The 144,179-nt window shown below is 41.4% G+C and overlaps 2 protein-coding genes across 6 annotated transcripts in view; both read left to right on the top strand.

The window, feature by feature from the left end:
• The window catches only part of FUNDC1 (FUN14 domain containing 1), a 13,480-nt gene extending 1,579 nt beyond the window's left edge, over positions 1-11,901 (top strand). For both annotated transcript variants that reach the window (XM_048864893.2, XM_048864901.2), the window contains exons 2-5: positions 1-140; positions 1,915-1,990; positions 9,195-9,323; positions 11,240-11,901. The exon at positions 1-140 is cut by the window's left edge and continues 17 nt beyond it. In XM_048864893.2, coding sequence (XP_048720850.1) covers positions 1-140; positions 1,915-1,990; positions 9,195-9,323; positions 11,240-11,317 — 423 coding nt within the window. In that variant the 3' untranslated portion in view covers positions 11,318-11,901. The remainder of the gene's footprint in view (positions 141-1,914; positions 1,991-9,194; positions 9,324-11,239) is intronic.
• Positions 11,902-51,852: 39,951 nt separating this feature from the next.
• EFHC2 (EF-hand domain containing 2) lies at positions 51,853-140,905 on the top strand. 4 transcript variants are annotated; one of them, XM_048864865.2, is made up of 16 exons: positions 51,858-52,038; positions 61,243-61,431; positions 65,712-65,862; positions 83,027-83,250; positions 91,404-91,655; positions 93,292-93,402; positions 93,757-93,895; positions 100,732-100,869; positions 101,764-101,929; positions 103,841-103,983; positions 118,878-119,074; positions 123,037-123,170; positions 127,871-128,068; positions 128,787-128,879; positions 135,461-135,566; positions 139,053-140,905. In XM_048864865.2, the coding sequence occupies exons 1-16, from the start codon at positions 51,997-51,999 to the stop codon at positions 139,146-139,148; spliced, it is 2,379 nt and encodes a 792-aa protein (XP_048720822.1). In that variant the 5' UTR covers positions 51,858-51,996; the 3' UTR covers positions 139,149-140,905. The 4 variants fall into 4 exon arrangements, with proteins under 4 accessions (XP_048720838.1, XP_048720822.1, XP_048720831.1 ...); XM_048864874.2 differs by lacking the exon at positions 100,732-100,869 and having other exon boundaries at positions 51,860-52,038; XM_075132338.1 differs by lacking the exons at positions 51,858-52,038; positions 83,027-83,250 and having other exon boundaries at positions 61,298-61,431.
• Positions 140,906-144,179: the final 3,274 nt, after the last annotated feature.

Raw genomic sequence — 144,179 nt, 5'->3', positions numbered from 1 at the left:
GATTCGTATGAAGTATTGGATTTAACAGACTATGCAAGGCGTCACCATTGGTGGAATCGTGTGTTTGGCCGAAATTCTGGACCAATTGTAGAAAAGTATTCTGTAGCCACTCAGATTGTAATGGGCGGAGTGACTGGTTGGTGAGAGAGGATCACTTTTGATTATTGCGCCATGCATTTGACTGTTCTGTTCTGTATCATTCGAAGTGATAAACTGTTTGAGCTTGCATGGTTTCCTAATTAATAACTGTAAATTCAAGAGATAAGGAAAGAACTTGCCAGTTATTGCAAAAGAGCTTTGAAGAAGTGACAGAACTCTTAAGATCATTTCTTTAACAAACAAATGGGAAATTACTGTATATAATGCTAGTGTTACTAATGAGTAGCATATTTTATTTGTTATAATACAGACATGAGGCCTGTTTGTTTTGTTACTGTGAATAAGACTTGCATGTAAAACAGGTCAGAAGAAATGTGGGGCAGACTTAGTCAAGGGCCCCAAATACATTTTTTTTTTTTTAGGTGAAGATGTTTTTTTGTTTAAAACAAAAGCCACTTGAAATTGAACAACTTCTATGCAGTTTTTACAGATAGTGAAATGTGAAGTTGTGTTATATCACCTCAGCTAAAAAGACATTTTATCTGAGTATTCTGTTTTAAAAAAAAGTTTACAACCATAAGTACAAAGTATTAACCTAAGTTCTAATGTTAAAACATTAATATTATATGACAACACTTTTTAAGTTAATGAAAACAGATATTTTTGGATTTAAACAATGCTATTATGTTTAAAATGCAAATACACGAGAACCTGAAAGTAAAATGGGCTAAATGAAAGTGAAATGAATCTCTATTGTACAAGCTGAGTGCAGTGTAAAAACAAACAAAAGAGCATAAATGGTGAAAAGACCATTATTATTTTAAAATTGTTTAAATAATATGAGGTGTTTAATAATAGAGTTGGGGAATTAGTAGTTTCAATATGATTTTTAACCTGTATGTGTCTCCCTACAGTTTTTATAAATAATAGATAAATGTACAATAACCTTTAGAGTTTTTAGAACAAAGTGTAATGGGAGTTTAGTGCCAAAATCATGGAAAGTGCCAAATTGAGGAATCTAGAAATGGAAGTATCTTTTCTATAAAACAGGTGCAGTTTGTGGAGTGACAGTGAAACCTGTTTATAACAGCCCTACAAAAATACCTCAGTCCCGGCACACACAGGCCAGCGCTAGAACTGACAAGGTGGTAGACTCATCTCAGAGTGTGCCAACAAGAATGTTAAATAGAAAGGAAGCTTTTCTCCACTCGAAAATAGACTAGGACCTTGTCCACATGCAATTTTTGTGCTGATTTAATTATTTTGTTGGGGGGTGTGTGTGGTGTTCTTGTTTTTTTTTACTGAAATAGTTAAATCGGTATAGCCCCTACTGTGGATGCAGTTATATTGGTACAAAAGTCCCTTTAACCAGTATAGCTTATTTCTCCTTCCCTACCAGAATAGAGATATCTATAAAGGCACCTTTATTCTGATATAATTGTTGGCACTAAGGGGGTTGTAATGTTTTAACTGATTGTACCAGTTAAAGTGGTGCAATTTAATTAAATTATTTTGTGTAGACAAGGCCTGAAGCTACCAACTCAATTTCCAGAGAACATCAAATAACCATTAGTTGATAACGCCCTTTCTGATCTAGACTTGTGCTTGATCTAAGTCACCGAAAAGTGTTTGTATTACATAAATCTATAATTTCTCATAAATTGCAGGCTACAGAGTAAGAAATAGGAAAGTGAAACTCTGTCATTTTAGCAATCCAAAATTTTAGTAGGGTTTAATATGAAAATTCTGAAAAGTGGCACTGTGGGCCAGACAAACTTAACTTTATTGGAATGTTGTTTTTTTGGGTCTTCTAAGGTGTGCAGGATTTTTGTTCCAGAAAGTTGGAAAACTTGCAGCAACTGCAGTAGGTGGTGGATTTCTTCTACTTCAGGTATATAGAATTTCATATTTTAATATTTAGGGAATGTTTTATATTTGAATTATATGGAAAAAACTCAGCAACTGGCTTATACTTGGGTTGGGAAGGGGAAGGTGAGTTCCATATCTATTTCTTATATTAGCCTTAGCACTTAATAGAAAAATACCAGCACAGCAGCAGTATATTTTTACTTAGTTTTACATTCAGTTTTTAAAAGCTATTGATCAGAAATGTTATAACAAAAAGGAATAATCAAATATTTTAAAATAAAAATAGTTTCAAGTGAGCTGAAAGAATGAAAACCGTAATGCAGAAATTGAAATACTATTTTTGAGTTGATCTTGCCAGACTTAGCAAATTGATTATAAAATTACCGCTGCAGAGATCAAGGAATGTAAGCAATCTTTATTTTCTGTTAACAGGGGGACGGAATCTCAACGGTACCTGAGTGAATTAGACTCCTTTGACAATCATAGTCTAGGTGTCTAGTTTATTATTATTGTAATGTTGAAGACGTAAAAAATTGATACAAATAATTGCATTAGGAGTTCTTAATATAAGAATAACTGTGGACAGGTTGCCTCCTCCAGCATTTATTTGAGACTCCTTCCACATTTTGTTTCCTTTTCTTCATCTGCTGCTAGCTCAGCTCTCTGGCCCACTTTTGAGAGTAGCCTTTCCCTTAGCACTAGTGTTGCTAGTTATATTACCTTTTCCTCAGCAGCAGCTTCCTCTGACCTCTCCCGGCTCCACAGCTTTCTCCCTGCCCAACTGTTCTCACCTCCTCAGCTCTACTGTAGGGCAGATTAATAGGTTTTTGAGAACAAAATAATAATTTTATCACCTAGTCTGACCTCCTGCATTATATCCAATGATTTGGGATTGAGCAAGAACATACATTTTAGAAAGACCTCAAATTTTGAGTTAAAGACTTTGAGTGGTGGAAAATCTACCACATGCTTTGGAAAGCTGTTCCAGTGGTTAATTATGGTCACTGTCCCGCCCCATCTCAGAATGACATGTGGCCTAATCCATTTTCTCCAGGTCACTTCAGAGGAAGTGAACTGAGAGCCTAGTAATGAACCAGTAGGTTCATTCAAAATTTATACCCACCATTTTAAAGACTGGACAGTCTTCTCACTAACAGAGTCCTTGAAGTTTCTGAAAAACCTCTCCCACTTTTCTTTTTTTTATTAGTATGGGACCTGTAAGTGCTGCTCCTTAATTAGCCAGAATGTTGTTGTGCTGTGAGGTCACTTCCATCCACTAGCAACTTTTACTTTTTACTTGATTCCCCTAGATCCTTGTTAAGTGTTGTGTTGTTCTCACACATAGGTACTTGTTAGTTTATATGTGTTCCAAAAATGGTGTAGATTTTCAGCAGGTCTGAGAAATGTTTCTATCTGATCCATTTTAGCACCAGTGGGGACAACACTGAAATGGGTCAAACTGAAACGGTTCTGATAGTTTTCCCAAAAATGTCTCTCTCGCTACTGATGACCTTTTGAAATATCTAAGACTGACTGTTGCTGTGAGTTGTGCCTTGGACATGTATCCCAAGGGCGTTGCTTCCGAAATGGTTTAGAATAACCCAAATATGGAGATGGTGCACAGTCAATCTGACTAGCATGGATACACTGAATTCTTTGCCTTAAACCAGTGCCGTACACCTCTGGATCAGTTGGGAATGATTCAATTCTTTGTGTAGGCACAACCTGTGGGGTTTAGGAGTGCTCATTGTACTTCAATATTTAAATTCCATTTGTCCAGAAGAGCATGGGTTTGGGTTTCAGAACTGGCTTTTCCTGCTTAGCAGTACAACATTCTACCACTTGGCTAGCCTTATCAATTTGTGTCTCACAAATTTTGAATTAAAAAAAGAAACAAAAAGCTTGTAAATCACTAAAGAGCCTATATACAAATGGGGAAAACCGGTTTGCTGCACAGTAACTCCCCACTTAACGTCCTCTCGCCTAACGTTGTTTTAGTGTTATGTCCCTGCTCCATTACAGAACATGCCCATTTAAAGTTGTGCAGTGCTCTCCTATCATGTCGTTTGGCCTCCTGCTTTGTTCACAGCTGGCAACCCCCCTATTAGCTGCCCTACACCCTCCCACCCGCTGGCGGACCTCGCGGATCAGGGCCTTCCCCCTACTCCTCCTGCCCAAGGCAATCAGCTGTCTTGCAGCATTCAGGAGGCTGAGGGGAGGAGCGAGACGCAGTGCGCTGCCTCCCCCATTCCTCCCCAGCCTCCTGAATGCCGCAAACCAGCTGATTGCTGCTGGGAGGAGGGGGGAGGAGCGAGGACACTGCTTGCGGAGTAAAGGGGGAGGAGGTGGAGAAGAGGCGGGTTAAGGGTGGAGGCTTGGGCGAAGGGGTGGAGGTTAAGTGAGAGGACATTAAGTGGGGAGTTACTGTATTAAATTGCTTGTTTAAAATGTATATAATGCCTTTTGTCTGGCAAAAAAAAAATTCCCTGGAACCTAATCCCCCTATTTACATTAATTCGTATGGGGAAATTGGATTCACTTAACATCGTTTCACTTAGTCGCATTTTTCAGGAACATAACTACAATGTTAAGTGAGGACTTATTGTATCCATTTATGTATATCTTGATTTTTGTGTGTGTGTTGGCCTTTCCTGTGGAAAATATCTGATAAGGAAATTTATGAGGGGAGGGTTGGACAGGGTAGAACTATTATACTTCAGTTGTACATTTAGGTTCAGTTGTCTCCATCTTTGATTCAGATCAGATTCTGCTAGAAGTAAATGTCTTAGTCATTTAATTCTAGGTACTTTGCATATTAAAGATTAGTCATAAATTGAATGGTGGTCTAATTACGTTTCTAGTCTTTAAAGTATTTTCATTTAAAAATCCTCTGTAAATACACAGTGTAAATTCACTTTAATTCAGGAATATATGCTGAATGCATTCATCGAACAGGTTCAAGGGTTTTCAGCAGGTGACTAGAAATTAACTTTTTTTTCAAGTTTCCTTGAAGTTTCAAGTTTTGTTAATGCAAAATGTTGAGAAGTTACAGGTATCAGTGGAATCCACTGGAACAAGAAGGGGTCCTGTTTTTTGGGTAGGGTACTCAAGTAGAGCCCTATTTGTTTAGTTTTTGAGATTTGAGAAAAACCTAACTTTTCTTTTAGTGTATATTAAATTGATTTCAAGGGATCTAGTTGGAAACGAAAAACAAAATATATTACGTGGTTTGTCACAGGTAGCAGATAGTAAGTCAAATTCTGAAAACAGGCTAGTTCAATTAGCAACATTACAACTGATCCTATTAAAAAGTAGTCTTGTAGCGTGGGGGAGAGAGAAGGAAAAGAATCTGTTAAGGAATAGGCATGGCTTTTATAAGTAAAGACCTTATTATCCTCATCAAATATCATGGAAGTTGGATATTTTGAACAATTTAATTTGATTAATTGTGTATTTTTTTTGTAGAAAGAGTAAATTCTCCTAGTGTGCCTGATACAAGGCCAGTTCAAGTCCACTATAATATATAGGCACTGGAAAAATAAAAGCAACTAATAAAAAATTCATTTCTCATAACAAACAGTATCAAACTTAACATCTTTCCTTTTATAGCAGGGGTGGGCAAACTTTTTGGCCCGAGGGATACATCGGGGTTGCGAAATGGTATGGAGGCCAGTAGGGAAGGCTGTGCCTCCCCAAACAGCCTGGCCCCATCCCCTCCCACTTCCCGCCCCCTCCTGGGACCCCCCGCGCCCCTAACCGCCCCCCCCCCCCGGGACACCACACCCTATCCAAAACCCCCTGCCCCATGTCCCCTGACTGCCCCGACACCCTATCCACACCCCCACCCCCTGACAGCCCCCCAGGGACCCCTGACCCATCCATCCCTCCCCCACTCCTTGTCCCCTGACCACCCCCTTCCAGGACCCCCCTCCCTAACTGCCCCCCCCCAGGACCCCATCCCCTATCCAACCCCCATGCTGCCTGTCCCCCCCCAGGACTCCTCCCATCCAACCTCCCCTGTTCCCTGTCTCCTGACCGCGCACCCCCCCCACCTCCATCCCATCCAACCGCGCCCCCCCCCCCCCTTACCATGCCACTCAGAGCGGCAGGACAGGCTTATTTGAAAGCCTGGGAGGTGGGTGGGCACAAGCTGCGCAGCTCGCACAGTGGCATGGCTGCAGGGGAGGGGGGACAGCGGGTGAGAGGCTGGGGACTAGCCTCCCTGGCCAGGAGCTCAGGGGCTCGGCAGGACGGTCCCGTGGGCCGTAGTTTGCCCACCCCTGTTTTATAGCCTTTAGATTAACTGGTTCCTTATAGTAGGGAGAACTATGGAGAAACATGCCAAATCCTTAAAATGTGGTTCCCCTCTGAAAAGTGACTTTGGGTTAGGTTTTTTTGTTTGTTTATTTTGGGGGTTTTTTTAAAGCACTTTGTCACTTGAAAGATCTGTTTCTTGAGACAGAGTGCTGGGAGCTAGTAAGTGAGCCAACACTCTGATCACTTAGGCATCAATCAGCTAATTGGCTGATCAGGCTGGATGAGCCAATTTGTCCACTAATAGAGGGGTGTAAGGAGGACATAGGAAGGAACTATAGAAAGGGAGTAACTAGGACTAGCTGAGCCCAATGTGTGCCAAGATCTCAAAGAAGGGAGACCTCTGTTTCTTCCTGGCCCTGCAGGAAAGGGCTAAAGGTAGAGAATCACTGTATATAAAATATTGCTACATGGGACTGTAGTGGTGATGGAAATGTAAATAAATCATGCAAAGTTGCCACCTAGCAGTGAGAGTCTGAGAGGTTCCTGGGGCATCTGAGGATGTTGATGGAGCATGCCCCTTTACTTCTGTATATTAGTCATATCTGTTCAGTTCAGTGGCAAAATGTTTTTACTGCTCTTTGCTCTTGTTAGACTAAGGTCTGTGTCTGAGTCAATCTTTTGTTAGCCGTTATTTAATCATAAGTTTTATCTGTAGTAATTTATTTATTATTTCTTTTCCATATTTGGACTCATTCCATTTAAAACACCATTGATGGGTTCATGTTTTCACTCACATGATTCTGTAACAAATGGAACCTTTGAAAACCATACAAGGTGCAAAAATAACACTAGGATTTAGCTGGCCTACTCTGGTCTACGTACTTCACTGAGGTTCTGTGGTAGCTATGATATTGCGGCATGATGCATGCTGGGACATCTCAATGAAGTTAGGAGAGGGCAAAATGCTACAGGGGGGATAAAAAGGTGAGGGTTTCTCAAATTCTTGTGTTGAATATCCGACTTCACAGTTTTGTGCACCGTTTGAGAGGGGCATTCAACAGAACTGCCAAAGCAAATAGAATTTTATATTGGAAATTTGCCTTTAAGCAAATGCATTAGGTCTGACAAGTTTTAGTAGAAATATTTTGGGTCAGATCCTTAGCGTGTGTAAACTAGTGATTTTTTTTTTAATGGCACTATCTGAGGATCTAATCCCTAGAGTTTAAGTCTTCAAAAGGAAGATTTACCTTCTCTGTTTCTTTTAGTTCATTTGTTAACTCCTGTATGATAAAAATTAGTGTCTTTAAACACCTTGTTAAAGTATACACATGTGTGGTAGGTAATGCTGCCTGTTTAAGTATCAGATTTATGAATCTGGAACAGGGTAAACTTTAAGCATTTTCTGTTGTAAAACTAACTGAATGCTATTTAATGGTAACAAGCACTTCCTCATGTTGGTTGGTTTAATGTGAGTGAAACTTCCTGTTGGAGAAGCTGGTTCTTTAGTCCGCTCTTCCTATTCCATCTGCTTCTGCATTTTCTTTATTGTGTTCCATAACAAAGGTGTTCACAGCCCATGCGAGTAACTGCAGCGAGGTAATCTAGCTAAGAAGATTCTTTTGAGTTAATGACTTCAGCAGAACCCAGTGACTTCAAATTAAAATGTGGTGTTTAAGTTCAAGACATCATGGAGGAGTTATTCCTGGCCCCATACTTAAGATTGTGAACAGGGTTCCATCGTATGACTTTCTCACTAGATGAATCTCAGATTTTGAGTTCATATTAAAAACAAAACTTACCCATAAAGTTTATGGATAATATATATAATTAATGGATATATAGACTGATTTACCCAACGTTTAAAAGACAGTTGCAGATCTTTGTAGCCTTGATTTTCCTTTCTTGATTAATTGTGGTGTTTTCCAATTAAGAGGAATTATTTGTAGTAAGTCATTGTCCACAATGTGTTAGGTGTTCTCCACGCTTACAAGAAAATGCAGTCTCTGCCCTAAAAATTTTGCAATCTATGGCCCTCATCCTACAGCCACTTAAATGTACATTACTTTACTCATGTGAGTAGTCCCATCGACTTCAGTGGGACTATTTGTGTGTGTCAAGTTACACAGCTGCGTAAGTGTTTACAGTTCAGTGCCTAATAACAAAAATATGGGGGAAAGGGATAAATCATTCATAGTAAAAAATGTGGGATTTTTTTTTGGCTGTTTGAGGTTTGTTTTTTAAAGTTAGGGTGAACTTGTCTGCAACTGCTCCTCTATTTGCCCATAATTAGTTGCCTAATATCTTGTTGGCATTATGGTAGAAGTGGTTCATGTTATTCACTGATACTTATACCATTTATTTGGGGCTTAGTGATGTGGAGAGGGCTAGAATCCTATAGTATTAGGTTCTTATTATGCTGAACAATTTATAATACTAAAGACAAGAGGATAGTTCTCTCTATTTCTGTGTGAGGTTTAGATAACAGATTCTCTGAGCGCCCTGTCCTAAATTAAAATTTCAACAGGGATGCTGAAAGAAACAAATGAAACAAAGCTGCCTTTTAGTCCTTTGATAAAAGTGCTTTCAGTTTCTGTTTTGCAGCAAGTAAAGCAGTAATAAATATTGAGTATATAAATTGACCTATATAAATTAACCTGTAAATTAATCTCAAGCATAGTATAAAATAAAAAGTAGAAAAGGAAGGAAAGAAATGAGAATCTATTGAACCTTGCCAGTTCTTTTTCAAAGTATATTTTTGATTTATTACAGAAATAATTTCTGGCATGTTAAAACACAATATCTGTAGCATCTGTAATTAAAGGACCTGAACTTCTATGGTTGTCTTTCTCTAGAAAAAGCAAACCCAAAACAGTTTTTAAAATTGGGTAGACACAAACATCGTGTGATTTGACTCTTTGGATGTTGGTTAGTGTCATTATTCTTACTTAATACTTTTTTAATTGCCCTAGATTGCCAGTCATAGTGGGTATGTGCAAGTTGACTGGAAGAGAGTTGAAAAAGATGTAAACAAAGCAAAAAGGCAGATAAAAAAACGTGCAAACAGGGCAGCACCTGAAATCAGCACCCTCATTGAAGAGGTAAGATGTTTTTAAAAAATAAATTGTTCTGAACTGTGTGCTGTTTCATTTCGGTTAAGATTACATTGATTGAGGTTTCTGGCCTTCCACTGATCATAGTTATGCCTGATAACTAAAATTCTAGGCAGCATTTGAAAACTTGTGCGAGCATAGTCCCGCTTCTTCAGGAAGACTTACACAATCTTATCAACAGAACATAGTTCTATGTTTTAATAAATGTTAGCAGTCCTGCAGGACAGCCCAGTACCTATTTGTTATATTAATGGTCACTTCCAGGTGAGATTTTTTGTTCTCATGCCAGACCATAAGAATTACTTCTTGCCTTATGCTGATCAGGCTTCAGGGCTTGTCTTCATAAAATAGAGAGGTTCAACAGCCATGTGCCAGTTCTGGGAATTTGCATCCTACTGTAAGGCCAATTAACATCCCAGTATATTGGTTGCTTATCACTTTACTTGAGTAAAATAAAGTTGCTTTTTGGTGGTGGTGTTGCAGCTCAAAATTATGATTTTGAAAAAAATTACCCTTTCCCCCTTTTTGAATGAAGTAAAAGCATTTTGGAGCTGGTATTGAATCCTTAGGTGTTTGTAATCTTTGAGCTTCTTGTCACATCTGGATAACGGACTGGTGGTGCAAACATCCATCTACAAGGCTTTATTGTCCCCTGCTATACTCTCAACCAAATAAACACAGAGAATCTCTAATTGCTGGTGGAGTACTGTACTAAAAGTAATTAACCCCTAAGTGTTTTCATATTGACTTTAAAATGAGGAATAAGTTTGCCTATGTACAAGTAATGGGAATTATGCTTTAGATTGCATGAAGTTGTCCACCTCGTTCCTTGAACCAGTTTAGCGAGTGTCCCTCTCCAAAACGTGTCTGTGGTGTGCATAATATTGATGCACTCAAGAGGAATTACCAACATTTTTCTAACATAGCTGAGGCCCGTTTAGTTTTAGGAATAGCTTCTCATTCGAGGACTTCCCTTTACCAACAGAATATTAGAAAAAGTGAGTCTTTTTTGCCAGGAGATGTATGGGCTTTTTCTGACTACTTGTCTTGAAGTCTGACGTTTGTTATGCTGCAGAGAATCATAGCAATGCCCACACTGGTGTCTCTGTAGTTAAAGATGTTGGTATCTCCAACATAACCTATATAAAATTATACCTTCATTTCCAAATTGTTTTTATAATTTTAATTCCAGTCTGAAACTTGGTATACAGCTCTCTAAATCAGATGTAATTTAATCAGTCTCTTTTGACAGGCTGAGGGGTGGACCCCGGATGAATTGAAAATAGTGTTCAAATGACTTTGATTTTAAAATTGTACACTACTCTGTTGCCTGAAATATCTAATGTTGTTGGTTTACAAAATGCCGATTACATCATAGTAAAGATGTAAATCACATTTATTTTGCATACCTGTCATAACCCACAGATTATATTGTGTTACTACTTATATCCAAACATCTGTTGATATAGTACGATGCTTTCCTCTGGTATATGATTTACAGCATTAAAGATTACAAAAGTGTGGATCAGAAAGAAGTGACCTTGAGATTATAATTAATCTAATTATAATTAATTCCCTGTGTCTGGTTAAAACAGAAATGAGTTTAGTGGTGTTACCCTAGCTCTCACATTTTTACAAAGGAAGTGTACAGTGCAGAGTTTCTGCACAGAAGAAGGCCAGTATTGGCATAAGAGCCATGCTACAAGTCAAGAATGAAGTGTGCTGTTAAAGTCTGCAGAGTCAGCGTGCACTATACCTGACTCCAGCATGTGCTATATCTGCTAAACTAACAGGTTTTGAAAAATAGTAAAAACCTCTGTTCTTATTTAATCATAAAAATACTAAATGTTCCCATTAGGTGTAATGGTTTTACACAGATCACTAAAAACTATTTTCTTTTTCAGTCAACAGAATTTATCAAACAGAATATAGTAGTATCCAGTGGATTTGTTGGAGGCTTTTTGTTAGGACTTGCATCTTAAGGACCTGAATTTGTCTTCCTGATGGCATCAACCACAACAAAGAACAGTAGTAGTGATTAGTGCACTGTCTTAAAGCAAAGCAGTGTGGGTCACTGATCACTCCAGAGCAAGGAGAATGGACTAGCCAGACAAACTGGAAGCTTTTATGTTTTAGGCTTTTGCCTTCTGACGCTTGGCATAAGATTTGCTGAAAAACTGCAGTGTGCTCATAATAGCATTTTTTGGACAAAACTGGTTAATTTTCATCATGACTTTTTTATTCTGTGACCATTCAGAAAATAGCATTTTCAAAATGTAATTTGTGGGATATCGCTATGCTACGGTAATGTAAGAAGGAAAGCTCCATTTTCAATCTGAATGTTTTCCAGATAAATGTTGCTTTATCTTTATTTAAAAGGTATTGTCCTTCATGCTGTAGTAAATAGTGCCAATTACTAATAATGTATACAATATGTAGCTTCAGCTGGAGGGCTGACAATCTTCCTTAGAAATCACTGCAATAATCTATAAGCCTGTAATAACTTTTTACAGAAGTATTAAGTAACAAAGAATCATGATCATATTAAAGGTGAAAATCAAACCTTGATGGGGGTCTTTTTGTACTTTATTCTATAAACTTCCCACATCTTTTAACATTCAAGGATATGGCGCAGGTATTTGCATACAAATTACTGTATTGTACAAACAGTACACACATTATTTCATCAAATGCATATCATTCATAAACTTGCAGATAGTTACAATTGAAATACACGTATTTATTATGTAAATATGTACTCTTTAAACCTTTGACACTTAAAATTACTTTTTTATATTTTGTAATCCAGGGAGAACAGCTCATTTAATCCACCTGTTGGAAATCTCAAGTGTTGAGGTTTCCGTTTAACATTGAAAATGTTTAGTTGAACTTTAAAGCATGTCATACAGTGTAATTTGAGTAATCCAAAAGCACTTGCCACAGTCAGTTTCAGTAGGCAATAATTATTCACTTCACTTCCATGTTAACCCCTGGAACTAAACAAAGCTTATATTGCTGGTGTGTTCTATCTGAGGTTTTTAGTAGAAGGCGAGTCACTTACTTTGATTTGTAGAAATGTACTCATCCAATATTAAGTAATCAAAAACTATAAATTGGAGGAGGCAAATCCCTGTTTTGTTACCATCAGTCTATTGGCAACAAATTCCCACCTCATCCTGATCTCAAAAATCTGGGAAAGAAAATGAGTCTTACAGCATGCTCCATAAGTCAGCACACTTGAGGCTGTGTCAGACCAAAGCAGGAAGCAAGTTCTAAAGGGAGGGAGGTCTACATCTGACAGTGAATTTGCAACCTTCCACCCAAGCAGAGATTTTAAAAAAAGTATTTGTCTGCTGTTATCTCTTTATCCCTAACAGATCTACCAACTTCAGGACCTGCCCTGGCCCTCAAACTTGTGAACGTGTATCACAAAGAGCAGGCAGATCCCTTCAAGCAAAGGAGATGTCATATTTACCAATTCTCCTAGTTACTCTCTGCTTCCTACCATACCGATAAGCATTTTCTCACTTATTTCTTGGATTGAGTCTGTTTCATCCAGGTTCAGCCACAGTGTCTGGTTTATATCCGATGAACCAGCCCTGAACATGTAACCCATTTTCCTTTGCTAATATGTTGAATGGCCCAATATATTTTTAGAATACACAGTGGGGAACCCCACATGTAGGACAGCATGTGTGATATGTGGGCTATGTATGCTTGCTTCTGAATACAAGGGAACAAGGAAAGTAGGAAGTAAACTATGACTACATGGCAAGCTTAGAAGGCTATCTGAGCCAGAGACTCTTCAAAATGCAGAAATCTAACCATAGAGAAACCAATCACTAGAAGCATAAATTAAAGCAGGTAATATGTAAGAGGGCCAAAATAGATTTTGAAGAGTAAATATCTAAAGATAGAACACAATATATTAGCTTCCTGCTTCTATTAGAATGAAAAAATCTGTGGGTCCTTAGTATCACTAGAGGTTAAAGAGCAATTAAGGAGGATAAGGACCCTAAATGATTTATTTGTATTAACCTTCACGCCAGAGGACGTTAGATTCCTCTACTGGACCTCCTTTCTAGTAATAAAGATGAGGTGCTATCTGAGTCTGAGGTGTCAGAATACAAGATATTGGAACAAACTGATAATTTTAAAAAATAAGTCACAAGGCCTAGATGGTATACATCTGAGAGTTTTTTGTTTTTGTTTTTTTGTTAATCGCTACATTACAGAAAGATTTTGAGGATAGCAAATGTACATATATTTTTAAAGGGCTGGAGGGGCAAGCCATGAAAGTACATACCACATAGCTTTGTTTTATATATGGTAATGTGGTTGAAATTATAATTAAAAATAGAACACCTGCCAGATAGTGATATGATAGTGTCTAACCAGCACAGTTTCAGTATCTGACTAAGCTATTAAAATTATTTGGATATGTCAATAAAGAAATGTCAAAAGGAGAGATGGTTGACATAAGTTATTTGGGCTTCCAAATTGACTTTGGCAAGGTTCCTTGCAAGAGGCTACTGCAGAAATTAATTAGCAATGGGATGAGAGGCAACATTGTCATGGATCAAAAGCTGGCTCATGCAGGAAACTGAGTAAGAATAAATTTTGTCATGGGAAAGGGTGAACAGTGGGCTACATCAAGAATTTGCACTAATGTATTAGTGATCTGAAAAGGGGAGTGATCAATCAGTTAGCAAAATTTGCAACCAACCAACCTAAAGTTAGTCAAGTCCAGAGACAACTGAGGAATTTGAGAGACTAACAAGCTAGGTGAATGGGCACCATGAGGTCAGATGGAGTTCAGTGTTGATGAGTACGAAGTACTGCACACTGAAGGCAAACATTTCAACTACTCATATATCACATAGGATTTTAAATTAACAGTAGCAGCCAAGGAAAGGGATCCGGATGTTACTGTAGACCACTGGTCACCAACCTATTGATCGCGATTGACTGGTCAATCCTGGAGATTCTCCCAGTCGACCATGATCTCCGACCACTAAAAGTCCAGTGGTGTAGCAGAGATGCCACTAAGGCAGGTTCCCTGCCTGTGCTGGCCCCATGCTGCTCCCATAAGCAGCCAGTGTGGCTCCGGGGAGGAAGGGGCATGTGGCTCTGTGAGCTGCCCCTCTCTGCAGGCACCTCCCCCGCAGCTTCCATTAGCCACAGTTCCCCATTCCTGGTAAATGGGAGCTGCAGGGGCAGTGCTTGCAGGCAGGAGCAGCGTGCAGAGAACCCTGCACTCCCCCCAAGGTCTGCTCCTTTCGGGAGTGGCGTGGGGCCGGGACAAGCAGGGTGCCTGTCTTAGCTATGCTGCACTGCCCCCCAGGAGCTGCCTGAGGTGAGTGCTGCCTGGCGGGAGTCCGCACCCCAGCCCTGAGCCCCTTCCTGGAGCCAGCATCCCATACTCCCTCCTGCATCCTGAACCCCCTCCTGCACCCTGAACTTCCTCCTAGAGCTTACACCCCTCACCCCCTCCTGCACTGCAACCCTCTGCCCCAGGCTCAGCCTGGCGCCCCCTCCCACACTCCAAACCCCTCAGCCCCAGCCCCGAGCCCACGCCCCCTCCCCAGCCCGGTGAAAATGAGTGAGAGGAGAGTGAGTGACAGAAGGAGGGGGGGATGGAGTGAGTGGGGCAAGGCTGTAGGGAAGGGGCTGGGTAGATCCTGGGTTGCACTTAAATTCAAAAAGTTATCTTGTGCGTCGAATGGTTGGAGACCACTGCTGTAGACAGCTCAGCTAAGTCCTCTCAATGTGCAATTGTGGTCAGAAAAAGCAAACAGGGTGTTAGGATGCTGCAGGAACAGGATGGAGAATAATGTAGAAATATATTGTCATTATACAAATCAGTAGTATACAACCATTTAGAATACAATGTGCATATATGTCACCCCATCTCAAAAAGGATGTTGCAGAACTAGAGGGGCTCCAGAGAAAGGTGACAATGTTAAGGGATGGGAAAACTCATATAAAGAGAGAGTGAAAAGATTTAGGATTGTTCACCTTAGAAAGGAAACAATAGCAGGGAACAGGATAAAAATATGTAACATAATGCATGGTTTAGAGAAGGTATTTCAGGATTTTCTGTTTTCCCTCATGTAATTTAACAACAAAGGGATATTCAAAGAAATTGAAATGTAAAAAATTCAGAACTGGAAAAGGGAAATACATTTTCATTCAGTGCATATTTGGATTGTGGAACTCATTGCTCTAGAAAGTCATTGAAGCCAAGAATTCAGTGATTATCAAGGAGGGTATCATAAATATAAAGGGAAGGGTAACCACCTTTCTGTATGCAGTGCTATAAAATCCCTCCTGGCCAGAGGCAAAATCTCTTCACCTGTAAAGGGTTAAGAAGCTAAGATAACCTCGCTGGCACCTGACCAAAATGACCAATGAGGAGACAAGATACTTTCAAAGCTGGAGGGTTAATTCATTCCAGAGAATTAAAGGTTTGTCAGTTTATAGCCCAGGGAGGAGATGACACTGAGTGGCTGGAAGGTGTCTACTACGAAGGGAAAAGTGCTGGTGGTGTGGAAGAGGTGAACCTCTCATGACCCTTGGGCATATGCAGAGACAGCAGATCAAGGAGCTGTGCACTAGCGACGTGCCAACATTCTCAGCCACCCCAGGACTGACTGAACGGGCATACCACTCCATTGACACAGGTATTGCTCACCCAATTAAAGCCCAACCTTACCGGGTGTCTCCTCAAGCTAAAACTGCTATAGAACGGGAGATCCAGGATATGCTACAGATGGAGGTAATCCGCCCCTCTGGCAGTGCATGGGCATCTCCAGTGGTTCTAGTTCCCAAACCAGATGGGGAGATATGTTTTTGTGTGGACTACCATAAGCTAAATGCTGTAACTCGCCCAGACAACTATCCAATGCCACGCACAGATGAACTATTAGAGAAACTGGGACAGGCCCAGTTCATCTCTACCTTGGACTTAACCAAGGGGTACTGGCAGGTACCGCTAGATGAATTCGCCAAGGAAAGATCAGCCTTCACCACCCATGTCGGGCTGTATGAATTTAATATACTCCCTTTCGGGCTGCGAAATGCACCTACCACCTTCCAAAGACTTGTAGATGGTCTCCTAGCGGGATTAGGAGAATATGCAGTTGCCTACCTTGACAATGTGGCCTTATTTTCAGATTCGTGGGCAGAACACCTGGAACATCTACAAAAAGTCTTTGAGCGCATAAGGGAGGCAGGACTGACTGTTAAGGCTAAGAAGTGTCAAATAGGCCTAAACAGAGTGACTTACCTTGGACACCAGGTGGGTCAAGGAACTGTCAACCCCCTACAGGCCAAAGTGGATGCTATCCAAAAGTGGCCTGTCCCAAAGTCAAAGAAACAGATTCAATCCTTCTTAGGCTTGGCTGGTTATTACAGGCGATTTGTACCACACTACAGCCAAATGGCCGCCCCACTGACAGACCTAACCAAAAAGAAACAGCCAAATGCCGTTCAGTGGACTGAAGAGTGTCAGAAGGCCTTTAACCAGCTTAAAGTGACACTCATGTCTGACCCTGTACTAAGGGCCCCAGAGTTTGACAAACCGTTCCTACTAACCACAGATGCATCCAAGCGTGGTGTGGGAGCAGTTTTAATGCAGGAAGGACCAGATCAAGAATTTCACCATGTAGTGTTTCTCAGCGAGAAGCTGTCTGAGAGGGAAAGCAACTGGTCAGTCAGTGAAAAAGAATGTTATGCCATTGTCTACGCTCTGGAAAAGCTACGCCCATATGTTTGGGGACGGCGTTTCCACCTGCAAACCGACCATGCTGTGCTACAATGGCTTCATACCACCAGGGGAAATAACAAAAAACTTCTTCGGTGGAGTTTAGCTCTCCAAGATTTTGATTTCGACATCCAACACATCTCAGGAGCTTCTAACAAAGTGGCTGATGCACTCTCCCGTGAAAGTTTCCCAGAATCAACTGGTTAAAATCGTCCTTGAGATGTGGAAAATATTGTTAGTCTTTATATACTTGGTAGTATATTTAGAGGTGCATGTGTCTTATTAACTCTGTTTTCTCCTAGAGCTCCAGGAAGAAATCACAGCCAGTGTTTCACCCTATCTGTGATTTGGGGGGGCGTCATAAATATAAAGGGAAGGGTAACCACCTTTCTGTATACGGTGCTATAAAATCCCTCCTGCCCAGAGGCAAAACCCTTTCACCTGTAAAGCGTTAAGAAGCTAAGATAACCTCGCTGGCACCTGACCAAAATGACCAATGAGGAGACAAGATACTTTCAAAGCTGGAGGGGGGCGGAACAAAGGGTCTGTCTGTCTGTGTGATGCTTTTGCTGGGAACAGATCAGGAATGCAGCTCAGAACTCCTGTAAAAAGTTAGTAAGTAATCTAGCTAGAAAGGCATTAAATTTCCTCTTGTTTAATGGCTGGTAAAATAGGCTGTGCTGAATGGAATGTATATTCCTGTTTTTGTGTCTTTTTGTAACTTAAGGTTTTGCCTAGAGGGATTCTCTAGGTTTTGAATCTGATTACCCTCTCAGGTATTTACCATCCTGATTTTACAGAGGTGATTCTTTTTACCTTTTCTTTAATTAAAATTCTTCTTTTAAGAACCTGATTATTTTTTCATTGTTCTTAAGATCCAAGGGTTTGGTTCTGTGTTCACCTGTACATATTGGTGAGGATTTTTATCAAGCCTTCCCCAGGAAAGGGGATGTCGGGCTTTGGAGGATATTTTGCGGGAAGATGTCTCCAAGTGGGCTCTTTCCCTGTTCTTTGTTTAACATGCTTGGTGGTGGCAGCATAGGATTCAAGGACAAGGCAAAGTTTGTACCTTGAGAACGTTTTTAACCTAAGCTAGTAAGAATAAGCTTAGGGGGTCTTTTATGCAGGTCCCCACATCTGTACCCTAGAGTTCAGAGTGGGGAAGGAACCTTGACAGAGGGACTGGACATTTATATGAATAACAAGACTATCCCGAGTTATAATAGTTAATTCTAACACATTTTTTGGAAAAGTTCTAAAACTTCATGTTTAAAGACTTAAATTAATATTTGTCTATTAAGGATTAGGATGACACCTTAATGAGGAGCTGATTAAACCACATCTGCTTCCTGGTGGGTTTTGTGCATGTTCCTCTGTAGCATCTGATGCTGGCCACTGTTGGAGACTGCATACTGACCAGACAGACCACAGGGCTGATCCAGTATGGCAATTCCTATATCCCTATATATATATCCTATATAATGAACATAATTTAGTTTTCTGCGTAGTGGGTTTTGAGAGAGCTCTTTAATAAGTTGTCTATTCAATTTGTATATGTATAACTTGGTAATCAACACTTCAACAGTTATTTCTAGGTAGCTAAACCAACGTCAAGCAATTGTTTGTCGTTCATACTGACCCTAGTTCTCTTCCCAATGAAATCAATGGGAGTTTTGCTATTGAATTTTCAGGGATCAGAATTTGTCTCATTGTCTGTGGAGGCCATTTTCATGCAAAATGCAAACTGAAATGGCAGCACTGAAATTAAACATACAGCAGATATTTAACAGTGCAGCAGTTTTCGAGTGTCTTTGTCTTAAGACTAAAGGCATAAGCATGCAGTAGTCTTTAGAAATGGAGAAGCTACCAAAATTAAACACAGAAGGAGAAAATGTTGCTCTTTAAACAGTAGTACTTCAAGATGTTTCATAAAGTCTGTAATTTCCAGTGCTGAGAAGGAAGCATCACAATATATCCTAGAGACCTTTATTCACATCTAAAGATGAGGGGGAACTAAGCAGAAGAGTGTTTTCACAGTTGAGTGCTGTTTTTATTTGCAATGCTCATGTATATTTCAATGGAAGTATCTGCAGCTGGCTGATTGTGACCCAAATGTTGTGGTGATAGAGGTACACTAGAACTCCTTTCTCCTTCCCAGAAATGAGCAGAATGGTCTTTAATACATGTGCAAACATTTCTGCGTACATGCAGTGTACATTTTTCAAATCCTTAATAGAAAATAATATCAAGAAATCAGTGAATAAGTATTAAATCATGAATTCCATTTACAATAGATGCTTTGAAGAACTTCCATTTCAAGCAGAGGTTGTCTACGTATGCTTGCCAGTATTGATTCAACAAAAGACAGAACCAGTGTGTCTTGTAATGATTGTTAATAAAACTTCATACTTTCTCAAACTATACATAAATTGGGATGGGAAGGTTACCCAATTTTCTCATATAGTTAAGGAACAACAAACTTTCAATGCAATAAAAAAAATAAGTGAAGATGGTTTTATTTTGAGATTTTAAATTCACTGCAATGAGTCAGTCCAAATGTCTTGGTGGTTAAACACTGAATATTGAAGATGCCACACTTCATCTAACCAAATTTTTACAAGAAAAACCTACAGCTGATAAAGCCAGACATTTTTTCAGTTTCCCTTTGAAATAAAAAGAATGAATCTTAAGTATTAATAATGTACTCCACCGTGTGTTCCCACAGTTGCGTGTGATTGTCAAGGATAACAAATTTCTCTGGAAATTACAGCATTTTAAATTAAGGCTGTTGTTATTTATATAGCATCAAATGTGATTACTGGTTTATAAACATACAGTTTCCCCTGCCCTACAGAATGTACTATCTAAGGCCCTGATCCTGGAGACACTTATGTATGTGCTTGATTTTGAGCACGAGTAGTCTCACTGACTTCAATTTGACTGGTTATGTAAGTAAAGTAAAGCCCATGCTAAAGAGTCTGCATGATCGGGGCTTAAATGGATGAGATTTAAATGAAGGTTGATAACACTAAAACTTTTAAGTTGGAAGAGGTAACTTGCCAGCTACACATTTTTTTCTCTTTCAACAATGAAGCTCATTTCTTCACAAACTGGTGTCGATGGCCTTCAAGTGGTCTGTAGAGCTTTCTTATGTGGATCACAAAACCAACAGAAATGATACCATCTATTGAGGAAAAATAGAAGAATTAAGGGGTTTGGAGTAATGAATGAGCCACACTCTTACAAAGTAAGGTTTAACCAACTTGACTATTGACTAGCTGGCCTTCTGTGTTTATCGAGCTGTTAAGTATTTCACATTTTCAATTGAAGTCAACACTACTAGTATATATTATCAAGTTGCAGGTGGCAGTGTTTTGGGGGTTTTTTTCAGTTCACTACCTCCAGTGATTCTTGAAATGAATTAACTCATCTTTCAGTAGTGGGAAAGGTTGATAACGTTGCAGTAGTACTGTAGAAGGCTGAGGTGCATTTTGGAATTGCCAATGTACAAAAATCTGAAAAAGTCCATATTATTCCCCTTTATTCTACCTTCCATTCTTGTGTGTTCCTGAAAAAAAAAAAGCAATCAAGTCCGTGGCTTAGTTCCCCCCACATGAAACATTGTATAGAGGATGATGTAGTTACATTTATTTTATGCATGTGTTTTTGGTAGGTTACCTGCTTCCATGTATTTTCAGACAAAGTCTTTCCATTAACTTCAGTGGGTACAACATCAGACCCTAAGTGCTTGTATTTCTGAGTGTATAGAATAAAAGATATTCTTATGCTTAGTATCCTCATACTCATGAGTCTCATACTGACCAGAATAAATAGGTACTGAGGGCATATTATGATATTATAACTAGTTTTAGGTCTTTTTTTTAAAAGGGGAGTTCATTGTATAAAAATTGAGAGTGTAAAATAAACTAATTCGCCTTGCCTGGCTTACCTATACTGGTTGCAATATTGGAGACTTGGATTAGGATGGGTTGGAAAAGATGGATTTCTGTCTGGCCTCTCTCAGTCCCAAGAGAGAACAACCACGTAAACAATGAGCACAAACAAAAGCCTTCCCCCGCCCAAGATTTGAAAGTATCTTGTCCCCTTATTGGTCCTTTGGGTCAGGTGCCAGCGAGGTTATCTTAGCTTCTTAACCCTTTACAGGTGAAGGGGTTTTGCCTCTGACCAGGAGGGATTTTATAGCACTGTATACTGAAAGGTGGTTACCCTTCTCTTTATATTTATGACAACAGCACTGGTAAGTGTGATACTAGAGTACTGCATACAGGTCTGATGTCCACATTTTTAAAAGGATAGTGAAAAGCTGGAGAGAGTGCAGAAAAGAGCCACCAAAATTATTCAAAGGCTGGAAAAAATGCCTTACAGTGAAGGACTTAAAGAGGTCAATCTGATTAGTTTACCAAAAAGAAGACTGAGAGATGACTTGATTACAGTGAATAAATACCATCTGGGGAGAAAATACAGGGTACCAAAGGGCTTTTTAATCTAGCAGAGAAAAGTAGAACAAGATCAAATGGCTGGAAGCTGAAGTCAGACAAACTCAACTTGGAAATAAGGCACAATTTTTTAAGTGAGTGTGATTAACCATTGGAGCAAACTGCCAAAGGAGAAGTGGTGGATTCTCTGTTTCTTTATGTCTTCAAATAAAAACTGGAGGCCTTTCTGGAAACTATGATTTAGCCTAACACAAGTTGTGCTTTAGTCAAACACAAATTATTGGGCTCAATACAGGGGTATCTCGTTGAAATGTAATGACCTGCAGCATCCAGGAGGTCAGACTAGATGATCTAATGTCCCTTCTAGACTTAAACTCTATGAATGTATGTAATTCCTCAGCAATGTGGCAGTTTGGGGAGCAGGCGAGTATAGCAGGCATTGGTATGTACTTTGCAGGTCACCTTAGCAAATAGAAATCGAGACCACTGTCCATTACTGCCATACTTCAGAATTAATGTCCCCTTGCAAATTCATAGTCTTCACTCCCATCAAGTAGCAACAGTGCATGTGGCTTGCTATCCCCCAGGCAGTGTACCAGGATGTATAATTATTTACTTGTGCAATTGACACCACACAAGGACATGGTCCGGGCAGCATAGTGATCTCATCAGCTTACATGGGTTGAGGATGTCAGTGAGACCACACAGGTGTAGTCATGAACCATCCTACTGCACGGAAATGATAGGCATGCTTAACTTTCCAACCATTCCCACTACACAGAAGGTATTTTGTACCACAATGGAAGTGTGATGTTATGTTAGTATAAGGAAGTGTGGGTACAGTCCAGTGTAATCAGGGGTGCATGGACATGTTGGTGTTAGCTATGGCACCAGGAAGAAAAGCAACTTGGATGGACAGGGCATTCTTCCAGCACAGGCATTTGAGGTGTCAGAACATGGGCTTAGCCTGGACATGCACATAGTTCCCTGGACCAATACCATCTGCCACACATTTTATGGATCTCACCTGGATAGCACTCACAGTGCACAGCTGTGTTGCTCCAGATGTTGTTGCTGAACACTGAAGTTCTACCCAGGATCATTTAGCATTGTCACTCCCACATAGCTGCCTCCTGCATAACCAAGGCATCAGTGGAAAGGTGTTTAGCCATAATAAAAGAGCGTGATGTGTGGAGCATGCAATGTATGCTCAAGTTCCCAGCCATCCCTTACTTGGTTCTCTTTATTATTGATTATTAAAGTAGTGACTATGAGCCCCAGTCACGGGCCAGGCCCCCATTGTGCTCCATGCTGTACAACCATTGTGCTGATCACTGTATTCTATGGGCATGTGTTTTATATTGCCACATCTTATTGCATAAATTTACTCCTACTATCCACACCAGGGATTGACTCTTCAGCTATTACATGCTGAGGACATTGGCTAGAGGAGCTACATACTCTTCTAGCCTCTCCCTTTGTTTCTCTGCTTCCCTAGTAATCTATGCAATTCCAGCTAGGTTCTGTTTGCAAAGCTACCAAAGGTAAACAGAATGCTGTCCATAGTTTCTGGCTGTCTTCCTACCCAGTATCTTTTCATAAATTCCTTTCCATCTAATAATACTTACACCTTTTGTAAAGCACTTTGAGATGTACCAAGTAAAAGTGCTGTGTAAGAGCTAAGGATTTTTATTTATTACTTTTATCATAAATGATGCTTAAGTATAGGCACATTATAAATGCATAAACTGTGATAGATTAGATCATCTTCTGTTGTTCTGAAGAAGTCCTTGGTATGTATTGCGGCAAGCCAAACCAAAAAACCAATCTATGTGGTTAGATATATGGCACAACAAATGGCATCAATACTCATTTTGCCACTCTGATTCCATGTGAAACAGCTGGCTAAGGAGTGGTTCCACATCCATGAAGCCAGGTCTTCTTTCTCTTTGTTAGCTGGCAACATGAGCAGGGATTTAAGAAGTTGTGTAACAAAATAAAGAAAATGCTAGCACTGTTCATTTCTAAATGGGTAAAAATTAGCTCACAAGAGAAATCATCTCAGATTCACTTGAATGAGGAGGAGGACTATACACCTCATCAAATCACAACCCAACCCACTTTTTGAGGATGCTGGCTGTTCTATACACCGTAGAGGTACAAGACAGGAGCTGGGTCAATCTAGCCACAGGTTAGAAGGAGAGTGCATTGGCAGAAATGGGTGGGATTCTTGGACAGCTCCAATCTAAGCTATGTTGGCTCTGACCAGCTCTCTGACTCTCTCAGGAGAATCAGCTTCACTTACCTTTTTTTTTTTTAAAAAGCCATACAAACAAAACACGAATCTCCTCTATTTAGATCAGAGCAAAACAATTAAAGTGCTGTTACAGAGGTACAGCTGGTAAGCAGAGATGAGTCATGGAAGCAGCTTACAGACTTTTATTCAAGTAGCTCAGGCACCTGAGAACATACTTGGCTGGGGTGAAGACAATGAGTTGAGAGAAGCAGAAATGGGAGAAAAAGCATATTCTACAATGAATGAGTTAGAGCAGTGGCTCTCCACCCTTTCTATGATATGACCCCACATTATAACAGAAAAAGGTTTTGGGATGCCCCTGCCACTAATTTACACCTCTCTCTCTCTCTCAGCCATAAAGAAAGAGAGGGTATGAGCCCCAGGTTAAGAATTTTTGCTTATACTGGTTTGGCTTATTCCCATATGGAAAGAGGAATAAACTATACCAGTATAATGCTCTTTTATACTGGTTTAACTGCATCCACACTTGAATTTATACCCATTTAATTATTTCATAAAAAATCACACCTCTATCTGAAATAGGTATACTGTTAAAAAAAACACCTCTATATAGATTAGACCTAGAGAGTTGACTGGAGCGTATATCATCCAGAACATTCCATATTTTTGTCCAAAAATTGTAATTAAAAATGCTGATGATAAACTACAACTAGGATACTATACTGAAACAAATTATTTGTGGCAGAGTGGATTAATAGTTTTAGAGAGGACTAAAAAGTGTTACTTCAAACTTCACTATAAAATGTATAAACGTAGAAAACCATTTGAAATAAACTAAACGGTAGACATTATTGGAAGAGTAACAGTAAAGTTTAATATTGAAATTTGTTCTTGCAGCAGTAGGAAGGGATTTGCATAGGTTACTCCCATTTATGTTAATAGGAATTATGCATGTAAATTATTTGTACAACGATAGACTATACTCTATTTGCATCGTTTACATTTCCAGTGACACTTATGTTTAAATAATATATTCTGTGTATGTATCCATGCTGTCACTTACTAAATTATACAGTCATGACTCATCAACATTTCCAGTTTCTTCTGTAGAACCAAAGGCAATCTCACAGGTCTATAAATTCTTGGATTTGTATCCTCTCTCATTCATTTCGGAGTATAAACTACATTAACTACTCATCAGCATTTAATAACCCTGTTTTTAAGAAGCTATCAAAAATGTTGCATAAAAGCTTTCCAATTTCATCTGCTTTCTTTAGAATTCTAGGATGTGATTTATCATTCTGGGCCCAGTGCTTCGTCAACTTTTAATAGTTCTTATTGCCTTATTATCCACTCTAGTGCAATAGTAAAACCTTTTGATATTTCACTTCCTTCCCCCCAGGAAAATGTATCCCAATTCCCAGGATATTACCTTCTGTTACTTCTGTGATTACTGGGGCGAAGAATTCCTTTAGGGCCTCTGTGTTATCAACCTCATCCATCTATTCCTGCATCCCAAAGGCCCCTAGCAACTTTGTACATTTGGTTATTTAATGTCATTTTTTTATCTTTTTTTATTTGCAATTTTAATCTTCTTTGTCAGTATTCTACCCTTTTATATATGTGCTTTCCATAGTCTTACTTTCCTCATAGTGGGTTTTGTGGTATATATCCCACTCCAATTTACTATTTTTAAATGTAGTTTAGGAATCCAAAGCCATAACCAGTGCGGGGCAAGTGAGGCAGCTGCTCAAGGCGCAGAGCTGCAGGGGTGGGGAAAAAAAGGTAGGGGGAGCAAATATGCTTGCTCGCCCCGGGTGATAAAATGCCTACTTACGATACTGTAGGAATCATGTGTGTTAAAAACCAAACAAACTGTGACCTATACACCAAGTGGCTCTCCATATTATAAATGTGTTTCTTACGTACAAATGCAAATCTTAAGTCAACTTTTTTGTGACTTTTTTTTAAGAAGTTTGGAGACAGATTATCTTTCTTTGCTCAGTATTTAACAGGAACTGCAACTGCTTTGTGGAGACAGAAAAAGTCATCTGGTTTTACTCTTACTTCTGTAGCTCTCTTCATCTTCTACAGAAATGGCATTTGACAAAAACTATAACATTAAGTCTAAGCAAACCACAGCGAATATTCCTACATGCCCTCTAGCAAAGGAATTTATTTTTCTCGTGACAAAAATATACCAATATCACAGAAGAGTTTGGTATATATCTTACACGCTTGGTGGTGGCAGCATACTGTTCAAGGACAAGGCAAAGTTTGTACCTTGGGGAAGTTTTTAACCTAAGCTGGTAAGAATAAGCTTAGTGGGTCTTCATGCAGGTCCCCACATCTGTACCCTAGAGTTCAGAGTGGGGAAGGAACCCTGACAGCTGTATACAGAGGTAAAATCACCTTCTTACTCACTACTCCTCTGTTCATACATCCAAGGATTGCATTAGCCCTTTTTTCCACAGCATCCCACTGGGAGCTCATTTTCAGTTGTTTGTCTACCATGACATTTAATCATAGAATCATAGAATATCAAGGTTGGAAGGGACCTCAAGAGGTCATCTAGTCCAACCCCTGCTCAAAGCAGGACCAACCCCCAATTTTTGCCCCAGATCCCTAAATGGCCCCCTGAAGGATTGAACTCACAACCCTGGGTTTAGCAGGCCAATGCTCAAACCACTGAGCTATCCCTCCCTGCAAAATCCTTTTCAGAGGAACTGCTTTCCAGGATACAGTCCTCCTTCTGTATCTATGGCCTGCATTCCTTGTTCCTAGATGTGTAACTTTGTATTTGACTGTATTAAAAGGCCTTTTGTTTGAATGGGCCTAGCTCAGATGCGGGAGTCCTAGTAGGACAGTGGGGGCTAATGTGCCCACAATAGAAATATTGTGGGAGCTATTTCCCCCCTCTCCCCACAATATTTCCTCTGTAGCTGGGGGTGTGTGAGATCCTGCTCCTTCTCCAGCCGAGGCCCCGCAGTGCCAGGGAAAGGGGGTGCTTGGAGGTGGGGCTGGAGGTGGACCGGGCAGGGAAGGAGCTGCACCTTTTGGGGACAGAGGGAGGGCTGTTTTCCCAGCAGGGCAGAACCCACTGAAATTTATGTAAAAGCAGCAATCAGGGTAGGGAGCTGGGGTATCTGGAGGCCTGGGGCGGGATGCCGGGATACTATTCTGCCACAGATACCCTCACCACTCCACTTCCTCTTCCTGCCATGCCTCTCTGAGGCCAAGGTGAGTGCCTGCCCACCACTGCCAAAGCCCTGGCAGTGCCTGAGCTCCCTCTGCACCCCGGGCTCCTTGGCATACCCACCCCCGGCTCCAAATCTCAGCCCTCCCACTGTCTCTGGCCCATCTTACCAAGTGATCCAGATTGCTCTGTCCTCAACGTTATTTATCATTCAGCTGATCTTTCTGTCACCTGCAAATTTTATCAACTGTGATTTTATATTTACTCCCAGTTCATTGATGGAAGTGTTGGAAGAGTGTTGAGCCTAGAACTGATCCCTGCAGAACCCCCCTAGAAATACCCCCATTGCATAATTATTATCCATTGACAACTACTTTTTGAGATCCATCAGTTAGCCAGCTCTTAATCCATTTAATGTGTGCTCCATTGATGTTGTATAGTGCTAATAAATGTCATGTGGTACATACATTACAAAGTTGGTGTTTTCTGAGTGAAACTTGCACATGCATATTTCCATAAAGGGATTTGCCAAAGGCCCTGATGTGCAGTCTCTGTTATTCCAGCTCTTCTCCTGGAGTATCTTTCAGGACCCACCAGACCTGCTCCACTGTGCACTTTGCAGGTAGAGCATGTGAAGCTGCAGTGCTGGGGGTTGGATATGTTGAGTCCAATCGGGCTACTTCATTTCTTGCTCAGGAATGCCTACCTAACTTCTAAAAGCTACTTCAGATCCATATCACATGGGGAGACCTCAACATTGATTCATTTGAACTGTTGGTTTGTCAGGCTGGGCATTCCCCCTGCACCTTTTTTAAAAAACTTTGGGACACCGACCTATCCATAATGGGGCAAAATCCCCGCTCTTGGACCTTTTTTTTTTTTGGATGGGCTTCTCCCTGTAGCTTCCCCTCCAGAGGTCACAAGTTTTTCCTTATATCCAATCAGTTCATGCAGTGAGCAGTTACTGAGACTTTAAATTGAAGCAGTCCTGCTGTGGGCTCCTTACCTTAGGACACAAGTTAGGCTCTGGCCAGTTTGTTCAGTAAATTCTGTAATCAAAAGAAAATCCTGTATTTCTCCTGGCTACATCAAGGCCCAAAGAGGCCAGTGATAGAAAGGAAGGAGTGAATTTACCAAGAAGCAGAGCAGGTCACAAAGGGTAGTAAGTTTCATCTGAGCCCTGTGGGGAAAACTTGTTTTCAGATATTTTCCTTGCAATTTCTTTTGTTGGAGGAAGAAAGGTTAAAGATTGAACCTGTGCTGATTCTGTTTGCATCATGAAACAACTACACTTTGGAAATCATCTGTATACTTTTTTGTATTAAGTATTAAATAAATTCAACCCTCCAAAAAAAAATACTTTGGTACTGTGAACATAGGTCCTCAGCCATGATGTGAATATTGGCCAACTTAATGCCATTGAATGGAGCAAAAGGTAAATGAAAAATATGAATTATTTTGTTCAGACTCAGGAGATAAATAGTCACCTTTACTTCATATTCCTTTGCCAAACTAGTCCCTTTAATGGTAGCATCAATGGCATGAACTGATCTCCCTTATTCAATAAACCAAACACTAAAATGATAGAATTAAAAGTCTGCAATTTTTTGCTTCTTTTTGAAAGGTGACAAACATCTCTCACAAATCAATGAAAATAGTGCCAACTTAATTCTGGGCTTTAGCAAATCAGACAGATTTCAATTTCTGTGATAAACGTCTTATTTTTCAAAACAGAAAAACACACCCAAGTGTTTTGCAGACGTGTTTTTGAAGAGAGAAGAAGAGACAATCTTGGGCATAGAAATGAGCAGCATGATCTACAAGAATAAGAAGAGTCCAAAAAGGTATGGCAGAAGCAACAACATTGGTTCCTGGTGGATGAGGTAATGCTGAGTAATGGAGTGACTGCTCAAGACTATATCTCAATGTGTTTTGATCTCCTTGATCATCCATTTTGCTTCTTCTAATCTCTAATTAACCTTATTGGAGATGGACAATCTATTGCCTTAATATCCAAGATTACCTAATGTCGCCTTCTTTGACTCAGCAACAAATCACACAGGCCTCTACAAGTCCAATAAGGGATCAGAGGCAAAAGTCAATTAAATGCTCCAAATATTTTTATTGGAACCAAACTGCAGACCTTTATCTCATTAGAAGGATTTACAGATTATACATGGCACGGATAAATGAAGTATCAATTTAATGTCTGACATGTCTCCTGTCAAAGGATTAAATGCTGCATTTGCAGAGGGATGGAGATGATAATCAATTAGGTATTTTCCGTCTCTTCTTTTTATGAAAATAATCAAAGCGATCTTGTATCCAACTAAAACAAAAGGAAAACAATATGGAAGAGTTACCCTGAGGATAGAAAGACTGCGCAAGTGCTCTCAGAAGATTGATACAAATCCATTAATGCTATACATTTTCATTGACTACAATGTGATATTTAAAAACAAACAAAAATCCCACATTGCTTATCAAAATCTGGGAAAGTGTCGCAACTCAAATAATTTATATTAAATAAAATTTATTTTCAAAAAGCCTGACGCTGTACTACAATGCCCCCCTTTCATCCTTCAAAGTAACCACAGAAACATAAGATTAATATTTAAAATTAAAAGAAAAATTCTTAGGCTAAACACACTAATAGAATCTATCTATCATTACCGCTTTGGCCTGAGTGGTCAGGTTGTCTCTGTTAGGATATGAAATTCATGATATGAGTCACGTATATTACTGGTGTAATCTTGTGTTTTTACAACAAAAATATAAACAGAGCCCTGTTTCCCTGAATGTGGTATAAACAAACAACACCAGGCAGTTTTCTTGTTCAGAAATCCCCAAGTCTGCTACTCCAATGAATTCTGCAATCAAAAAGCCATGTCTCTCTGCTTCCTCTCAGTGTCATGCTCATAAATCCTTCTTATGACTTTTTTCTCTCTCCAACACAAACTAGCCTGCCACTGATATCGCAGCCCTTGCATGTGCAACCAGGGAAACCTCTCAGTTCACATAGCTTAGCTCTGCCCTGCCATGCAGCCTATTGTCTTTGAACAGAAGTGACACAATCCCGACCATGACTGATTGAGCACTATGGACAAGGACAAATTATGTTGAGAAGTGGTTTTCAGGAAACTGCTCCGTATTACACTGGTTTTCCATAACCGGTTGATACAATGTTGAACATGACTTATCCCTATGTTAAGACTGCACAATTTTCTTTAACATTGTGTTAGTTAACACAACTCCTCAAGGTCATGTTCTGACACAAGCTAATTTTCTAGTGGAGATAATCTTTCATGGTGCAATAGGAGAGCAGTAACCTTAAAAATAAATAGGAAAATATGATTGTGGAACTACAGAAATTGGCAGAGGGGCCCTTTGCAGGGTTGGTACCTGAAACTACTTTAAATTGAAATTTTTAAGCTGTCTTTGTTTTGGCTGACAGGGTCCCTTTAAAACTAAGCAGATCATGTAGCTAAACTAAGCAAGAGCTGGTCTTCTGTATGAATTGCTGTGAGTCATGTTTGTACTCACAGGGAATAGCGTAATGCGTTAATTGAATCTCTCTCACTGATTTAATTTTCAATTGACAAGTAAATAGGTCTGGTTTAAAAATTAACATAGAAAAAGAAGCTGTCACTTTGATGATAAATTTCTCAGGTGCACATTTTCCCTTTCTCAGACCAACAAAAATTGCAAGGGCTTAGAATCTGCAGCATTCTCTTTTGAATGAATTCTACCACATTTCATTGCATTAATTTGATGGCTCAGTGTTTTGGCACTTATTTCCAGAGAGATTTTCTTCACATCTTTATATAAAGCTGAGTGTTTCCAGGAAATTTTAACACTTAATAGAACTACTAGTCATTTTCATACCCCAAGAGGGTCAACCCTGACCCAAGCCCCAATACAGAACGTACAAGTAATGCAAACTTGATAGATAAGAAGCCCAGTTTGAGAGCAACATGACTACATTTTAGAGGTCAAATGCTCCCATCCACTTACAGGAGCAGAAGGAAACTGGAACCTCTTGATGTCTATCCAGGGGTGTGGAAGTGGAGTGCATGTTCTTCTAGTTCCCCAGACTACACAGGAACTCCTCTCTTCCTTCATGGGGTTTGGACTCCACTGCTCAGGTGGGGGAACACCAAAGGTAGGATGGGGTTGTGACTGTGGGCCTGTTGTACAATGACATCATTCCTCCACCCCATTTACATGGGGCCAAGTAGCACAAGCTCTCACTGACTGAGTCAGCATTAACATGTGCCAATTCCCGTTCCATATTGGAAAACCTATTGCGAGGGGGAATTCCAGGGGCAGGGATGATAAGGTTTGAAATCTAGAAGCCTCTGTTCATTGGCTGAGCCTTAGTCAGGGATGGGGCTATCAAGAAGGCCAGGGCTTTATAAAGCAGTGAGCAAGCGACCAGGGAGCTTTGCAAACAGGGACCACTAACAGGGAGTTTCAAGAGGGAGTTGGGAAAGGGAGTGGAAAGGGGGTGAGGTACACTTGCCATTCTTTAAAACCTTTAAACTAAACTATAATCAAGACTTCATGATTTAAACAAAAACCCTATCATTAACCTAGGTAGCTGTAGGAGAAAATGCAGGCAGAAGCCCAGCAGCAGAGTGGGGGCTATCCTGTTTATTGCTCTCAGTGTAGCATGTATGATTACCTGCCCTGTAGGCGGGTGGCGTATGTGTGCATTCGGTGCAAGGAGCTCCTGGCCCTCAGAGACCGTTTATGGAACCAGAGGAGTTAAGGGAGGCAGAGAGGTATGTTGATGAGGCTTTCCGGGACACTGTAGATTTGTCCCACCTCCGGTCAGACAGCCCCTCCGCTGTTAAGGAGGATGAAAGGCCCAGAGAAGGAGAGCAGTCAACGGGAACAGACAGAAGTCTTCCTATAGTTGGGACCTTCCTTCCAGATGATGTTGGGGTATCCTCTCGCACGAGGTTACCTCTCTGGTGGAGGGAACTCCAGTCATTAGGAAAAGGCAGGTGTTAGTAATGGGAGATTCGATCATTAGAAACAGAGATAGCTGGGTTCGTGATGACCGGGAGAACCGTATGGTGACTCGCCTGCCTGTTGCGAAGGTTGCGGATCTCTCGAGGCATCTAGAGAGACTTATGTGAAGTGCTGGGGAGGAGCTGGTGGTCGTGATACATGTAGGTACCAGTGACGTAGGGAAGGGTAGGAGAGACGTCCTGGAGGCCAAATTTAGGCTGCTAGGAAAGAGACTGAAATCCAGGACCTCTATGGTGGCATTCTCAGAAATGCTTCCAGTTCCACGTGCAGGGCCAGGTAGGCAGGCAGAGCTTCAGAGTCTCCATGCGTGGATGAGACGATGGTGTAAAGAGGAGTGGTTTAGATTTATTAGGAACTGGGGAAACTTTTGGGATGGGGGAGCCTATACAGGAAGGATGGGCTCCACCTAAACCAAAGTGGATCCAAACTGCTGGCACTTAACATAAAAAAGATTGCAGAGCAGTTTTTAAATTAAGAGATGGGGGAAAGCTGATTGCTGCAGAGGTGCACGTGGATCGGACAGAGACTTCTCTTAGAGGAGAGTCTATTGATAGAGATTCTCTAGGTTTTAGTCAGGACGAGGGGATGGAAGAGGACAAAGTATGGGCCAGATCAGACAAGAAACATTCACATAAAGAATCTGACATCAGAAAAGGGCAGACAAATAAACAGTGACAAGTTTTTAAAGTGCTGATACACAAATGCTAGAAGTCTAAATAATAAGATGGGTGAACTAGAATGCCTCGTGTTAAAGGAGGATATTGATATAATAGGCATCACAGAAACCTGGTGGAGTGAGGACAATCAATGGGACACAATCATTCTGGGGTACAAAATATATCGGAAGGACAGAACAGGTCGTGCGGGTGGGGGAGTGGCACTATATGTGAAAGAAAATGTAGAATCAAATGAAATAAAAATCTTAAATGAATCTGCATGTTCCATAGAATCTCTATGGATAGTAATTCCATGCTCTAATAAGAATATAACAGTAGGGATCTATTATCGACCACCTGACCAGGACAGTGATAGTGACAATGAAATGCTAAGGGAGATTAGAGAGGCATCAAAATAAAGAACTCAATAATAGTGGGGGATTTCAATTATCCCCATATTGACTGGGTACATGTTACCTCAGGATGAAATGCAGACACAAAATGTCTTGATACTTTAAATCAGTGGTTCTCAAAGCCAGTCCGCCACTTGTTCAGGGAAAGCCCCTGGCGCGCTGGGCTGGTTTGTTTATCTGCCGCGTTCGCAGGTTCAGCCAATCGCGGCTCCCACTGGCCGCGGTTCGTCGCTCCAGGCCAATGGGGGCTGCGGGAAGTGGTGCGGGCCAAGGGACATGCTGGCTGCCCTTCCCGCAGCCCCCATTGGCCTGGAACGGCGAGCCACGGCCAGTGGGAGCCGCAATCGACCAAACCTGCGGACGCGGCAGGTAAACAAACTGGTCCAGCGCACCAGAGGCTTTCCCTGAACAAGCGGCGGACCGGCTTTGAGAACCACTGTTTTAAATGACTGCTTCTTGGAGCAGCAGGTCCAGGAACCCACAAGGGGAGAGGCAACTCTCGATCTAGTCCTGAGTGGAGCGCAGGATCTGGTCCAAGAGGTAACTATAACAGGACCACTTGGAAATAGTGACCATAATATAATAACATTTAACATTCCTGTGGTGGGAAGAACACCTCAACAGCCCAACAGTGTGGCATTTAATTTCAGAAAAAGAAACTATGCAAAAATGAGGAGGTTAGTTAAACAGAAATTAAAAGGTAGAGTGACTAGAGTGAAATCCCTGCTAGCTTCATGGACACTTTTCAAAGACACCATAATAGAGGCTCAACTTAAATGTATACCCCAAATTAAAAAACACAGTAAAAGAACTAAAAAAGAGCCACCGTGGCTTAACAACCATGTAAAAGAAGCAGTTAGAGATAAAAAGGCATCTTTTAAAAAGTGGAAGTCAAATCCTAGTGGGTAAATAGGAAGGAGCATAAACACTGCAAATTAAGTGTAAAAAATGTAATAAGAAAAGCCAAAAAGGAGTTTGAAGAACAGCAAGCCAAAAACTCAAAAGGTAATAACAAAATGTTTTTTAGTACATCAGCAGCAGGAAGCCTGCTAAACAACCAGTGGGGCCCCTGGATGATGTAGATATAAAAGGAGCACTTAAAGACATTGCAGAGAAACTAAATGAATTCTTTGCTTCAGTCTTCATGGTTGAGGATGTTCGGGAGATTTCCAAACCTGAGCTGTCTTTTGTAGGTGACAAATCTGAGGAATTGTCACAGATTGAAGTGTCACTAGAGGAGGTTTTGGAATTAATTGAGAAACTTAACAAGTCACCGGGACCAGATGGCATTCACCCAAGAGTTCTGAAAGAACTCAAATGTGAAATTGCGGAACTATTAACTATGGTTTGTAACCTGTCCTTTAAATCAGCTATTGTACCCAATGACTGGAAGATAGCTAATGTAACGCCAATATTTAAGAAAGGCTCTAGAGGTGATCCTGGCAATTAGAGACCGGTAAGTCTAATGTCAGTACCAGGCAAATTATTTGAAACAATAATAAAGAATAGAATTGTCAGACACATAGAAGAACATAAATTGTTGTGCAAAAGTCAATATGGTGTCTGTAAAGGGAGATCATGTCTTACTAATCTATTAGAGTTCTTTGAGGGGATCAACAAACATGTGGACAAGGGGGATCCAGTGGACATAGTGTACTTAGATTTCCAGAAAGCCTTTGACAAGGTCCCTTACCAAAGGCGCTTATGTAAATTAAGTTGTCATGGGATAAGAGGGAAGATCCTTTCCTGGATTGAGAACTGGTTAAAAGACAGGGAACAAAGGGTAGGAATAAATGGTACATTTTCAGAATGGAGAGGGGTAACTAGTGGTGTTCCCCAAGGGTCAGTCCTAGGACCAATCCTATTCAACTTATTCATAAATGATCTGGAGGAAGCGGTAAAAAGTGAGGTGGCAAAATTTGCAGATGATACTAAACTGCTCAAGATAGAAGTTAAGACCAAAGTAGACTGTGAAGAACTTCAAAAAGATCTCATGATTGGGCAACAAAATGGCAAATGAAATGTAATGTGGATAAATGTAAAGTAATGCACAGTGGAAAAAATAACCCCAACTATACATACAATATGATGGAAGCTAATTTAGCTACACCTAATCAGGAGAATGATCTTGGAGTCATCGTGGATAGTTCTCTGAAGACATCCATGCAGTGTGCAGTGGCAGTCAAAAAAGCAAATGGGATGTTAGGAATCATTAAAAAAGGGATAGAGAATAAGACAGAGAATATCTTATTGCCCTTATATAAATCCATGTACGCCCACATCTTGAATATTGCGTACAGATGTGGTCCTCTCATCTCAAAAAAGATATACCATTAGAAAAGGTTCAGAAAAGAGCAACTAAAATGATTAAGGGTTTGGAACGGGTCCCATATGAGGAGAGATTAAAGAGGCTAGGACTTTTCAGCTTGAAAAAGAGGAGACTAAGGGGGGATATGATAGAGGTATATAAAATCATGAGTGGTGTGGAGAAAGTGAATAAGAAAAAGTTATTTACTTGTTCCCATAATATAAGAGCTATGGGCCACCAAATGAAATTAATGGGTAGCAGGTTTAAAACTAATAAAAGGAAGTTCTTCTTCTCTCAGCACACAGTCAACCTGTGGAACTCCTTGCCTGAGGAGGTTGTAAAGACTAGCACTATAACAGCGTTTAAAAGAGAACTGGATAAATTCATGGAGGTTAAGTCCATTCATGGCTATTAGCCAGGCTGGGTAAGGAATGGTGTCCTTAGCCTCTGTTTGTCAGAGGGTGGACGGCAGGAGAGAGATGACTTGATCATTAGCTGTTAGGTTCACTCCCTCTGGGGCACCTGGCATTGGCCACTGTCCATAGACAGGATACTGGGATGGATGGACCTTTGGTCGGACCCAGTATGGCCATTCTTATGTTCTTATGGGGAGCCCCTGGACGCAGAGTTTCTTAGAAGCCCAACAGCTAAGGAGCCTCAGGAAGCAGGAGTCAGGGCAGAGGAACAGAGCATCTGTGCAGAGGGCCTTGGCTTCTGGTGGCACCTTGGAAATCTGTAGGCTGCTGAGCTATTGCCATTTCATACCTTCTCCACCCCCTGCAATAGAAGTATTATGAGGAAACGCTGCACGTATCAGCTCATGGAGTTCCCAGTGCTCTACCTGAAATATTCCCAGGCAAGGAAGCACGGTGTCCAATCTGGTTTTGTTTCAAAGAGGTTATTTTATTTCAGTGGGACACCCAATCTAAAAAACCCTCCCTTATTTAATCATAACCTCATTTGTGTCTATAATGTCCCCTTGGAAATTTGAGATGGAGGGCCCTGATTCTCCACTATAGTTGAACTGCACATGTATACAGGAGAGTGGTGGCGATAGGGAGCTCCTTGATCCTTAGCTGCCCAACTCCAGTGGAAGTTAGAGTAGCCCTCCCCAACTCTAACATCTGCTGCTGGTAATAGAACTTTCAACAGTGAAGGATCAGGCTTAATGGAGCTTTGCTCCACCGCACGTTCTTCTGTCTTGCTCTGTCTATAACCCATCCATGTAACATGCCTGACATACCCCATGAATAGAGGAGAGTGCATGAGGGGGAGAGAGACAGCTGGCATAGGAGGTGGCAGAGTGATCTCTGTTGTCTTTCCACAGAGAAAGTTCCCCTGTGCAAGGGAATTCTCCACTGGCTATCTTTAGCCATTTTAAGATGGTTTTTTGGTTTGTTGTTGCAAGGTTGCTCAGCAGTGTTGGCCTCGTAGTAATGCTTTTTATTTTATTTTAGAAAAAAGCATAGTCAGTCATTGGCTTGGGAAAAACACATATATAAAGAATGACACAGGCTTTGTAAGCAGATATAAGAGGATAAACTGGCACTGTAGGCCATCTCTTTAACTTTCCATAGAACAGTGTAAAATGAAAAATCTGTTAAAATTTGTCATTATAATACTGCTCCTTCTTCTCAGGTTCTATATGCCATTAGGGATGGAGCTCCCATGACTTTCATGGAGTTGATCTGAGGTGACTTTTCTATGTGTATGTAACCAAACTTCTGTTGTGTATTATTATTTCAAAAATCCCTTTAATTAGAAACATTAATAATTTACTTCATAATTGCAATGAATGGCCTCTGTGCCGTGTTTCTCTTTGTGTGGACATGTAACATTAATCTCTGGAATTAATTGTGATTGCACACCTCATTGTTTTCTTTTGAACAGCGGACATTCAAAACAAAAAGTTCATAAATGCATGAGGTAATAATAACAACACAATATTTTACTACACACAGCTGATATTTTTAATTTTTACTAATCTGTATGGGCTATGTTTTTGTAAATTATACAAGACAGACAAATGTAATGGTTGATTGTAATAGTTTACTGCTACAGCTACCAGGCATCCCACATCTCTACATTTCCTAATGTATTACTAGAACCAAGCATGCACAGAGCAAAATCAACACGCTTTTACCTTTCTCTTAAGGACGGCAGCTTCACTATTTATTTAAAAGAAAAGCCAGAATAACAGGACTCATCTTGATGGCCTTTTTCCAATCCCACTTGTATAGATACAAAACTAAAGTAAATCTCTTCCATTGGAAGCAGATTGGTACAAAGTACATGCTTTCATCATGTATAGAGAGGAAGGGCTAGACTGGGGTACACCTCAGGCAATCTAGGACTGTATTCCCAATAGAGCTTGAGCATGCATTTATTTGCAGGCACCATATGGCTTTATAATTTGTTAATAGGCATTCATATGAATAGCTTCTCATTGTTATCAGAAGAAGATAATCCCCAGGTGAATAGAACACTGACATTTGTGTAGTCATTGCAGTGGTTAATCACAGCATAAGCATGAGCAACAGACTTGCCTGGATAGACACACAAAAATGTCCTCTTCACTGATGACATTGAAAGGTGGTTTGTTGGCTTCTAGGTGCTAAACTGAGGAGGTAATATCAAACCAGTTTCTGAAAAATGCATTCCAACAGTGGCAATTAGAATCAGCATTGACTAATGCAGGTTCCTCCTCCACACTTCTGAAAACCTCCCTACGGTGAGTTCTTGAGATACCTGGGAGCATGGCTTTGTGCCTGACCTACAAAATTTGGTTCTGGATTCAAACTTCCCCAAAGACCGGTGGTATTTAGATCTGGTGTTTTAGTATGCCTCATTATAAAGATGGGGCCATAAGTAAAGTCAGGGTCTGGATGTGAACTGACACCAAGTTTAGATGGTCTTTGGATCTGGAGCTTCAGTTTGAGCCCATTTGTACCAATTTTTGTTGAATTAGGAATACCTTATTGCAAAGGTTAGTCATTTCAGTTCAGCTCTTAATGATGTTATCTATCAAAAGGAATTTCATTTAATATGAATAAAATAGATGCAGAGGCTATGTAATAGGAAACATCCAACAAATACTTCATAGTTTACAGTTCTTTTACTCTGCCTCACTATAGAAAGCTGTCATTGTTAAATGAAAAACTAATTGCAGAAGTCACTAATTTTTTCCTGTATAATGCTCTGTCTGATCATCAAGCTAATTTACAATAGGAAGAAAAAAAGGAAAAATGTAAAGCCTTCAATTTTTCTAAAATTGAATTGTGGCTGGTGTATAGATTAAACCCCTGATGTGTTGCACCTTTAAACTATTTAAACTCTACAACCCCTCTCCTCTGTGAAGCCCACAGACAATAACCCAGCTCAATAAAATTACTGTCACCTACCCATAAGACTAAATAGACCTGAAATTAAAACAAATATAATGCTTCTTTTAGGTCTCCCAGTGCAGTTTATGTTGACCATCTACTTAGATAATAAGTACATTGGGCTATTTCGTGGATCAGAAATATTGAATGGCTATCTATTCAGTAAAAAGAAAAGGAGTACGTGTGGCATCTTAGAGACTAACAAATTTATTTGAGCATAAGCTTTCGTGAGCTACAGCTCACTTCATTGGATGCATTCAGTGAGCACCATCTATCCAGTGCACTAAATGAGGCAGAAGTCCTGTGGAAAAACAGTATGTGATCATGTAATTAAAGTCTATTCATAATGCATACACACAAGAGGGCACAGGTAGCCTTAATTCTGGAATTTCCTAAATTTTGAGGGCTTGACTTTGCAACCTTAACATTCTTGTAATGTCATTTTTGGGGATGTAATATGAAAATGATAATACCATGAGGTATCACACTAGGACCAATGTTGTTTAACTGTCATTATTTGGAAAAAGGCGGGAGCAATGTGGTCGCAAAATTTGCAGATGACACCAAATTATTTAGGTTCCTCAAATCAAGAGAAGATTGAGCAATTCCAGAAAGCTCTAACCAATTTAGGTGAGTAGACAACACAATAGTAAAAGTATGTCAATGTTGATAAATGCCAAGTAATGTACATTGGAGGGAATAATCTGAACTGTCACAAACATTGCTAGTTCCTAAATTAACTGTAGGAAGTCAGGAAAACGACCTGAATATCTCTGTGGATAGCTCAGTGAAAACCACTGGTCAAAAAAAGCAAAGCAGCTGTTAGGATACATAAGGAATGTGATGGAAAATAACACTGTCATAATTTCATGTATGCAGTGTTGTAGCCGTGTTGGTCCTAGGCTATTAGGGAGACAAGGTAGGGTAATATCTTTTATTGGACCAACTTTTGTTGGTGAGACAAACAAGCTTTCAAGCTTACACAGCTTCTCTTCAGGTCCAGAAGTTGGCCCAGTAAGAGATATTACCTCAACCACATTATAATTTCATGGTATAGTGTGTTCAGTTCTGGTCACCCTACCTTTACAAGGATATGATATGTAGAGGAGATTCACAAGCAGTAAATGAAAGTGACCATAGGTATGTAAGAACATTCAGAGATGGAATGTTTAATTAAGAGAGGAGATGAATACGAGGAGTATACAAAATAATTAATTGTCTACAGAAAGTAGGTCACATTTTTTTTTCTAATAATGCAAGAACAAAGGGACATTAAATGAAACTGAAAGGCAACACATTTCAAAATGACAGGAGGAAATACTTTTCCAAGCAATACACAATTAACCTATGGAGCTCATTGCCACAAGAGGCCAAGAGCTTAGCAGGATTCAAAGAAGGACTGGACATTTATATGGATGATGAGAACATCCAGATTTACATTAGTAAAGATTACATTTTAAAAATCCGAAAGATTTGAAGAGACAAAAACCCTCCTGCTTCAGAACCTAACCTAACTTTTAAATGAGTGGATTAGAAAGAAATGTTACCTACTCTTGCAAGACACCGTCTCTGCTGCCACAGGCTCAGGGCTGCCCCCTCTGGTGGTGGGGGCCTGGACTGTGATGGGAGGACAGTGTTGTGGAAGTGACTGAACCTTCTTCACTTGGGAGATGTGACAGACCTGTAGGGAGGGGCCCATTTGTGTGGAAAATCTATGAGGAAGATTTCTCCACTATCTCAAAAAACCCCAAACAGTAGTAAGTTAGCACTTTCCCTGTCCTATCACCTATAATATCAATAACAGTTACCTTATTTTTTCCACTTCCTTCCCTCACATCCAAACAGTTTTAAATTCTGTATCAAGCATATTCAGCATCCCTAAGGTTAATCTGATTTGATCCTGTCTTACTCCTTATATTTAGACGTCTTTATTGGGCACTACAACTTGAAACAGAGATGTCCCAGATACATTATATAACAACAAAATTACGTGTACATGTAAAAATTAACCGGTAGTAACTTGACTTATTGCTTGGGCTTGAGGATCAGCATGATCCTGGCCTCCTCATCCACATAAAAGTTATTCAGCCGCAAAAGGCCCTTGAGCATAACATGACATTTACAGCATCTATCTGTATTTCTTGTTTATTTCACATAAATTTCCTTTGGTAATAACTTGATAACTGAGAAACATTCTGCAGCATCCAAATACGGTACATGATTATCCCATATTTTATACAACACATGTTAAAGTAATTAATTTTCCCAGGCAAATGTCATACCATTTAGTTCATAGTTAAGAGCCAAATATTTGTGCACTCATTTGTTAGAAAGATATGCATAAGCACAGAACACTTTAGTTCCATTGTACTGAACAAGTGTAATTTAAAGGGACACTGTCATGGCTGTTAAGTTCTTAACTTTCACATTAGTTGTTGTTCCAGTTAATTGCAATTCCCTTAAGAATTCTGCTCAGTTTTATTTTTTTTTTAAATATCCTTGCTACAGCATTTAACATGGAAAAAAAAAAAAAAAAAAGACTGGACCTACTGTGTTGTGGAGTGCACTGCAGGCAGTCTGATATTTGTGTCCTATGGTGCCAGGAGGACAAGTTTTATTTTAACCCTCTCTATCCTTTTTATTGACACGAGCTTGAGCCTGTCCCATTTTTAGTTTGGAACCATAGCAATTGGGAGCCTGTAGGTGAACTTGAATAGAATTGCAAGTTGGAGAAAGAAACTTCTTTAATCTTTCCCCCCTCCCCATCGCAGCCCCCAAAACAATAACAACTCTGGAGCAGCAATTCACAAGACAATACCCTCCATCAATGAAATACAAGTTAGCAGCATTACATCATCAGAACAATCTCGCATTGGTGAATCATGCTCTGAGGGCATGAAACCATTTCTGGCAGTTTCTCATAGCTGTTTATTTCCAAATTAACCCTTTTACATATACTACACTCTATAATACAAAAGACCCTCACAGCACTATATTTAAATTGGAACTGAACAAACCAGTTCAGTGAACGGAAGAGTAGAAATACAGCTGAGCAACTACAAATTCTCCTCACACTTGACAAGATTGGATTTCCTGAGCGAAACCAGAAATTTCTACTGAAGCTTCCAGTTCAATAATTCTAACCTACACAGCCTCTCCTATTTCCTGCGTGGCCACTTGTTCTTCAGCATGTTCAACATGCTTCCAACAGCTTTGGAAGCAGGGGGCCTGATTTTCTTCTCACTTACATTGGTTTTCCACCAGTGTAAGTCCACTAACTTCAGTGACATTAAGTGAGAGGAGTTTAGGCCCACACCTCTTGTCAGTCACTGAAAGGCAGGCAGTGCTGCTTCTGGAAGAACTGATTTAGAAATGGGAATGGGTGGCTTGGCAAAAAGTATGAGGAGGACTGACAGACATACAAGCAAAACATGCAGCAGATGAGAAGATATGGATGGTCAATGGGAAGAAATACAAAAGAGGCCGTGAGAATAAGGAGGATCAAGAAGAAGCCAGGAAAGGGATGTTGTGGGGAGGGAAGAAGGGAATGTAAGAAAGCTGACAATACAAGACAAAGGGGGAAGAGGACAAAAAGAGACAGGAAGAAGTGCAAATATAAGAAAACAAAAAGATGAGAAAATGAAAGGCAGCGTGAAAAGAGATGGGGCTCTGAAACATCTGATTTTATTCGTTCATAGATTTTTGAATCCTTAGAGTTTCTCCCAGCACTGCTTCTAATGCAAAAATGTACCAGCTGTTTTAATATCTTACACTGTATTAACAGTCTGTATGGACAATATGCTATCCTATTCCAGGCAAAACAGATGATTCCTCAAAGCAGCTTTGATCAATACCAGATCCTCAAAGCAGCCTGCAAGGATAGCTTGAAAGCTTTTTATTTTAAAAATAAATGGCATTTCCTCCTCTATTTTCTTAATTGAAATAGATGCTGAATCTAGGACACAGTGTACCAGTAGCATGAGGGTGGAGTATAAGTACATCCTTAGAAAAGCCTTGATCAGTATTAGAGTCTCAAGACTGACTGGAAAAAGGAAGCTTAAACATGGGCTTGGAAATTTTTTAAAATGTTTTTCTTTTTATCCATCAGCCTAAAAGATTAAGCTGGGAAATGCAGAATTTGGAGGAGAGAGGGAACTGGTAATTCCTTCATGCAGCTCCAACTGATGTCAAAGCTTCAAGGCAGCCTTCAAGGGGAAACTTGGAGAAATGCCTGGGAAATTTTCAAAGGCAGTAGGCAGCAGGTTAACAACCCTTGATGAGCAGAGACAGCAACTGGGCTTTTAAGCAACTTGCTGTATTTCAGTTATTATATTTGATAGTGTTTACAATAGAGTATTCAGGCTGCAGACAAGTAACCAAGGGTGAAAACAAGAATAAATTTCTCTGGGCACTTCCTCTGGGCCAAATCTGTAAGTTTTGTTACTTGGGCACAGCACACAGACACAGCAGAAATTCACAAGATGCATGTGCTGTGTGTAGTTTTGTGTCCTATCACTGAAGGGACATGTTACCCAGTGATTAAAGTAAAAGGAAGTGTATATAAGCAAAGTACAGCTCCCCACTCCTCCTTGGTTGGTGCAGTGAGAGTTCCTCCTCCTCTTTCATTCTACTTTAAACTCTGACGTTGCCATTCTGTTTTTTAGGTACTGCACCTTTAAATATAGAGGCCTCTCCCTGGCAGCTGCAGGGTTGGCTGGGGGACAGATTGCCATTTTGCATTTCAGTTCAGTTGCAGAATGTCACAGAGGGAGTCACAGGGCTCTCCCGCCTTATGGTGACTTTATATTAGTTCTTTCTGTGCAGTTTCTAAATCTAAAATAAATGTCACCTAGATTGAGAAATGCATGCTTTGTGTATGAGAAAATATAACAGGGAGGCCTCAGTAAATGATGAAAAATGGTTATTGCTGCTGAGCAGTGTATTCATACTTCCCTTCGTTGCTTGTGTATGTCATGTCACAGGGGGCTAGAGCTTTCCTAGTCTTCCCAGCAGTTGCTGTGTGTTTTAGTAAAAGTGTGTCTACAGTTTTCCTGCAAAAACAGAGCATTCCAGCTCTGAGTTTAATCAGATGCTTTACTTTCACACGCATACTATTTCACATGCTTTACTTTCACATGCATCTCGCATTGGCCCATGATGTGGGGGTGAGTAGAAGCTGCACGCTTACAGCATATCCCAGGTCACACTGAATATATACAGTGGTTGCACTTTAAAAGTTTCTGTCAGTTGGAAAGTTTTTGCTGCTTTTACTGGTGATCCCCAGTATGGGTATGATTTTCAAATGCACTCCATGTAGGTCTAACTCTGCTTTTTTTAAAGTCAATGATGAAATTCCCACTGATTTCAATGGCAGACATGCTGACTTCTTCTGATCACTTCTACCTACATGTACACAGTATGTATATCAAACTGGTAAGAATTTCAAAACCTGTAGAGACACTTTAAAAGTACCACTGTACCTGATGTAACTTTACATCCTAGTCTATCTCATATTCATACTCATTATTATGAAATGGCAAGCTTTTACTATGAAGTATTTCACATACAAGCTCAGATTCTTCCCTGTATTAGGGCAGCTTAGCCAAAGTAACTAGCCACAGGAAGGTCACTTCAATGTAGGGGGATCTGCCAGTAGTTTAAAACTGGCATAGCTGCTCTTAAACCGTCCCTCTCTCTGAAGCTGGCATAGGCAGTATGGCTGGGAGAAGGGGATTATGGTCCATGTGCCATGGCTCTTTCCGACCGCTATATCGTAGATGCTCCAATTACGTGAAGATTTTGCAAACATGAAGGATATATAGATGAAATGCATTCCTGGGACCGAGTTCTCTACTCATCTATACTGGTGTGAATCAAGTGTAACTTCATTGAAGGAAATGTAATTACTTCAGTGTAAAACCAATATAAATGAGAGGAAAATTAGGCCCTTTGTGACAAAACTGCCCAAGTGGTGAGTAGTTTTGTTCAAAGCAAATCAGGAGATCATAGTTTGAATATTGCTTGAAAAACAGTCCCAATACAGATTAGAATCACTATGTTTCTCTTTTCACCATGGTAATAATATATTGTATTTTTTTTTAGCCCTTTGGCTTCCTTTCTGCCTTCTTCCTCCTTGTACTATAGAACCAATACAGTGTCTGATGTACGTTTGCCATTATAACTCTCTGTTGCTGTCAGGATGTACAACTCTGTCCACATCTCTATTCAGGGGACACCATCATAGGACCTAATCACATCAGCCACACCATCAGAGGCTCGTTCACCTGCACATCTACCAATGTGATATATGCCATCATGTGCCAGCAATGCCCCTCTGCCATGTACATTGGCCAAACCGGACAGTCTCTATGTAAAAGAATAAAGGGACACAAATCAGATGTCAAGAATTATAACATTCAAAAACCAGTTGGAGAACACTTCAATCTCCCTGGTCACTCTATTACAGACCTAAAAGTGGCAATTCTTCAACAAAAAACTTCAAAAACAGACTCCAAGGAGAGACTGCTGAATTGGAATTAATTTGCAAACTGGAGACCATTAAATTAGGCTTGAATAAAGACTGGGAGTAGATGGGTCATTACACAAAGTAAAACTATTTCCCCATGCTTATTTCCCCCCCCCCCACTGTTACTCACACCTTTTTGTCAACTGTTGGAAATGGGCAATCCTGATTATCACTACAAAAGGTTTTTTTTCTCCTGCTGATAATAGCTCACCTTAACTGATCACTCTCGTTATAGTGTGTATGGCAACACCCATTTTTTCATGTTCTATGTGTATATATATCTTCCTACTGTATTTTTCACTGCATGCATCCGATGAAGTAGGTTTTAGCCCACGAAAGCTTATGCTCAAATAAATTTGTTAGTCTCTAAGGTGCTACAAGTACTCCTCGTTCTTTTTGCTGATACAGACTAACACTGCTACCACTCTGAAATTAATTTAATATTACTGTCCTTTGTCATTAAAATCTTCATTTAATATAAAGATTTTATTAAAAATATTTTCTTTTAACACTTTTTCAGTAATGGTACTAATGAATCTGGTTTTGTTTTGGCCATATTCTCAAATGAATATAAAAAGTGAGGAACAAAAGATAGCCATGATAAATCATTCTCAAAGAAAACTGGATGTGGTAACAGAATCAATGATTCTAGACAGGATATATTGCTCCTTCACTTCTGAAAGCAAAATGTGACTGAAGAGTAGATAGAAAATGTTTGCAATTGTGTGTTATGTTCTTACAGCAGTTCTCAAACTGTGGGTCAGGACCCCAAAGTGGGTTACAACCCCATTTTAATGGGGTTGTCAGGGCTGGTATTAGACTAGCTGGGGTCTTTGTGGCCAAAGCCCAAGCCAAAGCTGAAGCCCAATCCCCACTCCCTGCCCAGGTCGTGTAGTAATTTTTGTCATCAGAAGGGGGTCACAGTGCAATGAAGTTTGAGAATCCCTGAAACAAAGCATATGCTTCTCTCACCTGTTACATCATGTAGGCCAAGAGTAAAGTCCTAACTGTGCTGAGTAATTGTGCAGGGTGAGGGATGATGTGGAGGGAAAGCAGCAATTCTGTATGTGTTCCCCTCCACAGCTGCCTCTGGCCCCTCCAAGGCCACTATGCAGGAGCTAATTTCCATGCAGCTAAGAAAAGCTTGGCCAGAATGTGAGGAAGAAGTCATGGGACTGTTCACTGTGGATGTTCCCTTGTTAGTGAATTGTACTTTGCAATGATGTCATCTGATACAATAGTAAGAGCTGAGGCATTTTTATCACCATGTTGTCTAATCTTGCTCTGTGTTGTGTTACATGACATGGTAGCAAAAAAGTCTGAATCCTGTCTACAATATGACTTCCACTCTTACTACCTCTGATGGAGCTACACTAAAGGTGAATTATGGCTGCCAGTTTTCCTAGTGAGATGCACGAAAGAAGTAGGAAGAAGTGTGAGTTCTTTTTGGGCTATAGCTGACGACTTCCATTGCTATCTGGAAGGCAAGAACAACACAGGTCTTGCCTATATTGGAAATTTAGATCAAGTTAAACCCAACGTTGTGGGTTCATGTTAACTAACGGGATGTTAAACACAATTTTGCAACTGGTGTAGATTTGTACAAGTTATGTTTAACAACATGTCAGCTGGTTGTGGTTAAATGTATAGTTCCATGACCATCTGACACAATATTAAACACAACAGTCCCTGCCGATATTGGTTGCAAAGTCTGTTTGACATCATGTTAGTTAACATGTCACCTCAAACTCATGTTCTAACGTGACCTAAGTTTCTAGTGAAGACAAGCCCACATATAAGGAAACCCTTATATAGCCTGAGATCTGAAGGGTGTTCCCTGAGTATCCCTGTAAATCTCTGGGTGAATGAAAAATTCTAGTTACATATTCGTCCTGGGCTCCTGCTCTATTCAGAAGTCAGGAGAGTGGCAGCTTTTTGAAAGTCCTGCAACTTTGAGGGCTGTGTTTATACTCTTTGCATTTTTACACAGGCAGAGAAGCATATGGCCCACAGTGAATAACATGTTTTTGCAGAGTGTTAATTGTGCTAAGTATGGCTTTCAAAACCTCACTTGGAATTTACTTATGATTTTTAATAGGATGCTGATAATACTGTAGTATAAAACCATCTCTTGTTGCTTGTGACAGATGAAAGCACACATTCCTTCAGCTACAGAGAGGAAACTGATTTTTGTACACTTTCAAAATATATTTACAATCCGATGTTACCTAGCAGCTCTGTGTTCTTGGGAAACCAGGGTACAGTACCCAGTCTGTCTGACTCACAAAAGACCTTTCACCCTCTTCCCCACCCCCTGCCCAGCCTCTGCTTGAACCAAAATCGATCAGAAGAAAGACTTACAAAAAGCAATGAAAGGGCAGTGAGATACACACCTAAACCACTGGGATAAGGGTGACAGGATTAAGGAAACTCCCCTAGCCTCATTTGCATCAAAGATGGGACAAGGAGGCATCTCCATTAACATACAGAATGGAGAACAGAGATTCCAAGGCAAGAACCTCAAGGAACTCTGGGACCAGAAAAGCAGAGTAGCACTTCATCATGGGGGATCTCTGCTCCAGATGTTAATGATCCAACCCAGGCCTGCATACACCCAGCTCAGTAGCTATTCAGACCAATTCTAGTAATAAATCCTTTATTGGTATCCAAAATAGTGAAATTGCATTGTGAGCTCCATCCAAGGAACACCACCCATTGCCAGGAATGATCAGCTCCGATTGTCTAACCTGAACAAAACAACTTTGGTATACTCCCTTGAGCTATCAGTTTACACATAATACCTGTGATACCGTCTAGACCTTTATACCTAGTGTTCTCCCTTGAACCATTGTTGTTTCTCTACAAAAAACTTCTACCCATGCTCAGGTAAGTGTTCTGATACCTGGATCCAAAATCTGCAGCAGTTTCATTAGGACTTCATCTTCTCCTGACTGATCGTGTTGGAGGCTCTGCCTGTCTCCAGCACTCCGGACCCTCAGCTACCACCACTACCTGGCCCCCCCCGAGCGATTCAAGCTTCACGGAGTGGTGAGAACCCAGCTCTTTCTCTCTCTCTAGGTATAGCCTTCTGACCCTGACTTGTGTGGGCAGTTACAGTTTTCTAAACCTCACTTTTATAATCAAATTTAAGCTAGATTTAATATTATAACTGTTTTGTTTGTTTGGCTCCCCTATGGTTATTACCTGGCAATAAATAACTTTCATGACTGAGCTGGTTGCTTCTCTCTCTCTCCCCCCCACCCACCGTCCCCCAGGTGTTTTTTGGTTTCCTCATTCGCTCTGCAGCAACGCTTCTCGTACCTAAGCTAAAAGATCCCTGCAGCGCCCAAAAATCCTGTGGGGTTTGCTCATCAGGTAGGTTACTACCAGAACAATCGTAACGTGAAAGTGGGGATAGGGAAGTGCTGAACCTGGGACATAGGAGGGTGGCAGATTGAAAGTGCTGCTTGACCCAGCCTGCTCAGGCACGCTCTATTCTGGAGTGGTGCCCATGGCATAGGAGGGGGACAGCTTGGAGGTGCTGTTCGACCCAGCCCGCTGAATCCAGGGACATATAAGGGGTCAGCTTGGGAGTGCTGATTAACCCAGTCCTCTCAGACACGCTCTGTTAATGTGTGTGTGTGTGTGTGTGTGTTCCTCTGATTCTGGGGCTGGAAGAATTCAGCCCTGCGGAACCTAGGTCCTGCAGGATAGCTCCATTGAGAGGGAACTTGCAGCAGGGAGAAGTAGAGCTCCATATGGGAACACAAGTGACACAAGCAGTACATGGGTAGAAGTACAGAAACCCGCCCACCCCCAGAGGAGTAACCCTAATAAATGAGCATACCACAAAGTAATGGGCAAAGCTGGTAACACTGATGATTTGAGATGATAAAGTTAAGGACATTATTTCAAAAGTAAAGTATGTAGGAGGAAAGTTTGCATTTTTGTTTATTTGTCTTGGATCCGATAGGGCTTTAATAACATTGTGCATCGACTACGAGAAAGGGACCAAGAGACTTTTTCCATTGGACCATATGAACTGGAACCATAAACTCACTGAATATTAAATCTCACCAAATGAGGGTCAATCCATCCTCATCATCGTATCCACTCATTATACTCCACACCTGAACATAGCCATTATATGAACAAGGTAACCTCATATCTCAATGTTTGTACTTTGACCCGTCAACCTTTTACCCCCAAGTGAGGATATTGCAGATTATGTATTCCTCACACCATCCTATCTTAAACCAAATTTTTCACCCCTTGCTAATCTGTACGTTATTCCCTGATAACCAGAAACTTCTGTGCTTAAACTCTCTACCGTTCACTTTTTTAAAAATCATCTTAATAATGGCAGGAGTTCATGCTGATGGAAAAGCCATGCTCACTTCTGTATTTTCACATCTTTATAGAATTGTCCCGACCTAATTTAGGATAAACTCTGCAGTACTTTCTCAATTCTTTCTGAGTTGAAAACTGAGGTATTAAAAGGTATTTTACTAATGTAGTAATATCATTTCATCAGCCTATTGGTCAATACAAGAAGTGTCCATGAGTAGTTATTATGAAATTGCACTAGTCCATTTAAGCTTTCCCTGTGGTTAACTTATGTAGTATGGAATGGGGCTCATACCTGCAACAGAGACTGAACAGAAAACTCTATTTTGCTTAGAAATTTTAAAAAGTAGAAATAATTTCTCACCATGAATTAACAGTGAAATGTATATGAAAGTAGACCTTTTAATTGGATTCTCTGAGCCTATTTTTGATAGTACCCCTCTTGCTTTCAGATAGGATTTATGATGCTGGATCTATGGAAGTGAAAAGAAGCTTCTATGCTAGTTCAATAATCATAAAAAGAATAGGAGCATATTGGCATGTAAGCATTCCAAGATGCTTTGTGTCAATGTCCTCCAGACCCTCTCTTTCAAATGAAAGCTACTAACATTGAAAGTTTTGCTGCTTGAATATACACAGTGTTTCCTGAGGACTATACAGATAAATAAAAGGTAAAGACACATTGAAATAGATATAGAAGGTACCTGTATCGTAGGGGTGTTCTTAGAACTTCAGTCAGCACAGAAAGGGGTTAGTCATATGCGTGGTACTGGTGCTACATACACACAATGGCACCTTCAAAAGTTGTACAGCTTTTTGCAAAACTTCTTTGAAACCAGAGGTGGTAACAAAACAGGTTATTTCCCCCAAGGAAAATTTCAACTTTTTTGCAAAACGTCAAAAACTGAAATATTTCTACCAACAATCAAAGTAATTTGATCAGGAAATGCTGCTGTGGGGATTCTTTGAGTTGTTGTTTGGATGCCTCATATTCCCATTTTTCTCTACAGGCTGGGCTCCCTGATCAGAAAATATAGCCTGTGATACCCCCCCCCCCCGCCCCCGGTGAAGGGAGGCAGTGCATTATGGGAGTCTCATGATTATGGTGCACAAGGAGAACTGACACCTGCCTGCAGAGTCTGACCCATGGAGGATACAGATAGGAAGCAACTGAACTACAGTGCCGAGCAGGCACTGTGGTGGCAGATCAGAGTCAAAATATTTGTTTTTTTGGCTAAAATATTTCAGCTATTGGCCAAAAATCAAAATCTTTTTGGATCTAGGCAGTCCAGTTTTTTTTTATAAAAAATTGAAATCTGCTGTGGAAAGCAGAACTTTCTGAATTTTTTTTTTTGGCAAAAATCCAGTTTTCTGTGGAAAAACAGTTTTGATGAAACAGTGCTAGACCATCCATATGTGAAACACAAGGACAGACAGGCCATTCAGCTGCTGCTTTTCTGGACTATGTTTTGGACGTGCACTGAGCATCCAGAATGCCCCGAAGAGGGTGTCCTATTTACGGGGAAAAATTAAACCTCCCTTGGGCACTATCAGCTTAAAGTTTGTGCTCAGAACCGTGCTCGCCACTACTTATAGTGAAGGTCTTGAGTAAAACATCATCATGATGTTTTTCTTTTTAATGTCAATGAAAACGGTTTAAAAATGTTTACATATTGCCACTTAATCCTGTAAATGCAAATAGTGGGCATGGGGCCAGTGCATGGGAAGCAGAAAATGAAATCCACTGAGCTAAATTTCACGGTCAGAACCGTGTAACGTGCAAGATCAAACAAAAAAGGTACGAGATTCTCTCTTTAGGGGGTGCGTTTTGCACCTTCCAGGGGGCCACGTTTCCAAGCTTTTCTCCACAGCCACCAGGGTTGGTCACTGAGCGCCCGTAAGCGGGGAAGACAGGCGGAAATGCCGCCCCGATCCCCTGACTCCCGGAGCTGGCGCTTTAAGGGAAGCACCCCGCCCCCCGCTACAAACCCCGAGGAGTCCCCGGCCCAGGGAAACCAGCAGCGGGAGCCCAGGCTGGGCGCTGCGTCCACAGGGGCGGGGCAGCCGGCAGGGGCACGTGCAGTGACCGCCCCAAAGCCGCAGGGGGCAGCCGAGAGCCGGCACTCCTCGGCCGGGCCCCGCCCCGATGCCATGACACCTCCCCCTGTGATGTCAGACGCAGGTCTCTAGGCAACAGAATCCCAAACAGCGCGTTCACGTTTCCTCTCCGCCTGGCAGCGCGGGGGGCGCGAGCGGCCGGGGTCCGGGCAGCAACACCAGCCCCGGGGCGGCATCGGGCTCGAGACCGGCACGAGCATGGCGCTACCGCTCCTGCCCGGGAACTCCTTCAACCGCAGCGTGAGTGACAGCGGCAGCCCCGCCCCCGAGACCCCGCCCCCAGCCGCATCCTGTGCCCCCGCTCCTCGCCCCCCCCCCGGTCCTTTGCCATCCCGCCCAGCCCCCTGCCCACCCTGCAGAGCCCCCTCGGCACTCCCCCTTCCCCTACATCCTGCACCGCTACCCTCCTGTCCCCTTCCCACAGCAGCCCTGTGCATAGCCCCTGCCCCTAGCCCTCCCCCACCCACTCTGCCCCAGCCACCCCCGGTTTCCCCCCCAGTACCTCCCACCCTGCACTCCTTGCATAGCTCTTTCCCCAGCAACCCTGCATAGCCCCTGGCAACCTCACATAGCCCCTCCCCTGCACCTACCACCCTGCATCGCCCCTCTCCTGCACCACCTACCCCTTGTACTCCCTTGCACCTAGCAACGCCTGCACCAGAGCCCCTTGTATCTAGCAATCCCACTCAGCCCCTTCACCTGTACTCTTTACCCATCACACCTACCTTTCACAGAGTCCCTACCCCTGACCCAGCACTCCTGGCACCTAGCAACTGCACAAGCGCCTGGGTCTGCATTAGAGCCCCATCTGCACTGCTTCTACCTTCTGGTACCCTCACACACCTTGTAGCTCCTGCACCTAGCAACCTCCCCCTGCACCCCTCTCCTGGCACCTGCCCCATGATTGCAACAACCCCCAGATATTCTTTCTAATCAACCCCCACCTACCCACACACTCCCAACTCCCCCTTTGTTCCTCTCTATATGCTCCCTAGGTATCTCCCCAGCATACCATACTAATCTACCATGCAGGTGTTCAATGCCTTTGTTTTCTCATGTGCGGGGAAATAGGGACAATGATACTTGGCTCCCTTGATAAAAAGCTTTTGAGATCTACTGATGAAAAATGCTCTGAAAGAGCCAAGTGTTGTTGTTGCTCCCCTGCAACGTACTTCCCAAGTGCACCCTAATGAACTCCAGGCTCCCCCAATATTCTTCCACAACATACCCTTCAGCATTATCACTTCCAGTATGAAGAAAAGGAGGACTTGTGGCACCTTAGAGACTAACAAATTTATTTGAGCATAAACTTTCGGGACTACAGCTCATTTCATCGGATGCATGCATAGCCCCAATGAAGGCATACATCTGATGAAGTGAGCTGTAGCTCACGAAAGCTTATGCTCAAATAAATTTGTTAGTCTCTAAGGTGCCACAAGTCCTCCTTTTCTTTTTGCGGATACAGACTAACACGGCTGCTACTTTGAAACTTCCAGTATTCTCTCAATATACACAAGTATAGCTCTTGATTGAACTCAAGATGTGATTGCTTCACACTGTCTCTCTTATACTTATCATGTTCCTAGAAACCCATACATTTGAAATGACTGTGCTTATCCCAGGGGAGAAGGGAGTGTAAGTCTAATTTTCAGAAGATTGTTAAAAAAATGTTTATTGCCAACATCAGGTGTTGGCAGTATTTGCAGCTGAGGAAATATTGCTACAAATGTGTTCTAGCAGCAAGTGTAGATGAGTACAAACACAACTTGTCCTTGTCTATGCTTGCTGGTAAACAATGTTTCAGCTGTACCCGTCGTCAGCAATAGGTATTTTTCTCTGCGTATATGAGGCTTTGCTTCCAATACACTTATCCTCTCTGGCCTTGTCTGCACTGGAGAATTATATAGTGTGTGATTAAAATATTAGTCTGGGCCCAGCGTAAGTGGTATACTACTACAGTGTCCACACTATCAATAATATTTCACTTGCACTTATCTGTGCATCCACCCACAGCTGTAAAGTAAGCACATTGCCCTCAGGGGTCAGTGATGGGAGGACTAATTATCATTTACAAACTAGTTTTAGTGCTTCTCAATTTCATGAATACTGTAATACTGCAAGCTAGCATTGACTAAGAACAACTTTATTCAGACTTGCTTACAGTATGGCAAACAAAAAAAGATATAAAGTATGCCTTTAAAACATTTGTAGCAAATCTGGGACTTGGAGTAGGGAAGGGGGGGAACTGACCTCTAGTACATCAAAAAAAATTCCAACATAGGTATGTCATAGGTGCTTTCTTCTGCTTCCATTGAAGTCCATGGCAAGACTCCTGTTGACTTGTTTGGCAGTAGGATTGGGCTCCACAGTAGTTGTCACAAGCAGACTTAACTTAAATTCTGGAGTTTGCTACCTTCTCATTACACATTTATTGAGCAAAAGTAAAATAGTGTTACATTTATAACATTTCTTCTTTTTGAAGGCTAAAGTAAAAAATGAACGTATTTAGCAAGCAAGGAAGAACTGAGTAACCAACCAGTAGTTTTTAGGACAGTTTGAACTTTGCTTATTTATGTAACAAAGAAAAATGGAAAGACAAATACACTGTTTAAAAAAAAACACCAAAATCAAAACCAGGGATAAACAAAGTTAAGAACGATTCATAGCTGACAACAGCATTATTTATATAGTTCCATAAGTATTCATGGCTGTTTGTAAATATGTAGAAGGACAAGGTTCTTACCATGAACTCTAAAATAAAAGAAAATAGAGTTTAGACAGCCACCACTTTTTCAGATCTGTCCATTAAGGATGGGGAAATTTAAAAAATAAATTTGCTGAATAGCACAAATATTATCAAATATTTTTGAATATCAGTAGGTAAATACTCGGAAGTGAGTGTGCCAAAATGAAGTTCAGGTTCAAAGGCTAGAGAGAGAGAGTTAAATCTTCATGAGAATATTCTACTTAGTCATGTGGCCTCATTTATCTATTTTGTAATCATTCTTCAGATATTTTAGCTGCTGGTTGTTATTGCTAGCGTTTGCTGTTCTCGGTGCCCTTTTCTTGGAGAAGAGTAGGAGGTGGGATGTGGGGTGTAAATCTCACTCTAAAATTTTTGTCATGAGCCACTTTATCTCAACTACTACAGTTGGCCTACTGTGTTTTCATTTTGTAATGAACTGGCTGGTGTGTATATGATTCCTCAGATACTCTGGTGATGAGTGCATTCATAGGTGCTGGTGCACCCCCTGGCTTGAAGTGATTTCTATCATATACAGCAGGGCTGGCCAACCTGAGCCTGAGAAGGAGCCAGAATTTACCAATGTGCATTACCAAAGAGCCCCAGTAACAAGTCAGCGGCTCCCCGTCAGCTCTCCCTCCCGCCTCCAGTGTCTCCCACCTGCCAGAAGCACCTAACCCTCCGTCCCTGTGCCTCCCACCTGCTGCAATCAGCTGTTTTGTGGTGTGCAGGAAGCTCAGGGGAAGGGTGGGGGGAGGAAGAGGAGCAAGGGTGTGGCAGACTCAGGAGAAGGGCTGGGGGTCTTGGGGGAAGGAGTGGAGTGGGGCTGGGGCCTGGGGCAGAGCCAGGGATTGAGCAGTGAGCACTTTGTAGCACATTGGAAAGTTGGCGCCTCTAGCTCCAGTCCCGGAGTTGGTGCCTATGCAAGGAGCCACATATTAACCTCTGAAGAGCCGCTTATGGCTCCGGAGCCACAGGCTGGCTACCCCTGATGTACAGGGGTTTACAGTTTGATTCAAAGGCTCTCAGCACCCCTATGATACAAATAGTTCCAGCAACCCTGGATGCATTAGAAATACCTACATAGATGTGTACCATCTCTATCCACTGGATGGAAGCACAACTGCTCAATTGTGTACTATACCTTCTTTCTAATAGGGGAGCTCCTTTTAGCTTAATCGGTAAAGGTTTCTTTCTTGGTGGAGAAATGTTAGGAGTTGTCTCTATTGCTTCTGTGAAGTTTTGAACAGACTTTGAGAACCGTGAAGGTTCTACTTTATCACAGATTAGATACAGTACTTGGCTTTATATACTAAAGGTCTAGATAAGGAACATATATATATGGTGTGTGTATGAATATATATATATATATATATATATATATATATAGTTAGAACTCATTGAATTATATATACGTGTACACACACACACACACATAGTCCAGAGAGATCTAATTATATGCATCATTTTCAAAAATTAAGTCACAGTTAGTACAAGACAGTACAGAACACAACAGAGCCGGATGGTACCATGCTCACAGCACTAAGGTGGTCTTCCAAGGCTATGCTTGCTGTAGTGTAGCAGTGATGCTTAATTTTGCTGAGAGGCATGTTTTTGGAGGTTGCTGCTTTTATATACTTTTATATACTATATACAGACTAACAAAAAGGTTTGGACCATTCCTGCCACAGCTGCCTTCCCTTCTCTTATCTTCACCATGAGAACAACAGGTGCAGAGCAGCAACAGTAGCAGTGTTCTGGATGTTTTTGGGGGTTGCTGCTTCTATATACTGGAAAACATAAAAACCACATTGGTTACTACTAGGAGCACTACCACCAGTGCCTCATCTTTTGTGGAGAAATCTAGTTCCAGCAGTAGCACCTACAAAACAAGAAGGATTAGTGGCTTTGTCCTTGCTATTCCTGTTAGCTCTTGGCTTATTTTTTTTTCTGCTGTTAATTCCATCATTCCGCTTCCTGTTGCTGTTGTCAACACTACTACAATGACCATTCTCTTCTGTTCCCACTGCTACTGTTATGCCAGTTACTATGCCTATGTGAAGGGCAAGAAGAAGTGTGGATGGAGAGGTGAAAGTACCCATTTTTTTTGATTTGTACATGCCTAATCAGCAAATTTGCCGAACTAGGATGTCTCTCAGGGGTACTGGTTGAGCTTTGTGATTTTTGGCAATTATTCTAGCTCAGTGGAGATGATGAATTTGTTAAAATTGGGGCTTGTAAAGTGATTTCATGATGCTTAGGTCTTTGTGTATGTCTCAGTCTCCTTCTGGTTCTATATTTGTCAAAATTTATCTATCAGCAGCATTCAGTCTCTCCTTAGCTATGACACATACAGAAAGGTTTCATCTCTGCTTGTTTCCTCTTTCCATATCAACTGTACACAATAGATGGCTAAGATGGACATCTCACAGCTGCCCCTGTTGCTGGCACTTGGTAGGTAGCATTCCCTGTCCCTGTCCTACTGTAAATAGTGCCTCCTTCCAACTTGGCAGCTTCCCAGAAAACAGTATTACTACTGAAATGGCTTATGCTGTTAGTGACCATTCTACTTAATCGAGACCAATGTCTAACCATTTGGGCACCCAAGTTAATTAGACTCAAGGATTATATATAAATCCTTATATATACACCTTATAAATACCTAAAGATAGATTTTTACAGTATCCACCCCAGTGCCCTCTTTTCACTGGATGAAACAGCAGAACTAACAGAAACCGTGCAACTTTTGATGTTTCATTTGCTGCAGAGGGTAGGATGATTTCTGGTAGAAATGGATCAGGAGGCAGCAGAAGCTTGAAACATTCACTGCTTGCAAAGGGAAAAGGGAGGAACTCGCCTCCCTGCCCCCTCCTTCTTCTCTTTCTTTTAAGGCACTTATCATGCTCCATTGAAAAACAGGGGAAAATATATTGTGCAATTCCGTTTTCCTGATCCTTCTAATGAGGCCAGGATTAATTAAGAACCAATGATGTCTTAGTAGTAGTTACAGCAACAGGACAAGCAAGCACAGCTTCAGGAGCAGGAAGTCTCAAAGGCCAACTAGCATTGCTATTGTTAATGTGGTGGTTGATTTTTAATCCATGTAGAATGGCAGCATTTTGAGCTTCATATAGTCAGTGCCACACAAGCTGTAGGCATACACTTTGGGAATGTTGTTTGCTGGGACAGAAACTTGTGAAGCCTGATAACTATGATCCATCTGTTGAATCTTCTGTGTAATGGATGTCCCAAATTTAGTGCATGAGAGATATGCCCAAGTACAGCAAAAAGAATGCACAAGCTGTTTTGAGTCCAGAATGGGTAAGGAAAGTGGTGCGGTGGCATGCCTGGCACTATCTCCCTCTGTCATCCTACTCTCCTGCTGTTAGTACTGTCCCATCTGCCTCCATTCAAGGTAGCAGTACCATCACTTGTATTCTCTGTTCTCTTCTCCACTGGGGCTAAGGGCAAAAAAAAGCCCCAACCTAAATTGGTGGTAGCAACATGAATGCCTATTATTGTTCCAATCATGCAGTGCTTTAATACCAAGATCAAGCACAATTCCTCTCACCCCACCATGCAGCAGATCACACAGCTGAGATGATGATAGTGGGCATGCAGCCCTTTTAAATTAGTGGGGTGAAGGGGAGAAAGCTGGATTTTAGCTGACCAATGAATTTTTGTTCCAAAAGTTTGAGATCCTATTGAGATGCACCTTTTCTCAAACAGTTCTGCCTGGTACTTCTCAGAAGATCTGAAAGTGAGTTTACAGACCTGAGAAGAAGGGGGAAGGTGGGGGGGAAGGTCTCATCTTCTGTGCCACTAATGTTTGGAACAGCTCAAATTCCATGCATGCACCTCTGACTTCAACAGCTTACTGGAATTACCCTCAATGCTAATGTTGCTATTGTTACCATGACAATTGCTGCCTCATGCATTCTCTGCTACTTCTCCAATGTTGCCAACCTCAAGAGATCAAAAGTTGCACCCCCCCAAAATCATGAGATTTAAAAAAAAAAAAATTACATTGTGTATGGCAGTGGTTCTCAAAGCCGGTCCACTGCTTGTTCAGGGAAAGCCCCTGGCGGGCCGGACCGGTTTGTTTACCTGCCGCGTCCGCAGGTTCGGCCAATTGCGGCTCCCACTGGCTGTGGTTCGCCGCTCCAGGCCAATGGGGGCTGCGGGAAGGGCGGCCAGCACGTCCCTTGGCCCGTGCCGCTTCCCACAGCCCCCATTGGCCTGGAGCGGCGAATTGCGGCCAGTGGGAGCCGCGATCGGCTGAACCTGCGGACGCAGCCGGTAAACAAACCGGTCCGGCCCGCCGGGGCTTTCCCTGAACAAGCGGTGGACCGGTTTTGAGCACCCCCTGCCCATCCCCAGTGTGTCTGTGACAATTAGTGCTGCCCACTCTCCCAAATGTACTGGGTAAGAGGATTTTGGCCCCTGCTGTAGGAGCTCTCACCCCCACATCTGCATATCCACTATGCAGCAATTAATCCTGTCCCTCCCAGCCTCACCTCTGGTCCTTCTCTTCATTCCTCTTTTCCAGGCCTGTGGGGCGGGGGCCGTCTCTCCCTTCCAGGCTGTTGGGGCAGGTCCATGGACTCTTCCCACCCCTCTACCCCTTCCCAGGCTGGGTGCTGCAGGGGGAGGGGGCGGATCAGAGGCACTGTCCTGTCCGTGTTTCTCACAGTGGGAGGAGGAAGTGGAGCTGCACTGAGCTGCTGGGCTTTTTGTTCCCTCCTTCCTTCACCCCTCCTGAGAGTCCAGCAAGCAGAGGAGTAAGACTCTGCTGGCTTCCTGCAGGGCTGAACTTCACAAGGGGGCTGCAGCTTCTCATGTCATCATGAGATGAGTGTTGGCAACACTGTACTCTCCAGTCAGTGCCACCAGAACTAGTGCATCACTGTTTCTTCGTGTTATTCTCCTCAACAAATACCACACATCCCTAAACATATTGGATAATCTGCAAGAAGTCTTGGATGGTACATGGCTAGAAAATGGTCAGCTTAAATTTGCCTTCTTTGTTATAGCCGTAAGGTCTAACATGGTGAGAGAAATTGCCAATAGATATTGTGGCAACTTCTGTTGCTTTGCTTATCCCTCAGTTTCCTGGTCATCCATTATTTCCAGAGAGAACCTGAATGTCAGAGTGATGTCACTGCCACAGTGTATACCATATGTATTCACTTCCAGTGTTTGGTCAAAGCAACCAACAAAGTATATGTGTAAAGAGACCTTTGTGCTTTTCTTCCTTTCTTACTTAAAGGAATATGCTGGCACATACACACTGTTTGAAAAGTTTATTGTTCGCAGAACCTTTTAAGGTTAGTTTGCTTCTAATAATGATTCTGCATATAACCATTTTTAAGTGTTCTTTATGTAGAACCCTCTATGATTTTGCAGCAGACAGTGAAAGATTCTTGATGGAATTTAATTATTCGGCCATTTGGTTTTCATATAAAAAGTTACATTTCCGGAAGAATTCCTATGGGAGCAAATCTTGATCACTTAACAATTTAAGACACAACTAACCAAAATAAAAAACAGACAGAACAACAGGAAGGCTGTCTCAGGACAGGCTCGAGATACACAACACCTAGTTTTGAGAGCTGTTTTCCTTTACCTAGATAAAATACTTCCCTCACTTATTGGCCATGCTTTTGACAACTGTGTTTTTCTCCCCAGCTATTGCTTCAGTAATAGAGGGGGAAAAATAAGAAATATTAGATGTGCCCAAAGTGGTGCTATTCTGTAGAGCCCTTTGGTATAAATCAGCCATTTTTGCCTGCAAATTTATCTTTTTAAATTCAGCTTTATTATATTTATTTCCCATTTGAACTCAAATGTAGAAAGCTTTCTCCTGCTATGTCTCCTCCACACCACCTTTCCCAGTTTGGTGAGGAGCTACAAGGTAAGAAAATAAGGAAACAGAACAAGAGAGCCGTTGACCAGCATCAGAAAAAAAAGACGGAGAATAAAAGTAGCAACCCGCAAACCTTTTACAAAGAAATTGCCATACTGGATCAGACCTGTGGTCCACCCGTGTCCCATTTCTGAAGGTAGCCAGCATCAGATGCTTCAGAGGAAGATGCACTGTGTTATAAAGGAGTACTTCTTTAGTTGCTTTCATTATGCTTCCTTGACCATGAACATGCTCCTTATACTCTTAAACAATACTTCGCTTCTCACTGAACATATGGGTATACATTCCTATTGCCAGAAGCAGGGAAAGAATGGAAAGGAGAGATCTATTCACCCTTCTACAGGCATAGGGGCAACTGCACACAAGAAGATGAGGGAGGACCAGTGGAGTAATTTTTGTCCAACAGTTGGACCGAACAAGGAACTGGTTCCACAGATGAGCACAATTCCCCCTCTTCCCAAATCCCCTCACTAGTACTATGTCCTACGTTTATACTATAAAAGTTTGTGTGTGTGTGTGTGTGTGTTCATGCGTGCTCATCTACATATGATCAAATATATCAAGGATACAAATATCCCTATCTGTAAGATGGGTATTGAGAATTGACCAGCTGGATTGGTTCACTTGACTGGCAGTATTCTGGTTATGATATATTTTTAGAATTTCCATTTATATTAAAATTAATTTGAGGGAAGTTTTTAAGCTGTTGATTTAAATACATCTTTTTACGATTATTTAGTAATGGCGTATTCTCTTTTTTCCAATCTGTTTACAGCTAGGGAAAGAAAAGTTTCATAAGTCTCAGCATTGGGGTTACTGCAATAAAATTGCTATGTTGGTGGGAGAAGATAAACCTGGAATAGGAGGTGAACCTTTGCGTGGACAAAAGCTGAAACCTAAATATACTGTGTTTCCCAGAGGTGTGGGAAGTGATGCTCCTTCATGGGTAGCATTTGATAAACAGGTATGTAGAAGTCGATCTCTGATATAAAAGTGTTTTTGCAAGTGGTTAATTTATGCTAAAAAAGTATAAAGTGGGTAGAACTTAAAAGAAAAAGAAAATATTTTCTGCACAGCAATGGTTGACATTTATTTTTCTACAGTATTGAGTGTAGCTACATTGATCGATATACTAACTGCAACTGTCTAAATAGTCCACCACAAAGTTCCTAACTGGGGATTGGAGGGTACAGTGTGAATTCTGCAGGACATAAAGTATAAGGAAGGACAATGATATATTTCTTTTTAGTGAAATATATGGGAACCAAGAAATTATCTGGTTATCTTAAAAAACATCAGTGGAGCTCATATATGAAAAGTTACAAGATGTAATTGATAACTTCTATCCCTGTCCAGTGGTGAGCTATGTATGGTTCAGAGACCCACTGGAACAGAATTGAGGCTCTGCTTCTACAAAGCAATTCGCCTATCTAGACCTTTATACCTGTGCGAAACGCCATTGACTTCCCTGGAACTCCAAATGGGTGTAAGGGTTTGATTGGATTGATTCCTTTTGTGATAGATAGACTACCAAAATATTTTAAGATGTTTAATATCCAATAGAAAAAATGAGTTATTTGATTTGTCACCCTAAATTGTGTTTATTCTTAAAACATAACTAGTCATTTTTCAGTTTAAGGTAATCTCCTTTTCTCTTCCCCTCTGCCCCATCCTTTCTAAATGATTTTGCATTATTGAAATGGATGACTTAGCAATTACATATATTTCAGTCTTACAAAGCATAAGCATATTCATATACAAGGGTATAAAGAGAAACAATGTTTGTGGAGCAAAAAGCTTAATTGATCAAACTAGTATTACAAAGTGAAAAGCAATTGGGCATATGAGTACAGTAATGAATGGTTATTTAGGACCTGATCTTGCATAGAGGTCCTTGCATGTGGGCTCTTCCATCTAGACGGATTCTCATGGGGGTCAGTGAGATTCCATTTGGGCACAAGGGACCAGCTGCCTGGATTCCTGTGCGGATCAGGATATTAAAGTAGAGAGGTGTGTCAGCACATAATGCATCCCATTATTATGGGACCAATGGCTCTGCCCCAGAGGTAGGCTTGCAAACAGTCTTCTCATTATAAACCCTAATGTAGCCTAATCACATCTGTTTAATCAAGAAGCTGAAAATGTGACATGCTTACTCTATGGCAAGAGGAGTTTATTTTGCCAAGTCTGAAGGATCTAGATAAAACTCATTTTCAGTAAGAAGCAAGTAAAAATTCCCCCTACTTTTGTAATATAACAAAAATAACTAATACTTTTTGGAGTGTATATAACGGAAATATTGACTTAGTTTTAAATTCTCCCTGAGCCACGGCAGCTTCTTCATGCTCCTCTCTGGGACAATGATGCTCCTGGGGGTTGGTGGTGGAATGTCTCCTTTGGGCACTTACAAGCTCTGAGAAGAAGGGTGCTCTGTGGAAATGTGCTGTCCAGATGGGGGGAGGGAGGGGAGATGAAATCTCTCTTCTGTTCTCAATGTTGATGTGTCTGATGCACCACGCCTCCAAAAGTCCTCTCCTTTCAGAAGCAACTTTGTCTCAACAGGACCCCTTCCCAAAAGGCAGATGATTCTTTATCTACACCACTCCTGCAGTGGATTCGGCAAGTAAAGGCAGAATCTTTCTTTGCCCTTTGCTGTTACCAACCTTTCCCTCTTTAGCCTTAGTTAATGGACAATTGTATGACTTACAGGAAAAAATAGAAAATGATGGAACCATGACTTCAGAGGGAACCATGACAGAAGTACTTTTCCACTAAATGTATGAGACAAGGGTTTTTCTGGCACACAGAACACACTACTGTGTAAAGAACCGAATGGGGTTGGAAAACATACCAGCCACTGGCAGCCTCATGGTCCAGGTGCCCTGCACAATTAGCCTAGTTCCAGCTTTATTTAAGTGGAAGTACAAGCACTGGTTTGCTAGAAAAGCTTGAGTGGAGATGAGAATAACCAAGGCAGACAGGCTTGAAGGCTTGGAAAGGGATGGGTTCTGGAGGGCTGTTGGGAATGTCAGGAATGAAGCTGGGGAAGACACTTCCCACAGAGAGAGGAAAAAGAGGATGGGGGAATAGTATCAGCCCAAACCATTCTCTGGTTCTTACCTTACCCTTTTCCCTCCTTGGAGGAATTGTCATTCATCATTTAACATGCCTTCTTTGAGATGCTAGCTATACATATGTCAAGCTGCCCAGTTACCTCCCATGGTTATTCTTGCTGCCAGAGGTAAGATTTAAGCTTCTACAGAATTAAAAATAAGTAATAATCAAATTATGTTTATATAGCATTTGCATGAAAGCGCTTTACAAATAAGTGGGCATTAGTGTCCCCGTATGGGAAAACTGAGGCAGAGCGTTGAAGAAAGTTGTCTGTGGACACGCAGCCAGTCAGCAGCAGAGCCAGGAATGGAACAGGTCTCCTTGTCCATTGAATCACAATACATCCAGTTTTGTTAAGACATAAGTAATGTCATCTGAAATGGTTGATGGTTGAGGGGTGTTGGGCAAAGTTAAGATTGTTTATGTTTACTTCACTGACCACCAAAAATTTTAGCTAGTATTTTCACATCTGGGTGCCTAAGGTGAGGCACTTAAATCCATGATTAGAAAACTGTATAAATGCCCAACTTAGGCACCAAGTGTGAGAATTTTGGCCTTATTTTTTAACTATATCAACTCAAAGTGGATCGGAGACTATATTGTACTATTTAGACAACCTTAACTGATAACTTACAGATTTGTTATGTTTTTAACTCCTAATGTTATTGTCCTGAAGCTTAAGTGTTAACTCATTTGTTAACTTGCAATCAAGGTTACTAAAGTTCTTAAGATTTTTTTGTTTGTTTGGACCAGGGAAAGGGTGGAAGTCAGAAGGGCATTATCATGTACTGTTCAAGTGCTGCAAGCTGCCCAGGTCTTTGTTCCTTCAGGGTAAATTTTAACCCCTTTTCTGTAAAGAGAGATTCTCCACTCTTGCAGTTACATCCTTTTTCAGCAGAGCAGGAAGGACAGCCCAATTAAGAAACAGGACTGGGAGCCAGGAGATCTGCCACAGAACTTCCTGTGTGATCTTAGACAGTGCACTTGGCCCTTCTCTGCCTCAATTTCCCCAGCTGTAAAAATGGAGATTGATACCTGCCCAGGGATGTGCTCAAGTCTACTTAATTACTATTTGAAAAAGTACTTTGAGTGTCTCTGGTGGAAATGCTAAAGAAAGGCAAATTATTAGCAATTATGTGTTATGTTATGTAGAGAATTTTGACATCTTTAAAAAATTTCGAAGCCTACTTCAGTCAGACATCCATCAGTACCCGTATGGCATGAAGAATGGATAGATAGGGTCTTTCTTCCATTGGTCAATTTTATCAATGGATTCCAGATTAAAAATGCATTCTTTCATTACGTAAATCTTGAAAATATAATGCTTATGAAAGAGGTACTAGTTAGCACTGATTTGAGCTGGACACGATAGGGAAAACTATGCAAGTTTCCTTCGTGTTTTCTTGCCTGTTTGTGCTGTGCTTACTTTCCTCTTGGTCCATATACAAACATTTTTTACAATTTTCCCCAAGCTTGACCTCACGAATAAAGACAATAAATGGTGCCAAATTGTTGAGTAGTTTTGCTATGTGCACAAATGAGTAGTAATAGATGAGCAAAACTCACTAGTACATGTAACCATATGGAAGATGTCAGGGTCTCTAGAGGTGAAAGCTGCTGTAGTAAACTACTGAGCAGTGCACTCACAAACATTATTTTAGGATTACTACTACTGTAAATTAAAGGAAGGGAGGATCTAGATTTGTGTTTGGCGAGGCCAGCCCCAGCCTTCCCTGAGGTTCACACACTCACTGAAACACAAAACCCGGTAAGTTTTGAAGTGATTGTTTTGTACAGCCCTAAATGGCACCCAGTTATAGGAAGCTTATATGGGGTTTCTCTGTGACAGTAGTCTGCTGATAGCTTAATATTTGATTTTTTTTTTCCTTCTCTACTCAGATTTGGTGATAAAAATGCCACCCAAAAGAATATAAAAATATGCGATTTCATGTGGATTCGTATTCTTATATTTCTGAAAAGTAAATCTACCTGCTGAAATGCACACATTTTGTTATCTTTATAATTAATTGTGCATCTGTACAACTTCCCTTTATTGACATCTTTTTTATTGCAAACACACTGGATAAAGACTTCGCTTCTTTATATTTATTTATTTATGCTTTTTTGTAGGTATTGTCTTTTGATGCCTATTTTGGTGAAGAAGTGCCTGAAAAAAATCAAGAGCTATATAGAATAAGACATTGTAAAATATACTTCTATCTTGAAGATGACACAATTCAAGTGGTTGAACCCCAAGTCAAAAATAGTGGAATACCACAAGGTACCTATTTATAATAACCTTCCTTTGTTTCTTCACCTCTAATCTTTTCCTCATTGAAGTCTTTGTCCGTCTAAAAGGATACCTAAAGTGTCTGCTTACATAGGCCTGTTCTACACTACAAAGTTTTGCTAGCATAGTTATGTCCACTAGGAGTGTGAAAAAAATCACACCTCCTACCTGACATAGCTCTCCTGGCAAAGCCCTCACTGCTCTGCTGACAGAGGGGCAGGTATTAGCTTCTGTCAGCATAGTTAATGTTTGTGGAGATGGTGCAACTATGCTGGGAAAAGAACTTGTGCTGGCTTACGCCACTTCTATACTAGGGGGCTCTGCTGGTGTAGCTATGCTGGCCAAGTCTTTGTAATGTAGACAAGTCCATAGTGTAGCTAATTTTGAGTACAAATCTATGACGGACTATAGATAAAATTCCTTTTCTTGCCATGGCCATTAATGAGTACTTCCTCACAGGCTTCAGTTTAGAGCAGGGATGGGCAAACTTTTTGGCCTGAGGGCCACATCGGGGTTCCGAAACTGTTTGGAGGGCTGGGTAGGGAAGTCTGTGCCTCCCCAAACAGCCTGGCCCTGTTCCCTCCCACTTCCCGCCCCCTGACTGCCCCCCGCAGAAGCTCCCACCCATCCAACCCCACCTGTTCCTTGTCCCCTGACCACCCTCTCCGGGGACCCTGCACCCCTAAGTGCCCCCCCTGGACCCTGTCCCTCGGCCCGACAGGCCCCCTGGGACTCCGACACCTATCCAACCCCCCCCCCCCGTTCCCCATTCTGGGACCGTCCCCGCCCAGAACCTCTGCCCCATCCACCCTCCCCTTGTCCCCTGACTGCCCCCCAGGACTTCCTGCCCCTTATCCAACCCCCCTGCTCCCCACCCACTTACCATGCTGCTCAGAGCAGCAGGACTGGCAGCCGCGCTGCCCAGCTGGAGCCAGCCATGCCGCCGCGCTGCCTGGCAGGACCTCACAGCCCCGCTGCCCAGAGTGCTGGCAGCACAGCGAGCTGAGGCTGTGGGGGAGGGGCCGGGGTCTAGCCTCCCCGTCTGGGAGCTCAAGGGCCGGGCAGGACGGTCCTGCGGGCCGTAGTTTGCCCACCTCTGGTTGAGAGGATCCAGGTCTAGTTGACGACCCTCCTGTTTTTGAAAGAACATTCTGTGACCAAGCTGCTGGACAAAGTCCCTATTTTTACACAGCTATGATTGAAATTACATGATTATGGGTCTGTCAGCACAGTTGCATAAACTCTTAGTTTTCCAAGGGGATCCAAATTTTTATATCTGCACAGGGCTCTACTTATCAGTGTTAGGGGTGAAATAAAATCCAGGAGTCCCTTTTCCTTTAGACAGTGCTTTGTGTACTGAATGACACTGCCTCTCCTGGTGTTGAGTGGCCCCTCCTTGTGATCAGAGGTCTCACTGGCTGTTCAGCAGAGGAGCTGGCTCTGGTTTCAGTAGGCACTCCTAGTCCTACCTGGGCAAATGCTCTATCAGGCTCTGGATGAAGGCTTGTCAAATCTCTGATTCTTTTAACGTGGGAAAATATGAAGAATTTAAACCCTCCGTCTGTGATTGGAGATAGCAGCCCGGAAATCTCTTCCTTGGTTCATGTGATACAGAAATGTGAGAAGCTACTTCTGGGTTAGATGTTCACAGCCTTTCTTGGCTACTAGAATGATCTTCAACAGCTGGTGCACCTGAAGCTTGAGAGTCTGCAATACAACATAGGGTGCCACTATGAGGCTTGTTGCAGGCTTGTTTCACTAAAGAAAGATAGAGCAAGACCACTCTCCATTCCATTGGAGTTAGGTGTTGGAGCAAATATGTATCCCTATTGCCCGTGTAGTGGTAGGGGTTGGAGAGGCTAGGCTGCTGGGCTTAGAGTCCCACGCTGTTTGCTCAGGTTCCAGTGGGGACTGGAGGACTCTGACTGATCTCTTACATACTTGATTGAAGCTAGTGCTAACTGCTATTGGAGTACTTTATTTTTTTTCTTTTGGTTTTAGATACTGTAACTTACCTTGAACATTATTGTAGAGAAGCAAAAATATTTTCAATGCACTATACAGGTGTATCTGGAAGAACTTTATGGATTATACAACTCAGTCCTGATTCTTTACTACAGAATTAGCAACTATTCTTGAGAGACAAGGTGGGTGAGGTAATCTCTTTTATTGGGCCAACTTCTGTTAGTGAGAGAGACAAACTTTCGAAAGTTTGTCTCTCTCACCAATAGAAGTTGGCCCAATAAGAGAGAGTACCTCAGCCACCTTGTCTTTCTAATATTCTGGGGCTGATAAGGCTACAACACTGCATACAACAACTCTTGAAGCGTTAAAATTAATTCAAAAGGACTACTCTGAGATTTTTTTAAAAACTGTCTAACTCTCTGTTGCCACTTGCGTTGGTGAAGAGGCTTTATGATTTCAGTGTGTCTATAGCAGAGTTTTTCAGACCGTGGGGCATGCCCCCAGAGGGGGCCATGGAGAAATATTCAGGGGGGCTCGGGTCAGCCATGCGTGGGTGTGTGGGGAGGGTGTTGGGCAGGGAGTGCCATCTCTACCCATGACTCACCTCAGCAGGCCACCCAGCCTATGGGTCAGTGTCAGCATATACATGCCCAGTGCTGGCTCTGCCCCTAGAGACCATCACGTGCACCTTCCCCTACCCTGAAAACCCAAGGGAGGGAGGGGCAGGTATGGGGGGGGTCTGCAATCAAAAATTGTAACTCATATGGGGGGGCTCAGCTCAAATAGTTTGAAAACCGCTGGTCTATAGAGAGATGATATGGATAGAAAGCCTCTTCAGCCAACCAGATTACAGATTTCAGCCAAGTCATTTGAATAAAATAGTCCATAAAGACAAAATGAGGATTTTAAGTGTTCTAAATTTCATGGCGGCTGGTGAGCTTTCAGTTGCCTGATGTAGGTAAACTGCAAAATACAATGTGTCCATAAGGAATTTATATTTTTTGTTAAATATCCAGGAAAGGTAAGAAGCATGCATTAACTTGGCTTTTTGAAAAGGTGAGAAACTAGATTTTACAGAAGATTTTACAGAAGACTTCTATTACTGGTATATGTGAAAATGTCTATTACTGATGTATTGTTTAGCCTGAGCACATTAAAAGTACTTAAGCAAAGACAACATTTTAAAAACACTATTTAAAAAAAAAATCCAAATTCACTAGTTGCCAAGTACATTCAGTTGTAGATACAACAGTGGTCTAATGTTGTTAATCATACTTATATGCTGGTAACCCTCAGAACCCGTTCAGGACTCGGGCCACACTGCATTAGGTTCAGTATAGATATGAGAAAACTCAGTCCTTACCTAGAAGAGCTTAATCTTGAAAAGGAGGAGGGAGGGAGAACGGACAAAGGGCGTGGGAAAGAATTACAGCAAATAAGTGAACAGATCCTGGTAACAATGGCTCATATGTTAGTTGCATGTAGTTATTTTTATACACTTATTTTTGTTCATACTTACATATTCTCTTTTGAGTGACTGTGCACTTACACGTTACACTGCAGGTGTACGTGCACCCAATGCACTCGAGTCAGAGACTTTTGCCAGTAGTACCACTAGGTGCTGCATGTGCCCTCTCCCATCTTGTACACCTAGCCAAGGGCATAAAAAGGGCTGATCCACTGCCTCCCTCTTAGTTCCTTCACGCAACCCGTGGCAAGAGCTGGAGCTCCCCATACCTTTAGCTTAGGTTTGCCAGCTTTCTAAATAATTGTTTTGTATATAGCTATGTATAGGTAGTTCTAGTGTAGCTATAAGTTAATGTAATTACTCAGTTCTAGTTTAGGAAAAAACTGTTCATTTGGAATGAAGAAAAGTCATCAGGATTCAAGCAATGTACCACATGCAGAGCTGTTTTCCATGTGACAGGCAGGCATAAAAGCTTCTTGATTTGCCTTGGTAAGGGACATGTGCAGTACTTGTACCTCCTTCCCTACCAGGACTAAGAGACTGAGGGATTTCCACCTCAAAGCCCTGCTGAAGCAGGGTAATGCATCCCTTTTGCTAACTGGACCCCAACAACAAAATAATTAAATCAAGTCGACAAGAAGTGCTCCTTTTGCTACCTGGGATCCCAAGCAGAAATTGATGGGAAAACGTCACTCTTCACCCTCCTCCCCAGCCTCCTCAGAGCACTCCCAGCATTCTGATCCTTCATCTCATAAGAAGGCTTCCAGTAAGCACTCCACTACTGGTTTGAGGTGTCATAAGCACTCACGGGCTCCATTTGTGGTGACAGTGTCAACTTCGGCTCCTTTGGGGCCATTGAGAGTAGTCTCTTCATCCTTACTTGGTACATGGTCAGTAAAGCTGATTCAGACCCTATTGGCACTGCTGGCTGTTCAACTATCCTAGCTGAAGTCTTACCTGTCTTGGTCCCACTGGCTCCTCAGGCATTCCTGTCTGCAAAGGAATCTGTGTCTCCCCTTACCAGACTTTCCATTGTTATACCCGGCTCCAGTTGGGGCAACTCAGTGACTTTGGCACAGTTGATACGATCAGCACCTTCAGCACAATCAGCACCACCAGCCTGCTCAGCAATGCCAGCGCCTTTGATGTAGTCTGGGCAGACAGCATGTCTCTCCACATTATTATGCCAGCACCATTGGTTCTGCCAGTACCAATCACCTTGTTGGTACTCCGGCCATCTTGTCCCTTGGTTTCTTTGGATCTGCTGGTGTCCTCCATACCCTGACCACTACAGACTCCAAGGGGGACTGCCCCTCCCTTTTCTGAAGAAACCTACATTTCTTCTTCAGACTTTGAAAGGGAGGAACTCGTATCACTTTGAAGGTCTTTTAGATCACCTTTATAGCCCTCTTACATGGGGGTTATGGGTCCTAAGAATCAGGACTGGTTTTCCACCCTGGGCTACTCAGACATTGTAGTATCCCTCCTAGCTTTACTGATCTTGGGCTGCTCTGAGGGATTCGAGACCACAATCACAATCTGAGGGGAGGATTCCTCCCACTCCAGTACAGGAAACCTCTGGTCAGGCTCCTGCTACCATCCCTTAACTTACTGGATTCAACAAATCTGGAAAGGAGAAATAATGAAGGAGCTCCTAGACCTTCTTCTCTTCTCCCCCCCATATCTCATCCTCTTCTCCTGATGAAGCAGTCAGTCCAGATTCCACGTCTTCCCCACAGAGGAATTATTTGGAGTTATTAACCTCAACATTTGTGAGGTGCTCAGATTCTGCCGTGATGGGGGCGAAACAGTTACTTACCTGTAAGTTAATGGTTGTTGTGCACATATGCATGCCACTGCGGTGTATGTGTGCCAAAAACATTCGAGTCAGAGACTTTTGCCAGCAGGACCATTAGGTGGCACATGAGCCCCTGCTCTCCTCATACACCCAGCTTAGGGCATAAAACAAGCTCGTCTGCTGCCTTCCTCTTCATTCCTTCTTGCTGCTATCTAATGTCCAAAGTAGTGGGGAAGGTGGGAGGATTGTGGAAAGTTCATGCATACAACGCATCGTGAAGCGCAACACTTACTTACTGTACAAGTAAGTAACCTTCTTTTCCTTCAGGTGATTGTGCACATGTACATTCCACTGCAGGTGACTCATCAGCAGCTCCAATACAGATGGAACAAATTCAGATCACCTGAACAGAGACTGTAATGCTGGCTTGCTAGAGTTAGCATTGTCACAAGAAGCTTGAGTAATGGTGTAATATCTGGAAAAGGTATGTACAGACAACCACATTGCTGCACATAGACGTCTGCTATCAGGATATTGCTCAGAAGGGCTGATGAAGTGGACTGAGCCCTGATGGAGTAAGCCGTTATTCTCGGTGGAGGACAGATGTTAGCAGGATTGTAGCAGTTCTTAATGCGGTCAGAAATCCAGTGAAAGATTCACTGAGCTGACATGAAAGGTATGTCTATACTGCAGTTAGACATCTATGGCTGGCCCATGCCAACTGACTTGGGCTTGTGGGCTCGGGCTAAGGGGCTGTTTAACTGCACTGTAAATATTTGGGCTCATGCTGCAGCCTGAGCTCTGGGACCCTCCCACCTCGCAGGGTCATAGAACTCGGCTCCAGCTCTACATCGCAATTAAACACCCCCTTACCCTAAGCCCAAGTTGGTGGGCAAGGGCCAGCCACGGGTTTTTAATTGCAGTGTAGACATACCCTAATTGGCCTTTAACTCTCACACCGTAGGCTACAAAAACCCTGGGAGAGGCTCAAAAAGATCTAATATGGTCCAGGTAGAACGCCAAAGCTCTACAAACATCGAAGGTGTGGAGTCTTTCTTCAGCTTTGGAGAAGAAGGGGGTTTCGGGAAGAACACCAGAAGATGAACAGTTTGGTTCAGGTGGAAAGTTGACACTACCTTTGGAGTAAACTTGGGGTGTGGCCTAAGAGAAACTTTGGCTTTATGAAAGACCATGAAAAGAGGGTCACCCAGAAGAGCTTGAAGTTCTGAAACTCTCCGTGCAGAAGTGATGGTCGCCAGAAATGCCATCTTCATAGACAGTAGAGGTAGTGAGGTTGTAGCCATAAGTTCGTAGGAGGATCCCATTAGTCTAGAGATCCCATACAGGTAGGGGACTAGACACAGATGGGTAAACATTCAGCAGACCTTCTAGATATCTGGATACCAAAAGGGTGAGAGAAAACAGAAAATCTATCTATTGCTGGTTGTAGTGAGATATGGAAGCCAGGTGGACTTTCCCAGAACTAACTGAAAGCCACATGATTTCAGGTGCAACAGATAGAATTTAGACATGTACTGGACTGTTTGATGGGGCAATAAATGTTGTGATTATGCCCAAGTCATAAACCTAAACCGAAACTTTGCTGCATACGTGGATCTTTGCTGCATCTCTGCTGGATTTTTCTGTTTAACAAGATGGTTTAACTATCCTGGGAGCACAATCTCTCATGAGTTTTCAACCAGGGATCATCCATGAAGTGGGGAGACTAGAGGCTGGGATGTAGAAGAGACTTGCCCTGCTTCTGAGAGCGGTGGTGAAGTGGATAACATATCCCTCCTTTACAGTGCTGAGCACCTACTTGTCTGATGTGAAGTCTTTCCAAGCACAGTGAAAGAGAGAGGTGTCTTCTGGAGGAAGAAGATATGGTCAGTGTGCTGTCCTTGATCAAGCAGTCAAAATGAATGCTTGGAAGTTGAAGATGTCTGGTGAGAAGGGCCAGCTGTAGACAAGGTTGACTGGCAAAATCAAGCTGTTCTAGACCTTCTCTTCATGGAATCTTGTAACATTCATGAATCCTATAGTATGGATGATGCTGAAATTGTTTCCTCTGTCACTGGGGTGTAAACTCTTAGCGTAGGAAGCATTACATGGGAGTCTTTCAGGCTGTGCATAGCACCATCTGTTTTTTGGGGGACATAGCTTAGACCCTATGAAGAGCAAGTCCTTGATTGTATTTTGCAGCTTCTTTGGAATTCCAGAAGCCTGCAGCTAGAAAAAGCACTCATGGAGATGGACGTGGCCATGCAAGGTCCCATCAACGTCATCAGTGGCTGCCTGGAAGGGTGTTCAGGGTGTGAGGTGTCCTTTTGAAACCAGAGCCAGGAACTGTTCCTTATATTCTTGCGGCAACTTGTCATCAAATTTAGAAATTTTGCAAAAAATAATAAAAGTATGCTTAGGTAAGAGAGTTTGATAGTTGGCCACTCTGATTTATAGAGTAGTGGTAGAATAAGCCTTCTGGCCATATAAATCCAGTCTCTTGAACTGCTTGTCTTTGGGAGTGGCTTTAGGATGGGACTGTCAAGAGCAGCCAGGACCACCAAGGAATTGGGAACTGGTTGGGTGAAAAAGTAATTTAAGTCCAGCTGAGGGACTTGACAACATTTGTCCATCCATTCGACTTGGTATAGAGGTGAGGTTCTGCCAGATGGTTTTTGCCAGCTCCAACAAGGCTTCATTGTTGAAGGCAGGGGTTTGTAAAATATCAAGGGGGCTGTGTGTATTTTCTTGCACAAGCTCAGCGTGCACTCCTAAGGAAATGGCCACTCTTTTCATCAGGTTCTCCCTTCGCCTCCAGAGACTTCCAGTGTTAATTGATTTAACCTCTCAATACCTCTGTTAAGAAGGGAAGTAAAATTATCCTCATTATACAATTGGGGAATGGAGGCACAGAGATTAAGTGTCTTGTGCATAGTCACACAAGAAGTCTGGCCGAACGAAGAAGTGAACCCGAGTCTCTAAATCCCACTCCAGTGTGTTAACTACAAAAACATCCTTCTGGTGATTTTAAAAAAAGGCATTTAATTATTACTGAAAATGTATGGATTTTTTTTGGGGGGGGCAGCGCTCAAGGTTGAATTGCAGGAGAAGGGATTGTTGGAGTAAGGGGAGTGGATTAAGTGAGAGGATAACGGAGTGGGGGGAAGTTGGAGGGGTGAGGGGAAAGAAAGCAGAGGGGGGTGTAAGAAAGATAACAGTCATGGAGAATCAAGCTGGATAGCTAAAGGGCTGCAGTAATAGGAAAGGGGCAGAATGAGGGAGAAACAGTGAACAATGGCAATAGAGGTAAATGAGGCGAAAGAAGTCTCCAGGCCAAGTGTCAGGGTTGATAGAATGGTGGTAGAAGACTGAAAAGGCTCCTGCTGACTGATCCTGTTTTTCATTTGGAGAGGATATAGGAGGGTGATTCAGAGGGTCTTTCTGGGTGTAGTACTGCTAGGGTGGCTGGAGGGCCTTGACTTATCCCATACGCTTTCAGCTGCAGATGGTTGCTTCAGTGAAGAGGCTTGGGTTTTCTATTGTCCATTCCCTGTGAGATCTCTCCAGCTTCTGCTGTATCCCATGTAGTGTAGATAGGGGGTGGTGTCCTGTGTGGGTCTCTCTGGGTATGGTGGGATCATGGAGGGTTGTGAGTTACCCACTGTGCTCTCTGTTGTGGCTAGTGCTGGCTGCTTTGGCAAAAGAGTATTATATAGACTCACATACCGAGAGAACATTTCAAGGTAGACACACTTGAAAAAGAGTTTTTCTGAAGCAAAAATTATGAGTTTACAAATGTAAAAGAATTAGCTCACAAACAAAACAGCAGAAAATGTGTGTTTACCAGTAGTCAAAACCCCCTAAGAGTAAAGGATTTCCAGAAATGATTTTCAGAGACTTGAAAAAAGTTTCTGTGAAATTGGCAACAATACAGGGATGTGAATATCTACAAAATATAAATAAGGTTGCTGTGACGGAACTAAAATTGTAAACTTGATTTAATGCTGGAAGATGAATTGCTAAAATTTGAACTTACAATACTAAAGGAGGAAAAAAACCTTCGGGTTTATTTTACACAGCAGGGTAATGTGCTCCATGGAGATGTGTTTCTAAAGCTCACCAACATGTTGCCCATTAAATGGTTCATATAGACCCTGCTGGTGCTCTTTAATGTAGTGCTGTTTGAAGCAGAACTGCATTAAAGCACATCAGGGAACCTTTAGTGCACACCAGCGGGGTCTACGTGGACCAATTAATACACAACACATTAGTGCTTTGTAGAAATCTCGTTCGTGTAGAGTGTTACCCCACTGTGTATACAAGCCCTTAGAAGCATTAGAACAAAGCTATCCAAACAGAGAAACAAATACATTCATTCATGTTTTGCCAGGCCAATTTGAAACTGACTTTGGAGAAACTGGAACCAAAGCTAAAAAATACCAGGACAATCAAAATACACAAAACTAAGTAAGGCTATGGGGGCACAGAGTGAAGGAGAGATCAATAATTTTGAAAACACAAAAAAAACTCTACCTAAATCTTTCCAGGGTCAGAGTTTTACTGCAGAGCAGTAACAAGAAATCCTCCATGGGCAGAGGAGACAAGTTAGGGTGATTCAAATATGCATTTCATAATCCCCAGCTAACTTGAACCCTGGCTAGCTGACGCTCTCTGTTATGAAAGTCATTTATGTCCCATGGGGTTAACTGTAGTTTCCAGTGCAGCTTAGGTCCCACAATCTAGAGCACAGTTAAGCAGCTGGCTGGCTTCCCCAAGGTCAGCCAGCTGAAAAGGAGAGTGGAGCTGCCTGCTGGCTGGCTTCCCCAAGGCCAGCTGGCTGAAGAGGAAAGTGCAATCAGGCAAGCGAGGTTGCAGTTAGCTCCTCCAATTTAACTGAATCTGATTATCTAAAGTTATTTGATGTTTCCTGGAACGTTTAGATAATCAGGATTCTATCATGTTTATTTTTTAAGGTCAGGCTTGACAAAGCCCTGGCTGGGATGATTTAATTGGGGATTGGTCCTGTTTTGAGCAGGGGGTTGGACTAGATGACCTCCTGAGGTCCCTTCCAACCCTGATATTCTACGATTCTATTCAGGGCCAGATCATGCCCTTGCTGCATGCTTACACAGGTGAGTGGATATAAGGAGCCCTCTTACTCCTCCATGCTTGCTTTTTCTATTGTGGGGTGAGTAGAGGCTCCTGGGGTGCTACTCCCCTGTTCTGTGAAGGTTGCTTTGAGTGAGTGGAGTGAAGGCTTCACTCATTTCTTTCTGCCTCCCTTTACTCGATGCATGGGCCAGCACAGCTGAGCTAGTGTGTAGGGGAGGTAAGATATACCAGGAAGAGTGCTGGTGCTGTTTACTTTCTCTGTGGAGTTAGGGAGGAAGTGGAGACTCAATTTTGACATAATTTGTTCCCTGCTCTGCTCAGCAAGATTACAATTGTAACCCTTCTGCCTGTCAGAGTTGGCAGCAACAAGGGCCAGGTTCAATATCTAGGGGTTCCATTCCAATAACACAATGCAAAACCGGCTCGAGCCCCCACCCAGTGACCTGGGACAAATATATACCACCCCTGCTGGGTGCCTGCAGGAGGCAATACTTCCCCTCTCGCAAGCACATAGTCTGAGTGTAGCAAAAAGCCTTTTAATAACAGAGAGAAGCAATGTGGCATTATGTTGGGGAAACACCACCAACAGGATTCATAACACAACCCACAAGCGAAACCCACCCCAAGCAAATTGGGGCATGTCCTTTCCCTTTGGTTCTTGAGTCCAGCAACCCAAAATCACTCAAAGTCCCAAAAGTCCAACGACCCAAAAGTCTCTGTCCCTGGTCATGGCAGCCCCAGAGTTCAAACGTTTATCTGCAGAGTTTTTACCTCCCAACCTGGGTGGAGGATGGGGGGGTGTTAAAGGGCACCTTATGTAGTCCAACACTGATGGCCCCACCTCTCCCTGGGGCTCCGATTGCTGTCCCGCAAACTGCTCTGCTCCGCCAGCCACTCCACTTGCTGTCCTGCAAACTGCTCCGCCAGCCGCTCCACTCACCGTGCTGCAAACAGCTCTACCATATAGCTTCAGTCTCCCCCACTACTTAACACAACACTCAGTGATTTCAGCTCTTTTGTGATTTCAGCTTGTAGTAGGGGAGCCACAGTGCTGCTGCACCATTAGCCCAAAGTGAATTCAGCTCAGCATCCTGTAACTAGACTCCTAATGGAGTCAAAATTAGCTCTGATATTCCACAGTGGAGAGAGGAAGAAGTGCAATTAGCATGTAAGGCCCACACCAGGGGGCCCATGCCACCAGGTATTAATACCTGTTCCCAGCCTCTCTCAATTCACAGAGTTTTGGAACCCATGTCCCTTGCCTAGCGAGTGCTACTTAGTTGATGGCGTGTCCCTCCATCATAACAAAAGGCCAAGTACAGTTCCCTGTCCTTGATTCCCATAATCAGGGTAATAACAATTTATTCTTCCTGCCCCAATAACAGAGACACTGGGGATCCCACAGCAGCCAAAGTGACCATTTGGGCAGCTATGGCCTCATTCTAGGTGGGGTGGGTGGGCCTATGCAAATGAGATCAGCCCCTGAAGTTCTTTTCCACAATTTGCCACACCTCACCACCAGATGTCAGGGTGGAGCTCATCCTGACTCTGCTTACACAATCTAACCTCAAGGCTTCCTTGCATCCCTTTTTGGTATTAAAGATCTCTTGTAAGATGTCATTGGACGTGTCCAAATCAAAAATAAAAGCACACTTTAAAGAGACACAGGCAGGGGTGCTCTATAAATATATCAATAACTTCCTGTCGCTCACACTCCAACTAGGATCGTGGAAAGTCAGTCCACCAGTCATGCCAGAAAAGATAATATGTTCTGGCTCCTGGAGTAAGCATATAGTGAAAATAAATGCCAGCACCATAGGCTGGTACAGAAGAGAAGCTATATTCCAGGTAGCAAAATGAGTATAATGAAGAAGAGGGTTGGCCCTACTGAACAGAAGGAGATTACAAAAAAAAAATCAGTAATGCAGTAGAATAGTCTGGTGGATGCTGCACTGTATGAAGTAACATCTACTGAAAGAGGTGTCAGAATGTTCACTCATTCTGAGTGATCTGATTGGCTGAGCATGCATACACAGGTCCTCTTAAAATGGATTCTTATGGCAATTTTTTTTGATGCGGAAATGGTTTTCCCCCACCCCTCCCGATGAAAGTAGGATAATAAAAACCTAATCTGTGCTGAACAATGTCTATTAAACTTTAGACTGGTGAATTTGAGATTTATCCTCTACAGCAGTAGTTCTCAAAGCCGATCTGCCGCTTGTTCAGGGAAAGCCCCTAGTGGGCTGGACCGGTTTGTTTACCTGCCGCGTTCGCAGGTTCAGCCGATCGCGGCTCCCACTGGCCGTGGTTCGCTGCTCTAGGCCAATGGGGGCTGCGGGAAGCGGCGCGGGGCAAGGGATGTGCTGGCCGCCCTTCCCGCAGCCCCCATTGGCCTGGAGCAGCAAACCGCGGCCAGTGGGAGCCATGAATGGCCAAACCTGCAGACGCAGCATGTAAACAAACTGGTCTGGCCCACCAGGGGCTTTCCCTGAACAAGCGGCGGACCAGCTTTGAGAACCACTGATCTACAGTACATGTGAAGAAATGAACCTGATCAGGCATAACAATATCTAATTTTTTTAAAAGGGTGCTTTTGACACCCTCTGCACAAGACATTTTTCATTGGCAAAGAAATTCTAACCTACGTAGCACCAAGATGAAATGTGTATCCCAGTCAGACACAGTATCCATGAAAAACTAGTTGAAAACCGACTCTCGGAGTCTTTTGACTACACTGGGAAGATGTATCATGTTAGAAAACCATCAACTAATGCATTTTAACTAAAATGCTAATTAAACATGATTTTGCCCCTTATATGGGTAAAGATAGTTGTGTTTAAAAATATGAAGCAGGTCATGGTTAACCCAGGGGGAGACCTGTCAGGGTGGTCACTGGGTGACTCAGTGAAGCAGAGGTGGAGCTCATTTGGGCAGGTGCAGGTGGATGCTAGTGTAGGGCCAGCTGAAAGCCTGAGGCAGGAGCCATGCATGCTGGACGCCAAAGCAGTCTGTAACACCACAAGGCAGAGGGAGAGTTCCCAGCCAAGTGGTGCCGTTGCACAGACTGGCTGACTGCTCTTTCTGTGGGGTAAATAGCTGTCCACAGGGGTCATCTGACTTGGTCCTGGCTTGTGTGTTGGCTGTTGCAGCATGCCTGGGGGATGAGTCATTGCAGGCTCTGGCTGAGGGATTACCTCACAAGACCCAGGTGTTAACCATGACCAGTTAAAATTTTTTAAACACAACCCGTGCCTGTGTACAGTTGGTACTAAGTAGTGTTTTACATAATGTTAATTAGAATATGTGTTATGATTTGTTGTCTTAGCGGAGACATGGTCTAAATGTGCACATAGGTAGTATATTGATACATCATAAACCCTGAGGAGTATCTTTGCAACTCATTGTATGGCTCCATAGAGCAGGCTTTGTCTATCGTGGGTATCCAAACCTGGTGTTGGACTAGCTAGATAGTAGCTCATAATTATTTTCCAATGAGAGGTCAGTGACATAGATATGATATATGTGTGACATAACTGGGTCTTAAATTGTAGAATGAAAGTAGGGGGAAAACACTGGGAAATTTATTTATTCGGTTAACTACCCTGAAAATTAGAAGAAATTGGCATCTTTTAAGAACAGGAGTGAATATTTGACAAATAACTCTGATAATACAGGGCTGGAATGTAACCCATCTAGAGCCAAACCCAGGGAAATAAGATATCCAATAAAGAGTTTCCATGGGCTAACTAAGAAACAGAGCAATTCACACACCAAACAGGAACACATAAGAAAAATCCCAGCCAAATTACCACTTCTCAACACTGGAGAAATATCAAAAAGGGATTCAGGTGGTAACAAGTAGAGTGCAAGATGCACAGCTGAAAGATATTGGGAAGAGACCTCCTACTTGCGCGAAGACTAGGGACAAGACCCCTGAGATATTGTATATGACACACACTTACACAGTACTCACTTAAGTACTAGAACTGTTTGAATATTGTTACATCTTTATTAGTATTGTAATGCACATTGGGAACCAACAGTGGTAAAAGAACTATGTAGCTGTAAGTAGTGATTATAACAGTTTACAATTTTTGATTGAATGAGTTGGTGATATTATTCCAGTCCTAGCCAATAGATGTCCTCATTGCAAAATTATTGCCACAAAGTAGTACCTTTGTTGCTAGGCTCCTCAGGGAGGCAAAGATTGAAAGGACATGAAGGCTTAGCTACCTTCTCATTCCCTAGAGATGGTTTCTCAGTAATGGGTTGAGAAACATTAGTGTGAGAGAGCTTTCCTTTTTACTATTGCCCATGCTGGTGTTCCTATGTGGATAAATCCTTGGACTAAAGTCATCTGTTGTCTTTTCACCACTTGTTATAAACACTAAATTCACTCAGAAGAGAAAAATAATCATTGTGGGTCCTAATGTATACATGCCTAACTGCAGCACATTACTTGAGCAGTAGGCTACAAACTGCTTCTTAAGTACTGTGAATAATATGTAATTTTAAGGCATTTATCACCACAATGCACAGTGCCCAATTCAGCAACGTACTTAAGCACGTCTAACTTAAACAGGAATAGTCCCATTGAAGACAATTTACGCCCACTTTAAGGTCCCTTTGCGCGCTGCTAACAGTGTAACAGTGCATTAGTGTAAATGAGACTTGTATACTACAGGACACCATCTGCTGTTCATTCCACTCTTCCCCTGAGAGTCTGGTTTTCCAGGCATAAATATCTAAAGGAAAAACCAATGTAAAACTTGCAGTGTGATGGATGTAAAGTTTGTCATTCTCAATGTTGGGAGTGCCTGTTGGGAATTACCAGGCCGAGAGGGACAAGTATCCAGACAAGGGATGGAAGAAGGGCTATTAATTCATCAATTCTCTTCCTAAAGTTAAATGTGCAGACATTTAAACAATATTATCTGTGAGGGCTTGGAGGTGGCATTGTCTGTTATCAGTTGTATCCGTTTTTTGACTTCCATGATTCAGCATGGAGAGCAATGGTCTCAAGGATAGATGCTTGCAGGCACCCATGGGTATAGCAAAAGGCTGAAATATGACAGAGTTTATTTTGAGGGGTTGGGTGGGGAAAGGAGGTCAGACTTGTAAAAGCAAAACTAAGGCTGCTGTGGATGGGCCAACTATGGTTAGGCAGCTGGTGTGCTGTGACCACTGCTTATTGTTCCGTATTTAATTTGTCTCATTGTTACCTGGTGCTTCCCCTACCTGGTGGTGGTTTGTGCTTGTTATCACTCATTTCATATTTAGATTGTAAGCTCACTGAGGCAGGGACCATTTCTTTGTTATGTATTTGTACAGTGCCTAGCACAATGGGGTCCTGCTTCCTGATTAGGGCACCTATGTACTACATAATATAAATAATAATGGGTAATTGGGCAATCAGCTGATTATGGCTGGCTCTGTGTAACAAGAAATGGGGCAACAAGCAGTTTGAAGGTTACTAGGATTTAATCATGTTCAGAACCTCTGGAAAGAGATTCCGATAGTTAGTAACCCCAGTCCTCCTGGTGTTGTGTATATATAATCAATGAATGCCTTATCTTGTGGCTGCAGCACAGGAGGTGGAGTCAGGAGTTCTGGGTTCTTGTCACAGACAATCTGTGGCAAAACTGAGGCCTCAGGAAAGTAATTTAACCTTTGTTTCAGTTGATGGCTATCAGTTGATGGATTCTTCATGGATGGAGTGGTGTTTACAGATATTAGTGAACTAACCTAAAGTCTTTTGAGAACGCACAAAGTACTAGGATTGTGAATAATAGAAAATGTAAGATATATACTGGTCCCCTGGTGTTTGGCTGATAAAACAATAATGATTCCCTTTCTTAAGTGTGGATGTTAGCAGTTACCTTGCTCCCAGGGAGGTGGTCCTTTGCTTAAGGTATTATAAAGAATAAAAGCAAGTCCCAAATTTGTCTAGGTTGTCAGATTGGTGAGCCCTGAGTCTGTTCTCCAAGTCAGTGGTCTGCATTTCCCTACTGGAAGCCAATCAGTTCAATATTGCCCCTGCTTTCAACTTACTTCTCAGTGACCTTAAGCTGAAGGTCCCTCCCTCCATGCTTGGAAGTTCAGGCTGTTTCTCCTGGGCAGGACAGTTGTCTTCTCTTATCACAGTGATGGATTACTGTTCTCACCCTGTAGAGTGTTGTATAGGGACATCCCATCTCTGCCATCCTTTGTTTCCTAGACTGTGTCATCCAGCTGTCCACCTCCATAGAGTTTTAGCCATTTGGTTTTTGAGTGACTTTTCACCTTTCTCTTTAGAAAATAACTGGTCATAAAAGGCAGTAGGGGCTGCCATAGCTTCTTAATAGAAGTGGCAAAGACCACCCCCCCCTTTGGATGGTCATCCAGTTTAGAATGCTGCTAAGAAAATACCCACCAGTCATGTCCTGAGATCTAAGGGCCACAAGCTGGGAATCTGTTCCAATAACATACTTGTAAATCTTGGTCTCAGAAGGTAATGATTTTCTTTACTTGCATCACAGAGGTGTGTTTGACCTCAGTATTTGGAGAATGATTTGTGACCTTCTGAAGGTGATGAATGCAAAGTATTATTATTAATTATTAGTATTAATATAATTATAAGAAGAAAAAAGATCCCCCTTTACATATAGTTATATGCACAATCTTTGTTGAACAAAGGAATAGTTGTCTCAGTTTCTCTGATTTTTTATTTTATGGGGGTTCTTCCATTTTTTTAAAAATCAAACAAGCCTACTAGGTTAATGTGAAATTGGATCCTTGGAGCAAAAGATACTTACCTTATCATTTTGCTACAGGAACTATTGTCCGGCGTCATCGAATTCCACTTCCACCTCCTAATGAAGATCAGTTTTATACTGTAGATTATTTCAACATCAATACAGAAGTAATCTTTTATGCCCAAAGGTATAAGATTGTAGATTGTGATCAATTCACAAAAAATTTTTTGAGGAAGCTGGGAGTTCGATTAAATCCTCCAGCATATCATCCAGAAGATCCATACACCAGAGCCCGGCAAAAGGTAAGGCAAGACAGTGATGGTGAAAATCTAATTTTACAAACACAAAAGCCTCTGTGAATTCATATGCAAAGAACATTTCCCCAGCAAATTAAAAATGTGTCCAAGTAACTATTTTAATATATGTTAATTAAATTTGGAATTAGTACCAAAAAATAAAGCAAAAAAGAAAACACCAATTTGGTATACTTTGACTCACTATCACAAGCAATAGCATGTAATATAGTCCCAGACAAGTCAATTTTCCTGTTGATGTGCACATCTACTTTGAAGCAGAGGGGAAGCATTTGGGGAATAGCTAGCATGAGAAAGTCTTATGATAAAAGCAATATCTGTTGTGTGTATTTCCTTGATAAAACAGTTCTTATCTGTTACTAAAAATTGTAAGAACACAGGAGTGAAATTGTCTTCAATATTTGTGTGCATGTAACTGCACAATATTACATTTAATATCTGTATAAAATGAGTTGCTTCCAGCCCTATATGTAGTGAATCAGAATTATTAGAGACTTAGTATAAAGAACGAGATTGTCTCTAATAAATCTGATTCACCACGTGTAGGATTGGAAGTAACTCTTTTAATATAGATATTAACTGTAATACTGTGCTAGCTGTTTCCCAGATGCCTCCCCTCTGCTGAAAAGTAGCAAGAATTCCTCATGGTTATTTCCCACATAAGCGCTCAAATGGGGAGAATCTAGGAGATGATCGGGGAACTTCTCAAATAGCAAACAGGGGAGGAATCAGATGATCCAAGTAATGTGGGCCCTCAGCAATAAACTTTAACATCGTTTTCAGAGTCTGGTTGAATTCTTCAACCAGACCGTCCATTGGCGGATGATAGACAGACATATATAGAGTCTTTCGTTTTAGTAGATCACACTTCAGTAGCCAAGACATAAAGTTGGTGCCTTGATCAGTAAGACTCTCCTTAGGTACTCCTTACTCTGGCAAAGATTTTTAGCAGTTCTGCTGTAATAATCTTTGCATTGAGGGCATGCAGTGGGATTGCGTCAGGATAGCGGATTGCGTAATCCACTGTAACTAATACGTGTTTGCACCCAGCGGCACTTTTTTCTAAAGGCCCTAAGAGTTCCATGCTGAGTCTTTCAAATGGGATGCTTACTATGGGGAGTCAGACCACAGGGGGCTTTTGTCACTCCTTTAGGTCCTACCTGCTGGCATGTGGGGCAGGAGCCTTTGACTTCTTGGTGAATTCTGAGCCCAAAAAATGTGATCCAGAATCCTGACAGGGTCTTCTCATGATTGAGGTAACCCGCAGAGAGGGTGTTGTGAGCCAGTCGCATAATCTCGCACCTATGAGGCCGGGGAATGAGGAGTTGCAACTGAACTTCACCTGTCAGTTGGTCTTTCTCCAGTTGGTACAGTTGCTCTGCCTGGAGCTCAAACCAGGGGTACTGCTCTGCTCAGAGGCGGATTTACAGTGAAACACAGGGTGCCCTGCCACGGGGCCCCCCAACAACAGGGCCCCCCAGAGCCGGGCAGTTGCGGGGACAGAAGCTTGGTCCTGCCAGCTCCTGGGGCTCCTGCTGCAGGCTCTGCACCCACCGGCAGCCAAGGTCCCCCCTCCCCCACCTTTCCCTCCAAGTGTGCTGCGTTCCTGCCCCTCCTCCTCCTCCTCCCCCTCCCCCTCCCTCTCCCTCCCAGCACTTCCCCCGCTGCCAAACAGCTGTTTGCAGGCGCTCAGGTTGCTCTGGGAGGGATGAGGAGGAGCAGGGCTGCAGCGCGCTCGGGGGAGGAGGCGGAGAAGAGGTGGGGGCAGGGCCTTGGGGAAGGGGGTGGAATCAGGGCAGGGTGGAGCAAAGGCAGGGCCCCCACACTCCCCCTACACCTACACCCTCCCCAGCCCCCTGCCACGAGCTGCTCAGGGCAGGGGGCTGGGAGCACTTCCATGACCCCAGCCCTGACTCCTGCACCACCCCCATCCACACCCCTACTCTGAGCACCAAATGGGAGCTCCTGCACCCTCCCCCCCACATTCCCACCTGCACCCCTTGCACCAAATGGGAGCTGCCCCAGGTAAGTGCTCCACACCCCAACCTCCTGCCCCAACCCTGAGCCCCCTCTTGCATCCTAACTCCTGGCCAGACCCTACACCCCCTGCCCACCCTGACTCCTGCACCCCCCACACCAAAGGGGAGCTGCCCCAGGTAAGCGCGCCACTCCCCTGCCCCAGCCCTGAGCCCCCTCCTGCACCCCAACTCCCAGCCTGCTCCTGCACCCTAACTCCCTCCCAGACCCTGCATCCCCAGCCCCGAGCCCCCTCCCGCACCCTAAGTCCTGGCTAGATCCCTCACCCCAATGTTTTTTTACATTTTTTTTTCATCGAGCGCTCTTATCCAAAGTGCTTTACAATCGTTAGCTAACGGTACAAACAATATTGGGAAAGATCATTAAGTGGTCTGCCAAGACCCTCAGTGATTTTCAAGTGGTCGGTGGAAAAATAAGTTAGACTACAAGAACAATCAAGGTACCTCACTTTATTTTCATTTACTTCCTATTACTTATAGGAGGAGGATGAAGAAAAAAAGAATGAAAAATGGGGGCAAGGGGGCAATAAGAGAGAATGTTCTTTTTCTTGGCTGGGTCCCAAGGAGGAGCCCCAAAAATGAAGCTGAGCACAGGGCCCCACTAACTCTAAATCTGCCACTGGCTCTGCTTGTTGAGGGTCTATCACCTACCTGTTCACCACTGGCAGTTGGCTGTAAATGGGGTCCTACCAAATTCACAGGCCATTTTTGGTCAATTTCATGATCACAGGATTTTAAAAATCTGAAATTTCATGATTTCAGATATTTAAATCTGAAATTTAATGGTGTTATAACTAAGGCGATGTTTTAGTCATGTGTATTTTTAGTAAAAGTCACGGACAGGTCATGGGCAGTAGACAGAAATTCATGACCTGTCCGTGAGTTTTTAGTAAAAATATCAGTGAATAAAATTTGGCAGGGGGGACTGCCCACATGAAAAGCAAACTCCCACTGCTGGCTGAGTGGGCACTGGCCCTAAGCCTAATATTTGAGGTAGCCTTTCCTTACGTGGCTTGTCTGCTCCCATACCTTGGCTTTCCTGCAGAGGAGTCTATGGGGCTCCCAGTGACCTTTGTTGAGCTGAGATGCTGTGGTTTCCCAACAGGGACAGCCCGGGGCCCCTTAGAGGCTGGTGCTTCTGAGACCATACCGCCTGATCGCAAATACCCCTGGTGAGTCGAGGGGCTCCCTCGGCGTCAGGCAGGTTCTTGTGTGATGCTGCCAGAGCCACTTCAGCAGCTAGATCATCTTCCATCAGCCAGACAGCCTCGGCTAGGGACTCTGGCTGGTGTTTGAGCACCTAGTGCCTACCCCGAACTGGAAGCATGTGGGCAAACTGCTCCATCCATGATGAGCTCAGCCAGCTGAACTCCTGTCCAAATCTCTGGCTTTAAATACCTTCAGCATAGGTCCCAATTTCTGGGCAACCATGTAAGGTCAGGCTCCCTGGGGGTATTTCTCCCCATGGAACCTCTGTCAGAAGGTCTTCTCCATGATGTCAGGGTAGGTGAGTATAGCTGCTTTCACTTGTACGTAGTCTTGGGCACACACAATGTCCAGCCCCTGATATGTAGCCTATGCCTGTCCTGTCAGGTCAGGTGGCTACTGGGCTGCTGTTGCTACTCACTCAAACATTGCCAGGAAACCCTCTGGGTCCATCCTCAGGTCTCATCTTAGTGAGTTTCACTGACTGGTGAGGCCTATGGGCTCTGGAGGGGAAACTCCTGGGAGACCCTGAGCTGCATCAGACCCTTAATTGTTGACCAGCCTTTGCTGCTGTTCCTGCAGTTGTGCCTCTAGGGCCCAGGCCAGCTGTTGCTGTTGGGCTGCCACTTGCTGCAGGAGTTGCGGCTTCTGCTGCCTGTTGCTGCTGCTGATTCTCTGTCATGCACTTGAGAAGATGCTTGAGATCCATGTTGTCTGACCTACCAACTCAGACCTGTAGAGGTGTAGGGTGTTTGACCATCTGGGTCAATCAGTCTTCATCCTCTCCAGGGGTGGGGAGGAGTCCTGCATTCTTCAGCAGTTGTGAAGGGGTTGACTCACTGATGGTGCCTACTTGTGGTGAGGCATGGCATAGCAGCTCTCTCCCCGCTGGGTATCTCCTGGCGATGGTTGCTTCTCTGTGGTGATCTCCTTCTTCCTGTGACTTGGTCCTCCAGCGAGGTCACTTCACAGTCCCTTCACTTCTGGGGTGGGGTGGTCCATGAGCAAAAAACTTAGGGAATTAATGCAAATAAACTGAATTAATAAGAGACAGAGGGGAATGACTCCGTCTCAGAGTGTGTCAGAGTCTGGCCCTCACTTCCCTCAGGGAAGGCTTCAGGCAGTAGTTGTCGGGGAAGCTCCTGCCTTCAGTCAGCCCTTTCCTCAGGGGCTGAGCATTGACTGTCTGTCCTCTTTGCAGGTATGCCCACAAATGAGCTGCTGTTAAGCTTCTCCTTCAGCCTGTGAATGCTTTGCAAGTTTAGCAGGCGGAGCTGCCTGAGCCCAGAGTATGTCTTTAACCCTGTGTTGTTCAGCGTGGGGTTTGTATACCCAGTCACAACATCCTGCTTATGATATTGCTTAGGCTGAATGAATACTAATAAACCTATTAGTCCTCATCCTAAGAGGAAACCTGCACAACACTTTTTCAAAAGACGAGCCTGGAAACTTGCATTCAGAACTCTGGTAGACGCTAAAAAACATGGACTGAATAGAAACATTGGATTTATGGCTTATTACAACAATCTGTAACCCATTAATAACCCCCTCCCAGCTTCCTCCTCCCCCTGCCACTTCACCTTTAATAGTCCCTTGAAATATGGGTTAACTGCTTGTGCCAAACAATCTGTTCCACTTTATATTTAACTGTGACACTCAGAGTACATTTCCCAGACTTAAAAAAGAGCTCTGTGTAAGCTTGAAAGCTTGTCTCTCTCACCAATAGAAGTTGGTCCAATAAAAGATATTACCTCACCCACCTTGTCTCCCTAACATTTTTAAAGGTAGATTTAATTGGGATCATGGGGGTCTACCAATACGTTGGACAATAGAGCTATAATTCAGAGGTATGTTGATAAATTGGAGAACTGGGCTATAGACGACAAAATTAAATTCAACAAAGAGAAATGTAAGGTGCTACATTTAGGGAAGAAAAATCAAGTGCACAAATACAGAGTGGGGGATAACTGGCTTGGCAGCAGCACTGCTGAGAAGAATCTGGGAGTTTTGGTGGATCACAACCTCAACATGAGTCAGCAGTGCGATACTGTTGGGGGAAAAAAGAGAAAATGCAATTTTAGGTTGCATTAACAGAGGCATAGCATGCAAGTCATGAACGGTGATAGTACTACTGTACTCGGTGCTGGTTAGGTCTCAGCTGGAGTGCTGTGTCCAGTTTTGGTCACCAATGTATAGAAAGGATGTAGAGAAACTGTAAAGGATCCATAGGTGAGCAACAAAGATGATCCAAGGGATGGAATGCAAGCCATGTGAGCAAAAGCTAAAGGAACTGGGTATGTTTAATTTGGAAAAGAGGAGATTCAGAAGCGATGTGATAGTGGTCTTCAAATACTTGAAAGTTTACCATTAAAAAAGATGGGGAAAAGTTGTTCTCTCTTCCACAGAGGGCAGGACAAGAGACAGTGGGTTCAAACTACAGCATAGCAGATTTAGATTAAATTTCAGGAAAAATGTCCTAACTGTAAGAACTGTAGGACAATGGAACAGACTGCCTAGGGAGGTTGTGGAAGCTCCTTCACTGGAGGTTTTCAAAGGGATTCTGGATAGGGATAGTCACCTGTCTTGGATGGTTTAGACCCAACAAATCCTGCATCTTGGCAGAGGGTTAGACTAGATCACCCTTACGCTCCCTTCTAACCCTATGATTCTATGGTCCAAGCACAAGTGTGACTGTAGATTCATTTGTTTGGGCACTTGTTTTCTGCAGGGCTTGGGATCCGTCTCCCCACAAATCAGGGAAGAGCAGTGGGAGTAGCAACAAGAGATTTTTCCCTGGTCACTTTCTTGAGGGCCATGTCTCCTTTTCTTCCTCACCAGTATGAAGAAGAGGAGGCATTGTGCTTTTTTTCTGACCTGCCCCCTTGGGAGTTGTGGTCAGGGGTTTGCAGACAGTTGTCAGGGGTCCAGCGAGCATCCATGGAAGCAGCAATTAGTACAGACCCCACATGTCTGCCTCTCCCTTCCTGTTGTTGAGGCTCCTCTGTGACAGTGCTCAGCAGTGACAATGGGATTTAACACCCCATAAAGATATATGAGGCAGCCTGCACATCTTGGAAGCTGTGTCAGGCTGTCTGCAGCCTCAGGCAGACATCTGTGCATTAGTTGTCCTTTGATGTTTACAAGCTTTTCACCATAACTACAAGGGCTAGAAAGAAACTTCCTTTATTTTTTTGTCAAATGAAAACGGAATTTTTGAACTCATCACATGACTTCGGGTATTGGGCCTATCCCCTTGTCTTAATCTGACCCTGTAGAATACACCTTTGAGAAAACACACCCAAGATGTATTTTCCCAATGTTGATGAGCTCTTAGTTGGTAGTGGGTGTCTTTGCCAGGTAGCTCTCAGCTTTTATTGGTAAAGGTCAATCCTATTTCTTTTAAGACAATGCAAAATAAACTCACTCAAATGGGGAGAGAGAGAAGAATACCAAAGACAAAAAAATGCAGCTTCTCTCTTTTGATATTTGCAGTTCAGCTACTGGAAAATCATACACACAGCGGTAGTGCAAATTCCAGCTGACTTTGTGGCTCTTGTTTTTCTGTAACTAGTCCGTGGAAGACAAATATTTTATTTTACTATGATTGGGCTGCTCAGGACCACTTTGAACAAGGTGAAGCCTCTCTTGGTTAGCTAAACCAGGCTCTAAATAAGCAGATGGCAAAAAGAGAAAGATATGAAAGAAGCAGGAGGAATAAGGTGGGGATGGAAAATACTACACAAAAAAGGTGCAGTAGGAACGTTAGATTCACATCTCTGCAGTTGCTCAGCGCAGCCATGGAAAAAGTAATGACAGGTTTCAGAGTAGCAGCCGTATTTAGTCTGTATCCGCAAAAAGAAAAGGAGTACTTGTGGCACCTTAGAGACTAACCAATTTGAGCATAAGCTTTCGTGAGCTACAGCTCGTGCATCCGATGAAGTGAACTGTAGCTCACGAAAGCTCATGCTCAAATAAATTTGTTAGTCTCTAAGGTGCCACAAGTACTCCTTTTCTTTTTGCAGAAAAAGTAATGTTGCCTAGTTCCCTCCTCTTGTTTAGTCTGGTCACAGCACCTTGGAGGTCTAGGGAAAAGAATGCCAAATTGTGTGGTGGTAAATCCCTGCATTCCAACATTGGGGGATGGTGGTGGCTATGATGGAAGGGCTGGTGCTGGTTGGGTTTGACATGGATATGCAAAGCTTAGGGTCACGTTCTAGAAAGTTTTCAAGTTCCCCTTAAGGAGAAGAAAATATCCCAAAGTTGTTCCATCTAAATGATGTAAAGGTCAAAGGATGCGTCTGCATGTAAGCCATCAAAAACTTGTCTTGATTCATCAAGTTTAGTCTGTTTCTAAAACAATCACGTAAGCTCCCCAGAAGCCTTGAAAATGCCAGATCAACAGTTTTTTCATTTCAAACACCATGGTTTACATCATCTCTTTGACTGCAACCTCTGCTTTTTTCAGCAACTATTTTACAGTAGTTAATTACTGATATAAAATATCTTTGAAAAAATCAAAGAGGGTGGTGATTATCATGAAACGTAGCCATATAGGTACCAATTGAAACTTCAACCAGTTGTTGAAACTTGTGTGGCACAGGTTATTAATATCTTATCGTTAAAAAAGTGACAATTTTCTGATTGGAAGGACTGTTTATAGCAGGAGAAACAAGGATTGAAAAGTCTAAAAATAATTGATCTTTTCAAAAATATACTGAGAGTATCCTCTTTTTTCAAATAGTGCTTTGGCTATGTGGTGTGTGATTTACCGTAGCTAAATTACATAATTTGAAACCCTTAAAACTAATCTGAGAACATGTCTTTACCCTGTGTTTTTTTCCTGCACTTGAGAACACATCATTTTAAAAATGCTCTCTTTCATTTCTCCTTGATCTTCAGATTGCGGATAGTATAAAGCCCTTGCGCCCTTATGAGCGCTTTGACACTCTGAGACAGTTTCTGGAGTACGATGGACACGTTTTACGTTTTTACTGTATGTGGGATGATACAGAATCCATGTTTGGGGACCCACGAGAACTTATTCTGCACTATTTTTTGGCTGATGATACTATTGAAATAAAAGAAGTGATACCAGTAAACTCGGGCCGGGATGCTGTTCCACTTTTCCTCAATAGGAAGAAGCTACCAAAGGTGAAGAATAAAAAATGCAGCATACTTTTAAGTTTTTTTGCCAACTAAAAGCGTAAATGCATTATTTTCAAATTCCTGTATTAGGAGTATAATGTTAATTACAGTATATTATCAAAATGACTGAGTATGACCACAACTACGAGATTTTTTTTCTTGCCCATGTATTTGATCACACAATAGGTACAAAAATTATAAAAAATAATTAGGCTTGGGAATGCTGTACTTAAATCAAGAAGAGAGAAAATTCAGATGGGCGAACTAATAGGTTTGTATTCTACAATTTCCTTTTCCTTATAATTTTATACTAATGGAGAAGTTTAAGTTTAATAGTTTAATACCCCAGCACACCCGTGTAAATCAGTGTAAGTCCATTGAAATCCGTGGAGTTACACCATCATAAAAATGATGTGCATTCAGAATTGGGCCATGATTTTTTCCTAAGTCCTTAGAAAAAGTCCAGTTTCAAGATTCAGCAATGTAAATTGTTGCTAGCAGCTACAGTATCATTGCTTTAACTTGAATTCTTAGAGTCGGGTCTAATCCAAAGCCAAATTGAAGTCAATGGGAGTCATTCCACTGACTTCAATCGATATTAGATCAGGCCCTTAGAGGGGGTCTACTAATTAGTTTAGTCCTCCATAACTTACTTACCATTTTAGAATTTAAACACAATGAGCATGAATCACCTTTGTGTCATTCCATTCTTATACTGGTGATAGACTTGCATCACTGTAGGTCTGGAGTAATTCAGTGTTGAATTATTTCCCCCCTCCTTTGCTTTTAATATTTGTTATAATATTTAATTCTGTAAGCCATAGGTGTTTATAGGCCAATTTTAAAAAAACAACCGATCCCTGCCTTGAAGAGCCAACAGTCTGGGACCCTGGTCTTGCAGTGAGTGCTGACTTAGCAGACCCTATACCCATGCACTGCTCATTGAAGGATTGGGATTCAAGTGTCTACTTCTGAAGTCAATGGAAGTTAGAGAAAGGGCAGCAAAAGATTACCCAAAATGGGGATGGTATACAGGAGGGACTGGGGTTACATTAAAAAATAATAAAATCTGTTTTAGTTATGTGCACATCTAGTTGATTCTTCATTTAAAAATGTTTTTTGGTTTGTTTTTTTTTTTGGTTATAACTAGAATAAATTACTAGTATAAATTAAAAACCTACTATAGGAACATTTATTATAACATTCATCACAATAGAATAGGCTGATTAGCTCTTTTCTATATTTGTGCAGCACCCAGCATAATGGGGCCCCAATCCCGTTTGCAGCTTTTACATGCTACAATAATATAATAATAACTACCAGCAATAATAATAATCCTCAGAGCAGAATTTTATAGGTATACAATACTTTAGTTGTGCTAACCTTTGCTTTCCAGTTACTTCGGAGAAAGAGACTGTACCCTTAGGTGCACAATAGGACTCTGAATGTATAGTTTGAACAGCAGAGTGGCTTTGGCGGTCAGTAATATAAGCACGCCTCATTATGCTCACTAAAAATGTTCACACAAAAACAGTCATATAAAAATTGTCTCATACAACCACTGGTTTTGTTTGGTAACTGAAGTCTCTGTTTTTTGCTTTATTAGATGCAGTTCTTAAGCATCTGTTCTCTTTCCTTGCAGTATGCTCCAGCAGGGCTGTATCAGCCTGGTGCAATCACAGATCGCACAGTTCTCAATGTGTTTGGAGGCTTAGTAGGAAACAAAGGCCGTTACATTCTGGACAATCGTAAGGTCAGATATTTTTGAATACCTCAGGCCATCTAACATAATTACAGTTGTTTTATCGTTTCTAAAATCCTGCTTATCTAAAACAAAGAAGGTTATTTGTAAGAATGGTGGTGTCACTGTAGAACTGCTTAAATGAGCAGTGTTGAAATTTAATATGCAGTGTTTGTGAAAATGTTTAGAAAAAGCTTTAGCTTGGAATGGGAGTAAAAACATCTAAAATGTGAAATATGGAGGGTTTTTTTTGTTAAAGATCAAATATTTATGTAAAATTCCAACAGTTTGGTTTTTTTAGAAAGTTCCATTTTATTCTGAGATTCATAGAGGTGCTTCTTAAATCTTTTTTTTTTCTTTTCTTAGACAGGAACTGTGCATCAGGAATTTTACAAAGACTCTGACCTGACAATAGGGGCAGTGATCAATGTTTGGGGAAGGAGGGTAAAACTCTGTGACTGTGATGAATTTACTAAAGAATATTATACGACAAAGTATGGAATCAGTAAGTAGTTATATTTATCCTTTTCTGTGCCCGCTTTTAAACTTTGAATTTAAAAGAATCTATTAATAGCAACCCTTTTATTTTTTTTTAATTAGAAACCGGGAGCTATAACCTGCTTTAAGTAGCTAACAGCAAAATAGTAGTTTTGCAGGGGTCCCAGTGGAGTTGTTATAGAGTCAAGGCCAGAAAGGACCACCCGTCTGACCTCCTGCACATCACAGACCACTAAACACCACCCAACCACATCCAGACCAAGCCCAACAACCAGCATTAGACCAAAGTGTTACAGTCTTCAGGAAACTGAACTATTGTGTGCCAAAGTCAGTGAACAGGACTGAGGTGCACCGATGCAATGGCAGGGAATTGATTTAGTAAGATATACGCAGATGATCCTAGCAAGTGACCTGTGATCCATTCTGCAGAAGAAGGCAAAAAATGCCCAATGTCTGTGCCCATTTGACTTGTGGGAATGTTGCTTCCCATCCTTGGATATGGTGGTCAGTTAGACCCTGAGCATATGAGTGAGACCCACCAGAAGCCCCTGAAGTGTGAGATTTTAGGAACATAAGGCATGAACTGTAAGAGATGTCCAGAGGTGCCTAGCCCAGTCCTCTCTCAGTGCAGGAAACCCTGTCATACAATCCTACTTCATAAATTATCTTAAACCTAATTAGGTTGTTTGCCCCCACAATTCCTGTTGGGAGGCTGTTCCAGATTCTCACCCTTCTGATGGTTAGAAACCTTCTTCAAATTTCCCGCCTAAATTTATTCATGGTCAATTTATACCCATTTATTCTTGTGCCAACATTGCCCCATAGCTTAAATAGCTCTTTGCTCTCCCTGTATTTAGAGAGAGCAATGATATCCCCTCCCAGCCTTTGTTTTGCTAATCTAAAAAAACCAAGCTCTTTTAGCCTCCCCTTGTAAGGTAGGGTCTCCATTTCCCTCATCATCCTAGTAACCCTTTTCTACACCTGTGCCAGTTTGAATTCATCTTTCTTGAATATGGGTTATCTTGTGTGATCTATTTAAAGCCAACCCAGATTTGCATGTTATGCCCTTGACTGTGTTTATTTCAAAACCAGAACAATAAAATGATCCTACATAAAGGCTATTGATTCTTCCACTTCCCTGTTCTGATATCCGTACCTTCAGTCAAAGTATGTAAAAGAATGTACATCTGAACATGTGTGTACACTGATTTCATATTCTTCCCCATCACACTGCATTTTGTAAAGATGTCAGATGATCTATTTTCTGAAAATGGTAGCTGAGTTTAGATGTTTGTCTCCCTTGAGATGATTCAGTGCATCCTCACAACAATTGTGTTTTCCTGCACAATGATGCTGGCAAATCTACATTTAATGCTCTCTACTATACAGAATCTGTGCAGTCTGGAACATCACAGCAGCTATCCCATAAAGCCTCAAGAATTGCAAACTGGAACACTGAATTTTGGAAAACAATCAGGGTTTGTCTCCAAGATGGGAAAACATTCTGGGAGTATGGGATTTAGTTTAGCAATCCCAGAATTCCCCATTCAGAATCAGAGCTGTTTTTAGTATGGGTGTCTCCTTGGAAGAGCAGTTTATCCTACCATCAATTTAGTTATCCAGTGAATAGATACTAACATGTATCTGGACTGCTCAAAAGTGGTGAGAAAAGTGGTGCTACAACCCTTTCCTGACATGTGAAACCAGATATCAGGGTAGACTTGTTTGTGACCCAGACTCATGACCAGATGGAACACAGAGTTTGGACCAAAGTCCAATTAACTCCTTGGTGGAATGAGGTACTGTAGTGCTGTAGAATGACAGCAGCAAATGACTGAAAAACATCAGAAGGAGGAAGGCCACCTTTTTATTTCTCATAAATAGTGGAGCTTGGCCCACTATTACAGTAGAAGCCTTTATTGAAGCTAACTACACATATTGAATACTGCTGCTTGCCTCACTTGTTGGCATTAGAAAAAAAAAACAGTTGGAACAATACTGGTGCAAATATGCCAGACATTAAACAAGACCCTATCAGAACATGTTGTTAAAATGAAGAATGTCCATACCGTGATTGCTGGAATGGTGAATGGGGCTTCTGTAATTGGGGTGGTGTGGTAAATGAAACACACACAACTATTATCTGCCCACCAAGTAATACAGCTAAATATTACGGCTGCAAAGGTTGTTTCTCTAGCGTAATAGTGGCTGGTTGACTGCTGGTACTAGTTTATGGATATTAACTTCAGCTAGTTGGGCAAGTTTATGAGAGGGCAGAATGGCACACTGTTTCCCATGCAAATATCAGAAAAATAAATAGTGTGTATTAGGGTGGTAGGATCTATGATTCTATGTAGAAATGCAGGCATCTCAATATGACCCACTTTGTTAGCAGGGGTTAGAACCTTGCATAAAGCTGCTAAGTTTTGCTGACTTACCGTGACGTGTTAACCCCCTGGATACCTTATCAGGATATAAAAAGGAGTGACCTTTTAGTCAGAGGGGACTAAGGGTAGAGACAAGGAGGTCCTGTGGGTAATTCTTGGAACAGGTAGGGTTGGGGGAGAAAACTCAAGGTTGGGGTTTATGTTTTGTTGTTTGTGAGTTACCAATAAATTCAAACCCCAGGAAAAGGGTATGTTTGTCCTCCATGGAGCTTGTGCAGACTTTATTTGGAGCGGGCAGAAATACCTCTGTGGGCTTGATCATGCAATGTGCGCAGCACTCTGTTCCTGATCCAGAAAAGCATTTAAGCACATGCTTAGTTTTAACTTGTCTTCAGTAGGACTGTGCCCTTGGCAAAGGTTAAGCACTTGCTTAAGTGTTTTGTTAAATTGGGACCAGAGTGCTCAGCACCTTCCAGGACCAAGCTCACTGGTGCTGTTGTGACTTCGAGTTACCCATCTTACCTCTTGCTGTTCTTTGTTCAAGCATTTATTTGACTACATGGCTTCAGCAGGAGTTGTATGCTAATAGAATTGCCTTTTAGGAGGACAAGGAGATTTCTCTTGAAGTGCAGTTGTTATGATAATCAATATGTTTCCAATGTTTCTGCCTGTTTTGCTCTGCATAATATTTGTGAAAGCAAAGGGAAAGTTTTCAAAGGACAGCAGCTTTGTAAACGATAGCTCATGCCCTTCAGCGGGAAGCCTGACATTATTATGGATGAATGCAGCACTGGTCTGAATGCAAGAGAAAGACACCTTAATGTCGGATATAGTCTGCCTAAATTTTGCTAATGCAGCTGCATAGAAAGAGAAGGATGATCTGAATGCAGCAATGGCCACATATGCATTATAGACAATGAATGCCCAAATGAAATGGGAAACATACTCTTGAGTGTGTCTCTGAGGAGAACTATATTTATGCTTTTTACTTACTGTCTCATCATAGCACAGAAGTAGAGTAAGAAGTGTCCTTTCATAAATAATATTTAATTAATAAATAATAGAAAAGTATGTGGAGGGGGAAGAGGGCCTCCTATTATTCTTGTGAGCCAAAATTAAATAGTGTCACATTTTTGGTTGCACTGCCAACCATGTGACAAATAGGTGCTCTTGTAATATTCCTTTTGGAAGGCAGGAGAAAAGGAGGCATTGCCTCTTTGTTTTACTTGGTAGGTGAACTGTGAAGCAGGATCTCATGTCACTAAAATAAAGTTGGAAACTAGGGGAGGCCTCTTCTATACCTGTTGGTTGTTGGCAAATGCATGAACCTAGCATTATGTCCAGTACTAGTCATCTGTGTTTAGTCCAAGGGAATTGCAAGTACCCCTTCACTGGTACTTTTAAAACTCCATTGAAATTGGAAGCAAAAGATGAAATCTCAAATTTGAAAGCTGATTTCTTGCCAGCATAATGCTTTTGCTATGCCACCGAACTGGTCCTTATCACCAGTTTTGCTACTGAGAAGACTACATAATATTCAAGTTGTTTTTATTCTTAAGGGGGACTGGATGGCTCTGGGGATTAATAATGGGATATAAAGTTTTTTGCCTTAATGTTGCTGGTTCAGATCTTGTTTCGTGATTGAAAGTGGTTAGAATGTAGTGACTGGTATGTTATGTGAAATGAATTTGAGGGTGTCAGTGGGTAGGTGTTCTGGTCACCAAAACCAGCACCACAGTTAGGTTCCTTGAATTGCTCTGGAGACTGAACTGCTCTCTCACGCATAGAGTATGTCTTCACTACACAGATAACGCAGGCTTTTACTTGGGTTTTAGCCCGAGTTCCCTAATATCTAGATAGAAAATCCTCTGACTCAGATCTGAGAGTGCTTTAAGCCCAGGCTATCTTACATTGCTCAGCTGGAGGCATGGGTTAGAGCCCATTTTCACTTCGGCTAGAACCCACCCACTTGGCAGTGAAGATGTAGACAAAATCACTGATGTTCTGGTAGTCCTCCGATGCCCTTCCCACAGTCCCTCCAGACAGACAAGTTCTCCCTCAACTGACTGGGAATGACTCCTACAGCAAAGGAGTATGGGATATACCTCCCTCCCATCCCTCCAGATACGCATGGCCGAAGGCAGAAACAGTGATGACACATTAAGTAGGGTAGGACTGTGCAGTGGGGGCACTCACACTTGGGCACCTAACCCAGGTGCTCAGACCCAGATGTCAATCATCCAGATTAACTGTGGAGTGAAGACATACCCATCGAGATGATCCTTCAGTTTCAAGATTGAACTGCATTGATGCAGCAGGGTGGAGAAGACTGCCAGTGCCTATGGTGTACCTGTCCTGTCCATGAATAGGATTTCATTACCCAGGCTTTCAATACCACAGTAAATTCACATTAAAGTGTTACAAGGAATGGTACAAGGTCATCATAGTAGGGGACGACCAATGAGGAGATGGATAGATGTTGTGCAGCAGATCACTGGAAGATCAACTGCTGTGTGTGCAAAGTTAGCTATGGATTGAGAAGGATTCTGAAAATATTGCTATGCTATCAAGAGTAGTCAGACTTGAATAAATGGACTTTACTTACTTTATTTTCTGTATTGGTCCCTAATGATTTGCAAGATTTCTTTTGTGAAGAACATATAAGAACATCGGGTTACTCTGCAGATTATTACAGCAAGCGACATATTTACAAATGTTCAAAAATACTTCTGCTAAACTGTTTTGTTACAGACTTTCAGGACTTTAATAGAGATAAAATATGAATTCAGGGATAACAAATCATTAAATTCTTAGGAATTGGTTCTGAGGGCCAAAGTTAAAGACCATACAGGAATATTACATAATTACACAGAGCCCAATCTAGACTGGCTTTATGTAACGGGACCTGGGAAGACAAAAAATGGACACCTAAATACAACAGCAATTGAATACTATAGTATTTTGTTGATATTGTGACTTATTAGTGCTATATTAAGCATGGTTGATTACAGGTATGACCGACACATTAAAACATGTGTACAATTGCTGAGTACCAAGAGAGTAAAACTAAATTGAGTAATTATCTTGTCTACTAGACATACACTAGGTGGCACTCTTGGAGTGCAAGAAAGATCTTAATCAGTGTTCCATTTGTTATGTAGGTCCCACAAATTAAAGCTACTGTAATTGAGAATAATAAACATTATAAATCTGATAGTTCTTTTTCAACTAGAGAATACATGTGTGATCACCTGTAATTCAACATATAAACTCACATAGGGGTTTTTCCCCCTCTCAATATGCAGAGACTTATGTACACAGTGTTTTGTTTTTTAACTAGAGTCGGACATGTAACTCCTCACACACTACACTGAAATTTTCTAGAGGGTCAATATTGCCAGAAATAATGTTTTTAGAAAATAATATTTTGTCATGTGTTTACTTATATGATTCTACTCTGTTACAGTGATGGCTTTTGGTGTAAAATTTGAAAATTTCCTAGCAGGAGACTTCTTTTTATGTATTGATTTAGGATTTGAGCCCCCCCCTCCCCCCGACTAGTTGCGCTATATCTATATCTGTATATATAAAGGGCATGTGTAACTTCTGAGGGAAATACATTGGCAGCTTTGTTTTTATAGAAACTCCTCTTGACTGGTTCAAGAGGAGGTGTTAGATTTTCCATTAAGAACTTATTTTCAACAGGATATGTTGCAATAGAAGTAACTGCTGAAGGAAGCATGGAGAAGGTGCTTCTTGTGTTTAGGACTTATACTTAGGAGAAATTCTGACATCTGAATTCTTGCTCTACTTTTCAACAACAAACTTGTGTTAGATAAATCTGAATTTAAAAGAGTAGGTTGCTATGATCTTCGTTTATTAGCATGTTCTAAATCACCGGCTCTCAAACTCCATTGCGCTGCAACCCCATTCTGACAACAAAAAGTACTACATGACCCCAGAAGTGGGGACCACAGCCTGAGCCCACCAAAGCCCGAGCCCTGCTACCCTGGGCAGGGGGCCTGTAACCTGATCTCCATCGCCCAGGACTGAAGCCCAAACATGAGCCCCACCACCCAGGGTGGAAGCCCTCTGGCTTTGACTTTGGCCCCAGCAAGTCTAACACCAGCCCTGGTGCTCCCATTAGAATGGGGTTGTGACCTACTTTGGGGCCCCGACATAGTTTGAGAACCCCTATTTTAAATAGATATGTAGACTGAAAAAGCACTTCAGGAAAAGTTTGAATTGGCCCAAATTTCACCCTTTTCCTCTACATGTGCCAAAACCAAACCTACAGTACAACAATGTTGGGGATGTTTCAGATAAAAAATTCATTCTTCATTCAATCAGTTTTTCTTCCTATAGAACTGTGTGTAAATTTCACCATTTTCACTGGATACTTTTGTTTTGGTAATGAAAAGGGAAAAAATAGTGAATTAAATCTCTCCCACTCCAGGTAGAAGAGACAAGGCTTGGGAAGAAAAAAAAAACCCATTCTTGTTTGTGGCCATTGTTGTACACTGCCTTTCTGAGGCCCTCAGTTCTTTCATGGACCATGGATGCTGTGACATCCTTCTGGCTGGTGATTTGCCTAGTGCGTTGTCCTTTTGTTTTCCAACATCTATCAGTGTTGCTTCAATGTTAATAAACTTTATTTTCAGGGAAAATAATAATCAAAACTGTATCTGTTTAGGTTCTTATGTCGGCTGTAAGCCTCAATAGCTGTTGCAAGTCGTAATACTGGGAAACACAGGTTCAGGGGAGCAACTATGGCACGCTAGAGCAGCAGCTGATACTGGGGCAGCAGGATCTTTGCTAGATATAGGGATCAGGGTGGACCTTATAACAGCTTGTTGAGCTGACAGGCATATGTGAAGAGAGGACAGATTGGTTATTGGTCATGTTCATGTGGAGAAAGGGATCATAGTTGTGGAATAATGCTGATGAGTGAGTCTGGAGCTAAGGCAATATATAAGAGTAGGGTAGGGGAAGGACTATAAAAGTAAAGCTTCAGAAAGTTTGGATGTATTTGGGATAGGACTGAATTTATTGGCAACTTGCCAAGACTGACATAAACCTTTGAGTTCTTCCAATACAAACATAGAAATTGACAAAAAACAGAGAAAAATATCACAAGTAAGGAATTTAAATTGTGGAATGATCCCAAGGGGTAAGAGTTGAAAAGTGGTTTTAAAAATTTGGTTCTTCTGTTTAGGAATAATATTTCCCTTCCTATTGACTGATTTCTGCCAAACATTACTGGGCATGGATGAAATCCTGGCCCCATCAAAATTATGATTGCAGTTTTGCCACTGATTTCAATAAGGCCTGCATTTCACCCTATAAATAGTGAAGCAAGCATGATTTAAAGAGAGAGGTTCTGCTCTGTTACTCGGATATATTAATAGACATCTATACTGAAAATGCAATATCTTTAATAAAATAGCATTATCTGAAGAAAAAATCTTGCTATCTTATTTTCTTACAGAGGATTTTACTCCAGTTCCATTCAAGGCTCCACCTCCTCCAAAAATAGAAAGGAAGTTTCCACCATACACTGGATTTGGCTCTGAAGAGGATTCTCTAGGCTCCTGCATGAGCCTTCTTCCCCAACCTCCCCAGAAAGATTTCAAGAAATTCTTGGAGAAAGACAGGTATTTTAGTGAAAGATAATCCCAGTTGTGGCAAAATGGCCCATGTTAGTATGGTGGGTCCTGCGCTTTTCTTGGCAGGGGGCTAAGATGCCACCTCTTGCCCCTGCTCTTGGGCCACTGAGGTCCCCAACAGTGGCCCGGGAAGGTGGTATAGGACGGAAGCAGGGGAGGGGTCTGGGTTTGCTCCTCACTCTGAGCCCCAGCCCCTCTCAACTCCTGTGGGTTCTTACCCTCCTCCCCCTTGGGTGAGGAACCTTCGGTCCTTAGATGTTGGGGGAGGAAGTCTCCCTCCCCTGCGGGGGCGGGTCTCCCTTACTTCAGTTCTCTGTTTTTTCAAATCTTACAATACACCTCCAAGTTCCAGTCCTCTCTCCTTCTCCTCCTCCCCTGACTGCCTGAAGCAGGGGGTTTTATTAGATTCCCGACAGGGCTTAATTGACTACAGGTGCTCCAATTAACCTGTAGCAACCCTTCCTAGTCTACAGGGAACCACGCCTTAATTAGCCTAGGGTTTATATATTTCCCCTCTACCACTGCTTCCTGGCCCACCTGTATCACATAGTCAATATTTTTAATTCCTAGTTGCAGGGGAGAGTGGTGTTAAGTGAAATCTCAAGGTTACCTGACGTAAGTTTCCAGGTGTATTAGGACTTGGTTAGCAACATTGCATTCGGCATTTCTGTGAACTAGGCAAATACGGTCTTCTATGAAGTTAGGGTCTAATCTGATTCCCATTAAAATAAATACAAAGACTCCTTTGACTTCATCTGGCATTGGATCAGGCTCTGAGGGTATGTCTACACTTGGAGTTAGGGTGTGATTCCCATCTCGAGTAGACATATTTGCACTAGCTCTCATTGAGCTATCATACTAAAAAAAAGTTATGTAGCTGTGGTAGCACATGCAGTGGTGAGAGGTGGTTGGGGCTAGCTGCCCCAACTATGAGCCAACCAGGCCCCGTGGATACATACTCAGGGTGGCTAGCCCGGACTGCTGCTGCCACTCCCGGTGTCACCGTTGTTCCACTACTATTTGTAGCATGCTAGCTGGGTGAGAGTGTGAGTATATCTACTTGAGCTGGCAGTCACCTCCCCCAGCTCCAAGTGTAGACAACTAAAAAGAATTTCAGAAGATCCACAAATATGATATAACCCCCGTTTGTTTCTCTTGAGATTTCCTGAGAGTTCTTTTCTTTGTTGACTGGTTTTCATGCACAGTTGTACTATAGCAATATGAAAACATTAGCACCTTTTATTTCCATTGTGGGTTATACAGACTGTGACATGATTTATGAGTCCTGAGTAAAAAACAAAGCTGCATTGCAGATCTGAGGTTCATTAACCCACGTGTAGAGCCTTCAGAAAAGGAGAATGCTATTAGAAGACTTGGTAAAATTTTAATAATTTATATAACCTCTGTATATTTTAAAATAGTAACGTCTAAATCAATAAATATACTATTGTTGAATTCATTTGGTTTTCACATTTAAAAAAATAGCCACATGGGAAAAGAATCTGATTGGCCAAATTTCCTGGAGAGGGTCCTGACATGTATTTTGATTTGTATTTAGGTTTGAAAATGAATACATCTAAAAAATGTTCCCCCCCCCAATTAAATTTCTGGAAATAAACTTTGAGCCTTATTTGCAATTGAGATTGAATACAGATGCAATCAGAATCTGTAATCAGAGAACCAATTGTGCCCTGAAAAATAATTCCTTTCTATCTGGCTGACCCTGCTTAGCTTTGTTAACCCCAGCTGAAAATTATTTTTGAAAAAATAGGGAACTTCATTCCATTTCCTGTCCAGACCAAGAATAACACAGTTTATTTCACAAAATGCGTCTCCAAGCGATGAAAAGGTTCATCATTCTATATACTGAATTTCTTGCCACTTCTTCTGCCCTCATAGAAAAGGCCTCGAAAGTAACCTGCTGCGCTTTCTTGCAAAATTTATTACTGATAATCCCATTGACAAGGATCGGCAATTCATTATTTCTTATTTTCTGAGTGATGACACAATTTCAGTGTTTGAGACCCCACAGCGAAATACAGGTAAGAGATAATAATCCTCTGGAAGCAATTCCAAGAGCTCTGCTGCTTTGATTAAAATGTAGTGATCATTAAACCCTAATGCAGAACTCAGTCCTAATGGAAGCCTGTGCAAATCCTTTTGAATTCAGTCAGATCTACATTTGCTTCTTTTGGGCTTGACAGAGGTCTACAGTTTTACCTTAATAGTAGTTTGTTGTGCTAATTTATAATCTGTGATACTCAGAATGAAACCATTTGTTGTAAGACAGCACTTCACAACATTTAAAGTTATTGGCTCCTAAAGATGGTGGCACATATTCTATTTGCAAATCTTATCCAGGGGAGCTTGCTTTTGTTACAGGTAACTTATAGAAATTGTACTGTTGTCATTGATGGTAAATAGGGATAAACCCATAGAAAACATAACAGATTGGAAATCATACAGTAAGTTCTATGTTTTGCAGGATCAATATTATTATTCTAGCTATATGTTTTCCATTATATAAAGGCACGGTATAAAAACAAAATCATTGTAATTATTTTAATATATGTAACAATATCTTAAACAATATACAGTTTATTGGCATTTGAAGGGTAAATTTGGTCTTGTGCCAGTAGCTGTCCTAGTGACCTACTAGAGTGACATTGATTTGAATTCGAGGAGACAGCTCATCCAGCCTTTCTAGAGATGAACGCTTCAAGTTCTTGTCCATATATATTTCACTGTTGGTGAGCATGCATCCAATACAATTAAGTCCAGATACTTTGGGCCAGCAATGTTCTTTGGGGGTCATGCCTGCGCCCTGAGTATTCTGGTGCCTCTGAGGGCCAAAAGGGCAGGGCGATCCTACCCTTCATTTCCTTCTCCCTTCCTCTGGGTATGAGTTGGAACTTGCAGTGTCCAAGCTTCTTTGCTCATTATGTGGCCTATTCTTTGTCATGTAAATAATTCTGGATAGTGGGGTGCTTAGTAGTTAGTTAGTTAATAGTGTTATTGTTACAGATTTTTGGTAGTAATTCCTTTCTTCCTTTTAGAAGGAAATTCACTTTTTTTGTTTTCCTGTGAGTTAGCTCTGGTACTCAGATCAGTCATTATGGCTGAGCAGAAATCTCCAGGCTTCAAAAATTCCTCTTCCTGCAAGGCTGTAATGCCTTCCAATGATGGGCACACTAGATGCTTGCTGTGTCTGGGTGAAGTGCACATAACAGAATCACGTACCATCTGTAAATCATTTTCTATGAGAACCCAAAGAGCTAGGGAGTCTCCTCTGAAAATATTCTCTCTGGAGAGGTCAGTGCATCCCAGTCAAACTCCGAGACACCTGGAGCAGCAGTTTCTTAACACTCATCATCTCAAAGTGCTCTGGCTGCCTCCTTAACTCCTGGAGTCAAAGTGGGAGCAGAAGCAGCCAAACTAGGGAATGCTGCACTGGGTGTGGGGTAAAATGGGGCCTCATGGGGTGATCTCTGACTATAGCATCTCCTTGAACCGTGAACTATGCAGGGGAGACTTCCCGCTACTCTGGAGGCACTAGGATCCAGGTGGTGCCTCCCCTTTTCCCTTATAATGTGGCCTAGCTGACCAGAGTCTCCAGCCGGCTGGAGCAGAAATGACCAAAGTTTTAACTGGACTTTCTCTGCCCTGTGTTTGATTGGGTGTTCCAGCACACTCCTCTCCCTCCCTCCCATTCTTTTCACCTCAGCTTCACACCACACCCGTCCCTCTTATCCTGTCTCCCTCATGCCCTGGCCTTCTGTGTCCCATCTCCTTTCCCTTTTCTTTCCATTTAACCAATCTCTTCCTAAGTAAATCAACACCCTAACACCCCCACAAAAAAAAAACTTGTGGAATTAGTTTAATGTTAGCTCCCATCACACTATTCACTCTGCCATTGTTAGCAACTCCTTCCTCCACTCTCTGTTTCTCTTGTCTATTTAGACTGTAAGCTCTTTGGGGCAAGGACCACCTACACCTCTGGGTTTGTACAGTGTCTCTCAAAGAGGGGTCCATTCTTTGTTGGCCCTTAGACACTATGATATTATTTATTTATTACTGTAGCACCTAGAAACCTCTGTCATAGACCAAGATCTGATTGTGGTAGACACTGTTCAAAATAAACATGATTAATAATTAATAACAATAGCTACTTGTAAAGATCCATATTTCTAGTTTGATAAAATCTCAGGGTACAGAGGAAGGAAAGAGCACGGGACCCACAAAGGAAAGAGATCTCTGTCTTCTTCCTCAAGGAACCATAAATCCTCTCCAACTTCAGAAGAAAAGGCACCCAGTCTGGCACTTGTCACTATGCCTCCCTTGGTAACGCTTAAATCTCTCAGTACAGACCTCTCAGCACCCAGGCCCTGATGTCTCTCACACTAATAACCCTGGCACCATGACCATCTACTCACCTGTCTTTGATACCAACATATTTGGTATCGAAATCCTATATAGCATTGAAAGACCTACTGGTCTCTTCAGTGCTGGACTATCCACTATTAGCAGTAATGAAACTGCCTCCCCCAGCGCTGACTGCTGCTCTGACACTGGTACCAGGTACATTAGTGGTACCAACCAGAGCACAGACTAAAGGTGCTCCTAGCACACTAGCTGCTATAGCTCTTCCTCTCCAGGAGGACTATACATTCTCCTCCTCAGGTTCTGAAGGCAGTAGGGAGGTTGGACCAATTTGTTCCCCAGGGTCCAGATATTCAGGCAGCATACCATGGAGAGGGAGTCAAGGGTTGAGTTTTATTACCCTAGACATAGAAGCTCAAAGAAGGATAGAATTATCTGGTATCCTCTCCCTTGGCCACTTGTATCTTGTGCTTAACAGTACCTTTGTCTGTATTGGGCTCTGGGAGGAAATCATCAGTCTAGAAGGCCAGTGTCTGCCTCCCAATCCAGGATTAACTCCCCTTCTTCGCCTCAACCAACCCAATCTGCTCCACTCCAGCTGAACAGACATTAATGGTTCATAGAATCATAGAATCATAGAATATAAGGGTTGGAAGGGACCCCAGAAGGTCATCTAGTCCAACCCCCTGCTCAAAGCAGGACCAATTCCCAGTTAAATCATCCCAGCCAGGGCTTTGTCAAGCCTGACCTTAAAAACCTCTAAGGAAGGAGATTCTACCACCTCCCTAGGTAACGCATTCCAGTGTTTCACCACCCTCATAGTGAAAAAGTTTTTCCTAATATCCAATCTAAACCTCCCCCACTGTAACTTGAGACCATTACTCCTCGTTCTGTCATCTGCTACCATTGAGAACAGTCTAGAGCCACTGTTCCAGTGAGGAATCCCAAGCAGAGGACATCTTAACCCAGTTTCAAACGTCCTCATCATCCCTGCCTGAGATTGTAGTCCCTGAGTCCTCTACCTCAACCCCAGAGGGCTATAAGATGTTCCAGGAATAGCTGACCCGCTGGAGATTCCAGCTGAAGCAGTACAGGAAAAGTCACAGAAGCTTCTAGACATCCTACACAAGTCCATACTTGGATCTCTTGCATTGCCCATCAAAGGTGGACTGCTAGAGTCAGCTAAATTGCTCTGGCAGACACCTGTCTCTTTGGTATCAGCATCAAAGAGCTCAGATCATCATCTCCACCTATTGTCTTCCCAGGGTATTGAGCAATTTTATACACACTGGCTGGCATCATGGATGGTTCTTGTGGTGAATGAGAGGTCACATGGAAGGCAACACAAAGCAACATCAAAAGACAAGGAACCCCCCAAAATAATTTTTTTTGGGTGGGGAAAATTACTCCACATCAAACCTCCAAATGAGAATTGTTAACTACCAAGCCTGGTTGGCAAAATACAATTATCTGAAGTGGGATTACATGGTTAAATTTGCAGACAGGCTTCTTTAAGACAGTAGGGAAGAATTTAAGTGGCTGAAGGTGAGGTTGTGTTATGCATATCGCTCCAAGCAGCTTGTGAAGCTTCAGGTATAGCTTCTAGATCTATGGTGACCTCATTCCTATAAGGGATCCTCATGTCTCCGCCAGGGTGGATAAAAATCAATGATTTTTTTTTTATTTAAATCCAATTGTTTTGATAAAATGCTTTTTGAGGAAAAAACCTATGTAAACATAGATACATTATAGCTCAAAGATATTTCATCATGAATTAGAATTTATAATCCCTATTCCTTTAGCATGAGACAATATATTCATGTAATGTTTAAGAAAAGTTTTGTAAATGAGTTCCAATAGTTTATGGACTAGGGACCCAATCTTATGGGGTTCCAGAGGCTTCTGTATAGATTATTTAGGTTAATCTTTCTATAGTGCTCAGTCTAGAAGGTACCATCAGAGATGCTTAGTTTTGCAGTTCTCAAACTGTGGATTTGTGTCTCCAGAGATAACATGCTTGTTAACAGCAAAAATGTTTTTAAATAAATAAATAATATATAGAGGTGAGAAATAACAGACCTCAGCCCTATTGTCTGCAAATTTGTGTACACAGAATCAATCGCTTACCTCTCCTTAAAAGTGCAAAGTTTCAAAAAGTTCAATGACTAGAAGATTGTTGGGGGTGGAATAGACCTGGACAAGGAGAAGAAGTCTGAAGATAAATGTGAGAAGGGAGGGACAGGCAGTAGAAACAAATATGAAACTGTTTGAGCAGCATATTCCAGAAGTCTTAATGTCTGTCTGAGTGTAGCCTTCATTGATTTGAGATCTACCATAATATTCTCTCACTAGGCGGGAAAACCCATAATGGCAGCAGGCCGTAAAAGAGACCCAGTTTGGGAATATTGTGGGTAAGACAGGCATGCGTGCAAAATGCAAACAGTGCAAGAAAGAAATGCAAAGCCTGGTTGCCCGAATGAAACAACATCATGAGAAGTATTTTAAAGAATCCTTATTGAGGTTACAGGAACAAACCATCCCAATATGTAGAAAGAATAGTAAATATGGCAGGCAACCAGCTTGGCTTAACAGTGAAATCCTTGCTGATCTTAAACACAAAAAAGAAGCTTACAAGAAATGGAAGATTGGACAAATGACCAGGGAGGAGTATAAAAATATTGCTCAGGGATGCAGGAGTGAAATCAGAAAGGCCAAATCACACTTGGAGTTGCAGCTAGGAAGAGATGTTAAGAGTTAAGAGAAGGGTTTCTTCAGGTATGTTAGCAACAAGAAGAAAGTCAAGGAAAGTGTGGGTCCCTTCCTGAATGAGGGAGGCAACCTAGTGACAGAGGATGTGGAAAAAGCTAATGTGCTCAATGCTTTTTTTGCCTCTGTCTTCACGAACAGGGTCAGCTCCCAGACTACTGCACTGGGCAGCACAGCATGGGGAGGAGGTGACCAGCCCTCTGTGGAGAAAGAAGTGGTTTGGGACTATTTAGAAAAGCTGGACGAGCACAAGTCCATGGGGCCAGATGCACTGCATCTGAGAGTGCTAAAGGAGTTGGCGGATGTGATTGCAGAGCCATTGGCCATTATTTTTGAAAACTCGTGGCGATCGGGGGAGGTCCTGGACAACTGGAAAAAGGCTAATGTAGTGCCCATCTTTAAAAAAGGGAAGAAGGGGGATCCGGGGAACTACAGACCAGTCAGCCTCACCTCAGTCCCTGGAAAAATCATGGAGCAGGTCCTCAAGGAATTAATTCTGAAGCACTTAGAGGAGAGGAAAGTGATCAGGAACAGTCAGCATGGATTCACCAAGGGCAAGTCATGCCTGACTAATTTAATTGCCTTCTATGATAAGATAACTGACTCTGTGGAGGAAGAGAAAGCAGTGGATGTTGTTCCTTGACTTTAGCAAAGCTTTTGACGCGGTCTCCCACAGTATTCTTGCCAGCAAGTTAAAGAAGTATGGGCTGGATGAATGGACTATAAGGTGGATAGAAAGCTGTCTAGATTGTCAGGCTCAACGGGTAGTGATCAATGGCTCCATGTCTAGTTGGCAGCCGGTATCAAGCGGAGTGCCCCAAGGGTCGGTCCTGGGGCCGGTTTCATTCAATATCTTCATTAATGAGTTGGAGGATGGCGTGGACTGCACCCTCAGCAAGTTTGCCGATGACACTAAACTGGGAGGAGAGGTAGATACGCTGGAGGGAAGGGATAGGATACAGAGGGCCCTAGACAAATTAGAGGATTGGGCCAAAGGAAATCTGATGAGGTTCAACAAGGACAAGTGCAGAGTCCTGCACTTAGGACGGAAGAATCCCATGCACCGCTACAGACTAGGGACCGAATAGCTAGGGAGCAGTTCTGCAGAAAAGGACCAACAGTGAACGAGAAGCTGGATATGAGTCCACAGTGTGCCCTTGTTGCAAGAAGGCTAATGGCATTTTGGGCTGTATAAGTAGGGGCATTGCCAGCAGATTGAGGGACGTGATTGTTCCCCTCTATTCGACATTGGTGAGGCCTCATCTGGAGTACTGTGTCCAGTTTTGGGCCCCACACTACAAGAAGGATGTGAAAAAATTGGAAAGCGTCCAGCGGAGGGTAACAAAAATGATTAGGGGACTGGAACACATGAGTTACGAGGAGAGGCTGAGGGAACTGGGATTGGTTAGTCTGCGGAAAAGAAGAATGAGGGGGGATTTGATAGCTGCTTTCAACTACCTGAAAGGGGGTTCCAAAGAGGATGGATCTAGACTGTTCTCAGTGGTAGCAGATGACAGAACAAGGAGTAATGGTCTCAAGTTGCAGTGGGGGAGGTTTAGATTGGATATTAGGAAAAAACTTTTTCACCAGGAAGGTGGTGAAACACTGGAATATGTTACCTAGGGAGGTGGTGGAATCTCCTTCCTTTGAGGTTTTTAAGGTCAGGCTTGACAAAGGCCTGGCTGGGATGATTTAGTTGGGGATTGGTCCTGCTTTGAGCAGGGGGTTGGACTAGATGACCTCCTGAGGTCCCTTCCAACCCTGATATTCTATGATTCTATAAGTGTTCCTTCTCAGGAGGAAGCTGTGTTGAAGATGATGAAAGGAACATGTCTGAACATGCAGGTTGGTAAACTTTTATTTCATAATCTTTCTTAAGGACTGCCTGTCTTCCTTCTGGACTATTCTTGAATTCTCATGTTTGAGCAAAAAATATAGTGGTATTATCATTTTAGATGCAGTTGTGATAAAAAAATAAATAGCTGAAATAGACAGATCTTCCTTTTACAATTTCACCTTTAAAGTAGTACTGAGTGTCAGGGAATGCAATGAGTAATGCTAAATGAGCAGTATGGTAATAATTAAATAACTGCGTTGACTTATTTTGTTTAGGAGACTCCATCCTCAACATACAGGATTTTGAAGACTATCCACCTTTAAGATCACCATCATTTTCTATAGTTTCAGAGTTTTCTGCCAGTGATAGTGTTTCAGTCACATCATGTATGTCACATAGCCACAGTATATCACCTGTAGCAAAAAGAAAACAAAAATCTCCATCATCCAGAAACAGCCATAGATAAGTTTGTGATAAGAACCAGCAGATTACAGAAAGAGGTAATTGATGAAAAAATTGCCCTGTTTGTTTATGCAACAAACTCTCATTTCCGTATGATTGAGAGCCCACACTTTATTAACATGGCTCAGTCAGTAAGACCAGGATACAGTCCACCAACAGAGCAGATGTTGCAGGCACATTGCTGGATAAAGTGTGTGAAAGAGAAATTGAGCAGTGTGTAAAAGGTCTAGAGGGTAAAATTGTTAACCTGAGTCTTGATGGGTTGAGCAATGTCCACAATGATCCTGTTGTATGTGCTTGTGTGACAACAGAAGAAGGGAATGTCTTCCTTACAGAAACACTTGATACATCAAGAAATGCACACACAGCAGAATACTTACAAGAAGTAGCAGTAAAAGCTATAACAAACTGTGAAAAAAATGTAAATGTCTAGTATGCGGCTTGGTCACACAAAATGCTGCAAATGTGTCCAAGATGAGAAGAAATTATTTAGAAGAGTGTGAAGAGAGTCCCAAGCTAATAACATACGGTTGCAGAGCTCATTTGATGCACCTCCTAGCCAAAGACTTCAGTGTTCTGGAAATAGAGGCTAATATTGTTGAAATTGCAAAATACTTCCGTAACAACTGCTTTGCAGCAGCTGCTCTGAAAAAAGTGGGAAGAACCAAGCTAACTCTCCCACAAGACATGCGATGGAACTCAGTAGTGGACTGTTTTGAGCACTATATCAAGAACTGGCCTAATCTGATGACAGTTTATTAACAAAATCATGAAAAAATAGATGGCACTGTCGCAGCCAAAGTTCTCAACGTTGATCTTAAGAGAAATGTTGAACACATGCTGAGTACCCTGAAGTCTATTTCTGTAGCCTGGAACAAAATGCAGGGAAATGGCTGTTTTATTGCTAACACTGTCGAAATTTGGAAGGAACTGAGTGAGATCTTAAAAAGAGAAATATGCAATGACAGAGTTAAATTACAAGTATTAAAAAAATAAATGGGACAAGCACTATCTCCAGCTCATTTTCTTGCAAGTATTCTCAATACTTGGTACCAGGGTCAAACCTTAACTGCTGAAGAAGAGGAGCTGGCTATGACATGGACATCCAGCAATCATCCCTCCATAATGCCAACTATAATAAATGTCAGAGCGAAGGGTGAACCATTCAAGAAATATATGTTTGCTGATGATGTTTTAAAGAAAGTCACACCAGTGAACTGGTAGAAGTCACTTAAGCACTTAGATTCAGAGACTGTTGAAGTGATAATTTCACTTTTAACAGCAGTAGCTTCTTCTGCCAGTGTAGAAAGAATATTTTCTTCCTTTGGACTAATTCATTCCAAACTGAGAAATCATTTGGGACCTGAAAAAGCAGGAAAGCTTGTTTTTCTTTCCCAGATTATGAACAAACAGGAAAATGAAGGTGAAGACAACTGAGTGAGCTGCAGAAGCCAAGTTTCTCATGTTGCCTTGGCTGACCTAGTCAATTTAATTTTTGTTTTTTGTTTTTAAAAAAATGTTTCATTTAATTATTTTAGTTTAAAACAATTTTAACAAAAGCAAACCTGATTTTTAAAAAACTTGAATGTTTAACTAAATTCAAAAATTCATATGCTTGTTTTGTTAAATATTACATGTTGCTGTTCAAGAAAAAAATCCAGAATACATAACGTTGTTGTTGTTGTTTTAGTTAAATAAAACAATTTAAATGTCTGTCTGGTGATGTTCTCCTCCTAATACTGCATGGCAAGAAAATCCTCCAAATATTAATGATTAACCTGTTGAATAGTCTTCCTGAATCATGATTTAAATTAAATCCACCCTGGTCTTCGCTCTTTAGGGATCTCTAAAGTGATTCAAATTACAATTGAGGATCTCCCATTCAAGGAATGTGAACTCAGTGCTAAAGCAGATGAGGCCTTATGCTCTCTGTAGGACTGACATACCACACTGAGATCCTTAGCAGTTCTATACTCCTGCACCATTGCATTTATCCTGAGTGTTCTCAGGATGTTCAGGCAAGATGCAGCCAGGATGATCATAGCTTCAGCATGGCTAACACAATTCTGGTACTTACACCTAAAGAATCTCTCCATCCAACCTCCAATACAATTGCCTCTCCAGCCAGTAATATCTCAGGCACTATCAGATTCTCCATCTGGATCCATGTTCCCTGCACCTTATGGCATGGGAGCTGGCTAGCTGACCTGAGTGGAAAGATCCTATTAATCTGAAGTACAAAACATCCTAATCCGCAGTAGAAAAGATTCTACAAGGCATGCTTATGCTGCCAAATGGAAGAGATTCATAATCTGGGTGCAGCATCAGTTATCACCATCCCTGAAATAGATTCCAGACATACTGGACTACCTTCTATCTTTAAAGAACTCTGGACTGTCAGTGAGTTCCCAGAGGGTTCACCGAGCAGCCATCTCAGTTTTCCGCCCTCCACTTCAGTGATATTTTACACTTTCACACCCTCTGGTAGCTAGGTAATTATATCCCCCAGTCAGAGAACCTCCCCCTCCTCAGGAACTATAAATATTGGACTGATTAGGGCTAATGGGCCCACCTTTTGAGCCAATGGCAATAAGTTCTCTCTTTCCACTTTTTATTAAAACAGCTTTTCTGTGACAGCAACACTGGCCTGAGGGGTTGAGGAGATACAAGCACTTGATGGCATGCCCCCCCATAAAGACAGGGTGTCAGTAAGACCTCACCCTAAATTTTTACTGAAAGTGGTCTCTGTCTTTCACTTAAGTCAGGTCATCCCTCTACCTGTCTCTCACACCTCCCCCCCATCCACATTCAAATAAAGGTTAGGTGAAATGGGACACCTTACAGAAGTTCTTAGAGTGCTCTCCTGCTGTGTAGATAGGACTAAGCCATTCAGGGTATTTCTAAGATTATTGATAGTTTATGCAGACAGGGTTAAAGGACAAGTCCTTTCAACACAGATGTTCCAACTGGATCTCTGCTTGTATCAAGTGATGTGATGAATTAGCAAACATACTCTCATAGGTGGGTCTAACATCTCAGTGTACCAGAGCAGAAACAACCTCTGTTGCTTCTTTGATAAATGTTCCCATACTTGGAGATACTAGGGTAGCTACTTTGGGCTCAATACACATATTCACCCAGCATTATTCCATCGTGGAAGCATCAAGAGCCGATGCTAATTTTGGTAGGACTGTCCTACAATCGCTGGTTAGGTAGACTCCTAGCACCCACCTCCTTGTAACCTAGGTCATTGCTTGTGAGTTACCAACAGTGAAATGTTTATGGACAAGCTCTCAAAGAAGAAGAAATGGCTACGTGTAAGTTACAGTAACTGGTTCTTCGAGATGTGTTGTCCATATATGTTCCATGACCTGCCACCGCCCTTCCCCCTCCCCTCTTGGAGTAGAGGCAAAAATTCGGTGTAGAAAGGACTTGTGTTCCATAGCTTCTAGCTTTCACACTCTACTGTTCCATCCTACATATTGGATCCATAACTAGTTATAACAGAACTGTCTGTAGAAACAGTTGCTTCCATATATGTTATATCAATAGAGGGAGGATGCTGGTACAAATCCCACAGTGTGGAACAATATATCAGTGTCTTTCCATTGCTTTGGCTTTTGCTTATTTTAGATAGTATGCAATGCATATTGCATACACAAATCCTTTATCCACATTGATGCTTCCAGTTGCTGCTGTTATTGTTTATTCCTTATTTTATTATGAAACATTTGTGTATAGTGCTATAGGCATGCATGGCAACTCACATAGCAAATAAAGATATGTTCACCTCGGGCAGCTAAATTGACACAAGAAGACACTGGAAAGAGAACAACAAGCAAGGGAAATAGAGGGATGCAGGGAAGAAGAAATACACAGAATAAAGTTAAGGGTTTGTTTGGGTACTACATTACCTATTGTAGTAGTTCCTAGGTGGTCTTTTTTGTTTTGTTAATTGCCTTTAAAAATTGTTTAAATGGAATTTGCGGATTGTTGTTTGAGGGATTGTGAAAAGCAGTGGGTTTTGAGAAGAAGTATTCTCAGGGAGATTGCTTGGCCTACCAGACCAGTGAGGCCACTTCAGGCTCGGAGGGCAGCACTTAGGAGAGCACAGGCACTTGTGCGAGAAGGGAACAAAAGGGGATCAGTCATTGGCAGAGAGAGAGTCAGCATAAAGATAAAAGGAGGACTGGTGGCACCTTAGAGACTAACCAATGTGTTTGAGCAGAAGCTTTTGTGAGCTACAGCTCACTTCATCGGATGCATGCAGTGGAAAATACAGTGGGGAGATTTATATATACACAGAGAACATGAAACCAATGGGTGTTACCATACAGACTGTAACAAGAGTGATCAGGTAAGGTCAACAATTACCAGCAGGAGAGCGGGAGGAGGAGGGTGCGGGGAGGGGGGAAACCTTTTGTAGTGATAATCAAGGCCCACCTTGATCATCACTACAAAAGGTCCCCCCCACCACCCGCTCTCCTGCTGGTAATAGCTCACCTTACCTGATCACTCTCACTACAGTGTATATGGTAACACCCACTGTTTCATGTTCTCTCTGTATATAAAATCTCCCCACTGTATGCATCCGATGAAGTGAGCTGTAGCTCACGAAAGCTTATGCTCAAATAAATTGGTTAGTCTCTAAGGTGCCACAAGTCCTCCTTTTCTTTTTGTGAATACAGACTAACATGGCTGCTACTCTGAAACCTAGCATAAAGATAATAGCTCAAATCGAGTGGATGAGGTTACCCAGGCATAAAGTGCAGAGTATGAAGAGGAGAGGGGCCAAAGACAGAATTCGGATGTAGAGAGGGGGTAAAGAAGAGGTGGTGCCTCCAGAGGAAATACTAGAGGGAGCACTCCAAATCAAGTATCTGAAAGTCAAATAAAAGTACATGAGTTCAGAAACACAAAGTAGAAGAGAGTTAGGAAGGATGATGTGGTCAACAGTGTTGAAGGTAGTAGAAAGGTCAAGCAGGGTGAGCCTGGAAAGGTCAAGGAGGATGAAACTGAAGAAGAGAGATTTGGACTTGGCCAAGAAAAGTTAATTGGAGATTGACTCAGTGAGAGAAGTCTCTGTGGAACAGAGGAGTGAAAGGAAGTACAAGCAACAGGAGGAGCTAGGATGTGGTTAGGGAGGTTAGGGAGACGGGGTAGCAGTTGGAAAGGTGGGAGAAACTGAGGAAGATTTACTTCTCAAGATGCGGAGAAGTAGGTATGTTTGAAGGCCAAGAAAAAGAAGCTAGCTGAGAGAATCAAGATTAAGAATGAGAGAGGAGTGGTGGCGGAGGTCACAGATGGGCGAGGATAAGGGCAAAGGAACAGGGACTGAAGGAGGAGAGTGGGAGGGACACTTTGGCATAGGGAGCAAAGTGGGGCTGAAATGGGGCTAAGTAGGGGGGAAATAATGATGACTTCAGACCAGATGGGAGTTAGGAAGTAACAGTAAATTGTTTTTTTTTTTTTAAATGAAAGCCTGATTATCCCCTCTTTTACTCAGATTCAATATGCTTATTATTCCTATTTTAATTTTAGAAATTGATGTTAATAGGCAAGTTAAACTATTTGGAGTTGCACAGCTAACACTAAAACCTTAAAGTTGTTCTTATTTTTCTCATTACAGCATCCTGAAAATCACAGGGGGAGAAGCAACGCAATATTAATATTTTGCAAATTAGATTAGAAATTTAATTTAATTGGACATTTTGAAGCTTCTGTTGAAAAGGGGGGCAAAATCTGAGACCTATGGCTCCCCATACAGGAGACTATAACCCATTTTTCACCTTGTGTTAATACAAATCTAACAGCTGTACAAACACCTGCAAAGGCTGATCTGATCTCAGTGGAAGACTTTTTCCTTGGTGTTTATTTTGAGTCTGCTTCTTGTAGATTTCCATTTGGTCATCTGCAATCCAAATTGCTCATCTGATCTCAACCTAAGGTCCTTAACCTAATGGTGTTCCTTATTGTTATTTTCATTTTTCTTTGCACTACTAGAAAAGCACTACTTTTAAACATTTTAAAAAAACCCAGAAAAATACATTAAGGTAAATTTCTAATTTAAACACACAGAATGAGGGAAGTGCAGTCAGGGCTGAAATTCCAATCTCATGGTGGCCAGTTGTGCTTAAGTATTGCATACATCTTCTAAAACTGTATGTTAGTCTCTAAGTTGCCACAAGTACTCCTTTTCTTTTTGCGAATACAGACTAACATGGCTGCTACTCTGAAAGCTGTGTATGATCTAAAGTATCATATGTGTTGTAATACCTAGGTGAAAAGGAATGTGTTAAGTTGAGTTCCATTCTTAACTTTGAATTTTCATGCTTTATTGGGGTTTAAGCTAGACCCTGATCATTACCTTAATGTATTTTTTTCTGTCATTTTTATGATGTTAGTAAAGCAATTAAGTAAGATATCTGATCCAAACTCTTGTTTAATAAGTAGTTGGGTTTCACATTCACTTACAGTTTTGACTATAAATGGCACTTTATTACACTGTCCATCAGCCTTTTATTGGACTTACATCACTACAGAATATGTAAGACATCATAAAAAGTTACAAAAGTATGCTTTTTGGCTTTTGGTTTGAAAGGTTAGATATAAACAGGAAATGAAGCCCAGGCACTACGGAATTGGCATAGTGCACATTTAACATAGTAACATATCTTGATAAAACAGAACACTTTGACAGAGTGTATTCTAGAACTTGGTAAATGTGATGCAGATTTGCTGGGCATTGCAAAACTATAGTAAATCAATTCAAAAGAAAGCCTATTCCTTCTGCTGTTTTACATGCTAGTCACTTTAGCTTTACAAACAATGGTACCCGTTCTGCCCTACTTGCACTTGTACTTGGCACTTAAATGTAATTTACATTTTAAAATCCCCCTATAGTATAAGTCACACAGTGCCCTTAAACCATGTGCTCAATTCCCATGATGTGAATAAAATAATTATATATGAAAACAAAATTACCATGAGGACATCAAGTTTACAAAGGAAAACAGATCAGAATTAAGTTGCATTGGAAGAGCTATTTGGGAAAGCTAGAGCTACCTCAGTGCTATGTTCTTCACATTCATAAGCTCTTAAAAAGAAGTTGAAATAATGGTAAACTAAAAATTCAGTATATATCACTAGGACGTTCTCCTTATCCAAAATTGTATTTGGCTTTCGCAGTTCAAGTGCAATTGCTTGTGTTGTATCCCTCCCAAGGATCCGAGTGTTGGTGTGTGGGTTGTGGAAACCATGAGAAGAGACAAACTTCTGTCACATTTTCATGAAAAAAGGAAGGTGTTTGGCAGCCATTAAAAGGAGTGTCATGGAAGGTGCACAGTGTAATTGTTGCTGTGGGCACTGATATAGATGGCCCTTTTCAGAAATGAGAGAGGGAGTATGGGAGATGAAACTTGAAGATGAAAACTAATATTTAAAAACAAAATAGCAAAGTACAGCTAATAATTTACAATTCTGTTCCTCCAGGGATACTTGGTGGGAAGTTCCTGGAAAGAAGTCGTATTAAGAAGCCTGGGCAGGAGCTCTTTAAGAGTGAGATATCTGAGTACTTCAAAGCTCAGGATCTGTTTGTTGGAGCCAAAGTTTGTTTCAATGGTCACAACTTTCTTTTGGTGGATGCTGATGAGTATGCATTCAACTATATGGAGAAGCATGCAGATGAGGTGAATTGGGCTTTTGCTACTTTATTTTGCCTTTCAGCACTATGCATTGAGTATCATATCTATATAATTTTCTCAGAACCAAGTTTACCATGTTTCTTCACACTACAATGTGTACTGAACTATCATTATGTAATTATTTATCTTAACAATTTGATCATTTCGTTCCCCTCTGCAAGGCCCCCCCCCCATGTGTATACAATCTCTGATCATTTGCTTTGTCACAAATATCACACATTCCCTTCACAGCTGGGGATTCAAGCTCTCAGTTGCATTGAGTTTCATGATCTGCTGACACTGGCATTGTTTTCAGAAAGGAAAGCAATAATTAGCAGAAGGAGGGGAAAAAGTGATGATACATACTTTTCCTGTGCCAGTTAATTTATATCTGGTCCTGGTAACAGAGTCCGTGTTAACCAAAGCCACAAGGTATCTCATAGTTGTTCTGGCTGCATCTTCCAACAGCAGTGGTCATATGAGGCACTAGCAGAAATAGTAACTTGGAGGAGAAGATAAAAACAAGCTGCTAAAAAGAATGGCAGGGTATTATGGGTGGACTACTGGGCTGGGTATGTTGTAGAGAAGCATACACTTACAGAGATTCTGATGAAATAACTATAACTGTAGGTGTACATATTTGGGAAGTCTGTTCTCTGAAGTGTTGAAAACATTATTCTGAAATTATTTAAAAATGTGTTTGAAGAATATGTGACGTCAGGAACTCCTGAGTTCTAACCTCTGCTCTGCCATACTCACCTTGAGCAACGCCCTGAGGGCCAGATGGTGCCCTGAGGCACAGTTCTATACAAAGCATGAATTGCATTGCTTGTGATGGAGCACCAGAAAGAAATGTGTCTCCGCTTGGCCACACTGGCAACGTGGAAGCGCTGCCACGGCTAGAGCTAGAGCTCTCTCACAGCGCTACCATCTCCACGAGGGGCATAGATACCAGCTCTGGGAGCGCGGCTCCGAGCGCTGGTGCACCGTCTACGCTGGCATGTTACAGCGCTGAAACTTGCCGTGCTCAGGGGGGTGTTTTTTCACACCTTTGAGGGAGAAACTTGTAGTGCTGTAAAGTGCCAGTGTAGACAAGCCCTCAGACTCAGTGTGTCTGAGTCATCATTTCTCCAAAGCTGCCCTTTCCCACAGTGGCAGGTGAGGAGGGGCAAAGAATACATGGAATCAGTCCTTAATAAGAAAGGAGATTGCCCTCCAGCCTTGTGTCCTGCCATCTTGTGGGGGTGGGGGGGAGCACTGTCACTCTAGTCAGATCTTTACCTATTCCCTGCCCACCTGCTCACTGAAAGGGAAGGCAGGCAAGAAGCAGCCATTCAAGGACTCTGCTGTGCTGAAGTCCCAGATCCCAGGGGCGGGTAAGCCTAACACTGTTTCATGTGGGAGGGTGGAAATCCTTATTCCACTACCTAGTCATGGTAGAGTAGACACAATCTAGCCCTTAATGCCTTTGGGCCCCATGCACTACTCATTTGAGTGAGACAAACAGGTTTTCAGCCTCTGTTTCTTTGTAAAATAAGGATACTAACATTGTCTACCTCACTCGGTGAAGTAAGGATTATTTGTTGTAGAGTGCTTGTTGATATAAAGTGTTTTAACTGTTATGTATTAATAAAAATAAAGCTATATATATACCTCTTATTCCCTGCAATTTGTTTGTACTCCTAGTATCATAACCAAACTTGCTCCAAAATATACAGTGCACCATTAAACTACAAATGTTCTTTGGAGCTGCTGTTTGCATTTGATTAATCCCTAAGCAAATAAATGAGATCCTAGTTTTTCAGACTAAGTGAATGCATATATCAGCATTACAATCTGCAGAATGTGACCAAGAAACATTGAGAAAACAGCCCTTTAAAAATGAGTTTTGAAAACTATTATTCGTGCAGATAAGACTGTAAAACAGCTGGTGAGAATAAGCTTTACTGTTGTATTGATGCCTAGGTGATTTATACATGGTATTTGAATACTGAATATTAGGATTAAGTATACTTGTTCGTCACAGTGGTCCAGGGAGAGTACTTCATGCACCTCTTCAGGTGGAGTCATGTACTTCACTTACCTGAGCAAATGTAAGGAACTCCAATAAAAGTTGGAGATAAATAGATAAAAAATAAATACATTCTAGAGGAAGAGAGTTTTAAGATTATTCTTAATCCTTTTATTTTTAAATTCAATATTTCTTTAAACTTTACTTCTCTGTTTCCTTCCTTTGCCTTGATCACTGTCCTCATCAGTATCTGTTTTTAGAGTTGGTCAAAAAAGTTCCGACTGACATTTCTCCATTACAAAATTCCATTGTGCCAAAACAGAAGCTTTCTGCAGAAATCTGTTGATTTTTGTTGCAATTTTGTTTAGATTTTTTTAAAGGCATTTTGATAAAGTTCCATTTCTATATTTTTGAAACAGAGCATTTTGATTTTCATTTTGAAATTTAGTTTATTTTTATATTATAAAAATAAAAAAATCTGAAAAGTTATAATCAAAGGAAACATTTTGATTGATCCAAAATGAATTATTTTCAAAAATGTCATTTTGTGGCAAATTGTGAAATTGTTTGGTTTTGTTTCGATTTGGAATGAAAACAAAGTTAGACACTGAGGAATTTCCCACAAATTAGAAATTCCACTTCCCACACAGCTCTACATATTTTAGCCAAGTTGAAGAGACTAGATGAAAGCACATTAAGGAGCTGGTAATGTGTGTCAACAAGGTACACACTGACAGATAGCCAGCCTGCCACGCACTCGTGCGCGGTAGAGTCACACTCCAGCTTGCTGCAAAGTAAGTATTCATGTAGACAAGCCTTAAGTCACAAAGCGTGCAGGTCCTGTCTAGCAAGTAGGTTAATTCAAACAGGTGATTATTAATTACACTAAGGCCCCTTTGCGCTGCTCAGGCAATGTTACTAGGGTCTTAAGGTACACCCACTTTTAGGGCCCTTAACACAACCAGAGTGATGTGAAGAGGACTAAGAGACGCTGGACCTGACTCTCGGTTATGCTAAGTGTAGCTGGGAGTTGGGCCCAACATCTCTTATGGTTAGATCCTTAATTGCCAGCCTTATCTAATTTCAGTATTTGCTACTCAAAATAACATCATGTATTGAATGGGAGAAAACAGTTTTCAGCTTGTTTCATTATACTGTATGTTCTGCAGCAGAGCATGTCTGACTTTGATTCAGCTTTTGTTAAATGACTGTTTATTCCAAAAAATAAAAATCAAAGTTTTATTCTTGTTGACTACACACTTTTAAGAGTAGCAAGCAAATTATGTACAGGGTTTTAACATAGCAAAACTGAATGCTGGATTTGAAGCTCAAGTGCTCAAGTCTAATTGGAATGGCCTAATCGGGAAGAATGACACTTGTTGAAATAAATGTTCATCTTATGTTCTGGGAAAAATTGGTTCCTAATAATACAATCTGTGCTGAACTTAGTGTGAATGAAAAGTTTATATGACTGAGCATATACATTGGAACTTCAATGAAGTGTTCACCAAAGTGAAGGACACAAAGATTTATTTTAAATTGATCATCTGTATTAAATGAGGATTAAGTGGGATGCAGCAGTGGACAGTGAGGGCAAAGGTACTGTTTAAACTTGTGCTTTAAAATGTACCTCTACCTGCTTTGATGTTGCATTGAAGCAAGACTGGGCAGCGTTTCAGTCACTGAAATTTAAGCTTTCTGAAGGTGTAACAGATAAGTACATTTAGTGAGATTTTAACATTTTCAGTAAAAAGCAAATTTTCTCAGCAGTTGGCTTTGTCTCAGACTCACCTAGAAAATGCTGTGATATGTACTGCACGTTTGAGAGGAGACAATGAAGATGATAATGCTTAGCAATTACACAGTGCCGTACATCTCCATAACACTGTGCATACATTAACTAAGTAATGCCTTTCTGCATGTAATATATATTTTCTGTCCTCCGCCCTCCATTAAGTTCCCAATGGCCAATATCAGCCTCATCCTGAACAAACTGAAGGCTATAGGAGAACCTAGTTCCAGAGAGATCAAGCAGATTTTTGCAGCCACTGACCCTGAACACACCAAGGTGATGGAATATAACCCTTTCAGGTAAGAACGAGGGATTCTCAGTTTTAACGTTTACTGAGGACAATTTTTGAGAAATGCACAGAGCATTGCTGTTTCTTGAAGCTCTTTGCACAATTGTGTGTTAAGTGTTAAGTGATAGATGACTTGTATTTGATTTCCACTAGTTTTAGGACTTTGTGTGAAATGCAATACAATGAAAGGTTTTTCAGGTGAAATGTAAAGAAAAGGAAGTGATTCTGGCTTAGACCGAGATAATTTTTTGAATAGCTTGGACAGCACAAATGAATGTGGCTGTTCCCTGTGGAGTTAGCCATGTGGCCACAGGAGAATAAGATCAGGACTGCATAGGCAGGGGAGTAGGTGAATGTATGGGCAGACAGGTAGGGTCAGCCAAGTCAGCTGGAAGTTCTGAAAATCAGGAAGGCAACTTTGAGTTGAATTCAGAGATGGATAGGAAACAATAAGAGAGAATGGGGTTAATTCAGTCCTGATTCTTTGAGCAAGATGATAGCCTGGTCACTGAATCCAGGCCCCTTGAAGTATAGGAAACAAACTGGGAAGATCTTAAAAGAGGGGAATGTAGTAGTTCACACAGGCAGTGATTAAAGCGTGCATAAGTATTTGAGCAGAGGCTGGACTAATGGAAGTCTGGATTCTGGCAATGATCCATAGGTGGTAATGAACGAATTTATAGGCAAGTTATATATGGAAAGGGAAATTAAATTCAGGATCAAGGCTGGCTTCAAGATTTCTGGCTTTGGGGGTAAAGAAGGGGTCTGAGCTAAAGAGAGTGGTAGTAAAGTCAAAGCTGTGGGACAGGGAAGATTGTTTTACTTAGGACTTCAGTTTTTGAAACTTTGAGTAGTAGTATATGATGATATAATCAGGAACTTCAGAGGTAAGTTGGGTGGGTAAATGGGAAATAAAGAGATGTACCATGGGATGTCATCCATAGGGAAATGTTAGCTCAGATAGAAACTACTGATGATATATATTAGAAGATATATAGGTGAGAAGAAAAGGGCCAAAGACAGGTCTTTGTAACACTTCATAGTAGAAGTATCAACGAAAGAAAGAAAACCCATCTTCAGTAATGAAAAATGGGTATCTAGAGAGGTAAGAGTCATACCAGGAGAAGTCAGTGCCACTGGCACCTTCTTTTTGCTCGAGGTACTCAGGGATCAGTGTTAGAAGTTCTACTGAGATCAAATAGGTGTCAGTCCATGATCAAAGTCAAGATATTAGACCATTAAATGCATTGAGATGGTTAGTCTTACTACTACAGTAAGAAAGGGCAAAAAACCTAGTTGATGATATATATGTTGAAAAACCGTACTATTTGAGTAAGCAGTTTATTGCATATGCCCAGTAATCTGTTTAAAAACCAAATAACTTGATCATTAAATATTTGCTTTGGTCCCAATTCTGCACTAATGATCTGAAATATTTTGTTGTTCTCTGCCATGCATTGGTAATGTGTCAAAGTCTCTAGCACTTGTATTACCAAACTGGAGGGGCAGATTTTAGAAGGACTGACTGCAGTTACGTCTAGTGGGAAAAGGTTTTTATTTTGGGAGGTGTGTAGCTTTTGTTACATTTAAGCTTACTGTGTAGTCTTTGAAGCCCGAATTCTGCGCCGCTGTGTACCGCCTGAGTGCTAAGCGCAGGGCAGTGTGAGAGGGACGCGGAATGAGATGCACTCTCTCCCCAAGGCTGTGGAGCCACTCCGTGGCCCTTCTTTAAGCTGCGAGGCTTCAGTATCCTCCTCCACAAATGTGAGAGGAGGGGAGGACGCACAAAGCAGTGGATCTTCTAGCCGCCTCTCTTACATGGTTCACCTCAGGCCTACCTCTTCATACCTCCTGTGTGCTGAGGTGCAGAGGGCTCCTGTGGGGATGAGCTGTACCTCATAAGGTGTGCCCATCACCTGCAACTGCTGGCCTTCTGAACCCCCTTGTGGGAGTGGAATCCCACCAATTCTGACCGGGGAGTATCCACAGATTTGAATTATCTTAACCAGTCGTCTTGTTCCATTTTGCAATATATGCATTACTATAGAACTGCCTGGAAATATATCCATCATTCGGAGGGAAAATATTTTTATGCCAAAGCAAACAGAAAACCTCTCTGCTTCTATAAAAAGTCAATTTTTTTGAGGGAACATATGTTTTTTATTTTATTTTTCTCTCATATGTTACTATTGCTTTTAATCTTTCACAGCATTTCACAATTAGAGGCCTTTACAAAATGCATATTTTTAGTACATGCACACACCTGCATGACAGTCTGAAGCTGTAAGGGACACTTAAGTTTATGCTCCAGTACTACAGTCTTCCTGGCTTGTCTTAGAATGAGACAAGAATTTTACTGTGCTCTGAAGTTTACAGTTCAAATATACTCCTGTCTGCCTAGTTAATGAGTCAAAATAGCTTTCTCCATAATGCACAGATCCTCTCTTGTGTACTTTTCCTCAAGCTACACTGAGAAGATACACCCTTAGATGTGATGCAGTGAAGCAGAATTCTAATTATAGCATTTATTTATTCTGTTTACAAACCCCAAATCATACAGAATAGAAAACAGGAAATAAATAAATGGAATATACAGAAAGTATCTGCAGAGGTATTGGTCATGCTATTGAGAAGCTTTGTTAAAGAGAGCAAAGAGCAGTCTGGAAAATTAAACACCCTGTCTCAGTCCTGTCCTGACCTCTGGTTTTCAGAAGGTGATATGCAGGGCCATTAGCTGTGAGAGACAAAGCAGAATCACATGGGTTTAATGAAGATGCTTCTCTTTCATCCATCTTATGAAACAGTTTTCTTGAGCAGTTAATTATAATTTCTTCTCCGATCCTCCTAATCTCAATCTGCTTCATTCTTATAGAATAAAAAAATTAAAAGAAAAGAAAACTAAGTTACAGGGAAAATTCATGAGACAAAGTGGCTGAGGTAACATCTTTTATTGGACCAACTTCTGTTTGGTGGGAGAGACAAGCTTTCGAGCCACACACAGCTCCGTGTGGCTTGAAAGCTTGTTCCTCTCACCAATAGAAGCTGATCTAATAAAAGATCCTACTTCACCTACCTTGTCTCTCTAATTTCCTGGGACCCACACAACTACAACTATACTGTACAGGGAAGATTCAGGTTACTTGACATTGTTTCCTGGCAGAAGAAGTCAATAAAATTCTGAGTTGGAATTTTGCATCTTCAGCACTGTTCAGATTATAGTAACCCTAGAAAGTCCCTTAAATTCCAAAAGAGAAAATAATGTCATCTGGGGAAATCTTTGGTGCTTTGATTGTCATTGTCTGAGTTGAGAAAACATATGGAAGGACTTATTTAGATCCTAATCCTGCAAAGATTTAAGTGTGGATGTAAAGTTGTGCATGTGAATAGACCCACTGAAGTCAAAGTGACTACTCATATGTGTAAGGTTATGCGTATGCTTAAATCATTGAAGGATCCGAGTCTTAGTCGTAAGCCGTTTGGGGTAGGGATAGTCCTCTACGGTGGTAGTATAGTGCCCAGCACAAAAGGCTTCAATTTTGATTGGGGCCTCTGAGCATTACCATAAAACACATAATAACAAGGGAGGGACCAAGCTTTGGTATAGTGTTGTATTTCATGGTGGGCATTCAGTTCAAATGCAAATGCTCAGTTTGCCTGTGTCTGGAAATAAGATTTATCTGGAGCTCTGTATACCTTGTCCTCTCCTGATATTCATCTCCAGTCATTGTAAATAAAGAGTCTTTCTGTGTTACGTAGTACAAGTCCAGCTCACAGTGAACCAGCTGAATCAAAGCAGAGAGTACATTGTATTCAGTATCCTTCAGTGGATAGCTCTGAGAATTTAGACTTCATAGGCCCTGGATTGACACCTTTATTTGGGCAGGGCTCCCCAAAAAGCAAATCATTTAAACGAAACAAATAAAACAACCGTTAAATTTGTGGTAGAGTTGTGTGTGTGGGAGGGGGGCAGTATGTATTTGTGTTATGAATTAATTGTTGACTATTAAGGGCTACATTATCAGAGAATTGTGTAAGGTTTAGCCATGCACCATACTCCTGACATGTCTCTGCCCAGCTCCTTGTTTTTTCATCTGTCTGCCAATCAGAGCTTCTGGGGTGGGGCCAGCTTTCACAGCACTTCCTCTGTGCTGGGGAGTGGAACTTCACACCTCTCCCCCATTTGCGTGCCTAGCTCTATCACTCTGTCCTTTTGGCACTATCCTCGCCTGTTTCCCTATTTTCTGTATTTTCTGTGTACGTGACATAAGTGCAGTTGCATTGCTAGCTCATAGTCTACAAATATCTGATCAAGTAGGGTGGAAGATGAAATAAGATCACATACAGTAGTTGGACATAGACAATCATACAATAAATACTGTCTTCAGTATGACTCCAATAGGACATTGCTATGGAAAGGTACTTCAAAGATTACAAAGATTTGTATAGGACCAGCATTGTGCGAGGTATTTTACAGATCGGTAGGAAGAAATGGTCTCTTCCCTAAAGAGTTACAATTTAGGTAATTTCTAAAACAGTTTCTTGAGTAGTTTTGAGTTCATGTTAAACTATATGGACTTAATATCAGCACCACAAGTTGAGCATAGTTCATCACCTAATTTCACAGAACTCTTAATTACATTAAATACTCTGCTTTAAATTGACTGTTTTGCTTATTTTTGTCTATTTAATTTATTTGTTTCTTGCTAACAGAAATTTGATGGTGAATATCGCTGGTGGAAAATTGTCAGAACATGAAATTATGACTATTGGACGTTATTACAGCGTGCAAAATGAGTTTGAAATGGACATCAACTTCCTTCTTGCAGTGGCTCAAGAACAGCTAAAGAAAAATAGCTTTGAGTATTTCGGACAACTGTCTGCTACCTTTGTATACAATGACCGTGAAAAGTAAGGTTTCTGTATTTAATGCAAGCTAATAATTGACTCCTTTTTTTTTTAAAGCTGGTTCACAATTTGATAAAACTCTATTTGGAGACCCAGGTTCTGTCTCTCTCTTGCCTAGCATATCATATGAATAGATTCAAAGGATTTGGTTTCTGGTAGGAGCCACGTGAGGATGGATGAGAACTAGACTGCTTCTCTGTCCTCTTTTTTTCCTTTCTGATTTGCTGATGGAGTCTCCATCATTTCAAATGTATTGAGTAGCCTGTGAAATAGTTATGTTCCTGGCCCTGTCACCATAGAAAAACTTTTTTTTTAAAAATCTTGGAGGAAAAATAGACATTTATCAAAAATAAAAAACCTGGGATTTTTAGTCATTTCAAAATAATCACTTAGATAAATTGTTTGTCCTTCGGGTTTTGTGGATCATAGATTTAGAATTAGAAATCTGTAAACGTATACCTTCCACTTGTAGTATACATGTGTCTTAAATACTTTAGGGGAAGAGGGCTTACAAATGTGTTGATGTTTTTCCTATTATGCAAAAGTGAAGTTTTGTGAAATGTGATTTTCATTTTTACCCTTAGATTTTCAACAAGTTTTATATTATTTCCTTATTCACAAAAACATGCATTCGAAATATACATTTTGCTTCCATATTGTTAAACCTGTGAAGATAGACAACATGAAGGACATTTTTTCATTTCATTTTATATTTGTGCAGATGTGGGTTGCTGCCCCATGAGAAATGCAGGACTATTTGCAAGTCCTTCAGATTGCCATTGGCTGATGATCTTCTGCAAGCTTTACTGACCATGTAAGTCATAGACAGATAAAGTGCAGTGTGTGAGTACAAGTCACTTGCACTGTAATGTAATGTATGTTTAATGGCAGGTGAGTATTTAACATAAATTGTAGAAATATTTCCTAAGAATTTCAGCAGTTCACAGAATTGTGTATGTGCTATTGTGCTGATTCTTTCCATGCATTTCTTTGAGTCTTCATACTGGTAAACATTTGCAATTAACAAGGAAGAGAATTGCAGCATTTTTGTCATTTTTGGTTGGCAGAAAAAATCACCTAGGCTATGTATGAATACTATGATTGAATAAGCTTACAGGAATTAACCACTAATATTTATTGTCTTGGGATAAATGGGTGGAGAATTCCCATTTTTATATTCACTTTCTCGGTGTATTGGTTTGGGGAAAAAACATAGTATCTCAAGAAGGTACAATATATATTATCTGAGAAAGATGCCATGATGAATAACGTTGAAAAGTTCATGAATCAAATAGATGGTATCACTATAGATACAACAGTCCTTCTTTGTTACTCCTATATTACTCTTGGTGTTGTTCTTACCTGAAATATATGTTTTAAGTTTTTTAGAAAAGGGAGAGAAATTATTGGCAAAAGCAGAATTTACATAATAGTTTCAGTATTTTTTCTTGGAGTGTTAATTTGGTTGTACATATATTCTTTGAAATAGAATTCTTGATTAGCTACACTGATCAGAACAAGAACAGAAAAGCACAAATGTTCAGTGCCCTTGTGTCAAGACTCTAGAGGGCAGAGTTCACAATAAAAACAGGTTTACCAGTTGGTGATCTGAACACTCATCACAGATTGCTAGGCCTCCACAGAATCATAGAAATGTTGGGCTGGAAGGGACCTCGAGAAGTTATCAAGTCCAGGCCCCATCTTTGAAGCAGGGCTAAGCCAACTGGCCAACAGTCTAGTCTGAGTTTTAGAATATAGTCTTTGGTCTCTTTTCTTCCCCTACTAGAAATCATTAAGAAAATTATTTTGAGAATATGGAGACCTCTTAACATCATGTCAAAAGCAGGAGGAGGTCTTATTTCTTGTCAGGAATAGATGCTTTCATGCATGCAAGCTTCTAGCTTTTAGCGGAAGTTCAATATATGCTTCAGGGATTTACTATTGAATGACAGGATTCTGTTCAAACAGGAAGGTGAGGGAAAGTTTGACCACCTTTAAATCCTTAATGCCCAAATCTAGCCCTCTACACTTCACCAAGCTCACAGGACACTGCTTGGGGAGAAATCTTTTAAAGTCACTCTTTACCTGCAAGTCTGCCTTAAGAAACCTAAGGCACCATTGTTTCTAAGCCCAGTTTGTCTATGCACCAAAAGCATTCAGAGGAGTTTCCTGTGGTAGCCAGATGGATGCCTTCTACAAATTGCTGGCCATTCATCACTTCTGACGGTTGGGTCACAAGCATTGGTCAAAAGACGTATAAAATTCATTTTTTTAGAACTCCCACAAAGCTGTCCAGCAGAAAAAGTGCATCGGGACAATTGGCATTTAGAGTTAGAATTCTCATAGTCTCAAAGACTGTGATTGAATAGATGCAACTAGAGGAGGAATGAAGTGGAGTTTTCCTTTATTTACTAACTAACACCGAAGAAGACCTGGCAGTCCTGATACATCATAGGCTTCAAAAATAAATGTGTCTTGTTTGGCATGAGGGAAAGCTTTTGAAAGTTGACAGCCTCTCTTGTAAGGGAGGGCTGAATGGAGTCACTTCAAAACCAAAAATCCACCAAACCCCTTTCATTTAAAATTATTATTAAAATAATATACAATCTTAGAGGACAAGGAGGATGCTTAATATCTATTGCAAGATCACTTTGTTCCAAAAGTTGCTTTATATGATAAAGGACTGCGAGTAATTTGAGTGATAAGATAAAGATTCGTTGCATTGAAAGATCTCGGTGTGTACAGCGAGTCCTTACATTACAGATAAGAGGAAAGTATTTAAATCCTTAAACAAAGGCTTGTGTAGTTGATACCACTTAAGTAAGGATGTGTATTTAATAGTGACTTTTGTTTATTTGGGTTTGTGGTCAGGAAAATGTTTCCTGTAACGGATTTAATTGGAATTAATTTCCATTTTATTGGGAGGCCTCAGACTCTACCTTGCAGGTAATAGGAGTGTTTGAAGGATATTTAGTATCTTGTCCCTCCATCCCCCCATTTATCATGAAGGTTGAACAGCCATGAAACATCTAACATAGTAGCACTGCTGCTGATAAGCCAGTTTCACTTCTGGAAAGTCCACTGTTTAATCTAAAGCAGTGCCGCTTATCACTGATGTCCCTTCACCTGTTTTTATGGATGAGGAAAAATTTGATTTTTATTTCCCTGGGTATTTCTAATGAACATTTCTGAATTTATTAAATGTATTAAGGAGGAAAATAAGGCAAATCCCACAACACAGGCAACTTTAGCTACTGCATTAGCTGGGGGTATATATCCTACAGCTTGCAGTTTTTTTCTAAATAACTTATTGTTAACTTTTAATTTTCTATTCAAAAAGTAATACCCATAAATATCTATTATTTAACATTTGTATATAATGCCGCAGGTGTCGGTGGCTCTTATCAAACAGAGTAAGGATTTAGGCCACATTGAAGTAAATAGGAGTTTTGCTATTGGCTTCAGTGAGCCCAAGATTTCACCCATGATTTCTGTTCCAAGGAGCATCCCAATCTAAGCAAGTGAAGAGAGAATCCTGGCCAATAATGTCAAGTTACAGTGCATTGAAAGTACTAAGGCAATTCTTAGTGTCTCACTGGTATAAATATATTTTTTAAAATTACAGAGCAGGTGCAGATTTTTTACCATGATGTATTAAGATATGCAGAGGCTTCCTATTTGTTTCTACCAGTAAAATGCAACATTTATTATAGCATTTCTTTAAGTTTATGCAAACATACAAGGAACAATGAGCTTGTTTAATACACAAGCACAATTAAAATGCTTGAAAAATAAAATTTTGCATTTTGAAATAATTGGTATTTTCTTTTGATCCTATTTTTATTTATTCACTGTGCACCTAACAGTGCACTAATAGACAATTTAAAAGGGCTTACAAACTAAATAGGGACATGGTGAATGAGGAAAGATAAAATGGAGGAAAGGAAGCAGGGAGAGGGAATGTACGACAAAGGTTTCAAATATAAGATCATAGAATCATAGACTGTCAGGGTTGGAACGGACCTCAGGAGGTCATCTAGTCCAACCCCCTGCTCAAAGCAGGACCAATCCCCAATTTTTTCCCCAGATCCTTAAATGGCCCCCTCAAGGAGTGAACTCACAACCCTGGGTTTAGCAGGCCAATGCTCAAACCTCTGAGCTATCTTCATGAGTTAGTTCGTCCATACTGCATGCATCTTGTGGCTTTAAAAAAAAATGGTAAATTTTATGCTAAATAATCGCTGTAGAGGACACATCGGGATGGTTTCTCTCAGCCCTGCTGCTGTGAGGTGGTTGTGGTGGGCTTCTAGGGCAGATGGAGGCTTGGCAGCTGTGACTCAGGAAAGCCTGTGGAGGCAGCTGCCAAGCTGGGGAGGGCTGGAGCGGGTGTGCCTCTGGAACCTAATATCCCAAGTGGTTGCTCCTTGTGCCAGGAGGCCCACACACTGTAACTCCAAAATTTACTGTAATCCCTATATGGGATGCAGTGATGAACATTCAGTAGAAGAGTGCATGCATCAAAGATTAACTTTATGCAAACTAGATGCATTTTGAGTAGAGCTGTGGAAAATGCAGCACCTTCAGGTTGCCGCTGTTTGCTGGCTGTTTTTTAGTTCCATTGTATAGCCCCCAAGTTTCCACATGTGTATGAGCCAACACACGACGAAACCGTTACGGTTTGCTTCAATTTTAATTTGAACAATGCAAAACTGTTAATTTCTTTTTACATGGTACCACCCCGAGGGTCACACATTCCTCTGAGCACCCCACCTCCCCTGGCTTAACAGAAAGAGGGAGAAGACAAACAGGCATCTTTGATCCTCAGAAGGGCCAGAGCAATGAGATTTGGGCCAGAATAATTCTGTCCCTAGAACTTCCCTCCCACAACAGTCCAGGTCCTCTCTGTTTTTTTGCTATCTCTTGGTGCGTGAGCCCTGGTGACTTTTACCCAGGAACCTATCCTCAAAACTCTGTACATTTTGGGGGTGCTATGCTCCCTCCAGGAGGGTAGGCATAATTTCCCATCCACACCAAAAAAGATCTTGAGGCAGACAGCAGGACTCAAAAGGCTCCCCTGGTCATCATAGAATCATAGAATATCAGGGTTGGAAGGGACCTCAGGAGGTCATCTAGTCCAACCCCCTGCTCAAAGCAGGACCAATCCCCAATTAAATCATCCTGCTATACTCTCTCTCCAACCCAATGTGTTTGGCACCTTAGACACACCTGTCTCTACTGTGGCCTTAAGGAACTCGCAGGTACCAATATCCAATATTTAGAACTTAACTTTTTACAAACATTTTTTTGGTTTTTCTGTTCCCTATGACAGACAGGTAGTGTGGTATACATTTGTTAGGTACATGCTAATCAGTATATTTACCACAGGTTAGCCACCAACATTACTCAGCTCAGACTGACCAGTTGTACAAACCAGCTTGTGTTAGTCCTTTAATCTTTCCCTGTAACCAGCTTAAACACTTATTCATACCCAGAATATACAGAAGCTATCAAACAAACTGAAGTAGCAGCACAGCCATACTCAACAAATATTCCGTTAAGTCAAAGTGACATAGCCCTTTCCACGGCTATCAGATTAACATTTTAATAAAGTATTTTTCAAAACAAAGGAACTTAAGTTCTGTAAATATTGCTATCTAGAAAAAGAACACTTGGGTTGCAACTTTCCTGGCTGGAAAAAAAAAAACATTTGTAAAAAGGTTGAGTCATTCAGCACTACATTCTTATAAATTGATAAAGCAGGCTTCTACACGTTGGGGTATTCCAAGGTGAACACATTCTGCAGAGGCCACAAACAAGAGCTATCTGTCTTCTGCCAAAGAAAGAAGAAAATTGTTCTCCAAGTGTTGTGGGGAGGAATGATTCTTAAACCATATTCTAACCTCAAATGCTTTGATGATGATCTAGAGCTAAACTAAAGGGGGACAAGGTGTCACATGATCTTAGTTGTCTCCTTTTGGAAGAGGCAAATCTAACTTCCTTTATTACTGAAAAGCATTATAGTATCTACTCATATTAACTCTGATCATTCAAATGTAGGGCATCTCTTTCCAGTCCATCTAGTACCTTTGACTCCAAACTCATAACACAGAAATAGGGCATCTCCTTATTCAAATTCACTTGTGTAAGCAGGTGCAGTCCATGCGAGTCAAGGGCTTTGTAGCCACCTACTATATACCAGTATGAATTTGGAATATTTTCAAGCCACTTTTACATAGCTGCCTAAATATGGATTTAGGAGCCTAATTTTCATCACCCAGGCTTGAAAATTTTCACTCTAGTTAAGGGTACTAGTTCAGAGACGGCATTCCTAGCTGATCAGGGTGCTTTCACAGTCAGATCAAAGGACTTTGGCCCCAATCCAATGCTTGTGGAAGTCAGTGGGAGTCACTGGATTGCACCTATACAGTCTTAGATGAAAGTGGTCCAGTATAGGTTTAAGTAATTAAATTCTTTCACTTTTCCTGTATATAAAAAAACTGCTCGGTTAACCTGTAGAACTCTGAGTCTGTGCTGTGGATTATATCTTGACTTTCCACAAACCAGCAAAAGGCTAACCTATACTGAGAACATACAACTTCAAAGGGTCTAATTAATGAAGTTTTAGGATGTCAACATAATGTAGTACTCTAACTTTTTCTTCAGAAGGTTAAAGCAATACTACAGGTTGGTAATAAAAACAAATCACATGTCGTAAGTCTTATGAAATTCAATGTGTGTGCACCATAGATCATATTAAAATAATATGTGCAATCAAAGGTTAATGCCAGTCAACTTTTATGGCACATACTTCCTACTTTTTGATTAAGAAGCAAGCATTTGTCCTGCTATACTCAGCACTGGTGATCACAAAATGGGTGCCCAGGGCATTTTGGATGGGTGCTTATTTTTATGAAAGGATTATAAATCAAAGTAGCAAAATAAACCAGATCAGCTGTATTTTCGTGTGTCTATAGCACCAGCAGGTTCTCTTCTAGACATAAAGACAGGATTTTACAGGGTGCCTCCAAGAACATTTTCACTCCTTATCCCAAAACTATAAGGCTGCCACTGATCATAACCTTCGTTTATTGAAGAAATATTGGTTAATAATAATGTTTAAAAAATTGAAATGAGTTGAACTCTCATACACTTTAAAGACAATGAAAAGTCTCATGTGACAGACAATAATGAAGTGTAAAGTTTTATATGAAGTGTAATATATAGAACAATAGAGAAACATATTCTGCAGAGTCTTCTCCTTAGCCAGTTGTCCATTTTCTATATTTTTTAAATTAATGATCAAATATGCAATTTGTTGTGTGATGTAAAATATGACAAAGTATATTAAAATAGGTAACAATTGAATCAAAATATATATGAATATTCTGCTTTTAGGTTTGAAGATGGCAAGGAACAAGTAGATTATAAGAAGTTTGTCAATGGGCTGAATTGGAGAGAGAATCCAGTTCCGACTTTCCAGACAATAAAGGTTCCTATAAAGGTAAAGTTAAGACGTTTAAAATAAAAAAGCAGTGCACAAAACTTGAAAGCTCCTTTCATGCTGCCGCTGCTGTCATTAAGTCAAAACATATTAACACCATTGATTTATCCAACAAAGAATATCTGGGACTCGATCTTTATGGATCTTGCCCAGGTTTTTTGAGCAGTTTGTTTCTGTGGTGAGGTATTGGGTGAAGCAGAGAACCAGTGTAAAGCAGGGGAACTCTGTAGCTCTTTTGTGCACAGTGGATGCCACATCTCTAATGGATTTCTAGGGAAATATAGGAAGGAAAATGGCTGTGCTCTCCTGTGAACAAGGGCATGACTATTAGGTGCTCACACTTTCTATTACACAAACCTTATGTTCAGAAGTCACAATTATCAGGAAAGTCTACAAATTCCACTGACTCTGCAAAATGTAACTACAATTTCCTATAACTCGGTGGAAACTTGCACAGAATACACCACTTCCTTGGTAGGTAGTGGGAGTAGCATGGAGAAATCAACTAATATGTCTCTCTCAGCCTAGTACTTAGAGTAAGTAAAAATGTCATTTCAGCAAATGGCAAAGATTAATCTGACCTGGCTGTCTTGTGTTGGTGTGAGAATAGAATGGTTTAAAATAGAATTGTGCATAAGCTAGTCAAATTGACTTTTTTTAAAAATGTCACAGCAAAGAAATCCAAAGCGCCTTAGCGCACATATAACATCGCTTTTCTGACCCAGCCCTTGACTGCTGATATTGAATGTGTTTCATTTAGTCTCCTCTGCTTCTGCTGGTTTAGAAGCATAGGGTTCACTGCATTTTAAATTCAGCAGCTGCATATATTCACCAGTGATATACAAGTGCTGTGTTTTCATCCTGACAACATACTGGCTTCACTGCTTGCTCAAGCTTCTGGAGCCTATAAAACTGTCTATAGGGGCTAGTGAGGGGACAGTGCTGCTGAGTTGCTAAGATTTCCTGGGTGTCATTTTCTTGGATTCCTTAATTCAGAAAAATTTTCTTGTATGCCTCTAAGCAAGATCCTGTATATATTTTTACAGCATCCACATTATACTGGATATGTTTTCAGATTTTAAAAGTGTGTGCTCCAGGTTTTGATGAGGGCACTTTTCAAACAGGGAGTTCAGAATTCTACTCAAAGATATTACTCAATGATTATGTTGTGATAGCATCCAGTGATGCTTGTCAGGATTAGGGCACTGTTGTACTAGGTGCTGTGCAAACAGATAGGTGCAGTTTCTGACCCAAAGCACTTACAAAACTACGAGGATGGGCACCATGTGAGGGGGGGATGTGTGTGTGAAAGAGGCAGAAAAATATACAAATATGTTGGCTCGTTATTTATTTCATATTTTTCTCCTAGCTGTATTGGCTGCCTGCCCAACTGCCTCAGGCTAGTCATTGATGCACTGATGGATTTCTTGTAGGTGGTGTGCCTGAAGTGAATCTTGAAGAGGGGATGGAGGACCTGAGTGGTAGTGAGGAGAGGCAATGTGCTGTTTGTAGTCATAATAAGCCAGTCAGTGGCTGTGATCACAGCTTGCCACTTTGCCTCACTGTTATCAGATGACAGTGTTTTGTAGGCGTCATGGCAGAGGTGATTTGAGGGAGGATTGGTTTTATGGATTTTGACAGGGAATTTCTTCAGTGTCGATGGGACAGCAAAGGAGAAAAGACAAAGGCACTTGTGAACCAAGAAGTCAGTTAGGATTGGCATCTTAAGTGGAACAAAGGCTGTGATCAATATAATAAAATATCAGGGATAATTTGGGCAGGGTTATACTGTAAAGGTCAGGAAAAGACATTTGTGTTTGCAGTAGAGCCAGTGGAGGGGCTTACAGAAAGTGAGCTGACAGAGCTACAGGCTAGGAAGACCATCTTAGTGGCAGCAGAGTGAACGGACTTAAGGGGAGCAAGGTTGCAGACAAGACCAAAAAGATGGAAGTTGTTGGTTATATTCTTATTTTATTATTTGCATTACCGTAGTGCCTTGGAGCCTCAGTCCTGGAGCAGGACTCCATTGTGCTAGGCACTTTGCCAACACAAAACAAAAAAAACCTGCCCCAAGCCACAGAGGTGTATTCAGTTATCCACTAGATAGGAGAATCACTTCTGCATTCATTGTTTTAAAAAAAAAAAGGCTGGAAATTACATAACATACTGATTTCAGAGTGCTAGCCGTGTTAGTCTGTATCCACAAAAAAGAAAAGGAGTACTTGTGGCGCCTTAGAGACTAACAAATTTATTTGAGCATACGCTTTCGTGAGCTACAGCTCACTTCATTGGAAGCATTCAGTGGAAAATACAGTGAGATTTTATATACACAGAGAACATGAAACAATGGGTGTTGCCATACACACTATAACGAGAGTGATCAGTTAAGGTGAGCTATTACCAGCAGGAGAGGAAAAAAACCCTTTTGTAGTGATAATCAAGATGGGCCATTTCCAGCAGTTGACAGGAACCTGTGAGGAACAGTAGGGGGGAATCACTTGATTATCACTACAAAAGGTTTTTTTTCTCTCCTGCTGGTAATAGGTCACCTTACCTGATCACTCTCATTATAGTGTGCATGGTAACACTCATTGTTTCATGTTCTCTGTGTATATAAAATCTTCCTACTGTATTTTCCAAGGCATGCATCCGATGAAGTGGGTTTTAGTCCACAAAAGCTTATGCTCAAATAAATTTGTTAGTGTCTAAGGTGCCACAAGTACTCCTGTTTTTATAACATACTGAGATATCCTGCACTATAGTAAATGAACAAACAAGTTAGTAAATTATGTCCAGGTTGGCTGTGGTGGCATTATTTATCCAATTTATTATTTTGATGGTTAGCTGTAATATATAATAATGAATTTATTTTAGATGAGTACATTTTAATGAAAAAATGAGTAAGAAAAGAAGAAAGAGAAGATACCAAAGGGAATGTAAATCCTTTTATTGATTCTTTGACTTTCTCAGCTGAATCTTTATCCGAGCTGTGGTTTAATATGCACGACAGTAATTTTGTCTAGGTGTAAGATGATTATATTTGACAAACCAAAATTTCAGTTTGTATTCTTACTCAGTGATGTAGTCCTGAAGTTTTGATCTTCTAACTTACATTTCTTCTTTGTTTTGTCTACTCGTTTGAAAGCTGACAATTCCTACAAAATGTCTTGTTCTCTTAGCTGACCTCCATGTCTTTGAAGTATAGTTGTGTGACTGAACAAAACAGTACACACTAGTCTTTGATTTTTAAAAAAAATTGTGCAGAAGTGGAGATGATGGGATATTTTTAATAAAACCTTCAGTAGCATTGATCAAAATCATCACCACCATATTCTTTAGGAAGATATGCTTTACACATTTGTTTTTTTCACAGGTGATTTGCATGTAGAAATGAAATAACTTGCTTAACATTATTTTGTGACATTTCTAGTTATTTCTGTTTTCAAAACGGAGTTCTAAGTTCATCCTCTTGTTTATCACTTTCAGTATGAAGATGACTGGAGTGGGCAGCCACCATCCCTTCCAGTGAAAAGGATCAAATATTTACCCCTAATAGAGGATGTTTTTGGCACTGAAGAATAATCTGGTCTATACAGGTCACTTCTTTTGAATTACTGTTGCAACTTCACCAAGCGTGTCTGGACAGATACTGTAAACTTTCCTTAAAAAATAAAAGAATCACAGATATAGATTTTATTGAATTTAAATTTCTTACTCCAATGTAGAAATATAGTTCATGAATTTTTGTAATTCTTTCAAAATACAAAGTACTGTACTGTAAGTACATGAGCACAATTAAAAATATCCTTTAAACTGAACTTCATGTTTGCTTATATGTAGAATGCACAAATATTCAGAAATCTTACAGTGAGAATCAAATGTAGCAAAGTGTGACTGACCCTAAACCATTCTCATCTGCAAACAAACGAAAATTATCACTGACAACATTAAGTCAGACTATATCAGCACAATAATTTAATATTCTCTTCAATTTTTTTTCATGCTGCTTAGTTTTATATTGATGTATCCCTGCTGAATCTTAAGTGTTGTTTATGTCAAAGCCAGTTAGTTTATGGAGGGGTTCTAGCACAGCATAACATTTCCTGGTATCAGAGATAATTACAGCCTACCAATATAGAAGTAAATATCTTGCAGTGTAACACAGAAACTCTGAGCTCTTGATTTTTGCTTTACATACATCCTAAATCGATAGACGTCAAAACTTATTTGGGGAATCTGTGTGAAATGAATTGGTGGTTTTAGTCCAGTCTTAGTGAACAGGTGTCCTCAGTGTAAAACTGCACTTTCCCAACTGAAACAAATTGATACCCTGCTTATCGTTCAAGATTGTGATGATTAAGTGGAGTTCCTGTCAGTACTTTGTACGTATATAGCGCTGTACGAGTTCAAAGCCATGTTTAGACAGGAATTCCTTCATTATCACTACACCCCTGTGAACTGGTAAGTATTATTCCAGTTTAAGAAGGGTGGGGAAGCTGAGTCAGAGGTGTGGAGGGACTTGCCCAAGGCAATAGTGAGTCAGTAGAAAAACCGGGATTAGAACTCAAAAGATCCTGACTCTCAGCTCTGCACTAGTATTTTCTGGTTACTTTTGTGAAATTATTAAATTCTTTGATTGAGGATGACAGGTTTTTATCTCAAATTGCAATTCAAGGAGAAGGACAAGTGCTTAATTTAGAAAGACAAACACTTAGCTTATTTTATGATTCTGTATTACAAACAAGTTTAATAGATCATTTAAATCAGATTTGTTTTGTGGTCATACATTTTAAACACAGATTAGACTCCATAATGTCATAGATTCCAAGGCCAAAAGGGGCCATTGTGATCATCCAGTCCAACGTCCTACAGGCCACAGAGCTTCCCAGAATTAATTCCTGTTTGAACTAAAGCATATATTACAGAAAAAACATTCCATTTTGATTTAAAAATTGCCAGTGATGGAAAATCCACCACAACTCTTAGTAAATTGTTCCAAATCATTAAAAATGTGTACCTTATTTCCAGTCTGAATTTGTCTAACTTCAGCGTCCAGGGATTGGATCCTGTTATACCTTTATCTGATAGATTGAGGAGCCCTCTATTACCAAATTTTTGTTCCCTATGTAGGTACTTATAAACTGTGATCAAGTCACTCCTTAAGCTATTTTAGACTTGATAATGCCTTCTCACATGTCTGACAAGATCTATGTGTAGATAAGTAACAAGACTTGTTTTTCTTGGAAAGAAAGGTTGAGAACTACCATCTTTCTGTCTTTTGACTATTTTGTAATGCTGTTCTGTGTATTTTTAATAATACTCACTGAATTTTCTCCCTGCTTCTGTCTGTGCCTTCTTTTCTTTCTCATGCACTAGGCAACATGGATAGCCACAGAAAAATCTACTAGGAATGGTGCATAGCAGGTTCATGTAAGGATTTTCATTCCTTGCCACCATGTTCACAATGCGCCTGGCAAAGTCGTGTGGAACTACATAGTACAAATAATTTTCACCAGATCTTCTGTTCACAAGTGGCAATGAAAAGGCCCCAGCCAATCATCAGCCAGCCTTATTGTTTGTATAATGTAACATAAAGCATACAACCCCCCCTGACTATTTCAACCCCTTAATCCTGCCACCAGGTTCCTCTCTCTCTTCACATTGCTAATGAGATGCCTGAATGAAGACCATTTCATAACATTATGTTTCCAGATGGCATAAGGCCACAACTTTAAAGCACTTATCACATAAAGTGGGAGGCAGTCCTTACCGTTGATCTTAACGAACAGTCTCTGGAGAAGAGCCTCCCTCATATCGTAAATATATCTTCTGTCCACAGACATCCCAGCTCTGCATGACAGTAGCTAAGAGATGCACACTGAGGCACTGCCTCACCCCACTATGCTGACTGGAGCTTGAAAGGACCCAATGTTGACTTACTAGCTCAACCCAGTACCTGAGAATGTGTCAGGGGCCACAGAGGGGCAGCATCAGAAGCCAAGACAGGGTCAGAGTCAGAAGCCAAACCACCCGTCAGGGCCAGGGTGGAGTCGGTAGCCATGCAAAGGAGTAAGCCAGAATCAGAGTCAGAACTCAGACCGAGGGTCAGGCCAGAGTCAGTCACTGGAATTAAGGTGCGGAAGCAGGAGCAGACCAGCTGAGAAGGCAGGAACTAGGACCAAGGTATGGTAACGGACAAGGGTCAGGAGCTTGATATCAGGAGTCTGGTCAGCAGTGGACCTGGCAACTAGTTGCTCAGACAAAAGGTCAGACAGGAACGGGAAACTTTATGCTTGGTGGTGTCCAATCAGCAGTCTGCTGCTCGTCTCCTGACCTAGCTGAGTCAGTGAGAGTAGTCTGTGGTGGTGAGGTGTTAGCTGCACTTTCCTCATGTAAGCTCGTGGCACAGAGACTAAGGTTCTTGCTTGACACGTCCCCCTTTTCCCCCTCCCCGCCCACCGCCTGGGTTCGAGCGCCGCGGTACCTGACAGAATGGGAATTCTACGTATTCCTCAAAAAAGCTGCTTCAGCGAAACAACTTGTCATATGACAGCCAGGGCTACCCGCCTCCAGGTGCAGCTAATGCATTGCTAAGATGCTGTCTCCCCCAACACCTTCAATCCACGTCTGTGTGTCTCCAGTAAAGGTGTCTGGTACAGTCGCCATGTATAACAGGCACCCATAAACAGTGTCGTCATGAACCAGCATCAACTTACCACGAAATGTTCCTCATAACATTTTTCCATGCCCTGCTCAGTACACCAGCTCTCGTGGACAGCAGTGCCAACTGTGCCACCTTCATGTACACCCAGATCAGTGCCAATGACTCCTTGTGCAATTCACTCTCCTTCATGCTACCGCGTCATTTTTGCCCAGATGTGTGAAGTTAGCGTTTAGCTCACTCGTCCTCATTATTACATCAGGTGTCACTCAAAGGAGCTGATTCCATGTCATGACAAGGAGCCCCCCCCCTCCTCCCGCACCAAAACAAACTGATAGACCCTCTCTTTGGTCTGTCTTTTAGCTCAAAAGGCAATTCAGTATCCCCAGGTATAAACTTCCAATGGAGGATCTACAAAGATCTTAATACCATGATGTCTGAAGCTTCAGAAGGTTTAGTCACTCAACAACAATAGGAGAGAAACATCCCTCATTCACCAATAGCAACTTGCCAGCTTATTTCTGGTTAAACACCATCAGATGCTCCCACGGTTCCTTATAAGGAATTACGGAGCCATTAGAAAAACTTTTCTCATCTGGGTGATCCAACAGTTGGGAGAATAAAACTAGTATCTTGACGGGAAGGAAGAGAGAGGAAGAAATTCCATCCAGGTATAGCATATTAAGATTATATATTATATAGGCTGTTACTGTGTATAGCTGGATGGTCTGAAACATCTGCCAGGTTTTGTTTTGTTTTGGTACGTGTTATCAGTAAATAAACTGGCTGTCCTCCACTACCCTTCAGCTGAGCCATCTGTCCACTTCCTCTCTCCCTTGTTTAGCTAATAGTTTTACATTGAGAATTAGCCATAGTAAAAAGTGGAGGAGCCAGTTCAGAGTCAGCCACTTCTCAGGATCATGGTGTAAGCCAATGGTAAGCAACTTGGTAGAAATACTCTTTAACAGTACAAGTTCATAGTGTTAACTACGGTAGTTTAGAAAATGTCCTCATTGAAAGGGAAGAATGACATTGTCTTGAAGGTTCAGTGGTACAAACTTGCCACTTGCATGTATTAGAGGAAACTCAGGGCTCCCATTATGGTCACCATGATCCATAAGCTCACTGAAGTCAATAGAAATACACCCATTGTCTTCAGTGAGCTTTGAATCAGATCCCAGCTGTAGTAACCATAGATAAAATTCTTGCTTTATTGACGTCAACAGCAAAGCTCACATTGACTTCAGTGGAGTCAGGTTTTCTCCTTAACTGTGTTGCACTGCTAGACCCCAGATCATCAAAGCATTTAAGCATGACCTTAAGCCCATCTCTATTTAGCAAAGCCATTTAAGCATTTTTTTAAAAATCTCATTGAACACAGTGCAGCAGACACACATGCTTAAATGCTTTGTTGAACGGGGATGGACTGCTGAATAGAGGCCCTGGTGAATTTAGTCACTGTAATAAAAATACATTATATTAGAAGATAGGATAGAAAGGAGGTATTATAGAAGTGCGTGTGTGCCTGTGTGCACATTTGGGTCTGCACTCATGTGCATGTGCTATATGTCATAAGTTATTACTGTATTTTTTTCATAGTATAAGCCAACAATTAGCAATTAAATTCCCATTATGGGATCATGTTGGTAATTGTGATAAATTGAAACTATGTAACTGCTTTAAACTGTTCTCTTAACTAACCCAAATACTGTAATACTTCTATAATATAGAGATAATATCCCCATTAGTACTGTTTATGACTCAATAAACAGCTCCCACAAGTTAATAAATGCCAAAGCTGTAAACACCAAGACTATTAATGCTGTAGAATTTCTGTGCCTCCCTCTTTTGTTGGTGGTCTAGATACAGCAAAGGGAAATGCTATCTCAGGAAAAACATTTATTCTGGCTATATAAATATAAATGAATTGTCTTAAAACCCATCTGGAAAGC

This window comes from Caretta caretta, chromosome 1 (genome assembly GCF_965140235.1).
Source record: "Caretta caretta isolate rCarCar2 chromosome 1, rCarCar1.hap1, whole genome shotgun sequence".
NCBI lineage: Eukaryota > Metazoa > Chordata > Testudines > Cheloniidae > Caretta > Caretta caretta.
Note: the sequence above shows the minus strand (reverse complement) of the source record. Positions and strands in the feature narration are given on the sequence as shown.

Excerpts from the sequence above, each read along its gene's own strand:
- EFHC2 (XM_048864865.2), top strand. The coding sequence starts at position 51,997 with ATGGCGCTACCGCTCCTGCCCGGGAACTCCTTCAACCGCAGC. Across the intron at positions 128,880-135,460 it reads CTGCAAGCTTTACTGACCAT|GTTTGAAGATGGCAAGGAAC; the intron begins GTAAGTCATAGA and ends TTCTGCTTTTAG. Across the intron at positions 135,567-139,052 it reads CAATAAAGGTTCCTATAAAG|TATGAAGATGACTGGAGTGG; the intron begins GTAAAGTTAAGA and ends TATCACTTTCAG.